Source organism: Hyaena hyaena, unplaced genomic scaffold, assembly GCF_003009895.1.
Source record: "Hyaena hyaena isolate Hyena2069 unplaced genomic scaffold, ASM300989v1 scaffold_103, whole genome shotgun sequence".
In the NCBI taxonomy this organism is placed as follows: domain Eukaryota; kingdom Metazoa; phylum Chordata; class Mammalia; order Carnivora; family Hyaenidae; genus Hyaena; species Hyaena hyaena.
The window spans coordinates 2,911,742-3,052,043 of record NW_024080735.1 but is presented as its reverse complement, the minus strand read 5'-3'; the positions used below and the strand labels follow the sequence as shown (position 1 = coordinate 3,052,043).

The following is a 140,302-nucleotide window of genomic DNA, read 5'->3' as shown; positions in this document are numbered from 1 at the left end:
CAGGTTCCAGGCTCTGAGCTGTTGGCACGGAGCCCAACATGGGGCTCGAAGCCAAGAACCGTGAGATCATGACCTGAGCTGAAGTCGGATGCTTAACCAACTGAGCCACCCAGGCACCGCTAATTTAATATTAATGAAGACTTTAATGAAAAGAAGGGAATTACTACTAAGCCCAGAAACCACATGGGAACATCATAAAGAAATGTGGACAAGACTTGGTATTTATTGAGCCTTTATTTTTATAAGTCTCTATTTTTAAGCACTTTATCCACATTACTTCACGCATCTTCCATCTTATGAAAATGGTATTGGAGGTGCCTGAGTGGCTCCGTCTGTTAAGCATTGACTCTTGATTTCACCTTATAGGTTGTGAGTTCAAGCCCTGCATCGGGCTCTGCACTGATGGGGTGGAGCCTGCTTGGGATTTTCTCTCCCTGAAAATAAATAAATATACTTTAAAAAATGGTATTATTGTTCTCATTTCTCAAGATGAGTAAACTGAGGCAGAGAAACGTTCAGTAACTTGCTCAAGGTCATGTAGAAAGGGGTAGAGCCCAGGGGCGCCTGGGTGGCTTAGTCGGTTGGGCGTCCGACTTTCGCTTGGGTCATGATCTCACGGATCGTGGGTTCGAGCCCCGCGTCGGGCTCTGTGCTGACTGCCAGCTCAGAGCCTGGAGCCTATTTCAGTCTGTGACTCCCTCTCTCTCTGACCCTTCCCTGCTCACGCTGTCTCTCTTTCTCTCTCCTAAAAATAAATAAAACATTTAAAAAAAAAAAAAGAAAGGGGTAGAGCCCAGCTTTACAACTGGAACTGTGTCCCCAGAGCCAATGCTTGAGTCCTCCGTCTAAGGTTTCCTTGGCACGAACTTAAACAGGCCAGCGGGGGCCAAGTTCATCCACAGAGTCATTCAACTCACACTAAGGAATAGACGCTGCTCCGAGCCCTGGGCATAAAGCACTGAGTCAGCAGACATGGCCCCTGACCTCATAGGGCTTATGCTCTAGACTTCAGAATCCAGAGCAGGTACAGAGCATAGAAAGCAAATTTATAAACCAATAAGAGAATTTCTGATGCTGGCACGTGCAATGAGGAAGAAATTGTAGGGCTATGCAATGAATAGAGACTGGAGGAGGAGGCCTGGCCCAGACTGGGTGGTTGGGGGGTGAGGGACCAGGGGAGGGACCCTGCCTACTGGATAAGCTTTGTGGCCTCAGGGAACAAGAGAAATCCAGAAAGACTCAGGTTCTGGGCTAGCTAGGGTGGATCGTAGTACCACTTAATAAAATGGGGAAGACCAGAGAAAGTACAGCAGGTTTAGGGGAAAAAGCTGGGGTCCGACTCCGACATGTGAAATCTGAATAGGGCCTCCAAGGGTGCCTTACCGCATCACGAGCATCACAAAGCCTTAATAGCAGATATACTGGCAAGAAAAACCCACTGGCCTTCCAGAAGATGTGCGGACAAAGGGTGGGAAAACACGATTTAGGAAAGGGAAATGCAATCAGTGAACAAACATGGGAAAATATTCGGTCTCACTAGGCGGCCAAGAAATCCAGCTGAAACATCAATGAGGTAGCATTTGAAAAATATGGGGCACCTTAACGGCTCAGCTGGTTAAGTGTCCGACCGGCTCAGGTCATGATCTCACGGTTCATGAGTTCGAGCCCCGCGTCAGGCTCTGTGCTGACAGCTCGGAGCCTGGAGCCTGCTTTGGACTCTGTGTCTCCCTCTTTCTCTGCCCCTCCCCAACTCATGCTCAGTCTGTCTCTTTCTCTGTCAAAAATAAATAAACATTAAAAAAAATTTTAATACTTTTTTTTTTTTTTAAGGAGGCTTCACACCCAGCATGGAACCTAACGTGAAGCTTGAACTCAGGACCCTGAGATCAAGACCTGAGCTGAGATCAAGAGTCAGCCCCTTACTCAACTGAGCCACCCAGGTGCCCACCCACAAAAATACTTTTAAGAGCACCCAGAGGGGCCAGGACGACATGAATGCTCGTCATCCATCAATAGTGACGTTATCAAGTGACACAAATATTTTGAAAAGTCATTTGACAAGAGTCTGAAAAATTCCTGTATCCTTTGACCCTGCTTTTTGCTTTGGGAATTCTATCTTTAGGAAAAGGTACTGGGCGCCCCTGCTGTCTGCCACGGGTGAAAATTCAAACCCACACACAAAGCAGCGGGCGGGAGGGAGATGGTCACGTACATCGTGTAAATCTGCTCCATCCCGGCGCTGGGCGGCCTCCACCTGTGATGGCGGGTTTACTCCGGTTGGGGGTGGGGGAAGTTCCTCCTGGCAGCAAAGTTGAACCCATGGAAGAAGAGGAGGTGGGGAGGCCATAGCCCCTCTGGGGCCCCCTGCGGGTGACGGGCCTGGTCCCCACAGCCTGGGTGCCCGCGGGGACCTCGTCTGGATGGTGCCCATCCCTCCCCGCCCCCACTCCCACTCCTCACGGGCTTTGTCTTGGGGACACTTGAAATCCCAAGTGCACTGGCTCAAGGTCATCCCCCCTTCAGGACTCAGAAGCCGTTCAGTTGTGCGGGGCTAGCACACCCTCGGCTGCCGACACGGTTACTAGGCAGTTTCCGAGGCGACCGCTAAAGCCGGCCTGGAATGCGTCCCTGTCTTTAGTTAGCTGGAAATCAGCAGTCTGGGGGTGGGGGGTAATTATGCAGGAGTCAGATGACCTCCCAATGTTTCCACTTAGCGTCCCCCCTCCCGGAGAGCCTTGCTGTGAGCACAGCCTCATGACCCCTCAGAGCAGCTCCAGCCAAGGACACTTGAAAAATGGCCCCGGCCAGTAAAACGGACCAGAGTGTGGCCAGAGAGAACCCCGGGGGGGCTCCGAGGGATGCTCCCATCGCACCACAGAAAACTGGGAATCTGGAATCATTTCATGCTCCTTCCCATGACCCCCTGGGAGGCGATCCCGCAGGAGGCGAGGACTGGCGGCTCCGTGGAGGAGTCCGGGGGGAACTGGAGTGACAGTGCACCCGAAAGGCACAGCCAGACAGAACCCCCGGTGGCCACACACCTGCGCCCTTGCCCGGGAGCACGTCTGTCTCCAAACGCCGAGGAAGTCTTGGGTCACTGTGTAAGAATCCTCCTGCCATGGATTTTGAATACTCGAACTATCGCGCTGCTCAGTCCCAACCCCCTGCTCCCACACCCAGCACGGGGCAGGCAGCGGGGACCGCTTTAATGATCCAATGGCTGCTTGACACCCCACTGCCCTCCCCCGCGGTTCTCGCTATGAGGATCTGGCTGTGATTCCAATGCAGATCCGTGGCCCTGACCTTGGGGCGAGCAGGGTCACCTGACCAGTTCGTTGACCAGCGAGCCATGGCCAGAGCTTCAGCCACACAGGGCTGATCAGATTTCCCTCTTGACCCGGGGTGGCGAGTCCAGAGGGCCAGGAAGATGGGAGCTGGTGGAGGGAAGGCTGTAGAAGGGGCCGAGTGCCTTTGCAGGAAGCACCTGGATCCCAGCCAAGGCACAGTCAGGGGCGGGAAGAAGAAATCTCCGCAGGAGCCCTCTGCAGTGACTACTGTCCTAAGTCTTCATGACGAGCTTTATCCCAAGGCTCCCAACCAGGGAGATCCCCAACTAGAGATCCTGTCCCCTAGACAGGCGCGTCGGATCCACAGCGGTGCCCAGGGCACGTGGACCGGGAGCATCCCCGGTGGGTGGCTCTGACTTATTTCCTCAGACACCAGAAGGAGGAAGCCGGTGTTTCCTGTTGTCTTGCTCTTGTTCTCTCTCAGGCACTTGAGGGCCCACCGGGCCTTCTCCAAGACCGAAAGCCCCACCACCATGCTGACCACTCGTCGTGGCCACAGCCGTGTCCCCAGGCTCCTTGTCAGTTATAAAGTACGGCTCTGGCCAGGGAGAGTCGGGGGCATCTGGTCAAGGGGACAGTATGAGGGCCGTGTGGGTTCTGGTCGCCAGGAGTGAAATGTCCTCAGTCTTGGGTTTCCTGAAAATGCATGTCTTCCAATTGCAGTAAAGTTCATCCAAGCTTCGACAAAGAACCAAGTTCAGGTTCCTTGAGCTCAACAGCAGCCCAGAAATGTGCGACGGCGGCCCTTTGATGGCTGGGGGTCTGATGCGGCGTGGCCAGCATGTTAGGACGCTGTGGACTTCTCTGGCCCATCTGGTCCTTGCGTGCAGACGCGGTCTAAATGCAGATGTGTGCAGACCAGTCGAAATTGATAACAACTCACCACCAGCTCAGAACCTCTTGTCTCTGGGCCGATAAAGACCCCACAGACTTTAGGATGAAGCATCTCGATTTAAACCCTTCTGTGCTAACTTTCACCACGGATGTCCCCCCACGTCACAGTGGATGCACCCACAGCGGCAGAACTTCACTGCATTTTCACCCAACTGAGTGGATGCGGGGGGTGGGGGGGCCGGGGGATGCAGGAGGGGATGCCTCTGAATGTCTCAGCATCCCAGGGACCGTCCGATGCGCTGTCCAGACTCTTACGTCTGCCTCAGCGAGCGCTCGGCTCAGCTCCCTCCCGAGCAACTTTGGGGGCTGATGATTCACTGCCCTCCCGCCTCTCCGGGGCCCCTTGCAGCGGGGCGTCCAGGGGTCACTGCTGTCCCCTGTCCAGTGTCCTCTGGATGTGGAAAATAAACTGTTTTCTGATGACAGATGGTTCTGGGGTGGAAAATAAAAGCAAGAAAAGAATAATGGCACTAGTTATCCTTACTTTTTTTTTTCCCCTTGGGGGACATGTCGTACATAAACCAGAAGGAAGCAAGATTTTGCCATAAATATATCTTCCCAAAATACTCCCACAGTGGCTCTGTTGAGTGGTCAAGGCCTGATCTGGCTGGACTAGTATATACACAGTCAAGGATGAGAAAGAGGGCCCTGAGCTGGGAGGCCCCCACAGTCTCCTTGCCGGCTCTCTGTCTCCTTGCCGGGATTTATAGGAGGACGTGTGCCCACGGCTGTGTCCCCGGTGCCTAAAACCGTGCCTGTATTTGAACGGATTGACCGTAACGTGGCTCAGGAACTGGTAATAAGCACGATACTGACTTCTACGTTCTTTAGTGTTTTTGAAGGACTCTCCCATCGAAACTGCATCCAGCCGTGGAGACACTGGGGTGCCCACTGCCCCGGCCAGCCGTGTCTGTTGCCATGGATGCCGCCCCCCACCGCCCTCCAGGACCCGTCCAGTCCCCAGCTTAGGGCCGCGTAGTTTGCAGGGCCTGCTGCAAAGTGAACATATGAGGTCTCTTGTTCAACGTGTATCAGGAATTTCAAGGCAGCGACAGCAGAGCATGAACCAGGCGCAGGCCCAGGTCACCCCCAGGTCCTGCCCTGCGGCTCTGCCACCGCGAACGCCTTCATTCCTCCCGTGCTCCTCAGTCTCTCTGCTGCTCTCCTCTCGCTTCGCTCTGCTTCCTGCCCAGCTTCAGAGCTGTCTCGCGACAGCCTTGTCTGCATCCCTGCCCTTCCCCCCGGGGGCTCTGGGCCCATGCTCTGTGCGCAGCCCCCACTAGGCTCCTAGCGCCAGGGATGGGGAGGCTGCTCCGGGAGTCAGACCCAGTTCTCTGTCCGCTCCCGCTTGGATATAGGTCACTCCTGACTCAGCAGTCAGATTTCAGAGACACGTCTCTGGGGAGTAGTGGGGTAGCACCTGCTGGGCCAGGTGGACCTCATGACTGTCCAGAGCCAGGTACTGGGTGCTGGGTGCTGGATGCTGGGTTCTGGGTACTGGGTGCTGAATACTAGGTGCTGGGTTCAGGGTGCTAGGTGCTGGGTACTGGGTGCTGGGTGCTGGGCACTGGGTACTGGGTGCTGGGTGCTGAATACTGGGTGCTGGGTTCAGGGTGCTGGGCACTGATGTGTGCCTTCCCTCCTTCCAATACGTGATCGCCAGGACCTTCTGATTTTTAAAAGGAACCAGTAATCCAGTTTTTAATATAAAATTTCTTATTTGAAAGCACTGCATGGGCTGCCCCTTCCACAAACCCTGGTTGACAACGCCGCCCCGGGCTGCTTTGTGACCCGCTGCGTGTCACCTTACCTCCTTGGAACCACCAATAGGGGATGAGATTGCACAAAGTCTGAGGCCCCTTCTATGTCAGGATCCTGCATCTCTACCCCGGCTGAAGACAGGCCTGGGGTGAGTCACGTCCCAGGCTCGGGAGTGGGGCGCAGGCCCAGGCTGGGAGGCTCTGGGATGGGGGCCATTTTGGAGAAAGAGCCAGGACGGGAGAGGTGGCCTGGGGCAATTTCGTGGGGCCTAGCCGCTTGCAGGACAAACTGGCCTGCAGGCCATAAGACCCAGCTTTATTTATCTGTGAAGGGACAGCAGCGGCTGCCACCGGGCCATGCCTTCCTTCTCCGCTAACACATATTAATTGGTAGCTTTGCTGTTATTCTGGGTAAAATATTCAAAGTCTAATGTCCTGGGTGAGATAACCAGGTGGACTTTTTGAGTTGCTGGTCCTGGTGGGTGTTCCTAGAGGGGCAGCTCTGTCCCCCCACTCCCAGTCCCTAGAACCACTGTCCAGGATCTGTCAGTCTTGCACGCCGGGCGGGAATCTGCAATGGTGCCTGGAATCTGGCGCAGGAAGAAAGGTGTAGGCGAGGCCCTGCCTGTGGGCGTGGCCCGGCCTGTGGGCGTGGTCCGACCTGTGGGCGTGGCCCGGTCTGCCGGGGGAGTCCGGCCTGTGGGCGTGGCCCAGACTACCCCGGAGGCCAGCGTGATCTGCGGCTGATTTGCGCGCAGGATGCTCACAGTCCCACTGGCTCACCTCACCAGGTGCCACCTTCTGCACCTCTCTCTTCCTGAGCTTCCACTTGGCCCCGCCCCCCCCAACTGGGCTCACTTGCTCTGCCCCCTGGGATCAGTGCCATCCCGGAAGTGGGGGGTGATGGGGCCAGTACCTGCACGGACCCCGGCAAACAGCCCCACAGGCAGGCGGCTGCAGTCCTATCCTCCACTGCGCGTGGCTTTCACTACTTTGGGTTTACCTCCCAGGTTGCCACTAAGTCTACCTTTTTTTTTTTTTTTTTTTTTTTAGAGAAAAAGAGAGAGTGAGGTGGGGAGGGGCAGAAGGAGAGGGAGAGGGATGATGAGAGTGGAGCCTGACCCTGGGACCTGATGGAACCACCCTAGGGCCCTGTGGGTGAGACAGAGGCGCCCTGTGACCACGACGCAGATGGGGACCACGGACAGCAGTTAGTCTCGAGAATCAGCTCCCTTAAGGACAATGCTTTAGGATTCCTTCACTTTTTTCAACGTCACCCCAAACGAACAGAGATCTTTTACAAAGGTTTTAATCGCTCTCCTGTCTTGTTAGAAGGCTGCATCGGAATTAACTTCACCTACTTTTCACGACTCAGTTATCGCTTTAGCACTGGCCATGGAAAGCCATCCACAATTGCCCAGTGGGTCCCAATCTGTTGTGTGTTTTGAAGTCTGGCATCTGCTTTTCTTACCTCTTCTCTGATAATAAAGAAAATGTAGCAACATGGGTAGAATAAAAACTCTTCCTTCCCAAGTTTTAGCCTGAAGTGTGTGCCGAACCAGATCATGAAGTCTGGCAGAACTGTTTGTAAAGTAGGTGTCATTAGGACTTGAGTGAGAATCGAAGGGGCTCTGCCGTGAGAGAAATCCAGGGAACTGACAGTAGAAATCGTGTGGCATTTAAGCTGCCCGTAAGTCCTTTTCTGGCTTGTGCAATCATTCTGCCATTATCTTTTGAGCACCTACTGATCGCCAGCCCTCTTCACCCCACCGCGGCTGCAGGTGAGAACAGGAGAGCCCGTCCCAGCCCGCCCACCCCCAGTTTGCTTACTAGCTGTGACTGTGATCTGAAAGGTGACATTGTTTAGCAGCTAAGTTCCAGGTGGACAAAATGTGGCTGTGCACCTCTGTACGTGGGTCAGAGCCACGCGTTGAGTTCACAGCTATGTTAGGACACACGAACTGCTCAGACCCCTGGGCTCCCAAATACCTCTGAATCCACCCCAAGTTCCTCCTGCCTCAGGTGTCAACGACGCCATGGAGAGCGGAGGCACTCAGACGTTTGCGGAAAATAGAACCCAGACTTTAAATGCCACCTGTGGCCAAGTACTGGGCAGGTAATTATGAGACAAGATTCAGAAAGAAATTTTCATATTTCCCAGAGTGTTCTCTCCCCCTCCTTCCCTTCCTTTTAGCCGTTAAACAAAATTTACTGAGCACTTACTATAGGCCAGGCCCTTGTCTAAGCATTATGGAAATGAAGTTAAAGAAGACTCACCTCCTATCTTGGAGGACCTGATTGTGCAATGATAAGTGACTTGAGTATTGTAACTTGGAACGATGAATACTGGGATGGGGATACAGGGACAGCTGGGGACACAGGGGACATGGATGAAATCCAGAACGGCAAGAACTGGGGGAGGAAACAGAGCATCAAGGAAGATTTCCTGGAGGACTTCCTGGAGGAGGCGGCAGTGGAACTCAATTTCGAAAGGTGAGTGAAAAATGGGTCTGCCTCTCACCTTGGACATCTAAACACTGAAATGGGACCCTTAGGTCAGAGGTCCTACCCAAGAAAGATGGGAAGAATAGAGCCTGCTATAGACACGGAGGGTAGAAAGGGTCACAAGACCTTTTAACGATCCCCAGTGTTCATCTCCGTCCTCACTGGGTACTGCTGAGGCCTATTTTAAGGTCATTCTGAGCCAGGTCATTTCCAGGACTGCTAGCCTTTGAGAGGGGCTTTGCCAGAGGACACTGGGTTTATCCATTTATGACCTCGATGCTCCTACAAGTGGGTGTGGCCTGGTAGGTAATCAGGTGGCACTCTTTGTGCACTGAACACAAATTGTACACTCACTGTGCGCCGGGGCCTCCCCAAGGCAGTGGGATCCATGTATGAACAAAGTTTCAGCCCTGAGAAGCTGATAACTTAGCCCCCCAACATACTTTTGCTCACTGGAGCCCATTTAGGATTCCTTTAAAAAAAAAAAAAAAAAACCAAAGGCTATTAGACGAACTTTTTCCTTCTTGTGCAAAGATTTCTTCTCGAGAACTGCCGTAAAGCGTTTCTGCTCACTTGCTCAAGGACCCGGCGTCTTCGTGAACTGTTTTCTTCCTGTGTTGCTTTTGTGAAGAAAAATGAGAGGTGCGCCCCTTTCCTTTCTCCTAATGACACAGCAGAGAATATTTTCACCCTGACACCTTACCCCCCCGCCAACCCCCCCCCCCCCCCCCCCCTCCCCCCCCCTCTTCCCAAACCAATTAGGCATTCTTCCACTTTCCCTGGCCCAAGGCGCGCCGGGTGAGCCGGGCCGTGATACCGGGTCGTGCCTGGGACTCCCCTCTGTCCCGCTCGCTGTCACATTGCTTCAGCAGTCATGCCTGGGTGCCGTGGGGCCCAATCAAGCAGATCCNTTTCTTCCTGTGTTGCTTTTGTGAAGAAAAATGAGAGGTGCGCCCCTTTCCTTTCTCCTAATGACACAGCAGAGAATATTTTCACCCTGACACCTTCCCCCCCCCCCCCCCCCCCCCCCCCCCGCTTCCTCTCCCCACCTCTTCCCAAACCAATTTGGCATTCTTCCACTTTCCACCTTCAGGATCAAAGGGGGTCTGTGTGATGTGCAAACCGGGTCGTGCCTGGGACTCCCCTCTGTCCCGCTCGCTGTCACATTGCTTCAGCAGTCATGCCTGGGTGCCGTGGGGCCCAATCAAGCAGATCCGACTTTGAACCTGGCCTCCTGTACCTACGACTCACCCTGACCCTGTTTGCTCCTCTGTACCATTGAGCTGAACCACCAAGCCTGTGTTGACTCTTTTAGGGTTGGAAGAGACAGTGGCCCATGTTGTCAGGCATGGGATGGGGGCTGCTGTGAAAATCTCCTAGACAGAAAGGGACACAGGGAATCAGTCCGGCCTCAAGACGATCGGCTGCCAATGCAATCGTTTATCAACCTGCACGGTCCTGGTATCCCTGGCCCACGGCTGTCCCTTCTTCCCACCTCGTCTGCCCTCCCTGGGGAGGCCAAGGTCAGGGTCTATCCGGACGACTTTATGCCATGCGTTCTGCGGAATTCAGGGCTGCCCTAATTTCTTTTCAAATATTCTCAGCAGACGTCTTCCTCAAAACGGCCAAGAAATCTGACGTGTCAGCATCTGTCCAGTGGCGGACGCTGCCTCACATGCTGGGTTGGGCACAGTGCCCCCCCCCCCAGTCCGTATTTCATTTCTGAAGTACAGTCGGTAACGCTGTGACGTCTCCAGGGCCCACACGGCCCGCGTCGCCGTGACACACCGCTCTGCTCAGGGCCGTGGGGGCCTGGGCTGCCCTTTCCCGACCACCTGCCCCGTACACAGCCGCCCACAGGCCGTTTTCTGTGTACGGTTTGGATCGATTTCCATACTAATCCTGCAAGGTAGGCTCTCACTTCAACTATTCCAGATTGCGAGGGGTAGAGGTGAATGCTGTTTGCCCCTGGCTGGGGGGCCAGAGGTAAAGAAACCCAGGGTCTGCGGTGTTGGACGTCGGGGCCTCGAGGGGAATCGGGGTGTTGTTCAGGGTCACACGGTGGCGGGGGTGCACGTGCTCGGTACCCCTCCCTCCTGGGTGACTCTGCTGTGCCTGCAGCTGTATCTCTTGCCTCTTCCGGCCCCAGACCCTGCACACACCTCTCCCCACCTCCCTGCTACCCTGCAGGTGCCTCACTGCCAAGTCCAGCTGTGGAGGCCCCTCCCACGGATCTTGGGTGCAGCGGCCTCGGCCCTTCTGTGGGGCTGACTGTCCACTTGCACAGACAAGGCGCCCAGACCCAGTCAATGGGGGGTGGGGGGGGAGGGTCACACGCAGACCTGGGCAACCCGAGCCCAGGAAGGGCCAGGGGCTGCCGGAGCCGGTGAAAGGTCCTGGGCGGCTGCTACTCAGCACCGTAACCTGGTCAGCTCATTCAGAGATGAGACAAGGGCGCCCTGCGAAGAGCCAGTAACAGTGCAGGCAGCTCCAGTGTCCCCAAACCTTTCGCACCTCTTCTTCCTGCTTCCGTTCGCCCACGCACACTCGGAAGGAAAGGGGCTTCTCCTGACTTCTGCCGGCTCTCAGCTCCCATCGGACGACCTGAGTGCACCCCTCGAAAGGCCCATCCACCCCAAAACCGCCCCCCCAACTCTGCTTCCCAGCAGTTGGCCAAGACCCGAAGATCCTCCTGCCAGAGTCCCTAAGGAATTGGATGGGGAGAGTCCTGCTGTCCCCAGGAGTCCCCAGGAAACCTGCCATTAGCACGGTGGCCAGATGACCCTTGGGACAGTGTGACCTAAGGCCAGGCCGCGGACACCGTGGTGGAGCTAAGGGAATGGGGGGTAGGCAGGCACGGTGGCCCCGGGAGGCTCCAGGGCACACAGGGCAATGAGGGACAGACGCGCAAGCTGCCGCTTTAACCTTCCACCTTGAGCCCCCCGATCTGCACTGACCAGGTTTTGAGCCCCAGACTGCAACCTGGGGGTCAAGTAGGTCATATCTAAGCAGTAAGACTAACGATTCAAAATCAGGGCTGCCCTGGAAAATCCACTACCTCTTGTGGTGTTCAGGTTGGGGGTGTGCGGTTGGGTCAAACTTCATTTGCGAGCTTCAGTTAACCACAGGTGGCTGGGGCCCAGGAAGGAGGTGGCTCTTGCAAAAAAAATAAAAAGGGCCGCCCTGTGAGAGGCACTATCCTCAGAGCAGCGGGCCCCAACTGCTTCTCGGTTCCTGCGACGAGGTGAGTGAGCTCTGAGCTCGTGAAGATCAAGGAAGGAAGGTCCCGCCAGGCGCCTCAAGGGCCCCCTCTGTTCTTCCCATTTTGCAGATGAGAAAATGGAGGACTTTGGAGAGCAAGGACGCTTTCCAAGATCACAGAGTGAATCAGGGGGCTAGACACGGTTAGCCCACGCGTCCCTGTCACTGGAGACTCAATTGGTCAATCCTATCGAGCCCCAACAAGGTGTTGTACCCTGTGCCCAGCACTGAGCGGGCTCCGTGGCAGTTAACAATCGAAAAGCTTAAAACTCTTGCTCAAGAGACATGTGGTCTAGGGGCGCCTGGGAGGCTCAGTCTGTTGAGGGTCCGACTTCACCTCAAGTCATGATCTCGCAGTGTGTGAGTTCGAGCCCCACTTCCGGCTCACTACTGTCAGACCGTCAGTGCACAGCCCGCTTCGGATCCTCTGTCCCCCTCTCTGTGCCCCTCCCCTGCTTGCGCTCTCCCTAAAATAAATATTAGGGGAAAAAAAAGAGGTATGTAGTCTACCTGTGGAGATAACACAGGAAAGCAGAGGGGGGACTGAAGCGTCACCTGAGCTCTGCTCTGCAAGCCATGTGCCCTGGGAGGGGTCAGAAGAGCCACCTCTTAAAGCTGGTGTCGTGTGAGCGACATGTGGGTTAGTGGAGAGACCCTGGGAGGTGAGCATCCCCAGGACCAGGCAAGCTAGACAGAGTAACGTTGAGACAGCCAGCAATAGGGACAGCACTGTTGGGGAACCCTTGGGTACTGAATGCAGGCTGTGGGGGGCGGGGCAGTGGGAGGTGCTCAGGCCGCGGAGGCGGGGCAGTGGGTGGTGCTCAGGCCGCGGAGGCGGGGCAGTGGGTGGTGCTCAGGCCGCGGAGGCGGGGCAGTGGGAGGTGCTCAGGCCGTGGAGGCGGGGCAGTGGGTGGTGCTCAGGCCGCGGGGGCGGGGCAGTGGGTGGTGCTCAGGCCGCGGGGGCGGGGCAGTGGGAGGTGCTCCAGCAGAGCCTGGTCAGGGAGGGACTGGGAAGAGGGGCTGTCAGCACCCACAGACCTCCCAGGAGCAGTCTGGGAAGGAGTTAGCTGACAACGAGGTTCCCTCACCCCACCCCGGCTGTCATGCACCTGGCAGGGCCACTTGCAGACTCATCCCTGTGCAGGCGTTTGATGAAGGTCTGCAGACCCCCAGCCTGGCCCCAACCCCGCGGAGGGGCAAGAGCGTGTCTACCTCTGCCTTGGAGGCCTCCCCACAAATGATCGCTGAATGAGTGAGTGAGTGAATGAACAACTCATTGACGAGTGGATGGCCAGTGGCCACACTGGGCACTTTGATAAAGGGATTTTCTGTTTGCTTCCTGTTTTCCAATCCCCTCTCTCTTGGTGGGCAAAATGATACACTTTTCTCCTCTGATTCCAAAGGTCGATGTTCCTCTAGCATCTTTTTTCCTTTTTCCTTCCTTCCTTCCTTCCTTCCTTCCTTCCTTTCTTTCTTTCTTTCTTTCTTTCTTTCTTTCTTTCTTTCTTTCTTTCTTTCTTTCTCCTTCCTTCCTTCCTTCCTTCCTTCCTTCCTTCCTTCCTTCCTCTCTCTCTTTCTCTCTTTCTTTCTTTTTCAGTTTCTGACCATGGAAACAAATAGTCATTACAGGAATTTAAATGATTATTATCATTATTGTTAGAGAAAGAGAGAAAGCAGGGGAGGGGCAGAAGGAGAAAGAGAATCCCAAGCAGGCTACCTGCTGTCAGTAAAGAACCCAACATGGGCTTGGTCCCATGACCCTTGGGTCATGACCTGAGCTGAAGTCAACTGACTTAACTGACTGAGCCACCAAGATGCCCCCACAGGAGTTTTAAAAAGTAGGAAAAGAGGGAGCCCCTGGGGGACTCAGTTAGTTAAGTGTCTGACTTCAGCTCAGGCCATGATCTCACTATTCGTGAGTTTGAGCCCCGCTTCGGGCTCCGTGCTGACAGCTCAGAGCCTGGAGCCTGCTTCGGATTCTGTGTCTCCCTCTCTGCCCCTGCCCTGTTCACACTCTTCCTCTCTCTCAAAAATAAAAATAAACACACACACACACACACACACACACACACACACACGAAAGTAGGAAAAGAAACCTAAAGAAGCTGGAAAAAAGATCACTCACAACCTCATTGTGAAAAGGGTTCAACACAGCTCGTTGGCACATTTTCTTCAGGGCTCTGGTGTCTCCTGGAGCAGAAGGAGATTTCAAGAGGCTCATTCTCAGGCCTGTGTCCTGCTCTCTGACTTACAGGCTTGGGGCACCTGGATGGCTCAGTCGGACCCACTGAGGACCCACTCCCCCATCCTTGTCCTTCCCACTTGTCCCAGGGCTTTCCGAGGCCTTCCAGAACTCTGGGAGCGCTTTTCATTTTGCTCAAGAGGGGGCATGATGGCACCTCTTTGGGCTTGAGCTTGTCACCTGCAGCCTGGTGGCCAAAAGGTCCCAGTCGGCCAGGGTACAGGGCTCTGGGGCTCTGTTTGTTTCTTGCCCTGTTATCCTTTCCCAGCTTGGTCGAGGCCCTTCCTGGACCAGGCCTTGATACTTCCAAACCGCTGAATCAGCCACCGGCATGTCACGAAAGTGAGACAGATTTCTTCAAAACCATTTGCATGAAGTTTCTATAATTTCTGGGTCCTCGGATGCTGCTGGGTCCTTCTGAACTCCCCTGGGAACAGCTCTGGAGCTCCGGAAGCTATAAAAGATGCGAAGGCAGGAATGGAAAGGGGTTTCATCCGTGGGCCCAACATACACAACCCGACTTCTTTTTTTTTCTTTAATGTTTTTATTTATTTTTGAGAGAGTGCAAGGAGTGGAGGGGCAGAGAAAGGAAGACAGAGAATCTGAAGGGGGCTCTGTGCTGACACCAGGGAGCCCAACGCGGGGCTCGAACTCATGAACCGTGAGATCATGACCCGAACCAAAGTCGGATGCTCAACCGACTGAGCCACGCAGGAGCCCCATGACTTGACTTCTATGTAGGATTTTTAGGCCACGTTCAAGCTCCGAGGGGAAGCAATGTGGTTGATTAGTTCTGCCTGCCCTGAGAGTGAGATTCAGGGTCTAGTGGTAGATGCTAACGTGACTGATATTAGTGGAATTCCCATGAGGGAGAAATGAACACAGGCTGGAAGGTCCTGAAGGAAGCTGGACAAAGGCTGAGCGGGGAGGGGAGCAGAGCAGGCTCCAGACCACGGAAAGAATCTGTGGAAGGCACCACCATGGCCCATCTCAGGGTAATATGAAGAAAGCAGTGTCACCACAGTACTTATAAAACTTCAGAGCAGGCGTAGCCAGGATTTATTGGGTCCGTTCAATCGCATCTAGATCAGAGTAAAAATATATTTAAAAACTGGGGAAATGTTGAAATACACAGAGATGGGGAGAAAAACCCAAATAATGAAATACGAGTGGGGGAGGAACAGAGAGAGAGAGGGAGACAGAGAATCCCAAGCTGACTCCAGGCTCCGAGCTGTCAGCACAGAGCCCGATGCAGGGCTCAAACTCACGGACCACGAGATCATGACCTGAGCTGAAAGCAGGAGTTAGGCGCTTACCCAACTGAGCCACCCAGGCGCCCCAGCCTCTTTTTATTTTTAAAGACAGAAAATATTACACGTGAAACTTCAGTCCCTCAAACTATTGCCCCTTCCAATCCCTCAGGAGCAACAATCACCGATATCGGAAATGTGAAAAACAGTTCTGGACCATTTTAAGTATTTTTACGCACCAACCTACACACAGACATTTCTCGACTCCTTTTAATGCCTTTGGTCCCGAGAACTAATAGCAATTCTCTTCTATCAGCTCATATCCTGGCCCGCCTCCCCTGGCCAGGCTCTTCCCCTGAGCCATTTTGTCTGGAGCCCTTCAGGGCTTTCCTGGTCTCCCATCGGCCCTCTGACCCCCTCCTCCACCCAGCACACTGCCTCTCTCTTTCAGAACATACCCCATGCTGGTCTTTCTTTCCTTTCTCCAAACCCACCCCACGTGATTTCCGCCTCATTTTGAACCCCCTAACGCTTATCTGTAAAACCTGGCCCATGTGACTCCCCTTCTGGGGGGATGAGCGTTCCCACATGGCAGGTGCTGACTAAGAAGAAGAGCCAGACCTTCTCTGTGTGTCCGTCACACTCTACGGCACAGAACGAGGCTCAGCCTCGGGCCTCGGAGATTGCTGATGGAGAGAACTAAGCCATTCCGTAGGGTTTTCTGTACCGGGTGTCAAGGCACTGTTGTAGAAGACGTTCTCGACTTGGGGTCTACAGACCACAGAGAGTTTGTCCCTGGGACCGTATTTCGATAACTGGAAAAATTTGTAATCTTTTTTTTTTTTTTTAAATGTTTTATTTATTTCTAGGAGAGAGAGAGACAGCGTGAGCAGGGGAGGGTCAGAGAGAGAGGGAGTCACAGACTGAAACAGGCTCCAGGCTCTGAGCTGGCAGTCAGCACAGAGCCCGACGCGGGGCTCGAACCCACGAACCGCGAGATCATGACCTAAGCGAAAGTCGAACGCTTAACCGACTAAGCCACCCAGGCGCCCCTAAAAATTTGTAATCTTACACATTTTAATTTATTCATTTAAAAACATTATTCTGGGGGTGCCTGGGGGCTCAGTTAGTTAAGAGTCCAACTTCAGCTCAAGTCATGATCTCAAGGTTCACAAGTTCGGGCTCTACGTCAGGCTCTGTGCTGACAGCTCAGAGCTTGGAGCTGTTTCGGATTCTGCATCTTCCTCTCTCTCTGCCCCTCCCCTGCTCATGCTCTGTCTCTCTCTCTCTCAAAAATAAATAAACATTAAAAAATATTTTAATTAAAAAAAAAGAAAAAAGAAATGGTGTTTGCCAAGAGCCCTCAAAAAGAAGGAATCTATCTTTCTTTCTCTTTCCTTCTTTCTGATTCCGGGATTGCAGACACGATGGCTGGAGCTCTGGCGGCCATGTTGGGCCTTTGGAATGGAAGCCACAAATGGCTTTACTCCAAGATGGAAGGCCTGGCCCCCTAACAGCGTGGAGGGCTGTGCCAGCCCCACACCGACTACCTCCAGACTTTGCAACCTGAGAAGAAAGTAAACGTCTCTGGTTTACCGTAGCTGCTGTTCCTCTGAGCTCCTGGAACTCGCCGCCAGGCCTCAACCAAGTTCACGAAGCAAGGCTTTCTGGTGATATGTTGAGAATGGTGTTGTTTACCTGAAGAGTTTTCAGAAATCACTCTCGGTCTAGAGGGCAGAATCATTTCAGACCTAGGCAATGACTCTTTCAGCACCTAATCTTACCTCAGGTATTTAACCAAAAAGGGACTGGTGGAAACATGCTTTATTCAGAGTTTCCATGTTTGACGCAGCTAATGAAATTGATAACCTTTGAAACTAATTTTGCAGACTTCTTTGTCTCCCTCAAAGAGTGTTTAAGGGAACCTGGCTTTGCACCCGCCGACTCTGGATTTGTGCGAGTGAGGCTGGCATCTTCAGAATTTTTAAAACCAAGGAGTCAAGACTCTTCCATCGTATTCTTGGTGGAGTCAGAATATATGCACAATATCATAAACCACAATAACACCTTTTTTTAGGGTGCTGGGGTGACTGAAAGGTATAGAATAGCAGAGCTGGTCCTCAGGAAAGGTGATGATGTTGTGGGGCAAGCGACAGGAAAAGGTACGCAGCGTAGGACCCGGTGCCACAAGAACAGTGGTGCTATCAGCAAGTGATAAGGGGACTCAGAAGAGGGAGCTATGACAGTCCTCAGAAGAAGGGCACAATTATGACAAAAGAGAAAAAAGGGAATATCAAAGACCAGAGAAATGCAGGAAATGGGTAGACTAGTTGGCTGCAACAAAGTCTAGCGCCAGCACCTTGTCCTGCAGGGAAAATCCATCTACTTCCCACAGAGCTGTGTCTCCATATAGCTTTGTGAAGCCCTCTAACATCACAGGAGGGTGCCTGTGGCCAGGAGCTCTCTCAGGGAAGGGACATCCTGGGACATCCTCATTTGTATAAGCACCACGCCGACACGGGCTTCTAAAGTTCTCATGAGTGAATATACCTCAGGGTATTCATTCAACTGCAGGGTATGTACATCTTTTCTGTAAAATATTTAAATGTTTATTTATTTGGGGGAGGAGGGGCAGAGAGAGAGACACACAGAATCCGAAGCAAGATCCAGGCTCTGAGCTGTCAGCACAGAGCCTGATGCTGGGCTCAAGCTCTCAAGTCCTGAGTTCATGATCTGAGCGGAAGTCAGACGTTCAACTGACTGAGCCCCCCAGGCTCCCCTACATCTTTCAATGGATCATCCCCACCTATGATGTTTAAATGTTTCTTTTAAAATCACATAAACAATTATGTTTATTGAAGGTTTATTTTAAAATACCTAGGTAGGGGTGCCTGGGTGGCTCAGTTAAGCATCCAACTCTTGACTTTGGCTCAGGTCATGATCCCAAGGATGTAAGATCGAGCTCTGCGTTGGGCTCTGCCCTGAGCATGGAGCCTACTTGAGATTCTCTCTCTCCCCCTTTGCCCCGCCCTGTCTCACAGTCTCTCTCAAAAAATAAAAATACATACATAAATACATAAAATAAAATATCTAGGTAAACATTAAAAAAAGGAAATTCCCATTCCTTACCCACCCCCCATCCAAAGATAAGACATAACCACCGGGAACGTTTCAGTATATATTCTCACACGGTCGCACACAGGCTTCGCTTTCTTGATCTGGCCCAGAAAGTGGGGTTTAATTTCTCTGGAACTGCTGTCCCCATATTTGTAGGATGTAAGGAATAAATATAAATTTCAGAATGTCCGGCTGAAGCTGCTCTGAGCATAGACCTGGAAGCTGAGTGGGAAGCCAGTTGGTGAAGTGAGCCAGACCCCGGTGCAGGCTTTGGTTGCTCAGAGAACAGTGCCCACAAGGTTATTTAGTGGGTTCCTGGTGCCTGAAGGGCTCTGAGTGCAGAGAATGGACAATACTTCCTCAGAGAGCTTAAAAACGAACTCATTCCAGGTGCCTGGGTGGCTCAGTCCATTAAGCATAAGACTTCAGCTCAGGTCATGGTCTCATGGCTCCTGAGTTCAAGCCCCGCGTCAGTCTCTGTGCTGACAGCTCAGAGCCTGGAGCCTGTTTCAGATTCTGTGCCTCCCTCTCTCTGAACCTCCCCACTCTCAAAAATAAATAACCATTAAAAAAAATAACTCATCCCAAGGCTCACAGGCAGGCACTACTGAAGTTTCGTCGTCAAACATTACCAATTCATTAGCTCTCTCTCTCTTTTTTTTTAATATTTTTATTTCTAGGAGAGAGAGAGAGAGAGAGAGAGAGATACAGCGTGAGCAGGGGAGGGTCAGAGAGAGAAGGAGACACAGACTCTGAAATAGGCTCCAGGCTCTGAGCTGGCAGTCAGCACAGAGCCCGACGCGGGGCTCGAACCCACGAACCGCGAGATCATGACCTAAGTGAAAGTTGAAAGTCGGTCGCTTAACCGACTAAGCCACCCAGGTGCCCCTCATTAGCTCTCTTGATTAAAAAAATTGTTAAGGTGAAATGCACACAACATAAAATTAGCCATTTTAAGGTGACCGAGTCAGTGGCGTTTGGTACACTGACAATGCTGTGCAACCACCACCTGTCTCCCCTTCCAGAATATTCCCATCACGCCAAGGTGAAACTCCAAACCCATTAAGCAGTTTTCCCTGTTTCCCCTCCCCCCACACCTCCCCCTGGCAAACACCAAGCTGTTACGCGTGTATGGACTTATCTCTTCTGAATATTTTATGTAAATGGAATCAAACAATACGTGGCCTTTCGTGTTTGGCTTCTTTCACTTGCCGTAATGATTTCGAGGTTCACCCACACGGTTGTGTGTGTTAGTACCTCCGTCGTATGGCTGAAAAATATTCCATCCTGCGTTCATAACACAGTTTGTTTACCCATTCATCTGTTGATCGACCTTTGGGTCAACCCTTTGCTTTTAGCAAGGTCCTTATATTAAAATTTTTTTTTAATGTTTATTTATTTTTGAGAGAGAGAGTGCAAGTGGGAAAGGGGCAGAGAGAGAGGGAGACACAGCATCTGAAGCAGGCTCCAGGCTCTGAGCTGTCAGAGTCCGACGCAGGGCTCGAACTCATGAACTGCAAGATCATGACCTGAGCCGAAGTCGGATGCTTAATGGACTGAGCCACCCAGGCGCCCCTAGCAAGGTTCCTACGAAAGGGAATATTTGAGGATCGGGAAATGTACAGGCAGGGTCTCATAGATAGGGACTGAGGTTCATTTGGGGTCCCCACGTCAGCCCACATCACCCTCAGTTGGAGAGTGCACTCAGCCCCCCGCCCCCCAGGACCATACAGGCAGGATTTGGAAAAACTCATAATTACACTCCACCTTTTCTCATCCACTTTACAGCAACTACATAAGACAATGAGGACAGAAAATCTTCTCCCCATTTTACAGTTGAGTAACCTGGAGGCCAGGGACGAAAAGTCAGGTGGCCTGGCTGGGAAGCCTTAAGAGTCAGGGCGCGATCCAGACCTTCTGCTCAAATCTAGCCCCACCTCCTTTAAACACTTTCCATGGACAACAGCCACTGGGAAGGGCGGCAAAGGAGAGGAGGGAGATCTGTGTGTCAGGAATAAATCTGGGGACGGATAAATGAAAGTGAACAATGGCAAGTCTGTAAGAGCTGGAATGAGACGGGTGCCCAAGGATGGGCAACATTTTTCTTGACCCAAGCACGCCACCCTCGCTCTCCATGCACTGCCCACACTGCAAAGCATCTGACCGGAATCCACATTTCATCTCCGCGGGCCCCCTTCTTGAAGACCCGAGCGGGTTTCTGGGACATGGTGGGTGTAGGGAGGGCGGAGGATGTTGGGAACAGCGGGCGGGTGGCACACTGCCCGTCACCCAACGGTGCTTAGGCAATGTTTGTGGAATGAATGAATGAGTCGAACACGGTGCAGACACTTCGAATCCTTCGCGACCTTCCCTGCCAAGCTGCTCATTCTTTTTGTGGTGAAAATCTCTACTGAACAGTGACTGTCCACGGCTCCCCTGCCCCGCCTGCACCCTCCTCTAGGAGAGGAAGGCGAGCATGGTCTCTTCTGCACAGTGGCGGGGTGGTGGCCAGACCACTATAGCAAAGAGACCCCATGATGTCAGTGGCTTGGGAACACGGGTGTTTAAATCCTCCCGCGGCGCCTCCAAGGCTCAGTCAGTTGAGCAATGGACTTCAGCTCAGGTCATGATCTCGCTGCGCATGAGTTTGAGCCCCGCGTCGGGCTCTGTGCTGACAGCTCAGAGTCTGGAGCTGCTTTGGATTCTGTGTCTCCCCCTCTCTCTGCCCCTGCCCTGTTCACGCTCTGTGTCTTTCTCTCTCTCTCAAAAGTAAATAAAAACATTTAAAAAATTAAAACAAAGCAACGTTTCTGACAATACAGGGATTTATATAACCTTCTGACTTGACTTCAGGGCAGATACCAGTGCCCCACCCCCCACTCACACACACGCGCGCACGTGCACACACACACACACACACACACACACACACACACGCATGCACCTCCCAGCTCACTCCTGGCGGCGAGGAGGGGGAGGCTGACCCAGCCCGGCTCTCGAGCTGCTGGAGGGCTTGGAAGCGAGCCCTGACCACACAGGGCAAGCCGGCCCGAGAAGATCTGGGTTCACCAAACGGCCACCGTGGCTGCCACAGCGCCTGCAGCGAACCGAACCTCTGCCCTCAGGTCTCTGAGCCTCCCCACGATAAGAGCTCTGTCCTAGGTGCTTATAACAACACCAGGAAGCCTTTCGGGAGGGGAAAAGGGGCAAGTGAGGAATGGAGCCCAGGGCCTACCGTCTTCATAACGTGGAGGCCGTTGGGACTCCCCACCACCCCGGCCTCCCTGCCTCCGCCGCCGGCAGTGACCGCTGGGGCTCCCGCGGCCTGCGCGCTGGCCCTGACAGCAGGGCCCCTCCAGACCTCGGGCGCCCAGCAAGGGTCAGATTTCTCCACTTCATTCTCCAGAAATTCAGCTGCCCAGACAGTGGACGTTTTGATTCCGTCTCTGCGGCTCCCTGTTCACCTTGGCCCTTGGGGGGTGAGGGCGCTGAGTGCGGCCTCAGCAGGTGTCACAGCGCAGGAGACACGTTCACAGGAGCTGAAGGCCAAAAACACCAGGGCTGGGGGTGTGGGGGGAGGTGGGGAGAGGGGATGAGAAGTCCGAGGCTGACACACTGCAGAGCAGAGAAACACCGTTGGCTCTTTTCCGGCCCCGGGAATAAAAGCTCCCGCAAGCTCTTCCCTATTATGGACATGTGGCTTGGAGGACAAGCCACAGAGGTGGGCAGCAGGCTCTCCCCGCCTTTTCCCTTGGGAGTCACACGGGCTCCGGCGGGGGCAGAGGAACCCTCCCTCCCCAGGATTGCACTTTGTTTAAATTCCCAACACCTTGTGGGGTTTATTGCCCTTCTTAGGGCGCGCCCCTTATTTGGTCTTTGGAAAAGGCTACTTCTCGGCTGAGTCACAGCCCTCCTGTGGCGCTGGGACCTGGAAAAGAGAAGGCAGAGGCATGCATCCCGGGCCTTTTATACAGTCTTAGGAAGCGCCCGGTTGTCGGCACGAACAGTTGGCTACTTCTTGGGTGAGAAGGGAACTTTGCAGGCTCGGACGTCAGCCCGTTAGATGCTGCTAGCGGAGGGCGAGGTAAATCAGTCACAGGTCAGGTTCCGTCCCGCACGCTCGGGGATCTAAAGTAGCTCGCCGTGAGGGTGCCCGCTTTTCCAGGAGCTGATGAACACCCCCCTGTCTTACCGAGACCGATGTATAGACCAGAGTGCCCTGCTGTTGATTCAGAGTGAGAAATGCAGTCACTGATGAGCCGCTGCCCTGCCCGCAAGAAGAAGGTCAGGTTGAGGATTGGAGCCTAGAGTAAGCCATGCCTGAAGCTTACTTCCTCCAGACAGATGGTTTTCGATCTGGGGGGTAGCCAGGTCGGTACTGCTCCTTGGGGCGTTTTGGAAATGTAGGAGGTTCTTTTGGTTGTCACAGTGATTGGGGACGGTGTGTGTTCCCGGCATTTAGTTTGTAGGCGCTGGGAATGATAGATGGTCTGTAACATGCAGACCACTCTACATGCAAGACTTATGTATGTCTTCTTCGGGGTTGCTGAAAATCCTGTCGTTTTCGTTTGGAAGGCCTCCAAAGTAGAGCTCGACATATAGGCGTATGTGTGGCTTATTTAAGAGGTGATTTTAGGAAGCAGAGAGAATTTGATGGTAAATGTTATATGTCAACTGATTGGGCCATAGAGGGACCAGATATTTGGCTAAACATTGTTGTAGGTGTGTCTGTGAGGGTGCTTCTGGATGAGACTGACGTTCGACTCGGTTGACCACGTAAAGCAGACTGCTCTCCCCAGTGTGGGTGGGCCTCATCTAATCAGTTGAAGGCCTACATAGATTAGAAGGCTGAGTTGGTTGTGTCCAACTGTCTCTGTCTTTGAGCTGGAACATCGGTCTTCTGCTGCCTTTGGACTTGGATTCTAACGGAAACATACACCATAGGCTCTCCTGGCTTTCAGGCCTTCGGATTTGGATGGAATGACACCGCCCGCAGAGCCTCTGTCATCACGTGAAGCAATTCCTTACAATAAATAAGGCATCTGTGTGTGTGTGTGTGTGTGTGTGTATGCATATATGGGTATATAAAGATGTATATATTTATAAAGTTATTCCCCACTTTCTGCTTTGCCTTCTAAAAATATTTATGTGTTGTTGAGAGACAGAGCACAAGCAGGGGAGGGGCAGAGAGTGAGGGAGACACAGAATCCCAAGCAGGCTCCAGGCTTCGAGCTGTCAGCACAGAGCCTGACGCGGGGCTCGAACTCACGAGCCGTGAGATTATGCCCTGAGTCGGAATCAAGAGTCCTACGCTTAAACAACTGAGCCACCCAGGTGCCCCTAAATACAAGCTTCTTGCGAACAGAAGCTGTGAGCTGCCTGTCCCTTGGTCGGAGTAAGATCACGGTAAATCTTTGATATAACCAGGCCCAAAAAGGCCCAGAACCAAGGCTTGCCTTCCGAGTCTCTCTTTCCTGCGCTTCCAGACTTACCAATTTGCTTCTGACTGGAGATTTTTTATTTAGATGTGCTCACAGAGTCTGTCACTTCGCAGGAAAGCTGGACTGGCTTGGGATCGCTTGTGACAGAGAGTCGGGGCAGGACCCCTAAGTCACAGGGTCAGTCGGAGACGAGGGGCCAGCAGCAGCTGGCGCAATGGTGGGCTGCTGGTGGCCTGGAGGGCGTGGGCATCGGGGTCCGTGGGCAACAGTCACGGGGCACCTTGATGATGGCTGCAGTGGCCAAAACAGCCGGCCCCTGGGTGGGGGAGTGGGCATCCCTGGCTGGGCCGAGCCTGGTTTCCCAGCCCCCCATTGATTACCTGAGGGCCCACCTCCCCTTCCGCAAATCCCCACCCCAGTCCATCTCAGATTCTCGCCTACCCGCGCCCAGCTCCCTTCTTCCCTGTTTTTCCCGCCAAACCTCAAGCTCCCCTTCCCTCCCCTGCGTGGGATCCACCTGGCTCTCTGGTCCCCGCCCAGCACACATCCGGTCTCGGCTCCCCTCCCCCCTCCCGCCTGACTCCCTATCTCTGGGGCCAGGAGCGGCCAGCTGCCCCCACCGGGTGTGAGTAGACCTGGGCATCCCCCACGGAGTCCCCTGCGTGGGATGTGAGCGAGGCTGGTCCCAAACCTGGAGAAGCTATCGGATCAAGACCCATGTCCGTTTGTCCGTCTGCTCAGATGTTTAGTCTTTGCTGTGCGGCAGCCCGTGTACTGAGCCCTTAGTCTCTTAGTTTAGAAGGAGCTGGACAGCCCTGGATGTCCCAGAGCTCAGGTCGTGGGAAGGGTTGGCCTCTCCCTGCTCTGCCCAGGCCTCCCTGTGTCCTACAGAAGATACATCCATGTTTAGTGACCCCTCTCTCTGTGACCCTGGGAAGGCCCCACCTCTGGTGAAATCCTTGTGACAGAGGAAGACAGAGAGAACAGTGAAACCCTCTGCCCAGGGGCCGCGGGGTGTGTGCTGACACCTACCAGCCCGTGCTCCGCGCGGCCCCCATCAACATGTGACAAGAGAAGGTGTCTCTTACTGTCACAGAGAGTGAGCGTCCCCACGCTGTAAATGCGGAATGGAGGCACGGAGGGACTTCCCGGAGGTCACGCAGCTGGTGACCAGCAGCCTTGGATGCTAAGCCCCGAAAGACGGAAATAAGCAAACAGGCCGATGAAGGAAGAGCAAGAAAATGAGACAGAGCGTCAGAGTTAGCCTCGCGGGAGAAAGTTGGATTTCCTGACAATCCTGATCTAGACTCTGGGGCAAAGTGTTAAGTGCAAGGGACCATGAATCAAGCAAGGCACGTTTTCTTTAAAAGAAAGAAACACGGAGCTCCTGGGTGGCTCAGTCGGTGAGGCGTCCGGCTTCGGCTCAGGTCACAATCTCGTGGTTGGTGAGTTCGAGCCCTGAGTCTGGCTCTGTGCTGACAGCATGGAGCCTGACTAGGATTCTCTCTCCCTCCCTTCCTCTCTGCCCCTCCCCTACTTGTGCTGCCTCTCTCTCAAAATAAATAACGAAACTTTAAAATAAATAAAATATATCGGCTGAGTGACGAAGAGACCTATCTGCTGTCCCTTCTCCAAAACCATAAGCAAACTTCCTGTTACCAAAAGGGGGTTGCGCCGACGATGTAACACAAACAGGCTATTCTGGAAAAATTCCAGCTCTTGCTGGAGCCTCAGAGCCAGGGGTGTGGGCTGTGGTAAAAGAGGGTCAATGAAATCCTTGAGTCAAAGTAACCTCTGGAAGACCCACGCCAATACGGGGTCTGGTCTGACCGCTTCCTTGGGCAGCCTCGAGGATCGTCCCAGACGGCATCTGGCTCCGTCCCTTGAACGCGTGTGGGCACACAAAGTGTGATGAATCACATGACTCACGGAAGGTTTTGTCACTGGGCTCCAGGGCTCAGGGATGCCACTGCGGGGTCTCTGACCCCAAACATCGTTCTGGTGACCAACAAGGGTCAGGCCCCAGGAAAGGGCCTCTCGGCTCCCCTTGCCCCGTGTTTTCAAAACACAACGTGACTGCATGTGAAGCCACTGCTCTGTGGGTTGGGTCGCTGCCACGTCGGGGACGCATGCTGTTTTCAGAGCACGGCCCACCTGAACAGTGGAAGAGCATATGTACCAGGCCACCATGTTCTCGGGCTAAGCCCCCTTCTCAGCGTGGGCGTGAGGGGCTCATGAACCACAAGGACCGTCCATAGATGCGCCGGCGGCCACCTTCTCGTTCCCCCGTGGGGTCCCATTCCTGGTTCTGGACACCCTCGGAGAGGGGGACAGACCGCAGTTACGCAAGCCCGCCGTGGAATATTCTGTGCTCTTAACGCTTACGTGTGTATACACAGCCCGTCTCATTATCTGCAGTGATGGAGGCCTGGAAAATCACCACAAACATTGGGTGTGTGAACACGGAACCACTGATATGCCTGGAGATATGGGTCACATTACTTCGTGCCTCTGGTGACAGTAGTTTTGTCATAACCTTGTTCTATGGGTGCTTCTGTTTAAAGATGGCGCCTGGGTAGTTTAGTTGGTTAAGCGTTAGGATTCTCTCTCTGTCTCTCTCAAAAATAAATAAACAGGGGTGCCTGGGTGGCTCTGTCGGTTGAGTGTCTAACTTCGGCTCAGGTCACGTTCACGCTGTTGTGGGTTCGAGCCCCGTGTGGGGCTCTGTGCTGACAGCTCAGAGCCTAGAGCCTGCTTCAGATTCTGTGTGTCCCTCTTTCTCTGGATTCTGGAATGCAGGACAGCAGCACAGTTCTGGGCTTGGAGGCCATTTACAACAGCAAAGCCACCCCCAAAAGCACAGAAATTTGAGAGATGTGGTACTAAATGGACAGCAGAAAAGACGCTTGTTTTCACGGTCAATAGGCGAGCGCAGGAGGCAGAACCTTACCCTGTTCAGCCTTGGCTTGGAACGTGTGTGTCAGGCAACTCGAAATTTTCCACACTCTGGGTATGTGTGCAAACAGCCCAGTAAGTGCCGCAAGCACTTGTGACTTGGGTCACTAAAAATGTTAGCAAGGAGGTAAATGTGTAAACACAGAATTGTGAATAAGGAGAATCAAATGCATGCGATCCCCATGTAACTGGTATGGAATCAGACACTGACTTTGAAAAGAAATTTTTTTAAATGTTTATTCATTTTTGAGAGGCAGAGAGACACAGAGCATAAGTGGAGGTGGGGCAGAGAGAGAGGGAGACACAGAATCTGAAGCAGACTCCAGACTCGGAGCTGTCAGCACAGAGCCCTATTCAGGGCTTGAACTCATGAACCGTGAGATCATGACCTGAGCCAAAGTCAGACACTTAACCGGCTGAGCCACCCAAGCAGGCTCCACGCTGTCAGCACAGAGCCTGATGACAGGCTCGAACTCCTGAGCTGAAATCCAGAGTCAGACGCTTAATGAACTGAGCCACCCAGGTGCCCAGCTATTTACTTTGTAGATCGTTCCTGTTTGGAAAAAAAATTACGTGAACATCTAATTACAATAATAATGAATAAGATTGCCAAAATGAAGACAGATGAAGACAACCTATATGGAATAAATACCACAATTATATGCGAATTACGTGTGTCTTTGTTTTGTTACTCACCTATGGAAACGGCCAGGCCACTGGCCAAACACCAGACATGTCCAACAATAATACCATTTAGATGTCTTTGAGATTTCACCGACTTGTAGTCACATGAAAATCATAGCTTTACACATATGTTAAACTTTTGCTGCTATAAAAATGAATTTATCAGGAGTGGGGGGTGGGGCATGTCTTATTTGGGAGTTTACGAGTGTGATTATCACATCTCACTATTTAGATGAGCCGTGTGTGGAGCTCTATCTGCCCTGGGATCCACATGTATTGGGTGAGGGGCTGGTACTGGGGAGACTGAGGGTTTCAGGGTGTTCCGGACTCTGCATCCAAGAAGAGCAGTAGTCAGGCCAGTAGACATCTTGATAACAGCATCGAGTCAAGCCAGAAACCCTAGGAATCGTGCCAAATGTCGTCCCAGGGCTAGAAAAAGCTACCTTGAGTGGTTTAGGAAATGCTGGGCACCATGAGGCGATGGCCGTGGCAGGGAGGGGACTGCGGGAGGCTGGCGGAATCACAGGGCCGTTTGCTCGGCTGATCGGAACATTGAAAGAACAATCTCCTCCGTCCCACTCCGGAGGAAACGCGACGGGCCTCTCCAGCATCCTGGCATCCAGGTCCTGGCAGCACTGCTTTACCACTCTGAGCACAGAAAGTTCTAGGCAACAGAGTTGCGTCCTGGGGCTCCCACACCTGACTTCCCCAAACCAAGGCTGCCTACAAGAAACTAAGGACAGCATGTGGAGGCCACCTGCCTGATGATGACAGCTTGAACCAGGGGCCAGGACACCTCTGGGTATATGTTTAGGGGGCGTGACACCTTGAGGGGACACAGAAAGTGACATGGGCTCCAATTCCAGGTCCTCGTTTCTTTTTTTTTTTTTTTAATGTTTTTTTTTATTTATTTCTAGGAGAGAAGAGACAGCGTGAGCAGGGGAGGGTCAGAGAGAGAGAGGGAGTCACAGACTGAAACAGGCTCCAGGCTCTGAGCTGGCAGTCAGCACAGAGCCCGACGTGGGGCTCGAACCCACGAACCGCGAGATCATGACCTAAGCGAAAGTCGGACGCTTAACCGACTAAGCCACCCAGGCGCCCCTCCAGGTCCTCGTTTCTGTACTCACTCGCTGTGTGACCTTGGGTGATTTCTTTAACCTCTACAGGCCCCTGTTTCCTCATCTTGAAAACAAAAGCGTAGTCTTGGATGATTTGTGAGCTCCCTCCTGCTTTGTCGGTCCACGGCTGATCCGCCACGGGATTCCTTTGTGTGTCTTGGCCCATGTCCAGTATCAGGATTACTTACTCCAAAAGGCAGTTGTTCTTTTGTTTGTTGGCCTCGGGGGGAGGCCCAGATATTTTATGATGTTATGGGGAGAAGAGATGGCCAGGGAGTGACTGGCAGCCAGTGCCCTCTGCCTCTGGGCCCACGTCATTGGCACTGACGCCTTGTTCTGTGGTCAGACCAGCTACCTTCAGGGAAGTGCCCACCAGACAATAGCTCCCTTTGACGGCATCAAGCGCTTGCTGGACTGAGACAGACAGCCCTTGGGTTCTATGATGGGGGTTCTGTTTATAACTTTTTAAAACCATGACTTATCTTTATTCACTTATGAAATATCAAAATGGGGGGTAATCTTACCCACCTCATAGTATGGCTGTGAAAACAGTTTCCTATAGAACTTTGGACAGTGTCTAACACATAAAAAAATGCCAATACACTTTAGCTATTGAGTACCTACTATGTGCCAGGCACGTGCTGGTTACTAGAATGCCAAAAGGAGGAAGGACAGCCTCTTGGGAAGTAGGGGGAAGATGTGGGAGGTAATGTAATACAGGAAGAAATAGCAGTTATGGGGGTGTAGACGGAGAGGTACTGATCCCTTCTGGGGCAGGAGAGCAGAATGGAAGGTCTGGTGGACATCTGTGGCTCCTTCCATGTAGTCAGGTAGGGCTGACCCCAGATGAGGGCAGGTGACCCGAGTCTGGTCAATCAGAATACCCATATCCCAGATGCCAGTCGCTGGTGCAGGGATGAGCATGTGATACTCTCGGGGACAATCAGAACGCTGCTGAGGACTTTGGTCAAACCTACTAGGAAAGCATTCATTCTCTCTTCGGCTAAGGTCATGAATTTTTAAGGAACATGTCTGTCTGGAGCTCCGGGTGACTATCTTTCACTGTAAATAGGAGAAACTAACCCTACAAGAGAGGAAATGCTGGGAGGGAGGGGGAGAGACAGGAAGCGAGAGGCAAAGAGAATAACCCCGGAGTTCTAAACATGCCCAGCTGCACCAATCAGCAAAGGATTCCTTTCCCTAGACTAGATTATATTGGATTTCAGGCATTTGCAATAATCAGCCTTGGCTAATAGAGAACGTTTTGGGCTTATTTTAAATACAGAACATTTAACATCAATCCTTGGGGTTCAGGCACAAATCTTAATTCCCAGGAATTCTTGGGATTTCCCCAAAATCATATTCCCTATTTTTACAACACTTGTTCTTATTTTTTAATGTTTATTTATTTATTTTTGAGAGGGAAACTGACGGGGGGGGGAGGTACATGTGAACACAGGGTAGGGGAAGAGAGAGAATCCCAAACAGGGTCCGCGGTGTTGGTGCAGAGCCCAATATGGGCCTCGAACTCATGAACCGTGAGATGATGACCTGAACCGAAATCAAGATTGGACACTTAACTGACTGAGCCACCCAGGCGCCCCTTACCATACTCGTTCTTAAATGGTAATGACATAATGAGTTGTGTTTCTGTAGGGGGGTTATAATAGATGCTTCAGAGGGCTTCCTGATTTTAAAACAAGATATAGTAACAAATGTACAGTATGTTGTTGCTGTGAGGAAATATATAGTGCTTGTAGATGATATATTTCAATGATGAAACACAGCTGTTCCTGATGTAGACGTTTGATAACAGAACACATTAAAAGGACGGAAGATTAATACAAAATAAATACCAAATACAAGCCACTCAAGCAGAGAAAGCCTTAACTGCCCTAAAGAATAGACTCCGCCTCTGTTTCACGATACACATTCCAGAGGAGGAGAAAGACACGGCTTTGGCTGCCGAGAGTGTCCAGAGCCACCCTCAAGCCTTAGGAGATGCGCGTGCGATGCTTGGAAATGTAAGCACATTTCCTCTCTAATGATGAAAGCGTTTTGTCTCCTTGCCCTGATTTACGGTTCTCCTCTGGCATCAATACTGTAGGACCTCAGTCCTGTGCTGCTGGGGGGGGAGGGTGTCCAATTTCTGGAAATAGTTGTCTCCTCGGCCCACTTCTGTGGTTATTTCATGGGAAACTCATTCCAGCGCCTGTCACTCCAACATGACCAGATGTGAGAGCCCCTGAGGAAAACTGCTGTTATTGTTACTACGCACTGTCCAGGTTTATACCGCGTGTGTTCTCTCTGGTGGCCGTAATTCCATCTCTCTCTCTCTCTCTTTTTTTTTTTTTAGCAACAATTCTATATTTAAATTCCCCTTCAGGTTTGATTGGTTGGATAGATGGATAAATGGATGGGTGGATGGATGGATGGATGGATGGATGGATGGGGAAGCAAGGAAATCAATTAGGAGGCTGTCACCATAGCTTCACATGAGGATGATGTGAGCCTCAACGATGGCTGCAGAAATGGGGAGGAAGAGGTGAATTTGAGAGGCACCGAAGCTGTAGTAGATAGGGGTGGATGAGGGGCAGTGAATCAGAGCCCAGTCCACTGCTCAAGGAAAACTGCAGACCCTAAGCTTTGTAGCTTAGATAAATTCATAGTGTCATTAGGCTCTTAATGGAAAGAAGGAACACAAATGTAGCAGAAAATGCTGGGTCGTTCACCTTGAACTTGCTGGGTCTGACATCACTGGACTGCCTTGGCCATGGGGTTGATGTTCAGGAAAGAGTGGGGCTGGACAGAATCTGGGGTGTCACCAGCCGGGGTGAAGGCAGAGGCTCTGGGGTTAGATAAGACAGTGGAAACAAGAATGAACCACTTGCCTGCATTTAAAGTGAGGGAGGAATCAGAGGCAAAGAAATCGGATTCCATCAAGCTCCAGGTCCCAGAAAATGTTTCCAGAAATAGAAAAAGGGCCATGCAGACGTACGTCACGTTAGTGTCCGGCTTGACTTCCTCCGGGTCCACCTTCTTCCTGATTCTGCTACCAGCCCCTGCCCCCGCAAGGGTTACCAAAGCACAAGAATCAAATGCAGATTTATACAATGTCAAAAATGTGAAACCACTTTTAACAAAAGGGATGGTTCGATTCTTTTTGCATACTCTCAAGTGCACAGAATGAGTCATCCGAGGTTCTGAAAATTCAGCAGGAACTAGGCATTTCAATACCCTACTTGGTGAAGGGAAGGGAGGTGGGGGCAGATGGGCACCGTGCAGGAAATGCTGAGTGTCAGACGGGGAAGATCCCAGGAAGGCTCACAATTCAGGCTCTGGAAACAGTGACGTCAGCACAATTTGTGACTCTGAGACAGAGCCAGCTCTCTTCTTGCTGAGGACCAAGACCAAGGGTGCGGACGCTTCCCAGGGATCTCCTGGCTCCCCACCCCCACCCCACCTCACCCCCTGGGTCCTGCAGCCTGGGACTTATTTCAGGGCCTGGTTGACGATTTCATCCTGAATCTGAATCCAATCTCTGCAAGCTGCCCCCTCTGCGGGGGGCTTGTGACCTTTGCATCCTGGGTGTCATCACAGGAAGGGGACACTGAGGATTTAGGTCCAAGTGGAGTTGGTTGGATCTGAGCTGTCAGCACAGAGCCCGACGTGGGGCTCAAACCCACGAACCGTGAGCCGAAGTCGGAGGCTTAAACGACTGAGCCCCCAGGAGCCCCGAAAATCCTTTATTATAAACTGATCTGCTTAGAGAAGCAAAGCTCAGTTTCTACTGCTTGCCCTGAAGACCCCCCACCACCACCACCACCAGTACAGGGCTCTGCTGTGCAGTACTCACAGCTGGGCGCCCTGGCACCCACAGCACGTGGGGGTGTGTGCAGGGACAGCTGGGCAGGGACCCACCGGAGAAGGGGTGGCCTCATGAAAACCTTAGCCTCGCACCATCTACCTTGATGGGAGCGGGTCGGCACTCCCCCAAACCCACGGCACGAATCACGTCATCTCTGGGTTTTTCATAGCGACCCTGCTCCTTGGAGAAGGCATTTCTTTCTGAGGTGACTATGCATCTGGACATTTGGGAGTCTCCTTTGGTGTATGAGACTGTCAGACACAGAGAGCCAGAGTGGTCCTGTGATGATCTCCACCTCTAAGTCCATTGGGTGGGACTTGAGATGTCAACCACGTGGAACAAGGCTTCCGGTCCCCCTCCCCCTGGTGCCGAGCACAGTGCCTGGTAATACTGAACTGTCACAGGAATACTGGAGCCAGAGGGGACCAGCCTGCTTTAGGGTCCCGGCGGACCTTCTGGAGGAGACTATGGCCCCAGAGCCCGGTCCTAGAGGGCGGTCAGCATGTGGACCAGATGAATGGAGATGCAGGGGTGTCCTGCTTTCACCACCGAGGCAGCCTCGACGTGGGGTGTGTCTGAGAGTCGTGGTCACAGCCTGCTGCAGAGAAGCCTGAGTCACAGCCAGGACTTGCTTGGTGTGTGACCCCAAACAGGGGCCTTGAAGCCCACGCTGGCCTGCATTATTTGCCTTACTCTGCAGGTCAGGGCGCTGGTGCTCAGATAACGAGCTTCCGAATCCACATGGCTGTAGATGTCAGAGCTGGGGCCACGCCTGTGTCTATCACTGACTCTTTAAAAAAAGTTTATTTATTTATTTATTTATTTATAGAGTATGTGTGAGTAGAGAAGGGGCAAAGAGAGAGGGAGGAAGTGAATCCCAAGCAGGTTCCACGCTGTCAGCCAGAACTGGGCTCAGGGCTTGATCTCATGTGAGATCAAGTGTGAGATCGTGACCTGAGCTAAAATCAAGAGTCAGATGTTTAACCAACTGAGCCACCCAAGTGCCCTGGCTCCCTAGAATTAAAAAAATTTTTTTTTAATGTTTGTTTTTGAGAGACAGAGAGAGACAGAGTGTAAGCAGGGAAGGGGCGGAGAGAGAGACAGAGTCCGAAGCAGGCTCCAGGCTCTGAGCTGTCAGCACAGAGCCCGACATAGGGCTCGAACCCACAAACCGTGAGATCATGACCTGAGCCAAAGTTGGACGCTTCACCGACTGAGCCCTCCAGGCGCCCCTCAGCTCCTTGGCATTTTAAATAAAAATCCAAACTCTTTAGCCTAGAAGTCGAGGAACTTCACTGCTTACTTCACCCCCAACTGCCCTTCCAGGCTCTTCTCTGCACGGCTGCTGACCCCTCCCACCCTGTGCTCCGGCCACTCTCACAGGCCACCCTCCCCACTGCTCCTCTGCAGGTCAGAGCCCTTGCACTTGCTGAGCCCCTGCCCAGAAGACTTCTTCCTTCTCTGCCCGGTGAGTCCCTACTTACCTTGACGGCCTTTCCTGAAGCCCACCCCCTCCCGCCTCCCCCCAGCCTGAGGTCAGCCCGCCCCGGGCTCTCCTGCTGTCTGGACGCTATCATACCACATGTCACACTGAACTGGAATCATTCCAAAGCCGGGCTCCCTTCCGCATCTCGGTTCTCTCCGCTGAACTCGATGTACCTCTTCATGGCCTCGCTTCCCCCATCCTCCTCCCTGGAAAATGCGCGAAGGGCTGGCTGAGTATCTGAATGGCATTCCTGACAACAGCCAAGGCTAAAACGAGGCAGGCGCGGGTCAGGTGCCGGGTCAGTGGGCTGCGGCGGTGGCCGTCCAGGACTAGCTCAGGAGACATGTGGAGCATTGATGGAGGGCCGTCCGCAAGCCCTGGAGATAGAATCTCGTGTGGCTGGTGCTGTCCCTTCACTGCGGGGGACAAGCGGGGCGCCAGGACTTCCTCTTTCTGCTGGAGATGGCCACCGATTGTATGTCAGAGCATTACAGGGCGACCTCTCCCAAAACTTTGCTCTTAAAGCCCCAGTGTGTAAACTATGTTTCCTTCCTGTTCCGAAAGTATTAAATGGTGGGACAGGCTTGACTCGAAGACGCTCCCTGTCTCTCCCGGGCTCGCTGAGTGTGGCCCCTGGTATCCAAACTGCAAAGAAAAAAGAAAACGTCTTATAAATTCCGTGGCAGGGGGACGCCCAGCCGGCGTAGTCGGGGGAGTGTGTGACTCTTGATCTCAGGGTCGTGAGTTAGAGCCCCACTTTGAGTGTAGAGATTACTTAAAACTAAAATAATTTTTAAAAATTGTTTAAATGTTTATTTATTTTTGAAAGAGAGAGACAGACACAGAGGTGAGTGCAGGAGGGGCAGAGAGGGAGACACAGAATCGGAAGCAGGCTCCAGGCTCTGAGCTGTCAGCACAGAGCCGGAGGCAGGGCTCGAACTCACGAACTGCGAGACCATGACCTGACCTGAAGTCAGCTGCTTAACCGACTGAGCCACCCAGGTGCCCCAAAGCTAAATCTTAAATCAATAATGCACATAACGTTCCTGACCCCTCCCCTGGTTCAGCTTTAAAAAGAGCCACCTTTCCAGCACAGACATGCCCTGCGTGAGTGCGTGAGGGAGGGGATCCCCGGAGAAGGGGCGCATGGACTGCGAGACCCTAGAGCCAAGATCTGAAACCAGCGGCAAACGGCTCAGCTCGCTCGGTTTAAATGTAAATGACGTGTTGACACCGCATTTCAATAGGAGGGTTTGTGTCAGCCAAGTTCACGGGCAGACATGAGGGTCAGGAGTACATCCGTTCAATCTTTCTCTTATCACTGCATGGCTGGTTCCAGACAGCAAAAGCCGTATATACACGTATAAAAACCACTGGCTCAGATAATGGCTGATCACGGCTTTTGGGTCTCTGCACTTGGGTCAAAGCCAGCCCAAGTGCGCGGAAATCTGTTCTTCGAGTGGTTGAAGAGTCCGTTTGAAAACAGATAATTGTGTCCATGTGTGGGTATACACCTGGATGTATTTCATGCTCTGCTATTTCCAATCGGCATGGCCTCCCCTTTCCAGGATCGGGTGTTATAATCCTTCCCATTTTCCAGAGCTCAAAACTGAGGCTCAGAGAGTTCTGGTTACTTGCCTCAGGACGCTCACCTGCGGTGTGTGTGGGAGCCCGTAAGAACCTGGCTAGGCTGCCTTCCCCTCCCCCTCCTGGGGAGCAACCCCAATGAGGGCACACGCGGTTCCTGATGGGGGGCATTGGTCTCCCCATTGCCTAGGCTCCTACCCTGGGAGCCCTCAGGGCCTGAGGCAGTTCACACCCAATAGCCCAGGACCTGAAGAAACGGATGAATAGGGTGTTGCATTATCCAGATCAAGGAGAGGGGGAGGGAAAAGGGAAGAAGTTTCCAGAAGGCCAGGGCAGAGGTGAAAGGCTCTATGAAGACCCTTCCTTGTTTGTGGCCTTGGCCGGAGCTGGACGGGAGAAGGTGCGGTAACTTCCCTTTCTCAAGCAGGATCTGCACTGTCAGTGCAGAGCTGGATGTGGGGCTTGAATCCAGGAACTGAGAGACCTTGACCTGAGCCGAAATCAAGAGTCGGACACTTAACTGACAGGCGCCCCAAGGCATCTGTGTTTTTTAATAAACATATTTATGGAGTTATAACCCATATGCAATAAGGTGCACATATTTAACGCTTTATAATTTGATGGGTTTTCACTTGTGAAGTCTTCCCCAAATCAAGACGGTGCACGTATCCATCACCTCCCAAAGTATTTCCCAAAGTTTCCTTGCTCCCTTTTGCCCTCCCTGTCTCCTGCCCCTCCCTCCAGCCCGCCATATTCAGGCAGCCAACAATCAGCTTTCTGTTACAGATTTGCCAGTGTTCTAGAATTTTCTACAAAGGGAATTATACAGAGGGTACTGTGCTCTGTCTGGCTTCTTTCACTCAGTGTAATCCTGTTGAGATTCATCTGTGCTGCATGTTTATCACTAGTTTATTTCTTTTTGTTGACGGGCAATACTCCACTGCATAGATAGACTGCGCTCTGTTTATCTGTTCACGTGCAAGAGCACGTGGGCCGTTTCTCATTTTTGTGGCCAATTCAGCTAAAGCTGCCATGATTATTTGTACGGACATAGGCTTTTGTTTCTCTTGGGCAAATACCTATGAGTGGAATGGTGTGTGTTTAGCTTTTTAAGAGACTGTCAAACTGTTTTCCCAAAGTGGTTAGGTCACCGATATTCCCACCAGCGATGCATGAGAACGGACTTCCTCCTCGTCCTCAGCAAGTATGCTTTTAAAATTGTGTTTAATTGTGGTTTAACTCACGTTTCCCTACGGACTGCTGATGCGAAGTATCTTTTCAGGGTGTATTCACCACTTCCATAACTCCTTGGATGAAGTCTCAGCCCAAATTCTTGTGGGTTTTTATGTTCTCTGATTATCGAGTTGTGAGGGTTCTTTATATATTCTAGATGCAAGTCTTTAATCAAATGTACACCTGGGTGGCTCAGTCAGTTAAGCATCTGTGACTCTTGATTTCGGCTCAGGTCATGATCTCATGGTTCATGAGCTCAAGCCCTACATGGGACTCCAAACTGCCAGTGTGGAGCTTGCTTGGGATTCTCTCTCCCTCTCTCTTTGCCCCACCCCTGCTCATACATGCTCACTTTCTCTCTCTCTCAAAATAAATAAATAAGCATTTAAAAATGTATATACACTTATCCTATATTTTCTCTCAGTCTGGACCTTGTCTTTTCATTTTTTTATGAGAGCATTTAATTTTAATGTAGTCCAATTTGTCAATTTTTAAAATTATGATTATTTTTGCGGATCATGCTTTTGGTGTCTTATCTAAGAAATATTTGCTTCCCTGAAGGTCCAAAAGATTTTGTCTTATGTTTCCTTATAAAAGTTTTGTGGTTTTCAGTTTTACACTGAGATTTATGAGTCTTTTTTTTTTTAGGAGAGAGAAAGAGAGGGAGAGAGAGAGAATCTTAAGCAGGCTCCATGCTCAGCACAGAGCCAACACAGGACTTGATCCATGACCCTGGGGTAATGACCTGAAATGAAATCATGAGTCAGACACTTAACCAACTGAGCCACATAGGCGCTCTGATTTGTGAGTCATTTTGAGTTAATTTTTGTATATGATACAAGATATGGATTGAAGTACTTTTTTTTGTCAAAAGATTCCTTTCTCCACTTTTCTGTCCCTGTGTCAAAAATCAATTGTCTCCATACACACTGGTCATTTCTAGACTCTATTCTATCACATTCATCTATTTGTCTAACTTTATGCCAATATCATGCTACCTTGGTAATTACAGCTTTAAAATAAGTCCTGGGGTGCCTGGGGGGCTCAGTCGGTGAAGCTTCAGGCTTCGGCTCAGGTCATGATCTCAAAGTTCTTGAGTTCGAGCCCCACGTCCGGCTCTATGCTGACAGCTCAGAGCCTGGAGCCTGCTTCGGATTCTGTGTCTCCCTCTCTCTCTGCCCTCTTCCCTGCTCACGCTATGTCTCTCTCAAAAATAAAATAAAAAACTTAAAAAAAGTATAATGAGTCTTGAAATCAGGGAGTGGTGGTCTTTTGGCTTTGTTCGTTTTCTAATTTTTTTAAATGTTTTATTTTTTTAATTTTTAAAAATGTTTTATTTATTTCTGAGAGAGAAAGACAGTGTGAGCAGGGGGAGAGGGTCAGAGAGAGAGGGAGACACAGAATCTGAAGCAGGCTCCAGGCTCTGAGCTGTCAGCACAGAGCCTGATGTGAGGCCCAAAACCACGAACCATGAGATCATAACCTGAGCCGAAGTCGGATGCTTAACGGACTGAGCCCCCCAGATGCCCCTGACTTTGTTTTCAAAGCTCTTCCTGCAATTCCGGATCCTTTGTATTTCCCTGTGAAGCTTATAATCAGCTTGTCAGTTTCTACAAAAGTAAAAACTTTCTGGGACATTGATGGGGATTGCGGTGAATCTGTAGATTCCTGTGGGGAGACAGGACGTCTGAACAACACTGAGTCTTCCCATTTGTGGCTGTGGAATATCTGTTCTATTGTCTTGGCCTTCACATTCCATCAGTAATGCTATTTCCACTGTACTGTCTTACACAGTTTCTGTCCCGTTCATTCCTCTGTAGTTCATAGTTTGTGATGCTAATATAAATATTCTTCTTTTATTTTTAAGTTTATTATTACTTTCTAATCTTTTTTTTTTTTTTTGAGAGAGAGAGAGAGAGAGCATGAGCAGGGGAGGGGCAGAGATACAGGGAGACACAGAATCCGAAGCAGGCTCCAAGGCTCCGAGGTGTCAGCACAGAGCCTGACATTGGGCTCGAACCTACAAGTGGTGAGATCATGACCTGAGCCCAAGCCAGTTGCTCAACCGACTGAGCCACCCAGGAGCCCTTACATAGACAATCTTATTGACTGTAAATATAGTTTTACTTCTTTCTTTCCAATCTGGACGCCTTTTATTTCTGTTCCTCATCTAACGCCTCTGCTCAGGACTCCCAGTGCCGTATTGAATGGGAGTGGTGAGAGGCGTCCTTACCTACTCCTGATCTAGGGGGGCGGTGCTCATCGTTTCTCCAGTAAGTGGGATGTGAGCTGAAGGTCTTTGATAGATGCTCTTTGTCAAGTTGAGGAAACTCCCTTTCTGTTCTTAGTTTCATAGCTATGGTTTAAAAAAATTTTTTTAATGTTTATTTAATTTTGAAAGAGACAGAGCAGGAGTGGGGGAGGGGCAGAGAGAGGGAGACATGGAATCGGAAACAAGCTCCAGGCTCTGAGCTGTCAGCACAGGGTCGGACACGGGGCTCGAACCCACAGACCACGACATCATGACCTGAGCCGAAGTCGGCCACTTAACAGACTGAGCCCCCCAGGCGCCCCACTTTCATAGCTATGATTTTTTAAATTCCATTTCAAAGTGGGAAAACGGAAACCCTGAAAAGGTAGGCAAACTTTCCTGCTGTTTCCTAGGGTTGCAGGTATCGAATATAGAGTATGGAGAAATAGTGGCTAGTGTGGATTCTGGACTCAGGCTGTGCAGGTTCAAATCCGAGCCTTGCGACTCCCCAGCTATGGGATTTGGGGGTACATTACTGTGTTTCAATTTCCTCCTCTGTGGAAGGGGGTAATAATAGTATCTATCTCATTGGGTTGCTATGAAGATTAAAATGTATAAATATTTATAATGTACTCAGAACAGTGCCTGGCTAATAATAAGTGCTGTATAATTTTTATCCCCCATGTTCATTTAGAATCATAGAAGACAACTGGATTCTGCTTCAGGAGGAAAGCCAACTATGCTGAGTTCCACATACAGGTTTTCTTCCATCTTTTCCCCAATCCTTGATGCCCTTGGTAGCATCAGTCAGAGTTTTAGGCTGGTGGAATTATCATCCAGCTCTACCTCCAACCCAAGGCAGGAATTCCCTCTTCATGCCCACCCCGGACCAGCGGCTGGCTGTCTTCTGAGCAAAAATTCTTCAGGTGAATTGTACATTCCGGAAGCCTGACTTTGTTAGTTCTGGGAAAGGCTGATGAGGTCTATGCATGAGGTGACAGTGACGTTCCCTGTTCGCTGCAAGCGTTGTGAGGTCTTCCGCTGCTGTTGCCCTGACACCTGACATGGGCCTTCGTATCTTCTAGAATAGTCAGAAATAAAGTCCGCAGAATGGGTCACCTGGGAACTGGTGACCTCTCTTTCTTGCCACCAGGGAACCCAATTAGGGTCAAGGATAAGCCTGGCTTCTCTGCCTTAGCAACTGCCCGGATCCTGAATAACATCTGGGCCCTTTTTATTTAGCCCCATGGTGGGTGTGAGGCTAACTAGGCTCAATTATTTCACGACATATTTGAAAAAAAAAAATTAGGAAGGACCCAAAGCATCTGATTCCCAGAAATTCTGAGCTGAAAGATCTCTTGGTTTCAGATCTAGCGTGAGTGTCTTCGAGCCAAGCAGCAGCCGGCTCTGTTCACTTGAACAGTATGGTTCCATATAAACAAGCAAGAAATGCGTTTGTGACAAATAGAGTCAAAATTTCCATCTAAATTTTAGCTAATAGGAATAGAAGGACTGATTCAGACTTTCGGGTTTTAAATCTCCTGAGCCTGGCAGCTGTGTTTTCATTCTTTCTACTAAATGCTGTTGTTTAGGATTTAGGGAATTATGGAAAAACAAAAAACAACAAACAACAAACAAAACAAAAACAAAAAAACTCAAAAAACCAAAAAACTCTTGCAGCACCAGATCTCAAATGGGGCAGGATTTGCAACCCACCAGTATTAACTGATGCATCTGCCCCCCCCCCTTTTTTTTCTGCTGATGGTGGGGGAAAAGGGCTCTTGAAAATGATCCAGCTCCAAGAGCTTGAGCAAGGGGGTCTCAGGCTTTCTTCCTTTCAGGACTATCTTTTTCTTAAAATAAATTTGAGAATGAAGTGCAAAAATATGCCCATGTCACATTTACCGCGACAGATAAGTGTGCAACGTCCAGGCATATTTATACAGCCAGCGATAGCTCTGCAAAACCATCAACCGCTCACAGCCCCACCATCTTCCAAAATACGATGCGATGCATTTAAAAAATCTGCAGCTTTGCAAGGAGGCGCCCACATAGTCCCTTCTTTGAATTTGCATATTTGTGTAGCGAACACACAACGCTGACAGAGGACCTGAGCTAGTTTTAAACGCTCAAAAAGTTCCTCCTGAGTTGCTTGGCTTAAATGCACACTCAAAACTTTATTAAAAACATTTTTTCAAAAATAAGCAAGACATCAGTAAGGCTCGGTGGAGGGGTGGAAAATGGATCGTATATCTTTAACCCGCAGAAGCTAAAAGGCTTTTTTTTTTGTTGTTAGCTAACAATGGAAACTTTTTTTTTAAGTGTTTCCCTCCCTAGGTCTTGCCAAGCAATAGAAAAAAAAAAAAAAAAGAAGAAAAGAAAAACTTGTTCCGCTGAGTTCAACCCCAGACGGGCTCACAACTTCCTTCCTGCTTTCCTCCCACAAGCCCCCGCCTTTCTCCCTCCTCCCCCTCCCCCCCCCCCCCTCCCCCCCCCAACTTTTTTTTTTTTTTTTTTAATCGCACATTGAACAAACACTGAAGTAGCCTAGCAAACACTGACAGGGGTAGTGTCTGCACGGCCGAGAAGGGCGTGCGGGGCCGGCCCGCGGAGCCTCCGCGCCATCGCCGGCCCTTGCTCGGAGCTCTCCCTCCGCTGGATCGCGCTCCCCTTTTTCGTCTTCCGTAGCTAGTAGCCGAGGAGGTCGATCGCCAGCTTTTTCACTTTTCAAGCCATCTTGTTCCTCCGAGGTCTGCGCCCCTGGGCCATACAGTCTGCACGGGCCGGGCGGCTGAGGAATTGCAGGTAAGTTTGGCGGCTTTTTCCGGGCTCTCGCCTCCGAGCCCTCTCTCCCCCCTTCCCTGCCCCGGAGCGAGCCCGGGCGTTCCGGGTTCTGGAAGAGCGCAGAGGTGGGCTGCGGGGCAGCGGACGGGGTGCGGGCGGGAGGGCGGCGGGAGCCGGGGCGCGGGCAGGGGAGGGACGGGGTCGGGCCGCGTCTCCCGCTCGCCTTCCGGGCCGCTGGTCCCCGCTGCCCTCCCCGGGCGCTCGAAGCGTCCCCGGCCCCGGGGCGGCCGGGCCGCTGGGCCGGCGCCGGGCGCGGCTGCCCAGGATGCGGATGAGCCCGGCCCTCGGCCGCGCCGCCCGGCGTGGGGAGCGGAGCCGGGTCTCCCTCCCCAGCTGCGGGCGCGCGGGCCCCGGGGTTCCTCCGAGTGGGCGCAGAGGCAGCCGCGTCCTCCGGTACAGGGCGTGCGGAGGGCTGCACACACACACACACACACACACACACACACACGCACACACACACACCCCTCCGCAGGGGGCAACGAGTAGTGGTTCCGGTACAGGGGACCGGCAGCGCCTCGGCCCGGGCGCGCGCAGGCGCGCCCACACTCACAAAACACTTGTTTGGGGGGCAGGCGACAAGGCCAGTGCAGAAAAATGCCTCGGCGGCGGCCCCGCCACGCTCCCGGGCCTTCGTAGGCCGAGGGAGCCGGCCCTGAGCGCGGGGTCGGGGAGGCAAACCTCCGGCGCGCAGGCGTCCTCCCCCAAGCCCCCGAGCCCCGCGCAGGTAGCGGCTGGGGGACGCAGGTTCCCTCCCGAGCGGGTCCCCGAGGCCGGAGAGGGTGGAGCGGCAGATGCTGCAGCCCAGGGGCGGGCTTCCCTTCTACCCGACCAGAGCAGCGTTTGCTCAGGCCGAGGAGACCCGCGGACCGGGTGTCCGCACCCTCGGGGAGATCCTAGCCAGCCGCGCCCCGCGCGCAGCTCACTTGGGGACCGAGTGGCCGTCCGTCCGCGTGGCTCCGGGGAGGGATCTTAGAAGGTGGAATTTGTAGGGACCTCCGAGCGCATCACAGCCTGGGTGGGAGCGCACTCGGGAGACCCCCCGCCCCCCCTGCGGCCGGGCTCGCGTCTGCACTCCCGGGAGGTGACACGTCCGGGGGCACCCCATCCCTGACAGACTGGGCTTCCGCGGTGGCGATCGCGGCTCCCTGCCCCCCCTTCCTCCACGTCCCGTCCCCGCCCTCCGGGGTCCTGACTCTCTCCTCCTTGTGTCTCCACAGCGGCGCGGTCGTTTATGGAGCTCTGGGCGGGGGCCGAGCCCTCGGACTTGCCCCCCGCCCGAGGCCCGGGCCATGCCCCCGCCTGCGCGCGCGGAGCCGCGGCCGCCGGGCCTGAGGGGCTGAGCCGGGAGGCGCGCGAGGAGGAGGCGCCGGCGGCCGAGCCCGGCCCGGAGCGGCGGCGGCGGGCAGCGCGGCGGACCCAGTACTATGGCTGTGTACTGCTACGCGCTCAACAGCCTGGTGATCATGAATAGCGCCGACCAGGCGAAGAGCGGCGGCCCCCGGCCCGGCGGCAGCGAGACGTCCCCGCCGCCGGACAGGGCGGCGCTGAGCCCCGGCAGCGTCTTCAGCCCCGGGAGAGGCGCCTCCTTCCTCTTCCCGCCCGCCGAGCCCTTGTCGCCCGAGGAGCCCGGGAGCCCGGGGGGCTGGCGGAGCGGCCCGCGCAGGCTGAGCGGCGGCGGCGGCGTGGGCAGCCCGAGTTGGGCGGGTCGCCCGAGAGGGGACGGACAGCAGGTGTCGAGCGCCGGCTCCCTCTCCCCTCCGCGGCCCGAGGAGGCCAAGAGGAAGCCGCGAATCCTGCAACGCGAGTTGCAGAACGTGCAGGTGAACCAGAAAGTGGGCCTGTTCGAGGCGCACATCCAGGCGCAGAGCTCCGCCGGCCAGGCGCCCCGCAGCCCGCGTCTGGACAGGGCTCGCTCGCCCTCCCCGTGCCCCTTCCGCAGCAGCAGCCAGCCCCCCGGAAGGGTCCTGGCTCAGAGCGAGGAACGGAGGACAAAGTCGTTGGGGGAGCAATGTCCAGAGACTGCGGAGGCCGGCTCTGGCAGGAGAGGAAGGGCGCCAGGCCAGTGCCTCTCCGAGGGCGAGGAGGGGGTGGCGCCCTTCCCGGGCCCGGCCGCCCCACAACGATCAGGGGCTCAGGGCCCAGCGGCTTCTGCAACGGAGAAGGGGATCCCTGCCAGACCCCACTGTGGCTCCCCCAGACCTGTGGAAACTGACAAGAGGGTCTCTCCGCTTTGGGGAACGCGCAGCTGCCCAGCTCCCCCGACGGGGCTGCTCCGCGTGAACTTAGTGACGTCCACGGAGGTGGCAGCGAGAGCCGCAGCCAGTGGGCCACACCAGCCACGCGACCCTGGCATCCTGGAGCCTGCTGAGAGGGCCCGCGAGCGTGGGGGCGTGCGCTCCGGGGAGTCCCTGGCTCATTGTGTAGGGCAGCCTCTGAGCGGAGAGAAGAGCCCAGCCCCAGAGAGGGGGACGCCCTGCAGCGGAGAGCCCCCTGGGAAGGTGAGGGAAAAAGACCCGGCCTGTGGGGTGCCGGGCTCCAGGGCGCCTGAAGCCAGAAGGCCGGAGGACAGGACTGTGAATGCGCAAAGCTCGGAGCATTCTGAGCCACGGAGCCGGGTCAGGCCATCTCCAGAACTGGGCTCAGTAGGCCCGGACGCGCCCCAGTGTGGGGCCTCCGTGGCAGAGGAGCCTCTTAGGCGCTCCGGCGGCGTGGATGAAGGATCTTCGAAGCTGGGCCTGCTTGGGGCCAGCCTTTCGGCCCAGACAGCTCTGCTGGAGGTGGAGGCAGGAATTCCCTCTGGCTCAGTGCTGGAGCCTTTCCCCTGCTGGGCAGCCGCAAAAGCTCTAAGGGAACCCCAGTGTCTTCCTGGAGACAGGGCCGGGGTGCAGCCCGGGAACTCCAGGGCTTGGCAGGGCCCCACGGAGGAAGCCCGTCTGGCCTGGACGTGTGGCACAGGTGTACAGCCAGAGGGGACTTGGGGAAGCCACCAGCCCGCCGGAGACGCCCCCTCCAGCCCAGAGCTGCTCTCCCCCGATCAGAAGGACAAGCCTCCCCTGAGAGAGGCCTGCAGCCCCAGCAATATTCCTGCAGTCATCATTACAGACATGGGTGCCCAGGAGGACCAGACCTCGGAGGAGGCTCAGGGAAGTCCCCGGGGCAGCTTGCCCCTGAGGAAACTGTCCTCTTCATCTGCCTCCTCCACTGGCTTCTCCTCTTCCTATGAAGACTCGGAGGAGGACATCTCCAGTGACCCTGAGCGCTGCCTGGACCCCAACTCCGCCTTCCTGCACACGCTGGACCAGCAGAAACCCAGAGTGGTGAGTCTTGTTCTGAGATTTTCCTGGAACTGGTTTTCACGCCCCTGTTTTTCTTCCTTTCTACTGAGTCTCGGAGACTCTGATCAGGGCCCCAGGGCAGTCACAACTTACAGTTCTCTGCAGGTGTGTTTGCTTGGGGGTGGGGGGGAGCGCCTAGGCACTGACTGTGCACTTTGTAGCTTGGACAGTGAATCAAGTCACTTCGATTGCTATTTCCGCATACATCTTAACAAACAGTTTTTTTAAAGGTACCTCTCTGGTGGGTCACGACTCACTTCTCGGGGAGATAATATTCATGGGTATTACCCAAAACTTCCTGATTAATCCCCAAAGATCCTAAACAGAGCTGCTGACTAGCTTTTGTCTGATCGGGAGAAACACTTCATTCTTCCATCCATTTAGGCGGAGGGGAAACTGACCCGGGCATGGAATTAACCCAGCTTCTAGGGACAGGCCAAGGAAAACGAGTTGATGTGATTCTCTGAGGGGGCCCCGAGAGCTGTGGGTGTGCTCGGGGACTGGTCTGTTGGGGCCAGAGCCGCCTCACCTCAGGTAGTAGAGTCAGGACATTGCGATATTTGTGGGACCGGTGTCACTAAGGTATGGTTTTGGTGTACGAATTAAGATAGAAACCATGCTTTGAGCCAAGCAGACAGTTTTTTGCATAACAGAATGTTATATTCGGTTGAACTGCCCAAGATGGGCACTGGGTGTAACCCCTAGGGTATGTAACTCCTAATAGATGTCCTGGTTGGCTGGTATAGGCGCATTTCAGATACGTTTTCAAGTATGTTTGTCTTGATTCATCTACTGACCTCATGTGCTAGCTGCGGTGGTTGATAGGAGTTTGATTTCTAGTACATAGTGAATCTCAGGCCCAGGCTGTTTTCCCTCTTAGGAGGATCAGAGCATCTCGCGGAAGACGTTAAGAGTCGACGCTAGCACTTCTGAAAAGGTCTGGACTTTCTCTCAGCTTCTCCAGAGTGTGGGGAATTTCCTAGGTCTTGCACTACCCCTGGGGTGGGGAAGTCTGTGTTTTGTTGTAACAGGTAGCCTTCCGATTTCATCTTGAATAGCACACACTGTTTGTGGAACCGCACTTGACTTCAGCCGCAGCCCCTGAGAACTGTGGACGTCCACTCTGCATCCTTCCTAAGGCAGGGTGGACCTCCGCGCGCTTGCCTCTGTGACTCCCCCTTGAGAAATCACAGTCTGAAATGCCCGAAACCGGGCGTTTCTTTTGTTGAAGCTCTGCTTTTCTGCTGATGAGGTGGGGCCAAATGTCTCTGCAGTGTCTGGCCCCCATCAGCCGGGCGCTTTGTGGCGGGATGGGGCTGCCGGCACGGGGCACACGCATACCGTCTGGGAGGAGACGGACAGGCGGGTGAAGGGACTGCTTCTCTGCAGGCGCGGCTCATGTTCCTCTGCCTTCCTGCCCGCAGTCGCAGGCCTGCGGAGGAGGTGACCCTCAGCTTCCCGTCTTAGCATTTGCTTTTTAAACCCACCCCCGTCACGGCCAAAGTCCCTTTAACGTCTCCTGCAGCCTTGCACTTGGCCTTTCTCGTGATGGATTAGCAGCTCCTCTTGGCTGTTTTTCAAATCAGCCTCTGCATCCCAGTGTCTGCAGAGGGCTCTGGTCTGGAGGCAAGTTCAAGGGGAGATGGGTAACGCCAGGTGCTGAGTCTTTCTCTCCGTTTGCCGGCGGAGGGAGCGGTCGGTGGAGGGGCGTTCTGTGAGCTCACAGGTCTGGAGGTGGAAGTGAGGCCTGCGGGGTGGCCAGCCTGCCTGCCACCTCTGCAAGGCTTTCAGACACCCACAGAGGAGAGCCAGGGAAAAGTCCCCTGCCGGCTTCACGCTGAGTCACGTGAGGCCGACGTGGAGGGCGAGCGTGGGGGAGGGGTGGGTAACCAACTGGAAATTATGGGATCCTAGGGACTTTTCAGCTTCTGGTTGAGTGCTTGCGCCGTGAGCTAATTTTTCTTTTTCTTGTACAGTTTGTTACCACTGAGCCTGTCCTGGGACCTCAAAACATCTGCTCCTGGGGTCAAATATCGCTTGATTCCCTGAGGTGGATGTTTTGTCTGCAGGAGGCCAGACATCTTGGTCCACTGGGCCTCTGGCTGGGCCCTCAGGGCTTTGCAGATAAACCTGGGCCTCCATCCTCTGCAGCGCTGAGAACCGGCCCCTTCTCCTCTCCCTGCTCTGCTGCTCCATCTGTAGGGCAGCCCTGCATGGCCGGTGCGCACACCCTCACATGCGGACACTCACACCTGCGCACATTCACCTGTGTGTGCGCACACACGCACACCTGCTCACACTCACACATGATCACCCTTGCCTTCACGTGTTCATGCTCACACTTACACGCTGACACTCATGTGCTCACGATCACACATGCCCACACTCACATACCCCACACACCTTCACACACATGTTCACCCTTGGCCTCACATGTTCATGCTCACATTTACACACATGCAAACTCACATGCTCACACCCACACGTGCTTACATTCATACCCGTGCGTCTCACATTTGCACCCACATGCATTCACCCTCACAGTGCTCACCGATACCCTCACACACACACACCCTCACACACACACATACACACTGGTTTGAAATGGCTAATGAGCCTGGCCCTCAGACCCACGCTGAGGATATTTTATGCTGCTCTGCGTTTCCACCGAGTTAAGCCTTTTATGCCTTGGTTTATGCCTCGTGCAGTGGGTTCCTTACTTGTGCGGAAGGGTGGCTGTGTGACACTGTGTGGCCGGGAGCCACGGCCCAGGCGAGCCTGAAGCTGGTGGCTTTGTTAGCTCTTGCTGGGTCCCCCCCCAACCCCCTGGGCCAGTGCACCGAAATCCACGAGCCCTCCCTGTGGTTCAGAACAAATTGAAGAGCAGGTTGTTTGGGAACGCGCTAGAAAGCTGCTTGGCCATTCGGGTTACGCACACCGGCAGTGCGTGCAGACATCTTCGGAAACGTGCAAAGCGCCTCAGGCCTTCGCTGCAACTTGGGCTTTGCTTCTGAGGAGCCTGACGGCTGCCTGCCCCTTCCCTAGTAGGTTCTAAGGGTTTGTTTGCATCTGCCTGTCTGTTCATGAAAGATCAGAGGCTGGAAATTTGCTCAGAAGGAATTGTATCGCGCGCCTTGGGTTCCCAGTGTTTCCATCCAGGCACGTTCACACTTCCTGTTCCCTGCGGTCTGAAGGAAAGCGAATTCTAGGGAAGCGAATTGGACCATTGAGGATGGTGTCCTTGTATTTTGTGCTGTGAGAGGACTTCACAGCTCCTTGCTTTCCTGTCATTCCATTAAGAGCATCTGGGCCATTGAAACGCCAGGCTTAAAGGATATGTTAAAATATGCATGCGTCTGACTTTTAACAGTGGATTTTATTGATTTATTCCAAAATTGTATCATCAATTACATGTGCAGAAGACACAACAAAGCACTAGCCGGCTCACTGACCCAGGGGCACATTAAGTGCCTTACGAAATCCTTACCCTCCTGTCCTTACTGGTTTTTAAGGGCCAATGGAATTTCTTTCTCTTTTTCCTTTTTTTTTTTTTTTTTTTGTTTAATATTGAGTAGTTATTTTTGTTGTGTTTTTTGTTTTTTTTTAGTGAAAAATTAACTCAGACATGCGGTAAAAATTCAAACAGTTTAAAATGGTTTTATGTGGTTTTGAAAAGTGTAAAACCTTTATTTTCGGCAAACCAAATTAAAATTCAAAAGCGTTTTGAGGGTTACTGAGAAAACAGTCCATGCAATGGCAAGTACTTTTAAATAGAAAATTCTTTTCTGGATGAGACTACTGAAGACTCCGATCTGTGGGGTTCTGGGTCTAGGCTGCACATGCCGTTTCCTTGAGGTGGGGCACCCTTTTTTCCTCTCGGGGCTGTGGGGAGGATCTTTGTGACACAGCCTCAGCACCTTTCCGACCCTGGAGGACCCCGAGTCATTTATATAAGGCTCCAGGTAGTGCTCTGATCTGCTGAGGGATGAGGAAACAGACTCAGAGAGAGAGAGAGGGGTCCAAGGTCGACCTCCCTGGAGATGATCTCCGTCTAGATCTGCCTCTGTGACTCTATGATTCTAGGCTTTTGAATTCAAACCTGGCGTGCGTCAAGAATGCATCAGCGTGTCTGAAAGTGTGGCCCTCAACTGCTGGGTCCAAAACCGGGCACGTTGAACTTTGTGCTTTTATTAAAGACCCATCAATTGATCTGCCTCTCTCCCTCTCTTTACCGGAAGACTGGTTCTTTGTAATGTCGCAGTGAAATAGCATCATGTGTCATCCGTATCATACCCAAGACTCTCCTTAATAATTAGACTGGTATTGGAGGCGCTTCCCATAGGAGGCCAGAATGTGAACCTGAAAAGTAAAAGACACATTCTGTTATCTGAGGGCTTGGACTCCCTCGGAGATTGAAGTTTGGAGACTGACTGCACAGAGCCAGAACATGACTTCTGACGATTATTTTATTGAAGGTGAGGTATGGAGAAAGAGAGGGACTGATGGCTAGGCATGGCAGAAACACAGCTCAAGATTTACCTGGCCTTCGGGTTTCGCAAGAAAACTGTATTAAACCAGTCGGTTGCTGCTTTGAGAGGAAGGCATTCCAGGTGTCCCACAAATCATTTCCAGAACTATTGTGTACTTCCTGAAGTCACTTTTCTGATTTTGTGGGCACCTACCTGCCAAATGAGTTCCGTGTAGCTTATGTATACCGCTAGGGGTGCTGATGACATTGTCAAGGCTTATTTTATTTTGTCACATTTCGACTCACTTAGCTGAAGGTGGAATGTGAAAGTATTTCATGGGAAGAATTTTATATCTTGGTAGAAAAAACTTCGGGTCATCGGCAGGTGATTCTGGATTAACTCTGTACGTCCTAGTTCGTGTTGTGCTCACACTGCTGGGGCGGGGGGGGGTGGTGCGGAGTGGATGGTTTTGATAGGCAATAAGGTTCTGCACACCGGGCCCTCAAATCCATGAGAAGTGTGGCTTGCAGTGATTTTCCTGCTGACTGGGTAGAATGAACACTGGAAAAGACGGATTTTTCACGAACCCGGGAGCACAACCAAATGCAAATGTGAGCTCTTTCATAATACGAAAAGCCATTTAGAGTGCCAGCTGCCATTTTTTAAGTGTATTTATTTTGAGAGCAAGCGAGCGAGAGAGAGATTGCATGCGATCCAGGAAGTGGCATACAGAGAGGGAGAGAGAATCCCAAGCAGGATCTGCAGTCAGCGCAGAGCCTGAAGTGGGGCTCGAACTCACGAGCCGTGAGATGGCGACCTGAGCCGAAACCAAAAGTTGGATGCTCCACTGATCGAGCCCCCCGGGCACCCCAACTGCCATTTTAGCAGCTGGATGTTTGGGATTTTGTTTGCCGTTCTCCCGAGGCCGCGTGCCCTTCCTGTGGCGGCCTAGGTGCTATGAACTTCGTGAATTGAGGTCATTGGCACTGTAGTCTCTGTCAGCACATGGAGCAGGTGCACTGAGCTTTGCGATGCTCCCGCTGGCCGGCGGGTCCAGCACACCTGGCCGGGGAGGCTGAGGGACCCTCCGTCCTGGCCATGACCCTGCAGTCACACTTGCCTTGCTCTGGTCCTGCCACCAGCCTTGAATCTCACTTTGGTCCTCCCAGACACCTGGTCGTTCATTTTTCCAGGAGGGAGCGATTATTTTACAGACTGTTCAGGTGTCCGTGGCTGAAAAGCCCCGTAAATGTGTTTGATCTCATGAGGATGTTGGGCCTCTGTTCTCGATATTAAAAAAAATGGCAAGAACATTGGGGCACCTGAGGGGGCTCAGTCGGTTCAGCGTCTGACTTCAGCTCAGGTCATGATCTCCTGGTTCGTGGGATCAAGCCCCGCGTCAGGCTCTGCGCCAACAGCATGGATCCTGCCTGGTAGTCTCTCTCCCTCTCTTTCTGCCCCTCCCCCCCAAATAAATAATGAACGTTTAAAAAAATTTTTAAATAGCAAGAACATTGGGGTGCCTGGGGTCTCAGCTGGTTACGCGTCCGACTATTGATTTCAGCTCAGGTCATGATATTAGGGTTCGTAAATCGAGCCCTGTGTCACGCTCTGCGCCGACAGCTTGGATCCTGTTTGGGATTCTCTCTCTCCCTCTCTCTCTCCCTCTCCCCCACTTGCACTGTCTCCTCTCAAAAATAGATAAACGTTAAAAAAAATTTTCTAAATACAGTGCTTTCAAAACCTTTGTGAAAGGGACGGGAGAATGAATGAATGAGCGAGAGACGATATCTCTGCTGCATTATCTGCGCATGAAGGAAACGCAGAACCATCTAGAAGATGGAGAACAATGAAAGAGGAAAAAGAACAAGGAAGACCAGCTCGCTGCTGCTTCCTGTGACCTAACAGCCACACTGACTGGGGTGTAGGCGACTCGGTGAGATCCCAGTCTGCCCCCGGCCCGCGGGCCCTGCAGAAGATGGAGAGAGCGCAGGGGTGACCCCCCGGGGCCGCTGCGAGTGAAGCGTGTTTGTAAGCACGCCTAGCACCTCGCCTGGCCCGCAGGAGAAGTCGAGGTGGGGTAGGGAGGCATTCTGAGTCCTGTGAGGGCCGTGTTTGGAAAATTTGTTGTGCCCCTTGCAAGAAAAGAAATTCCCTGTGGCAATCCTGTAGCCACTCGTGGGGTGGTGTTTATGTTCCTCTCCTCCCAGTACAGTCCTGGTGGGGAGCCCACCTCCGCCCAAAGGGCTGGGATGAGATGAACTTCTCAGAGACCCAGATTCACGGGCCATCCTGGAAACACAGGCGTTTCCTGCCGCAGGCGTCGTGGGACGTCAGGAGCAGAGGGCCAGCTGTCCCCTCCGTCCCTGGTTCCTAGAGTGGCTTCCTTTTGTTTCGTCTTGGGGGTGGCATTCTGGGAGGGTCGAGGAACCAGGCGACAGTCGGGCGGCGTGTTCCCAGAAGACCACTCTGGCGCCTCCTACGTGCAGGTGGCCGCCTCGCAGGATTTCTCCGGTGAGGAGGGACTTGGACTAAGTCAACACACACGCAGGCTTTTGACTAACTGGTCCGGCGTGTTTCTCAACAATTGTGTTAAGAAGTCACTGTTAGAAATCAGATCTTTCCCCTCCGTTGAGCTTCACTTGGGCATTTTATTGACTTGTTATCACTTAATGGAAATCCATTCAATAGAAGGTAACTGTGCAGGTCACTGCAGTCAAGACTCCCTTCTCTTTATTTCCCTGAAATTTTTACTTCTCTCTTGCGCCAAACTGGCTCAGTTTTACCAGTAACCAAAAAGTGGGAGCTCCGTATGGCCAGGAAGCAGGCAGAGTGAGAATCCGTCATTCACATTCACATATAAGTTAATTGGGGGAGGGGCGGATGTGTTTTTACTCCCTGCCTGGGAATAAGCAGGAAAAATCCTCACTCAGCCTCTGGCGGTGGAGGGAGGTGGTGGTGAATTTTCAGTTAAAGAGGATCCTCCCTCGTGAAGTTCACAGTTCATGGCTATCTTGTTAATTTTACTTTTGTGGTAATGATCCGGGTGGAAAGGGAAAATGAAATGATAACAGCATCTCAAATGGAGGCCGGGAGATTCCGTTGACCTGGTGACTAAGGTCAGGGTCTGCCTAACTCAAGAGGTGGTAATGTTGGGGAGGCTCTGGGGGCCCCAGTTGGTTAAGCGTCCGACTTCGGCTCAGGTCAGAATCTCACAGTTTGTGAGCTCGAACCCCCGTGTGGGGCTCTGTGCTGACAGCTCAGAGCCTGGACCCTGTTTCGGGTTCTGTGTCTCCCTCTCTCTGCCCCTCCCCCACCCACTCTCTGTCTCTCAAAAAATGAATAAACATTAAAAAAAAAAATGAAAGAGGTGATCACGCGTGCTGTTGATGCAGGGTGAGGCCCCTCCTCGGTGGGCTCTCCTGAAAGGAACTCTCTCTCGGCCCATGTTCACAAAGTGACCCTTCGTGCATCCTATGGCAGGAAAGAGGGACGTTTGTCTTGGGCTTTTGGGGCCCTGAGAGCAGAGACCCTTCTCAAGGGTCCTCTGTATCCTGCCCCTCCCCCACCCGGGTCATCAGAACGAATAAACCGTACTGTTTTGTGAGACGAAGCTGCAATAGGTTTTATCTTACCAGCGCTTAACGTCTTCCTACCCGGCAGGCGGGGGGGTGGCGGTGGGGATCTGGGGACGGCCGTCCACCCAGCTCAATCTGCAGTGTCTCTTGGTATGCAGCAAGCTGGCTGGCCGGGGAGCGATGGGGAGGTCAGGGCACCCCCAGGCAGTTTCCAGCAAGTGTTTTTCCAATTTCCCTGACATTCTTTCCAGGCTCAGCTCAATTTGTTTTCCTCTTCTCTATGGCAATTGATGACTGGGTCGTAACGTGTGGGATTCTGCGTGATCTCCTGCAGAGCTCTATAGGAGCCGGCGTCTAATCCCCTGCCGTGCATGGGTGTGTACTGGGTTTTATATACTTCTTTTTTCAAGTGAGCGAGCTGAAGAGTAGATGTAATACACAGTGCGGTGCACCTCTCCACTTGGGGGAGGCGGTGCTGGCTGGGGTGTGGAGGGGAACCTGGGAGCGGATCACCTCTGTTGATCTTATCTAACCTGAATCTGCCAGCAGGAAACCGAAGAGGCCTGGGTATGACCATGACATAAACAGTTGAATCTCTTGACAATGTCAAGTGGAGAATCCGACCAAGGCCAGTAGCTTGAGAAACGGCCGGGATGTTTTGTAGGGAAGGCAGATCCCGCGGCGCTGGGCCACGGGAGGAGATTTGCCTTCTCCGTATTCACGCTGGGAGGTTGGGAGACGCTGTCTGGGTCTGAGAAAGGGCTGAAAAGTCCTTACGGATGCAGAACCGGCTAATGGCGGGGGTGGGGTGGGGGGGGTGAGGGGGCATTTCAAATGCCTTGTGGATATCCGAGTCTAAATGAGGCCTTGGAACCCTCTTCACCCTGCCCTGTCCCTGGCCACTATCACTGCGGCTCCGGCATTAAGGACTGTAATGACAGCTCATTTAGGAGTCCTCTGGGGCCTCTGCTGGGCGGACTCACGGAGTGCAGTGTGCTGGAAAGGCCAGTGCCTCTTGGATCTGCAACTGGTCTCTTTGGGCTGTGGATCCTCATCTGTGAAATGGGTACATTGATAAAGCCTTCCTACTTGTGGTCTTTGCGAGTGGAGTGAGATCGGGTCTGTAGAGGCCATTTGCGAGAGTGTGAGTCTTTCCTACCTACACTAGTTTTTTTTTTTTTTTTAATGTTTATTTTTGAGAGAGAGAGAGAGAGCACCAGCACACAAGCAGGGGAGGGGCAGACAGAGAGGAAGACAGTCCCAAGCAGGCTCTGCACTGCCAGCAGAGAGGGAGACAGAGAATCCCGAGGTCTGCTGACCGCAGAGAGTTCGACGCGGGGCACGAACACACCACCCGCGAGACGATAACCAGAGCTGAAGTCGGACGCTTCACCGACGGAGCCACCCAGGCACTTGCCTAAACTCGTTGTGATGATGAGCACCGCGACGCCGCTTTGAAAGCCTTCCCAGGAGGGGACGGATGAAGGCGGGCGCAGTGCTCGGGCTGGGCGGCCCCATGCCTGCGTCGCCGGAGGAGAATGCCGTGTAGACGGTGTCCCAGGCAGCCGCCGCGGGCGCAGCAGAGCAGGTCCCGATGCTGACGTTGTGGCGCCCGCGGGGAGCACGGTGAGTGGGCCGTTCTGGGGTCCGCACCCCGCGGTCAGCATGGCCGCCCCCTACCTGAGCCACCCCTTCGGCCTGCGTGGACCACGGACGAAGCTTCCTGCCCTGTGCTTTGCTGCCTCCGCGCACAGGTCGGGGAGCAGATGTGACGGACGTTCCGGAAGCTCCGGCGGTGCGGAGGCGGCCCGGGCAGGGGTCGGGCGATCCTGGAGCAGGGCTGTGGGCTCCTGAATAATTGAGGAGGAGCCCGTGCTCCATCCAGGGTTTGAAGATACTTAATGGCAGCCTTGATTTTTCTAATACCATGTAGTGAGTTTCTCTCCCGGGTCCTGCAGAGTGAAAGAGGGCGGCCCGGCTAAGCTGTGCCCGTTTACAGCAGACGGTACGTTCGGCAGCTATAAACTGAGCCCTTCCTCAGCGTGGCCTGGCCCCGGCCTGGATCCGGAACCGCCGGCACCGAGCCGGACCTCCCGTCTGGGCGCCGCCCACCGTGCGGGGCGGGCTTTGCGCCCCCCAGTGGCTGCCCGGACAGCGGGCGTGGACCTGCGTGTCTGCCTGCAGATACCTGTGCGGAAGAGAACGCCTTCACTGATGTCCATCCTTTGGGACCTGCCCCCTGAAGACAAAGCCGATGCCCGCAGACGCACTTGAGATTTGGCAAACTAAGAACAGGCTGTGTGGCCGTGAGCACAAGCGCGCTCCTTAGACCGGAGCTCATAAGTAACGAGTGGGCACTGGCGTATGAACCGCAGGCAGCCCCGGTGCGCGTTGTGAAGCAGGGCAGCGCGAACTGAACTGGGCCCCCGGAGAGGGAGCCTGGTTGAGGCCTGGAGGTTGCTACCTCTGTTAGAGGTGGCCAAGCCAGAGGGACTTTTCTGTATCCAAAGGCTCTAGGAGGTTGGAAAGAAAGAGGGCAGCTCACCCCCCCTGCATCCCCTCTTCACGCCTTAATGCCTCGCTCTGAACTGTATGCAGATTGATGGTCAGCTGATAAAAGTTGCAGTGAGGGGTGCCTGGGGGGCTCAGTCGGTTGAGCGTCGGACTTCAGCTTGGTCAGGATCTCGTGGTTCAGGCCCCACGTCGGGCTGTGTGCTGACAGCTCAGAGCCTGGAGCCTGCTTGGGATTCTGTGTCTCCCTCTTTCTCTCTGCCTGTACCCCGTTCATTCTCTCTCTCTCTTCTCTCTCTCTGTCAATAATAAATAAATGTTAAAAAAAGAAGAAGAATAAGAAAATGTTGTAGTGAGTGGGTGGTGTGTGTAAATGTGCTTTTAGGAGATCCTTCCGCCCCCACCCCAGTTGACCAGAGGAACAGGATCAGGAAAGCTAGGGTTGATCTTCCGTTCAGTAAGTGTTTACTGAGCCTGAGCAAGAATCCTGGGACAGGGCGGGGCATGGAGAGCTCTGCTCTTGAGACTGGATGGTCCCGGGTTTGAGTCTCAGCTGTGTGACTCCCGAGAAGTGCCTTTTCCTTTCTTTCTTTCTTCTTTTTTTAAAATGTTTATTTACTTATTTATTATTTTTTTCAAGTGTTTTTTTATTTATTTGTGTGTGAGAGAGAGAGACAGCGTGAGCAGCGGAGAGTCAGAGAGAGAGGGAGATAAGGAATCTGAAGCAGACTCCAAGCTCTGAGCTGGCTATCAGCACAGAGCCCAACGTGGGGCTCGAACCCACGTACTGTGAGATCATGACCTGAGTCGAAGTCGGCGCTTAACCGACTGAGCCACCCAGGCGCCCCAATGTTTATTTATTTTTAAAAGAGGGAGAGAACCAGACAGATAGAGCACAAGCAGGGGAACGGCAGAGAAAGAGATGGAGACACAGAATCCAAAGCAGGCTCCAGGCTCCGAGCTGTTGGCAGAGCCCGACGCGGGGCTCAAACCCCAAAACTGAGATCATGACCTGAGCCGAAGTCAGATGCTCAACTGACTGAGCCTCCGTATCCTTGTCTCTCCCTCCGGGGCTGTTGGGAAGACGGAGTGGGCCGTGCAGCCCAGGACGGGCGTGGGGAGAGGGCCCCTTTGCGCAGCGCTGAGCTGGTCCCCATCCCCGGTACAACTTGTGGCCCAGGATGATGAAACAGGGGAGGATTGACTTTCTCGAAGAGGTTTCTTGGGTGCAAGAGAGGCCTCACTCAGGTACCAGGGCTCAGCCCCCAATGGACCATACAATGCGCAGCATTCAGCTGCCGGCCAGCGGGTGTCCGGTTACTCACTGGGACCCGTCCCTTCTCATTGTGTTTTGGGAGGTGGAAACTGGCCCGGGGTCATTGAGGCAGAGGGGGCCTTTGAGAGTCTGGAAGGCTCCATCCCTCCTGGCCTCTCCCCTCATGGCCCTGCCCACTCGGCACAGCTCACGAGAGCGAGAAGGGTATACAAATGTATATATGAGAAACACCCCCAGTTTGTCTGGATCTTCTGGGACTGGGGAGGTCCCTGCAGTGTGACCTAATTGGCCTTCCCTGGGGCCTAGCTGCTGGCGGGCTGGGTGCATGCTTACTAAAGCAGGCTCTTTCTCAGGTTAAAGAGATGCTTGTTTCACGGCAGGCCCAGCAGAGGCCGTGGGAGAGGCTGGCGGATCTCCGCAGGCCGCCCGCACACGCCCCCAACGCCGCCTCCGCCTCCGACGGGAGCAGAGGGGAGCTGTCCCAGCACCTGCCGGTGACACGGTGGCTCGTTGCCATTGTCCAGACCCAGCCTGCTGGGCTGTTCTCAGGGCCGGGTGGTGGCTGGGGGTGTCGAGGGGAGACCCAGTCAGGTGCACCGAGTGGTGGAGCCCCAGCAAGGCCCTTGGGCTGGGGAGCGGGAGCTGCGTGGTGACCAGCTCCCACCAGCACTGATGTCCTCGTAGCCTCGGGCCCCCACCTGCTGAATCCTGGCTTCTGCCTCACTACACGTTCAGTATGGGTGAGGAATCCCTCCTTTTCTCCCTGGCTGTGAAGCGGGGCGGGCGGCCTGCTGCCTTAACCCTCGGGGTCGCTGTCTTTCCTGCCTGCGGCGGGGCCATATGAGCCTACATGTATCCCAAGATGGGGTGAGGCCCCTGGGCAGAGGCTCCAGGCACTGAACGTCCCTTCGTGTGACGTTTGGGGCCCTCCTCCCTCCCGGAGAGATGTGTCCCCGGCCTGGCCTGTGCTTACATCTTTCCCCCAAGCAGGGGTCGAGAGGCTGGGGTCCGGGAGGAACGAAACCACTCAAAGAGCTCGTTAGGACGTGGCTGCCTTGGGCGCCTGGGTGGCTCGGTTGGTTGGGTGGCCAACTTCAGCTCAGGTCATGATCTCATGGTTCATGGGTTCGGTCCCCGCATCGGGCTCTGTGCCGGCAGCTCAGAGCCTGGAGCCTGCTTCAGATTCTGTGTCTCCCTCTCTCTCTGACCCTCCCCTGCTCACGCCGTCTTTCTCTCTCTCTCAGAAATAAATAAAACATTAAAAAGAAAAAAAAAAAAGGATGTGGCAGCCTTGACCTCAGAGGCAGTGTGAGAGGCCGCGCGCCGGACAGTAGTCCCCTTATTGCCCCAGCCTGGAAATACACACGGCGCTGTGGTTGATTTCGAGCCCAGGCTGAGCCATGTGGAAGAGCGTCTGGGATGCCTTTGACCTTGAGGTATCAAACTGTGCATCCCAAATCCCCTGCTCCCTGGGGAGAGCCCCCTCCCACCTCCCACAGAGATGCCGAAATCCATCCTGCAGGCCCCGAGGCCCTTGATGGTGTCCCTTCCAGCCTGGCCCAGGTTTCACATCTGCAGCCACTGGCCTCAGACACCACATCCCCAGGAGAGCCTCGGGGTGGATGGGACGTGCCCTGAAGCGTGTCTCTGGGGACCCTCAGCCTGGCCCACCCTCACTGTAGTTGGGGACACATAACACCGACTTTGGAAAGATTTCAAGAACTTCAGAAAATAGTCCACGGTTGGTTGAGCATCTGAGTCTCACTTTCAGCTCAGGTCATTATCTCACCGTTAGTGAGTTCGAGCCCTGAGTCAGGTTCTGCGCTGATGGCGCAGAGCCTACTCTCTCCCTCCTTCCCTTGCTCTCTCTCTGCCCCTCCCCTGATAACGTGCATGCCTTCTCTCTCAAAATAATAAACTTAAAAAAAAAAAAGAAAGAAAACAATTCACGGTGACCCCACGACCCGGTACCCTAGAGGAGAATGTGTGTTCGGAGCAGAGGTTTCAAAACCTCAATGGCATGAAGGACAAGACAGAGGGCCGTGGCCCATAGACGCTGCTTCTGACGTTCCCTGGGAGTGACATTACTAAAAATCCTGTATAAATTAACAGTACGGTGCAGCTGGTAAACGTGCTGAGCCGTCTCGGGCCGTCTCAGGGTGCACAGTAATAATAAAATACAAGCACCTACGGTTTCTGACGTGTCTGACTTCGTTTCACTTTTACAAGGTCTATATTTTCCTTCTTTGCCAGCACATGGACTGGGGATCTGACGGACGAGGTGGCTGTCCTGGCTGCACACCAGTAAATGGCAGGGCTTCCCCCGCCGCCCATGGCGTGTCACCTAGTGGACAGAGGAAGGAGGTCCTCTGTGCGCTGACAGCGCTCCATTCTGTTCTGGGCCCTGGGCGTCGGGGGCTGGGGTCTGAGCAGAAGCCTTGGGGAGATAGATGGTCAAGGGCCTCCGGGTCACCATGCCTTGGACCTACCCCATCTGGGGGGCAGCAAGAGAGCCGTCTTCACATACTTGCCCTGGGGTCACGCTCCAGTCTGGTTCCAGATCAATTTTCTACTCTCAGAGGTGAAACTGAGAGAGGATTCTTTTCCTTGGAAATGAATGGGCCTTTGTACGAACACACAGACTCTGTCGGTGCAGCCGCAGCAGAAAGGGAGCTTCTAGAAGGGCCTCGAAGCTCTCAGGCCTGGTGTGGAGGGAAGCAGAGAAGTTAGAGCCCCTCACTGCCGCCCTTGGGGGACTGTGGAGACAGGAAGGGCATCCTAGATGGTCCCCAGGGACCCAGCCCGCCTCCCCCTGCAGGGAGACTCGGTGCACACAGAACTCACATCCATGCGTGTCCTGGGCTTGCTGGTTATTGAGCACGGCGCCCAGGCAGTCCAGGCCCTTGACAGTGACACAGGTGAAAGCCTGTCTCCTGTTTGTGTTTTCAGATGTAGCCGGGGGGACCTGAACTGGAATCTAGCGCGTCACATCGCACTGGCTCCTGCAGACTTCGGTCAAGTCAGAAGCCCGCGCACAGTCGGGGGGGTGGGGGGGCGCGGTTGATCCCCCCAGGGCTTTGCCTCACCTTCATCTGAGCCTCTTGCTTCACTGTCCCCTGAGGAAGGGACCTCCGTGCTGTCGGAAGCTGCCGTGAACACTCGAGCACAGGTTTCTGTGTGACCGTGAGCTTCCACGCGGGTGTAATAAACGCCCGGCGTGCCCGAGCCAGGTCTGAGGCGAGTCCCACACTCATTTCGTCTGTTAAGACACTGCCACGCTGCTTTCCAGAGTGACCGCACCAGCGGTGTGTGAGCGAGCCAGTTTCTCCGCGTCCTTGCCCGCCTGAGGTGTGGACACTGTTTCTTATTTTAGCCACTCCCTCGCTGTGGGGGGCTGGCTCTTCGGGGTTGGAATTTCTTTTTCTTTTCTTTCTCTTTTTGTGGCATTGAATGTCTTTTCACGTGCTTAGGGGCCATTGGGACGTCCTTTGGGTGAAATGATCTGGCTTTAAAATTTTTAACGTTTATTCATTTTTGAGAGAGACGGCGTGAGCAGGGGAGGGGCAGAGAGAGATGGAGACACAGAATCCGAAGCAGTTCTGGGCTCTGAGCTGTCAGCACAGTGACTGACAAGGGGCTCGAACTCATGAATAGGGAGATCATGACTGGAGCCAAAGTCTCAACCGACTGAGCACCCCAGACGTCCCTGATTGGGCGTTAAAGAAACATTCCCCAGGGGTGCGGGAGGACACAGGCAGGGTGTCAAATGCCTTGTGCATCCGTCCCCGGACCCACATGTGTCCCATCGTGGGGCTGTGCCTCCGCGTCCCAGGGAGGGGGCTTGGTCATCCCTGAGGTCCCGTCCTGCCCCTACCTTCTCTGACTGTTGAATAGTGTGGTGACCGTGACCCAGAGCAGCCCCCACCCACCTGTGGCCACGGGATCCCACGGAGGCCGACTCACAGAGGCTGTAGTTAAGGCAAGTTGTCTGTTGATCGTTGGGCCTGGAAATAAGGAGAAAAACAAACCCACGAGGCAGGAGTGTTTCACTGGCACCTCGCAGGGCCTCCCCGCCCGCCTCCCTGAGGACCCGGCTCAGGAACCCACCCCCCCCCCCCCGCCTGCCTCCCCACGTGCCTCTCCAGCCTGGCCTGAGCTTTGGGGTTCAGTTTTGCAACGGGGTCATGCTGAAGGTCCCAGAAACGCTTCCCTTTGTGTGTTGATCGCACACACAAGAAAACGCGTGTGTGGAATCTGAAACTGCTCAGAGCAGTGGTGGCCAGAGTAATTTCTATCCCGAAAACCAGCCCCGAGTCCTACCTCGCATTGCAAGCCGTGGGCAGTGCTGTCGCTGTCTTTCCTTTGGCCTCCTGTCCCCGGAGGGGCAGCAAGAAGTGGCCTTGGCGTCAGTGGGGTGGGGACCTGCTGATGGGTGCCCTCTGCCCTGGGAAGGAGGGTCGATGTCATCCACTTATAACGTATTTACCTTTGTTTTTCCGCCTCGTGATGTACCTGGGACTTCACAGGGTGTGAAACACGCATCCTCCTCCGTTTCAATGAGTCATAAGAAGTGAAAAGGCGTGGCTGTGTCTTCCTCGGTGTAATGAAGTCTAATATTTGCAAAACCTCCTTTGGCGAATTTGTACAAACAGCCTCCCACAAAGAAGGGATTGTTTTCTGTGTGGGCTCAGGGGGTTTTTGGAGAACGAGTGGAGCATTTTGACAGAAGTCCCCTGAGCCTGGGTCGTGGAGATGGTCTCATGTTAGATAGGTGATCACAGGCTTTCCACACAGTTCCTGCGGCCCTACTGGAATATTCCAGCACATCTCAGCAGTCATTTGATGGGGCCCAAGATCAAAGAGGTAGCTGAATCACATGATGGTTTGGTTCAGAATATTTTTCTGGTGTGGTACTTTTTCAAAGGCTTGGTTTGAGGGGCGCCTGAGCGGCTCAGTCGGTTGAGCGTCCGTCCGACTCTTGATTTTGGCTCAGGTCATGATCTCAAGATTCGTGAGTTCGAGGCCCGCATAGGGCTCTGCACTGACGGTGTACAGCCTGCTTGGGATTCTCTCTCTCTCCCTCTCTCTCTGTCCCTCCCCGCCTGTCTCTGTTCCAAAAATAAATAAATAGACTTACAACAGAAACACAAAGCCTAGGTTTGATTCTGTTTTGAACTTGTCCAATAGAGGTCAGGAAAGAAGGGAGGGGGAACCCTCTTGTTACATTCCTGGTTCAAATTAAAACTTGATATCTGTGCTTGGTTTGGGGTTGAATAAATAAAATGTGTTGTGGCTATTGGTGGCCGGTTCATTTGGCTCCAAGTCACTTCTCCAGATAGCATCGCAGTCATAAAATTTATTTCCCGTGAACCTGCATTCTTCCGGGACGGTGCGTCTTGGTCTCGTTTCTTAAATGTTCTGGCTTAAGAATTGAGAGTTAACTGTGACGGCGATCGTGCTTTGCGGTGAACTAGAAGTAATCAAACACCTGACGCTAAAAGCAGCAGAGGTTTTGCTAAGTGCACAGACTTTGCCTTTGGGGGAGCAGGCTGAGGGCTTTGTCTAGTACTTACAAATGGGTAGCTCTCAGGAAAGGGTCCACTCTTCCCTGACACAGCCTGCAGACATTTACTGGGTGCTGACTGTGTCAAATTACGCTGGAGGGTAAGGATCTGTGTGTAAGTAAAGCGTCGTTCTACCTTCCAGGAACCTTAGTTGAGCTGAGGGGGCAGATGGCAGCAGCCCAGGTCTGTATTTATTACAGGTAGGCACTGAATGAGGGGTTAAGCACCATGCCCTAAATCACAGTAATGGAAGCGTCAGGACTCGAACCCAGGCCTTCTGGCTGTAGAAGAGGGTGTCTCAGATTTGGCACTACTGCTGTTTGGGGCCAGATTAGTGTTTGTTTGAGGGGAGCTGCTCTGCACGGTGTCTCCCTGGCCAGGAGCACCGCCCTCTTGGTTGTGGCAACCAAAAATGTCTTCACGCATTGGCAGCCGTGCCCTGTGGCAGGAAGCCGGTGCTCAGGAGATGGTCCTCTGCACCCCCTTCCGGGCACGATGTGCTGCAGTACCGTGTCCGTGTGCGTGGAGGGTGAGTCCATCCACAGTCCCGTTGGACGCAGAGGTGGTTGGAAAGAGAAATCCCAGAAAACTGGGATTGGTGGCGATTTGGTGGAGTTCACCAGGCAGAGGAAGGGGACGATCTCCCCAGTGGAAGGCTGTACGCCTATAAGCAGGAGAGAGTGAGAAGACAACGCAGATCTAAGGGATGACAAATAGCTTGCTGTGGACCTTCCACTTTCCTCCCTCTTGCTGTTTTCTTGTTCCCTCCTTTCAAGCAGCAAGCAGGTTCACAGAAGCTATAGAATTTTTTCAGTCACCAGTTTGTATCGGTCAGGATGGGTAAGGCTCTGCTGTGTAACAAACAGCCCCATAAGCAGCAGCTTGAAACAACAAAGGTTTCTTTCTTGTGTCTGGGCCAGCCATGGGCTCTGCTGCAGGGTGCCCTCACTCTGCACCCCAAGCTGATGGTGCAGCCACTCTCTGAAGTGTTGCTGGTCACCACGACAGAGAGAATGAGAACGTGGCGAGTCACATACTGGCTCAGAGAAGTAACACATTTCACTTCTGCTCATACTTTGGTGGCCAAGCACGTGTGGTGTCCTCCCCTATGTGAAGGGGGCAGGGGCATAGAGTCCTGCCATGTGTCCGGGACAAGAACTGGAAAGATCTGGGGGACGGCGCTGATGCCCAGGGCCAGCACGTGAGCGAGCAGTGCGAGCCGTGTGTTTGAAGGCCTCCTGACTTGGCTTCAGAGAATTGCCTGTTGCCAAGCTCAGGAGAAACTGTTGAGCGAGAAGAGAATCAGACCATTGTGATTCCAAACTATTTTAATTCTCTTGAAAAAGTCAAAAGAGGTCCTTGTTGGGTTAGGATCAGGTCACAGGCCCTCATTTTTAGAGTTACAATGTTGGGTGTGGGAGAAAGGGTTCAAGTAGACACAGCCTGGATTTAGTGGATCGTGTCCATGAGGTGGGAGTGGTTAGTCAGGATACAGGTGTTTATCTGGACCCCGGGAGGCTTTCTCCCGCCATTCCTGGAGGAAACAACAGCTTTCAAGCCCAAGTCAAGTGGGAGCCTTTGCGAACCATAGATTTTTGAGATAGAAGAACGCACTGGGCGTGAGCAGTCCTGACCGAGGGCATTCTGGTGCTTTCCGAAAGCCCGAACAAATTCCTTATAAAACCAGGAGTGTTTTCCTTGTTAGGAACTCATGCAGACCGCGACTCCATCCCAGGCCCTGGAGCAGGGAGATAGAGACAGAGCCTGGCTGCGGTGGCTCTAAAATGGGATAAAACCGGAAACCTGTGGGGAGGATTCAGCCCTTGTCACCCCTCGACAGGGGGCACAGAGTCTTGGAAAAATAGAAATAAAAATAGCAGCTGTTGGCCATGTCCCTCCGCAGTGCCGTGCTCTCTCCAGACCTGGTTTCCACTCTATTTCTGAATTGTTTTTCACCCTGATGTGTGTAGGGAGCTGGGGCAAGTGAGGTGGACAGAAGTGGGTGGGGGGTTGGGGTGGGGGAGCGGAGAGGACACAGCCATTGACTCAAAGGGAGACAAGATTAGTAAATGTCTGGGAACTGGGAGGCAGGGGCATTCCAGAGACAGGCAGAGCCCAGAGCAGCCAGCGAGGTCGAGTCTCCTCACCCCGGGGTCTTGCTGGAGTGCACATGTGTGCATGTGCGTGTGGTGTGTGCGCGTGTGGCCACATGTATGTGGGTGTTAGTGTGCACACACGTGTGTGTGGTTGTGTGTATTGGTGTGTGTGCACATCTGTGTACGGGTGTGGATGTAGGTGCACACGTGTGTGGGTGTGTATATGTGCGTGTATGTGTGCATGGACGTGTGTGAATGTATGCACGTGGGTGGGCAGGTATATATGTATCCACATGTGTATGGGTGTGTATACACATGCGTATGAATGGGTGTGGGTGTTGGTGTGAGCGTGCATGGGTGTGGTCGTGTGAGTGAATGGGTGTACACAGGTGGGTGTCGGTGTGTGGGTGTGCGTTCATGTGTGAGTGCATGCACATGTGTATGAGCGTGTGTGTGGGTGTAGGTGTGTGCATGTGCATGGTGTGGGTGTGTGAGTGCATACATGTGTGTACGAGTGCGCATGTGTGCGAGTGTACATGCATGCATATATGAGTGCGTGCATGTGTGTAGGTGTGTGCACGCAGTGTGTGTGGGTGTGCACAAGTGTATGAGTGTGCACGTGTGAGTGTGCACAGGTGTTGTCGGTGTGGGTGTGCACTCATGTGCCCCCGGGGGAGGGTTACCACGGAAGGGTGTGCAGACAGGGGAGTGTCACCCACAGCCCGCAGTTTGCTGCCCGTGCCTCAGCCTGCCCCCCTCCTCCATCAGGTTCCCCAGGGCACCGCGATGCACGGTGGCTCTCTGACACTTTTCACACCCCTAGCCTGTACCGTCCTCTTCTCACTCTGAGGGCAGCAGAGCAACGTGGTCCTTCTAGAAGCTTCGGCAGGCTGTGCAGGACCAGCTCACGGAAGACTGGAAGGAGCCTGGGCCTGGAGGTCAGGACGCAGGGCCGGGGCGGGGCCCGCCGCCTGCCTCCCAGCCCCGCGCTCCCTCGACCGTGACCCCTAACCCCAGGCCTGCAGCACCTTTGCCTTCTCAGCTGCAGAGCGGCGTGCGGAGCAGGAAGCCCTTGCAGATGTGCCGCCCTGGGAATTCGTTTCGGTAAAGGAGGCCCCGGCGGTGGCGTTGCGGCTGGGCCGTCACCTCTGCCTTTCCCCGGTGCACACGGAGCGGCGGGCTGCCCCGAACACCTGCTTCCCGCGCGTCGCCCCAGCGTCGGGCGGTGCCCACGGCGGCCGGGAGCGCGGGACCCCGGACTGCCGCGTGGACCTCCCCGGGGCCTGCCAGTTCCCAGCAGGAGGCCGCGGCCCCGAGGAGGGGTGCCTGCCCCTCGGGGCTGCAGGAAGGGCCCTGCGCTTGCCCCAGCGCTCGGAGGTCCCCGGAAGACACAGGTGCTATATATACAGCCAAGGCTAAACCCTCACCCTTGCGGAGTTTCCACCCTGGCGCTTCACCGCGTGCCACCGCGACATTTCCTGAAGCCCCCCTTCCAGACCCCTGGGGCCAGGCCGGGGCCCGGGCGCTTTCTGCGGGAGACTGAACATCCCCCCCACCCCCTCAGGAAGGCCTGTTGTGGGCTTGCTTGGGAAGGGGGGGGCGTGAGGGTGTCTCGACAGCCACCCTCCCACAAGTGAGCGCCCACTAACTGATTGGGGAGACGGCGGTCCGGGGCTGTGCGGTCCGGGGCTGTGTGAAAACCCCGCCGTCCCTGGGGGGAAATGGTGGTGGGACAGACACCCTGGTGGGTTTGGCTCAGACCACGAAGGGACCCTGGACCCTAGTCCTGAGGGCTTTCCGTTGTTCACCACGTGGCGGAGGAGAGTGGGCCCAGATGGTAGGTTTCCATTTAATCTCCAGTTCCTGGTAACTTCACTGGACAGTTTTTTGCAAGTGGGGCGTGATTAGCATTTGGGGCAGGGGCGCTCTCCTATCTGGGGCTGCCCGGAACCTTCGGGTCACTCAGCGTTTCTGGCCCTGGGGTGCCCTTTGCTAGTAGGACCCCCCTCAGCCACTGTGCGCCCCTCCCCCGCATCCAGACACCCTCCCCAGTCCGCCGGTTACTTTCTGGTTAGGGATCCACTGCCAGAAATGTTTTACTTGGGCAGAATCTCGAGAGGATATCGAGCCAAGTTTTGGGGGGGTGGTTGGGAGGGATCTGGTGGATGTCCAACTGAGAATTGTCTTGTCAGCTCAGGCAGAGTGCGGGCCCAATTTTTTTTAAGCAATAAAAGTTAAATATTTCATCCTATTATGAGCCCTGGGCACCCTCACTTAACTGGAGGAACTTTTGTGCTTGTTTTATTTCTTTTCATTCCTTCTCTCTTAATGAGAGCTCTTACCTCAGGACTGCGTCATGGGTGTGTGACCAGCACAGCCCGGGGCCCCTCGCTCCCACGGCCGCACCCTTGGGGTTTAATGCACAGTCTTGAAATTCTTTTTTGTGTGTTTATTTTTGAGAGAGAGAATGAGCAGAGGAGGGGCAGAGAGAGAGGGAGACACAGAATCTGAAGCAGGCTCCAGGCTCTGAGCTGTCAGCACAGAGCCCAACGCGGGGCTTGAACCCACGATCATGACCTGAGCTGAAGTCAGATGCTTAACTGACTGAGCCACCCAGGCTTCCCCCGCATCTTGAAATTCTTAATAATTCCATCTTTGAGTGTGTGTTTTGTAAATGAAGCCCAGTGTCACAATGGAGCAGGAGATCCCCGGGGTTAAGACCACCCCCCCAGCCTCCCTCTCCCCGCCCCCCAGCAGCTGCTCACATGGGCCCAACATCCCTGCTGTTGGTGTCCCCGGCTGGGGTATGACGTCCATCCCCACCCTCTCTGCCACTCGATGAGCCGGGTTCCAGGCGGGAAAGGGGAGATGGCCCGCCCCCAGCCAGAGTCACGGGGGAGGCCCCTGGGTCCCCAGAGGGCCTGATTCACCCAGAGACACCAGATGACAAAGAAGCGAGTAGCGCCGGTTGGGAGAGCGACTGCGGAAGGGAGACTGATGCTTCACTACCTTTCGTGGCCCTCCCTCCTTCCTGGGGTGCTGCGCTGTGGCTTTGCACACCGCCTTCGGGTAGCGGGCACTGCTCGCTTTCTTTCCTGCTGCTCTGGTTAATTGTCTCGGCGGCGTCTCTGGAAAGAACAAAGGCATCGGACCAAAAGGGATCGCAGCCATTCCCGCCCGCATTCCCTCCCTTTGGTTCTCCCAGGGGTCAAGGTCAGCAGCCACCCCACCCCGGCCTGCTTTTATAGCAACACGTGTTGGACAGCACATTTGACGGGAGGCAGCAGACAGGGGCGAGAGGGGGCCAGGGAACGGAAACCTGTCTGTCTTTCTCTGGGACCTGGCTGAATGTTGTGACTGGCGCCGGTCGTGAATCTTACTCAGTCACTGAGCTGTTTCTTCTTGGGGACCAGTTCTGGGCAGGACACTGGACAGAGAGCAGATGGGATGTTTCCAGGAAATGAGGCCCGCATGGTGGGCCAGCCTCGCTCAGGGACTGAGCAGGTGGATAGTGTCACACCGAGCAAATTAAACAGACCTTGGCCTTGGCCTGGGGGGACCATGACCTGCTGGAGAAAGACAGCCCAGGGCGACCTCAGATAAGGTGGCTGTAGACAGTGGACAGATGGGGGCTAGGGCCCCTCACCCACTGCTGTTTTCTGTGGCTTTTGGACAGTCCTGGGGTTTCACCCGGAGGCAGGATAGGGTCGGGGAAACACCACACTTTTCTGCTTCATCTGAGACACTCCTTGGAGGACACTGGATGTCTGGCCACTGTGCGTGGTTCCCAAGCCCCCCAGGGCCCCAGGGATGCCCACGCCCCCTTTGCATGTCCAGTGTCAGCCACGTCTTGTCTGTGGCTGTGAAACGCATACGAGACCCTTCCAGAATCACTGGAGAGCTCGTGGGGCCGGATGCACCCAGGGCAGCCCGATGCCAAGGGGGCAGGGAGGCCCTCGTCCCTGACTCACTAAGGTCTGAGAGGACAGACAGCTGGACCAGAGGTACAGAAAGCCTCCTACACAGTGACTTGTTGCTTATCTGCCATTCAGACAGAGCCTGGTGTGCTGTAGCCCTTCTGGAAGCCTGATCCAGGGGCCAGGTCTGTCACAGCCTTTGTGAGATGTGGCACTCCGCAAGTGGGAGTGCTGGTGGCCAGCAGGTCCCCTATGAAGGGGCCAGACGTCTGGCAGCCTGCTGTCCAGTGCTGTCACCTGTTCACGGTGTCATCTGCAGCGGTGGTGGGGACTGTGGCACCGCCCCTGGGCTCTCTCCACGGCTGGGACACGGTGACACGTCCTGTGTCATGAGGCTCGGAGACCCGAGGGGCCTGCCTGGACCCTTGCCTTAGTTAAGGAAGCCTGAGCCACACAAAGTCCTGGCAGGGGCCGCTCCCGGGCTGCTGTGTGCCCGCAGTCGCTCAGGGGCTGGGGTCCTTTGCGTCCGCTGCCCTGTGCCCACAGCGTGTTGACTCGCCTCCTCTCGGGGCCGCAGGATGGGCGCCACAGGGCCCAGCGTCCTGTGTGGCCTCGAAAATGTCCCGTGGAGGGAGCAGAGGGGACGGCTCTTCCCTGTGTCTGATGCATCTTTCCCTGCAGACACCCCTGCATCTCATTGACTTGATCGTGTCACATGCTTGCACCCAAGTCAGCCCCTGGCATGAGAGGGACGTAAAACAATTAGTATTGGGGCTTCCGGGCGGCTCCGTTGGTCGAGCATCTGGACTCTTGATTTCGGCCCTGGTCAGGATCTCAGTTTGTGAGTTTGAGCCCTGCGTCGGGCTCTGCGCTGACAGCTCGGAGCCTGCTTGGGATTCTCTCTCTCTCTCTCTCTCTCTCTCTTCCTCTCCCCTACTCATTTACACACCTCGGCTCTCTCTCGATCTCTCGATCTCTAGCTGTCTCGCTCTCTCAAAATAAATAAGTAAACTTGATATTGGAATAGCCCCATGGAGCACACGTTTGGCTGAGCTCCCTTGGGAGAGATAGAGGCACCCGAGCAAAGTCGGATCCCTCACTCTCTTCCCCTCCTCACCCTAGAAAGGGTCTGAGGCAGTGCTGATTTTTCCCGTTTGTTCTTTTTGATTTTTATGTATTTTGATTTTTATGTATTTATTATTTTTTTAACGTTTATTTATATTTGAGAGAGAGAGACACCGAGCACAAACAGGGGAGGGGCAGAGAGAAAGAGGGAGACAGAATCCGAAGCAGGCTCCAGGCTCTAAGCTGTCAGCCCACAACGCCACACGGGGCTCAAACTCACGAACCGCGAGATCATGACCTGAGCCAAAGTCTGACAACCAACTGAGCCTCCCAGGCACCTCCATTCTTTCTGATTTTTTAATGTAAACTTAAATATCACTGAGAAAGAATCTAACACCAACCACGAGCAAGCAGACCGTGTAACTCATTCCACGTGTACCCGAGTCTTTTGTAAGTTGCGTCATTTTGTTTTGCATTAACTGCAATCTGTACTCATTTTATCATTTGATTTTATCATCTTCTGTATGGTGCATTGACCCTCGGTATCCCACTTGTGATTTTCAGCAACTACAATATTACGTAATAGTAATAGCTCACTTTACTGGGCACAGCTGAGTGTTTTATATGGATTATTTCACTTCAGTCTCAGAGCAGCCACGTTTCAGATGAGGCAGAAAGGCATCCAGGAATGTGTGCAGAACCAGTGACAAAGCCACCCCCAAAGCCTGAGTGCTGTGGTTTCTCCGCCACCATTGGGTTTGCCTTCTATTTGGTACTGATCGTGCCTTCAAGTTTGAATTTGTGATTCTTTAGCTTTCAAGTGGGGCTCTCTGTGTTTCCTTGTGATGATGGCCTTTAATGACTCCTTTGTAAACTCCTGCTTTATTCCCACTAAGCAAGTGTGTAAATGCACTGTGGTAGTGATGGCCCGTGTTGATAGCAGTTTTATATGGTGAGCTCTCAGCTGCTATTTACAAATATTTTTCTGTTCTGTGGTTTCGCTCTTCAAATCCGACCTTATTTGCAGCCATGCTTCTATTCTGACTTATCCTAATAGAGTTCTTTTCCCCCCTTGATGAAGTTGGTCTTAATTACCCTGGCCTGAACACAAGGACCAGCTGGTTCTTGTGGGAGGTGGGATTTTTTTTTTTTTTTTTACTAGTTTTTCTTATGCGACCGGCCCTTGTGATGGGTTCTTAGAGGCCTGACCTATGCCTCTCGCCCTAAGAAGGGGTTTTTTGAAACCCCCTTGTTGAATTCCCAGGAAGCATGCCACTGGGAACATGGGCCTGGGTGTTAGCTAGCTGGCCCCTGGCCAGACCCTGCCACCCCCAGGCTCCAGGCCATCTGCACACCTTGGCAACAGAGTGGAGACTGACACACCCAGGCCCGGAAAGCCAGAGTGGCGGCTGGAAACTTCATGGAATCCTTGTAATTAGTAAGGGAAAAAGCCTGTTAGCTCATGTGGTGTTTTCCTCCTCCCACGAACCCCAACCAGCTTCAGAAGGTGACATATAATTTGCTCTGTCACCTGGAGCCCTCGGTTGAGTTTTCCGGGGCTCCTCTGTGAGCTAGGCCATATCGGTGGTGCTTAACCCCTTTGGGGTCTCCTGTCACTTTGGAAAGCGGTCGAAAGTGGCCTGCTCTCCCGTCTGGGAAATGCCTACTTCCCAAACCACTGTGCATGCCCTCTGTGGCTGGAAGCCAGGCTCCCCTCCAGTCTGGAGGTTTAGAACCCAAAGACTTGTTGATCTCTGAGATCCCTTTCAAAAAGTTCTAGAAAGTTTCCCGCCAAGGAACCAGGGAATGGAAGTGGGTGAAAGGGAGTTGCTTGTAGTTACTTGGAGGGGTTCCTGTTTGTTATTTTGCGGGGTTGAGTTCAGCTTCCCAATACCCTGTTCTTTCCGTTCGCCTCACTCTAGAAATTTTATACTGCCCTGGGACACCTGGGTGGCTCAGTTGGTTGGCCATCCAGCTTTGGAGCTCAGGTCATGATCTCCCGGTTCATGAGTTCGAGCTCCACATAAGGTTCTGGGCTGATGGTGCAGAGCCTGCTTGCGATTCTGTCTCTCTCTCTCTCTCTGAAAATAAACAAACTTAAAAAAAATTGTACTCCATCTGCCTGAAACTCTTGAAATCTTTCAGGTTTGGGGGGTGGGGGTGGGGGTGTCTTCTAAATACATTTGACCTTCACAGCCCAGGAAGGGCAAGGGGGACATCTGCCAAGATGTTTGGGGCAGTTCCCCGTGGCTGGCACCCTTAGCCCTCAGCAGCTTGGAAGGAGAGAGAGTGGGCTGGTGGGGTGATGTTTGCGGGTCAGCGGGCTCTTGCACGTTGGGAGACAGGAAGAAAATCTCTCCTGCGCGATCACAGTGCTTTCCTAGAGCCTCTGCGCTTGCTTAAGATGCGTTGTTTCAATTCCAGGGACTTTTACAAATTCCTCAAAGGACCCGTTTTTTGTTTTTTGTTTTTAATGTTTATTTATTTTGAGACAGAGAGAGCATGCAAGCACAAGCTGGGGAGGGGCAGAGAGGGACGAGAGTGTGAATCCCAAGCGGGCTTCATGCTGTCCGTGCAGAGCCCGACTTGGGGCTCGATCCCATGAACTGTGAGATCATGTCCTGAGCCGAGATCAAGAGTCAGATCGAGCCGAGATCAAGAGTCAGATCGTCTACAGACTGAGCCCCCCAGGCATGCCTCCAAGCCTCAATGACCTGTTTGAGAGGGAGCTGCTTAAAGATCTGTTCTCAGGGGCAGGAGAAAACTCCTGGCGTAGTTTCAGTTTCGTGGTAGCTGCAGGGGCGATGCCCACAGCCTCCGGCGTCGAGGCCACCCCAGCCCCTTGGAACGGGGTGGAGGCAGTCACATATACACATCTTTCTGGTCGGAGGCTGAAGGGATGGGTGCACATGCGCGCACAGGTGCTTTGAATATTGATGTGATCCAGGAAGGTGACAGGAGGTAGGAGGCAGGAGGGACAGAACCAGAGTCGTGCACCCCAGTTTTACGTTTCTCAGATCTCTTCCCTCCCTCTCGCCGCCAGTGTTTCTATAAAATGTGAGACAAGTGATAAATGACTTAGCTCCTAAATCTACAAAATTCCGGGATGATTCTGCTGTGGGGGGTGACTGGGGTGCAGGGAGCCTCTGGTCTGATTTTACTGGAGTCACTGGTGCTGTTCTATTTCTTAGAACATTATACACTTTTTAAAATGTTTATTGTGAGCGGCGCCTGGGTAGCTCAGTCAGTTTAGCGTCCGACTTCGGCTCAGGTCATGATCTCATGGTTCGTGGGTTCGAGCCCCGCTTCGGGCTCTGTGCTGACAGCTGGCTCAGAGCCTGGAGCCTGCTTCAGATTCTGTGTTTCCCTCTCTTTCTGACCCTCCCCTACTCACGCCATGTGTCACTCTCTCTCTCAGAAATAATAAAACATTTTAAAAAATGTTTGAGACCGAGAGAGCATGCACGTGCACACGCACGTGAGCGGGGTGAGGGACACTGAGAGTGAGGAAGAGAGAATCCCAAGCAGGCTCCACCCACCCTGTCAGCCCAGGGCCCCACTCAGGGCTTGATCCCAAAAACTGAGATCATGACCTGAGCTGAAATCAAGAGTCAGACACTCAACCAACTTAGCCACCCAGGCGCCCCTGTTCATGTTTATTTTCCTCATTCATTAAGCACCTCCTTTTTATTACACTGCAGGCAATACTGAATTATCAGACATTCCCGTTCCCAGGGATCTGGACAGACAGCATATGGCCTAGCCCTTCCTCGGTCTCCAGCCTGGGGTCTAGACAGTCTGCCGCACCAGGTCTGGACAGACAGCATTGGGACCCGGCCCTCCCGTGGTCGGCAGCCTGCCCAGCCCTGGGTGGAGAACCTCTGCAGGGCAGTGCGCTCCGAAGAGACCAAGGATTGGGGTTCGCGCGCGCATCAGGCCTTACTCGAGGGCGCAGGGCCCGCAGCCGAGAGGCCCCGGGGAAGACCTGGGGCTGACGGTTCGAGAAGTCGGCCTTGGGCCACAGTCAGCCCACGTGGCGGGGCGCAACACGGGGCTGCTGAGCTGGGGCGAGGAGGGAACGCGAGCTGCGATCCGGCCGGCGCCCTGCTGTCCGCCGCCAACCACAGACGGTCGCGCGCCCCCGGTGAGCGGCCCGCGGGCCTGGACTGCCCCCCGCGGAGCCTGGCTCAAAAGCGCGCCGGCGGGGCTGAGATGCCGGGTAACCCCCAGGCGGGCGGCGGCGGCCCCGTCACGTGACCGCCCGCCACCGCCCGTCACGTGACCGCGCGGCGCGCGCCCTGCCCCCGTCGCCGAGCATGCCGGGAGGCGGCGCCCCGCGGGCGGGTCTTCGGCGCGTGGGCGGCGGCGGGAGAAGAAGCCCTTCCGGGCGCTGGCAGCCTCGGACCCCGGACCCCGGCTCTCGGCCACCCGGAGGGCTGAGGGCCGCCGCTGCGGGGCTGGGGGACCCGGCGCACAGCTCAGGCCGGGCGGCGTGTCCTCGCTCAGTGCGTGCACCTGCCGACCTTCCCCCTCCCCCTCCAGCCCCGCGCCGGACTCCGTGTTGACATTGTAGTCACACGGGGCGTGTTTGGCTGCGGTATTTTACTGTTGTGAAAATAAGCCACCTCCTGCAGGGTCACCGGCTCAGGTGTCTCCCTCGATGGGGTCCGTGTAGATTGTTGCACCTGAGGGGAAGGCGTGAGATGCGGAAGGAGGAAAAGCGTTTCCTGAGGCTGGGGTCGGGGACAGTCTCCCAAAAGGGCCGCAGCAGCCAGCCCTCTAGTGCATCCCCGTCTGCTGTTGTGACCGACCGCTCTCGTCCAGGCTCGGAGGACAGGGCCGGCTCGGGGTCTCAGCAACCGCCTGCTGGGTGCACGCGTGGGTTCGTGGGTTTCTGTGTTCTGGGTGCGAGTGTAGCCAGCGCCGCTGGGCTCTAGGACCCAGACAGACCCGGTGAGTCCCCGAGAAGCTTACAGGCAGCCAGCAGAAGGTGGTCCTTGGAGACGGGGTCCCACCACGGTGAAATAGGGGGAGCCATGGCGGGGCTCTTTCTGTGGGACCAGCATACCCGATGCAGCGTTCTTGTCTGTTCGTGTCCTCTGGGCTTAGGGAAGCATTTCCTGCCTTTTTGGACTCTCCCTGTGTGTGCAAGGAGTGTTAGAGGAAGAGGATTTCTGATAAAGGAGCAGTTGGTGAGCGGAAATGGCTCATAGGTACCGACTGTTCTGCAGAATTGGGGAGTGTTTCGTGCTGATGCTGCTCAGTCGGTGGTGGTGACGTTGAGCCCTGTCATCCCAACCAGGTGGGTTAGCAGGGCCCCTGAGCTGTGCTCATTCCCGTCCCAATCAGCAGCGGGTTTGGGGAAGGCTCCCCATCCCTCCTATTTAAAATATTTTTATGCTTATTTATTTTGGAGAAGGAAACAGTGTGAGCAGGGGAGTGGCAGAGAGAGAGGGAGACACAGAATGGGAAGCAGGTCCCGGGCTCTGAGCTGTCAGCACAAAGTCTGATGCGGGGCTTGAACTCACAGACCTAGAGATCAGGACCTGAGCCAAATCCATGATTAAGTCATGGACGCTTAACCGACTGAGCCACCCACGCGCTCCTTTTTATTCCCTGCCTGGCGGACAGTATGGTGAGCGGGTCTCCAGGCATCTGCGGAGCTAAGTAAGAGATGCGGTCCTTGGAGAAAACGGGGAAAACCAACTTTCTGAAGTAGAGCCGTGGTCAGTAGGACGCCTGCAGAAGTCCTGTGGGAATCCTGCCATTGGGTTCATCCATTCTGTTCTGGGGAAACGGCACTTTCTCCAAAAGCAGGCATTCGTGCTTTCCGAGCAGGGCGCCTGGCCTGCAGCTCCCAGGCCTCGCGTGGCTGGCTTTGGACCAGTGTGTTATGAGTATGTGAAATTTTTGCAGCATCCGCCTTCACGTGGAGAATCCGTGTTATTGAGCAGCTGGGGCTCCTCGAGAACTCTGGTCCCCGTCTGCGTCCAACAACCCGTTTCCGACTGCCCGCTGCTGTTTCGTACCCTGCGCACTATGTGCCACCGTGCTGTGAATGCCCTGTGTACTCTAAAAATCTGGAGGCCAGGGAAAAGCTGTAGGTGACGGTCAACGCTGATCCAGAAGACAACACACAGATCTTTACAAGATAGTGAATTGCTTCTGACACCTCCAGCTTCTCCTTTTGTTACTCTGTTCCTCTTCTTGCTTGGCTTTCGTCTGGGCTCCCCGTTCTGTGCTGTGCGGAGGAGGCTGCGTTCAGCAGTCAGGTGGCCTGTGGGAAGCAGAAGCAGGCTCTGGAGTTGGAGGCCAAGTTAAAGGCCAGCCTGGCCGGTGACTGATGCCCTTTTAGGTGAGATGCTGATCTTCTGTGCAGATGCTTCTGGAGGGACGGAGCGGTCTGAGTAAAGGTCTTGGCTTACACGGTAAGTGCTACTGATGGTTTTGATTCTAAGTGACCGGGGCTGTGCAGTCGTGGGGAGCTGCAGGGAGTGGTAACCTGGCAGGGATGGTGCACAGAGAGCGGCAGTCAAGATGTTAATGTCTAACTGTTGAACGCCCATTATATACCAGGCAGGGCGCTGAAGGGCTTTAAATAGTTTGGCTTCCGTAGTCCTCACAACGGCCCCAGGAGGTAAGTGTCGTTAATGTGTCCCTTCTGCAGGTGAGGAAGCTGAGGCACAGAAAGTTTGCGTAACTTCTCAAGCGTCAGAAAAAAATTCTAGTATGTGAATGCAGGCAGCCCCGCGCCAGAGTCTGGGCCCTTACATGGGAGAGGTTGCCTCCTCAGGGGGCGCTGCCTTCCAGAACCTCCTGCAGGTGATGCCCTCCCTCTTCCCGCTCTGACCTCTGTCAGCAGTGACTTCGCTTGGGATTGGGGCCGCCCAGAGGAAGAGTCTTTCTTTTCCATTCCCCAGCTGCTGGTGAATTGGGTAATGACCTGTTCACTTGTGAGTGAACGCTGCCTGTCCCCTGGGCTTCTCGGGCTTTTCCAGGTGTGGTTGAGCTGTGCCCCTCTCTGTGTCCAGGAGAGGCAACAGGAAATGGAAAGATGCACGCTTTCCAGCCTGGTGGTCCAGGAACGCGAACCTCCTCGATGGGCATCTGAACCCTCATTGTGGAGAGGCTGGCATCGCCTGTGCCTCAGCATCAAGGCCCGCCCTGGGCACAGTGCCCTAAAGGCAGCTGCGTTCGGTCCAGAAGGGAGCGGCAGCTGCCCCTTTAGGTCCCCCGAGGAAATTTTTAGGGACATTTATTCCCCAGGCACCCACTCCATGCGAGACACTGTGCTGGGCGTTGCGGAAACAAATCTAGCCAAGCTTCTGCCCTTAAAGGAACTGTCCCATGTGGGTGAGCCCTCTGGCTCCTTGACAGCTACACCCGTGACATTTAGGGGACAGAAAACAAGATCTGAACCGGTTGGGCAGACACACAAACCCAAAGCCGCCTTTCAGCCCACATGCTGGCCTGCCCCGGGGTGGCGTCATGCTCCCAATGTCTGGAGAGCGTCACGCACGAGACCCTGCCCCGGGTCTGGTGGCTGTGACCAGGGCTGCCCCAGCAGGGTGTCGGCTCATCTCCGAGACCCCTTCCCGAGCAGAGGCGAAGGCACACCTGTTTGGCCGGCTGTTCCTGCTTGCCCTCCCCTGGAATGATCTCTGAAGAGACGCTCCTGCTTTCTTGGGTGTGGAGAAGGCCCTTTGGGGATGCTGTGTGGTAGAGGACTGGCCACATTGCCAAATTCCGCCTAACCTTTGGGACTTGGTTTTGGTGGTTACTCTCCCCCTTGAGCACTCAGGTGGGGAGGGAAGGCTCCGCAGACCTGCACTCTTCCGGGAAGCACCAGCAGCCCTCGCTGAGTGCCCTGGCACGGGACATGGCTGGTGCCCAAAGTGCCAGGCCAGAGAACCCGGCCTTCCTGGGGCAGCTCTTACTAAGAAGGGTCTGGGTTCTGTGGAGAGGACTCCCAGAGTTCTCTGCCTTTGGCAATGTCGCCTGGGCAATGGTAGTGCCTCCAGCACCTTCCTGCAGCTGCCTCCCCTCTCTGACTCCCACTGCCTCCCCTCTCTGACTGCCACTTCCATCACCTCCCCTCTCGGACTCTGTCTCTCTGAAGCGCTGATCAGTGCACTGGCCACTGGAGAAAGCCCAGCTCTCCCCCCGCCCCAAGTGTGTGTTCTCAGCATCTCCCTCAGTGCTACGGCCGTATTTTGTTGAGTGGGAGACTCAGACGCAGAGAGACCTCCTCTTCCCCCGTGTGACTTCGGACAGCAGGGGTGAGAGAAGAGGAAACAAGCCCCCCACCTCTTGCTTGTCCTCACGCTCGAGTTGCTTGTCTGAAAGGGGGAAATTCTGATTCGTGTGCTTTCCGCACTGCGTGTTGGTGATGATCTCAGACTTGCTTATTGACGCAGGAAGGGGAAAGAAACTTAACGTTTGTTGACTGTCAGCCAGACGCTGTACCGTGCCCTTGAATGCATCACGCCTTACGTCCATTTCCGTCACCTTTCAGATGAATAAACAGGTTCTAGAAGGTTAACCAAGTTATGACAGGCACATAGCCTGGATTTGTGGACTTCTTCCCGGACCTTCCGGCTTTTCGTTGATGCTTGCCTATGTTTTCTGGTTCAATGAACCATATTTTGTTACTCTCAGATAATAACACCTCCAAATATGATTGAACCAGTGTGTTCAGTGGGTGCTGGTGTCGTTTGTTCCCAGGCGTGGAAGAAACCTCAGGATATGCCTTCTTTTTAATGCGGGATAGTGTGCGTGTCCTTCCCGTGGGAAGCTGGCGTCCTGAGCGTGATCTGTGCCCGGGATGGTTTCCTGGGAGTGGGGACAGGTGGTTTCTGCCCCCCTGAACCCAGTAGGGGGCTGCAGGCAGCACTCTGGCCTCTCTGGGGAGGCCTGGACCACATCACCCCTGCAGCGTCTCAGCTCTGAGAGTCTGTGACCTTAGTAAGTGTGATGAAATACTTAGAAACTATTCAGAGCCCTCACCGGATGTTAACCTTTTGGGTTGTCGATCTTTTCGTTGCTGAGGTCAGCAGTGAATTCTCTGGAGAGCGCCCATCCTCTGAGTGGTCACTCTGTCACCAGAGGGACCCTGAGCAATGGGAGCCGTTAATGCTCCGAGGAGAAGACGGTGTTTTCAGGTAATGGGAGAGGAAGTCCAGGCCCAGGCCTGCCGTTGTCTCTTTTCTGACCTTCCCCTTGGCGGAGGTGGGGGGCTGACGTTCGGGGTAGTGGAACATGCTCACTGTTTGCCTGTGTGCCCGTCATACTAACGCTAGTCACCGGTGAGCACTTGGCTGTGTGCCGACTGGATTCTCGTTTCAGCCCATAAGCAGAACTAGGAGGCCAATAGTAATCTTCCTTGTCTAGATACGGAAATTAGGACTTCGAGACGTTCAGTAATTGGCCCCAAATCACACTAAAGAATAAGGCCATGATTTTAACCAAATGTGCTGGATCCTAAGGACTCCCAGATGGGCATGTTCCTGGGTGGGTATTGGGGTCGGCAGGTGCCCTGGGTGAGGGGCGGAAGGAGCAGAGGAAGAGCAACAGACAGATTATCTCTAAGGCCAAAATATGGACCTTTGGGCACCTTGAGTATTGATTTTGGCCTAGCACGTCCAGCAAGATTTGATTCTTGGTCTGTACGGTTCATCATCTCCGCTCTCCTTCCGCGCTCTCAGAGAGTAGGAGGGATTGAGGAGACCAGAAGTCAAGTACTGACCCAGAACCTTCTTAACTCGGGACCTTGATCAAACTCACTGAAGCCAGGAGGTTTCAACCGGGGTGATTTCAGTCCCCAGGGGACTTTTGACAAGGTCTGGAGACATTTTTCCCCTCCCAGCTCTAGGGCAAGCACTCGTGGCATTTTTTTGGGTAGAAGCCACCCTTTACAGCGCACAGAAGGGCAAGGAATTCCTCCGCCCAAAATATCAGCACGGCCGGGGTTGAGAAACCTTGATGGCCAAGCCTGAGTTTCTTTAACAGTAGAATGAGAATAACGATGCCTGGGCCCCTGCCTGGGAGGCCGGAACAAGGTAAGGTATGTGAATGTACTTGGTAAAACTGTCAAGTGCCAGGTGTGGGTACGGATCGAAAGCACACCACACTGATGGTACTGTTGCCGTCGGTTCACAAATTACAGAAACCATTGATGGGCGAGCTCAACCAGGATTAGCCTCAGGGGTCTGGGGTCTTTCTAGAAGGCTTCCTCGGGGTTCTTTGGGGTCTGGTGTCAGTAGCCTCCAGACTGTAGTTCGTACACCTTCAACATTGTCCAGCCGCTCTCCGAGGCGGGTCTGTTTCTGGTTTTCACGCAGCTCAAGGAGATCTAAACATACTCTCCGCGGCATCCTTTCGGGTTTTATAGCCCGCGCCAGAGGAAGAAATGAGGTTGGTTTGTGGACACTTTTTCTTATCGAACCTGTGTAGACGGTCAGCGGTTTCTGCTTTTTCCCTGTAAATGCTCACAAATCACTTGTTCTGTAACCCGGCTAGTCAGAAACTTCCAGAGTCCAAGGTGGCAAAGACATTAGACAAATATTTACCCGTCTTTAGTCTCCTGACCCTTCTCCCGTTCTCCGTGCTGTCTTAAAGGTGGAGTTGGGGTCTCACAGGGTTCTCCTTGAAAAGACAGTGGAAGCAAGGTGTTCCTGGGAACCCGTGGGGGCGGGACCATCCAATTATCTGAATCCCCTTCAGAGTACCAGCATGGGCATTCGCAGGGAAGTTTCCAGAAAAGGGGTGTAGAATTTCTGCCTGACTGTGACGTCACCCAGGAGGGTAGGAGGCTGGCTGCAGGAGCCACACCGGTTTTATGCCCCCCTCCAGCGGGGTCAGTACAAGATGGTCACAGCCAGCCAGTGTCCGTGAAGTAGAAAATACCTCAGAGTGGATTGCTCAGAGCACCGTGAGAGAGAGAGAGAGAGACAGAAAGAGAGAGAGAGAGAATGTACGGGGCGCGCCATTAATGGGATTGCTCATGATGGGTCACACTTGACCAGGTTGGGGCAGAGCAGGCAGTGGTCTCTGGACCCACGTAGGACGTGATTCTAGAGTCTAAAAATTAACCCTCCCACCACGGGGTCAGCCTTTGCAATCTCTGCAAGCGAAGGGCTGTCAGCCTCACCTCACAGGTGTTTAGTTTAGACCCGTGGGGGAAGGGTTACACAGGGGCCTGACCACCCCCGGAGGCTCGAGTTCTCCCCAACTATGCTCGGGGCCCCTGCCCTGCCCCCCTCCTCTCCCAGCAGCCACCTCCATCCCTGCTGCCTCGATGGGGTTCCTGGGTCCCTGGATGAGAGCAGCGCCCAAAAGGGGACCAGATGCCTGGCTCATGAGGGATTTCGGCTGAGGCTGCACCCTCAGGTCCAGGACAAGGTCATGGCCAAGGAGCCGCACGTGAAGATTTGGTTGTGTGCTGCTTGTTGGTCTCGTTAGGGAAAGAGGAAAAGGAGGAATGAATGGCCAAGTTTACGTTGGTAAAAATACTTACACAGAGCAGTGTTGTTGTGTGGGGACTGTTTGTCTCCCTCCTCCAACCCCCTCCTCCCTCCCTCCCTCCCTCGTTTCTTTCTTTCTGTCTGTCTGCTCCCTCCCTCCCTCCCTCCCCTCATGTTAAAGAAGTTGGCATCCTCCTCAGACCAGACTATTAACAATTCTACTTTGGGCACTAATAACTCTACATCCCACGGATGACTCCCTGGAGGGCATGCACCCTCCAGCGCTCTTTCCCGACAGCAGGGCCCCGTGGCGGGTTGACGAGGCTCTGCCTGATGTACCGACCGGACCCCCAGGCGCCCTGAAGAGGACTCGGGCTTCGGAGGCCAAGTTCAGCCTCCGCTGCTGCATGCAGGCTGGGGGAGGATCGCCCTGGTTTATGTTAAGGATTCCAGGGCCGCAGACCAGGAGCACTCTCTGGAGAAGCTTACCCTGGTAAAAGTGATTTCCACTTTCTTATTTATTTAAAGAGGCTTTGGGGCTTGTGTTTATCCAGCCTCTTCCCGCCATTTCACGGAAGTTGGGACGGAGCACTGGAGTGATGTTCTCTTCACCCACATGGAAGATCGAGCCGGGCCTACGGGAATGTGAACTGCAGAAGCTAGGCAGGCAGGGTTCCCCTCCCCCATCAGAAAACCTAAACAAACAAAATAGCAGAAAACACCTCACTCCAAGAGGTGCCCAGTGTCATAGAAAGAATGTAAACTTTGGGGTCAGGTGTCTCACGGTAAGATTACGGCTCTCTCCTTGCTTATGTTGCTGACTTTCTTCTTAAAAACTTGACAGGGCCACCTGGGTGGCACTCAGTTAATCGTCCAACATCGGCTCAGGTCACGATCTGGCAGTTTGTGGGTTCAAGCCCCGCGTCGGGCCCTGTGCTGACAGCTCGGAGCCTGGAGCCTGCTTCCGATTCTGTGTCTCCCTTTCTCTCTGCCTCTCTCCTGCTTATGCTCTCTCTCTGTCTCTCAAAAATAAAATAAACATTAAAATATTTTTTTAAAAAACATGATACTTACAGGATTGCGGAAGCTCAGTGAAAACTGAAGATAAAGCCCCTTGCGCATAGTAGGCCCTTCGCCCCTAGTGCATAGTAGGCCCTTGACAAATGCTCCCAGGCCTCATATCTTTGTCTTCCCAAGACTGTCGTTTCTCATTACTCCCTCTTGGTAGGTCACCCATTGGGACTTCGACAGGTACCCGGGAGCCTAGAAGAAAGAGCTCTGTGCACACCTGGTGGGCCAGGCAACACCAGCCTTCGGGATGAAGGCCCGTTAAATCTAGTGTTGTTCCCAGCACTCTCCAGTGCTTCGGTTTCGGTTTGGGGACCTTTAAAATGGAACCCATCCAGTACAATGACGTGAGGGGAGGGAAAGGGAGGCAATGGACACAGACACATGGCCTTATGCTATTACTACGTGTTGGGGAAGGCGGAAAGGAGTCAGAGAACAAAGTTTTCCTAAAGTTGCTAGTCTTCAAACTACCAGTCTCTGTTCATTTTCCTCCATTGTCATTACTGGCTCTCCTCTATATTGGGCCAAATGCACTAGCCAGAATGCTGCTTTGCAGATGGAGGCGGGGGTCCCTCCCATTCCTGCTATTGATCAGCCTCCTGAACATCCGGGGCTTTTCCTGGGGCTGGTCTTGGAATACCGTGTGTGTAGAGCCCTCCCCGGACCTGCTCAGCCCCAGCCTGGACCCCCCACTGGCGTCCAAGGCCTTCCAGCCTGACGTTGGGAAAGGACTAGAACACACCGATTTTAGAAAAGTTTCTACAGTTAGTTTGGGGGAAAGAACGTGCATCCTTACCCCTAGAGAGAATAAGCTAGTTTTTACAGATTGTGGTTAAAATACACATAATCTAAAGTTGACCATTTTAACCGTTAGAAGCCATGTTTCTGGGCACCAAGTACGTTCACATTGTTGGGTGACCCTCTGCACCATCCGGCTTGGGAACTTTTCATCTTGCCCCAACGAAGCCATGTCCCCATGAAACACCTCCCCCCCACCCTCTGCCGTCCCCCGCCCTGATAACCACCACCCTACTTCCTGTCCCTACAACCCTGACTGCTCAACGTGCCTCCTATGGGTGGAATCCTACAGTATTTGGCTCTTTACGACATCTTCTAGCACAGCCTCCTCAGGGTTCGTCCATGACGTAGCAGGTGTCTGTGTGCTGCTCCTTTTTAAGGCTGAGTAATATTCCACCGTGTGTATCTGCCATCTTTGTTCACGTGTCCATCCAGCCATGGGCACTTGGATCGTGTCCACCTTTTAGCTCTTATAAGGAGCTCATGGCTTGTTTGTTTTTTTAAGTTTATTTATTTATTTTGAGAGAGAGAGTCCTAAGCAGGCTCCTGGCGATTCGCATAGAGCCCAATGCAGGGCTCGAACTCATGAACCTTAAGACATGACCTGAGCTGAAATCAAGAGTCAGGACACTCAACCGACTGAGCATCCACTCGTTTTGACATGCTGAGAGGAAGCCCTGCTTTCCGTGCCTCCTTGTGAGGTCCGCAGGTTGGACGGCCAATCCTGCGGATGCCTAAGTGAGGTACGCACGGATGCGTTTGAGTGCCTGTCCGCCTGGCTTTGCGTACGCAGGGCAGAGCAGCCCTGTTTTCCGTCTGGATAGGCTCTCCCTGCCACCTGGCTTGTGACAGACTCTAGATGAAAGGGTAAACAGGAGGCTCTCGGAGGCCGGACTCCATGTCGCGGAGACATGTGGCGGGCTCCTGTCCCCGGTCCCATGTCCCATGACGAAGGTGGAGTTTCCGCGCCAGCCTCACCCGATGCCTTCCGCACCTGTGCTGGTCACTGCAGGGAGCTGGGCCAGCACCGGCTCTGAAATCTCCAGGGTTGGCTGACGTTGGCTAAGGCCCCAGCCTCCCTCAATCTCTGCCTGTGCATTTAAGAGGATTTCTGTGTATGCGTGTTAAAGGCAACGGAGGGCGACTCAGTCGGCTAAGCTTCCGACTTTGGCTTAGGTCATGATGTTGCGGTTCGTGAATTTGAGCCCTGCATTGGGCTCTGTGCTGACAGCTCGGAGTCTGGAGCCTGCTTCGGATTCTGTGTCTCCCTCTCTCTCTGCCCCTTCTCTGTCTGTCTCTCTCAAGAATACATGAATGTTAAAAAAATAAAGGCAACATCTCAGATGCTGTCGGCCCAGTTCCGCCTTGCGGTGCGTGTACAGAAAACCTTTTGTTTCCATTCTCCTCTCTTCTGTACCCTGAACCCCTTGCTTATCTGGAGGACCCCCCAGGACTTCGCACACAGTATGGCTTCCACTTGAGTGCTTATGAACATGGCCCTTGATGCTCTGTGTGAAACAAAGGCCGTCCCACGATGGGACTTTCCAGAAGCGTTCTGAGCAAACGCAGCACCGTGGACAGAGAGCAGGACCTTCTAAGGGGACCATTATGTACTTGGAAGGGTCGATCCTGGCTTGCTTATAAAACAAAAACCAAATACTGGTCCCATTACTTTTTTGGTCATTGCCTCCTTGGCCGCGTGTAGAGTGCTTTTAAAAAGATTATTGGTTGGGACTTAAAAATAGGCCAGTTGTCAGATATCTTGGCAGGAAAGCATATCCCGATGTCTTTAGGAATTTTCATAAAGGCGAATAGCTCTCCTCGGAGAGAGCTGTTTTGATCGAACCGCCAAACAACAGCCCAAGGAGGTCGGAGTGCAAACTCACTCGGTCACAAACTGGTGGCCTGGACTGTGATTGTCAGTGGAGTGGGGAGCACTTGTGTATGGGGGGGATCGAAGGGCTGTTCATGGGAGCAGAGAGCATTCAAACCATTCCTTCTGGACCCCATCCCCACCCAAGGGTGTGCGTCTTTGGTTTGAATCATTCCAGCCTCTGTGTGTGGTTTGTGGCTCAGGCAGAGAATACAGGGGTCGTGGGTGGGTTTCCGGGTGTCAAGTGGAAAGACACGGAAGTTCTGGCGTAAAAGTTCTGCCCTGGGCTGGACAGACTGAGCCGCAGGCTTTGGACTTGCTTCTGTGATCGAGAACCCCTTTCCTCTCTTCCCCTTGTGGCGTATGTAGCAGAATAGGGGGAGACCCTTCTCTTGGTCTCACAGCGGACCCCAAACAGCTGGGTCTCTGGGAACAGCTCTGGAAATCACTGCACCTGTCACATACAGAGGCTGCCGTAACCAAAGGGGGTGCTCGTCTTTCTGGGGACCCTTGAGGCCTGCAGGGATCCCTTTTATAGTAATGTCACCCGCCCGATGTGTCATTTTCAGAGGGACTCAAAAATCATTGCTTGACCCTGTCAGGAGGGCGAAGACGAGCAGAAGCATTGAGCCTTGGACTTGGGCCAGACTTGGTGTCGGCTTCCACTTCTGGTCTATTTATCTTAAGACTTAGAGGGTTTGGGGGCTTTGTCTTGTTTCTCATTCTCAGAGGGGGGAAAGTTGCTGCAGAAACGCGCCTGCTGGCCCCGGTGGCCTACTGGTCGGTGGGACCAGCTCTGCCCTCTCCTCAAATGCCTGGGACAGTTGGCGAGGTCCTCAATGGTGTCTTGTGACGTCGGTCTGCATTGCCCTGAGCAGACGGCCACACACAAGGGGCCCCTGAAGCTGAACTGCCACTGTGGTCCCACCGGGGCCACGTCTGCACCAGGCCGGGCCCCAGCTGAGCGGATCTGAGCTCACCCGGCGCACCAGTGCCTCCCTGCACAACGCTGGTCCCGGAATGCGACGCGGTCCGCTCCCCAGGCCGGCCCTGAGCTGGAGAACAGAAACCCGGCATCCGGGGGCACCGTGGCTGTGGCATCCGGCAGAGAAGCCCCCCGGTCCCGCTGGCCCCTCTTTTAGACCCATTTTGGACAGCCCGGTGTGGGCAGTGAGTCAGATTTTTCGTTTTCATCCAAGGATGGGAGCCAGAACCTTGGGGCTCCAAAGGTGCACTCTTCACAGGTGGCCTGTGGCTCTGAAGCTCGGGGCCTGCACATTCGGCAGCATTCTGCCCTGGTCCTGTCCTGTGGCCTTGACCGGAGCACCATTTGCTCCGCTCTGCACTTCCTTCAGCCCAAGTGCAAGTGATGCTACAGAGAGATTTCTTTTTTAGGTAATTCTTTTTCGCTCTCTGACTGCAATGCTAGGTGCCCAAGGCAGTAAACACTCCGTGCCTCACATCAGTGGGGCAGGAGCGGTCCAGGCCATTGTGGCTCCCTGCAGGCTCTGCCTCGGGCTCCCCAGGCTGGCTGCCCCAGGGGGCTGGGCTGTTGCGCACACAGCCAGGCCTCTTGGGAGTTGCCCAGCCTCACCCTACATGCCCTCCGGCACTTGGTGCTCTGCCCCAACCCCTCCGGTCACCATTCCTGACAGCCGCCCCAGGACACCATGGCAGGCACACACTTAGCACCCAGGACACCCTTTAGGAGGGCCGGACGCATACCCAGGCCCTTTTCCAACACCGTGTACACAGCTACATAGTACATTTCCAAAAGGGATCCTGGTTAGACAGGAGCTACGCGCCCTGGAGGTGCCTTCTCGGCGCTGGCTGGGCTCAGAGAGCACACCGGTGGGTTTCATGAGGTGCGTGTTGGTATTGCTCAGTGCTGGGGAGCAGGGGGAGAGGGGGGCATCGCACTGCAGGCTGAATGGGCTTCGGGCCTTTCAGGGTAAGGAGTGGCAGTGTGGGAGCTTGGGACGCTTCCTTAAATGGCCTGGTCCTTTAGAATTTGTCCCCATTTCCCCCAAAGCCCAGCGTAGATCCCCAGCTCTGGCCTAGGAGATGCTCTAGGGGACCTGAGGCCAGTCCTGGGGTCTCCGTGCACCTAAAGGGAATTTTTCCACCTCCTTTGGTGACTAACCGTGACCTCCCTTCCAGTCCATGCCAGTCACGGCTGGGCCATTGGAGACACTCTTCAGCCAGCAGGGGCCTCGCTCTTGATCCAGCAACTACCCACCCACCTCTGCGACCTCCTGTCACAGCAGACGGACCGGCCGGGAAGCCTGCTGGCTCGCTTTCCCCTGGGTCCTCCCAGGGCTTTCTGCACGTGGGCCTCCTCCGGCGTCCCGGCCGGGCGGTCGTCTCGCCCACGGCAGCTGCCTGGTTAATCTGGGCCTGGCATCTTCCTCCCTTCCCCCTGCACCCACTGCCCACGCGGTCCTCGGCTCCCTGGCAACCCAGGGAGAACTTCTCTCCCCGCCCCGTGCTCCCCGCCAACCCCCACCCCCACGCCCAGAAGTGAGCCCCTGACTTCCCCAGATCTACAGCCTCATGACCAGAAGGCGATTTTGTGTTTTTAATCTTCTGCAATGTGTTTGGACTTTTCATTGGTTCGCTTTGGGGACGCTGAACTAGGTACTTGTTACAGGCTGCACAGACCAGCTGGGCGAGCCCTGGGACCTGCCCCGGTCCCAGGGACGTGGCATCAGATGGCAGGGCCCAGGAGAGGCAGGGACAGGGCGGTGGGGCGCAGCCGGGGAGGGATGTCCCCTGCCTTGGGCGTGATGGGAGGCTCCTTAGCAGTCAGCTGGGAAGGCTTCCCAGAAGCGGGGACAGTTGGGCTAGGTTGTCTGTGCCGAGCTAGGCTCCCGTGGCTGGACGGGGAGGGAAGGGAGGTTCCAGCCCAAACCTGAGACGATGTGGCGGGACCGGGAGATGGTGAGTGGGACCCCTTGGGGAGCAGGGGTGAGGTGCTGAGGCCCGTGTCCTGAGTGTCCTGGATATGGGGCATGGCACAGGCTGGGTTTGGGGGTGCTGTGCCCTTGGGAAGCAGAAAGGGCCTGTGGGTGACCAGAGGACAGGTCAGGCTCTGAAAGTGGCATCAGCAAAGCCAGGTGGAGAAAGGTGATAATTCTGGGGACGGGGACCTGGGGATGCCTCTCTCGCTGCGTCGTGCCCGTCTGGGGACTGCTTCCCCCCTGCTGTGCGGAACGCAGCCTCCTTCGTCTCCCCCTCAGTTTTCGTGTCTGCTTAGGCTTCAGAAGGGAAACAGGAACCAGGAGTTTTTCTTGACCCCATCGTACCATCCCTGGGTAGGAGCAGGGGACTGGCCCGATTCTGAGCTCCGTCTTCTGCCAGCCTTTGTGTGTGGAGAGTTGGGGGCCCTGGCGCCTCTGGACTCTGATCCCACCCGTGTGCCCCCAGGCAGCAGGTCCTTTACACCCTCTGTGCCTGGGTCCTCTTATCCCTGGTTACTTGTGCGTGGCTGCCTGCCTTGGGGAGTCCCCGTGAAGAGCCCATGAACATCATTTTAAGAGCACGAGGCCTGACCTCCTCACATGTTCCCAGGGGCTTGCTGGCCAGCTTCCTCCCTGGTGGAAAGGACTTTCTGTCTGGGGATGTGGGTTCTTTGAGATACCGGTCCTGGGAGAGGAATGATTTCTGGTTTGTATGGACTGAATCTGGGTGCCCCACTAAGGAAAAAAACAAAAAACAAAAAACCCAAAAGCAACGACAACAACAAAAAAAAACAAAAAACCAAACCAAAACAAAACAAAAACACCCCAAACCTGCTCTCTCTTGTTCTCCCCTCCCCTGCGCGTGGACAGAAAGACTGCTTTGTGAGTAATGTAGGCAGAGTCCATGCAGACTTTGGAGAGAGGACAGTGGGGTCCCCAGGCTGGCCAGGGCACGTCTCCTCCTGGGAGCCTTGTGCCAGGGAGGCCTGGAGACAGAGAGTAGGTTTCTCTGGCCACAAGTGCTTTGGGGGGGGGGGGGAATTCTCTTCCTCCTCCACGTTCCTTTACTGTAACACTGAGGCTACTTCCACTCCGTTCTCCTCACTTTCATTCCGAGAGCCCGTGTGCTCCGGGGGAGATGGAATTCTCCCCTGCCGAAGGAGCTCCTTTCTGCTGTTCAGTTATTCTCTGTATGAGAAATCTCCCTGAGTCCCAGAAAGCCAGATGGCTTGTCGGTCCGGGGCTGTGCCCCAGGGCATTAGCAGGAGAGGAGAGCCTTCTTTGGCTGGAAGTGAACATTTTCCACTTTGGACCAGCAACTTAGAAATGCTTCGGCATGAACGTTCGTAAGATGAGAGCTGTCCCCTGGGACAGATACTTTGCAGGGTGTGTGGTTGGATTTTTTTATCCTGGTTCTCTGGGCAGGTGGCTTTGCCATTTCTCAGATGAGGATACGAGAGGCAGAGAAAAGAGGGGATGACGGGTGGCCCAGACGCACGGTTTTAGGACTGAGAAACCAGCCACACGCCCCCATTTCCCATTTGGGCACCACCCAGCGAGCAAGGGGTTCTGGGCACCAGACATGGATTCAAGTCGTGGGTTTGCTTCTGAGGAATTCTGTGAGTCTGAGCAAGACCTGGGATCTGGTGAGCCTCTGTTTTCTTGCGGGTGAGTCAGGGCCATCTCCGCCCTTGCCATCACCTGCCCCACCGGGCTGTTTTGAGCATCATGAGAATACCGCGTGTGAAAGAAGAAAGGAGAGGAAGGAAAAGAAGAAATCGTCACTCTGGGCTCCTGCATCCTCTGTGCCTGGGGACACCTGTCACATGATTCCCAAGGTGTAGCTCTCCCACCAGGCCTGTCCATGTTTGTACAGAACAGGCAACAGGCTGCAGTGCGGTGGCCCTGCTGCCCATAGGGCGTCGCAGCCTGCAGAGGAAGGCGGGAGCGTGGGCGTGGGTCCTCGAGCCGACCGACCTGTCTCGGGCAGAGCTGCTTGGGGTGACACAATCCCAGGTGACGCAATCCCGTCTCACTGCCACCCACTGTGGGAGGTGGAGCTGCGGCTGGACGCACTGAGGCTCTCCCTCTAAATAGACCTGTTCCCCCCCCACCCCGCCCCGAGGCTGAACTTGGATGTGGAGAAAGGGCCAGAGGTGGGGCACGACCGCTGGAGTGTGGTTAGGCTGTCTCCCACACCACGTCCGGTGTCTTGCTGGTGCCGAGCCTCCCCGAAGAAGCGTGAATGTCCCTCTGGCCGCGGGTCCCCTCCAAAGGGTGCTATCAGCCACGGCATCTCTTTTCTTCATACCAAACAGGCGAAGCGCTGGTGCAGTTTGGTTATTCAGTCATTGACACCGTCCACTGAGGACCTGCTATGGGCCAGGCGCTGTCCTCGTACGGGCTAGTTCTTAAGACAGTCCCGTGAGGGAAGTGTGATTACCCCCATTTTGCAGATGAGCAAACTAAGTCCTAGAACTTCTAACCGCTGCTTATTTGGTTCAAAACCTTTGCTCTACCTTGTCACCTCGCCTTTGCCGCCAGTAAAGAGAAGTCCCTTTGCGCTTTCTCTGCTCTCAAGAGCCCCATGTGGCTTGCTGCATATTACTCATATTTTTCTCGCCCTCTCGGGCCTCTGTGACCAAACACCAGCCCGGTGGTTCTCGCCTAGGAAATGTGTGGGGACTTTGGAAGGTTGGAAATGTGGGGGCCTTAGCCAGTCCTGCACCAGAGGGCAGTCCAAGCCAGTGCAGCCAGAATCTCTGAGAGGGAGAGCCAGGTACGGCTTGCAGGTGAGGCGGATGTGCGCTGAGGTTACGGACCGCTCCATGCACCTGCCGGGGTTCCTTCGGGAGGCCAAGAGATTCTTCAGCCAGACTTTCGGGTGGCACACCTGTACGGTGACATTTATGTGATGGTGTCATTCTTCCTATAATTCTTCTAAACTTCCAGGCGGCCCCTGAGCTGCCAGCCCGGGCCTCTCGAGCTAGAATATGGATGCTTGTTTCGAAGGGGGAGGCGAGGTATCAGCAGGAGAGTCGTCTGCGGGGGCACCAGGAGGACGGTCGGCCGACACACCAGCTCTCCCTCCCGTTTGCAGGGCAGCGTGGAGGCATCTCAGAGGTGCTGCAGGTGGGGAGGGAGAAAGCACAGATCCACACCTGCGCGATGCAAAACTATGCAAACCGGCCTTTAAGATAAAAGACTGATTTTTTTTTTTNCTGTTAAAATAGTGTCCTCTGTTTAACTTCACCTCAACCCAAACGCATCCTCCAACATTCTGTTAGAGTGATCTTTCTAAAATACTTAGACTTTGGTTTTCTCAAGCTTTATGATTTCGTTTTTTTTCTTTTTTTCTTTTTTTTTATTTCTAGGAGAGAGAGAGAGAGAGAGAGAGAGTGAGCAGGGGAGGGTCAGAGAGAGAGGGAGTCACAGACTGAAACAGGCTCCAGGCTCTGAGCTGGCAGTCAGCACAGAGCCTGACGTGGGGCTCGAACCCACGAACCGCGAGATCATGACCCAAGCGAAAGTCGGACGCTTAACCGACTAAGCCACCCAGGCGCCCCAAAAGACTGATTTTTTAAATCCAACTTTTACCTCGATGTAGGCGTGCCTCTTTGCGCCCACAGTTGGCGGGTCGGGGGAAGGTGGCCTGATGTCTCTGGCAGGCCTGGCTGGGATCTGGGCTCCAGCTCGATCCATTTCGATGCTTCAGCTCCACGTTCTTGCCAGTGTGGCTGTAGGATACGGGCTCTGGCAATGTGCCGGGCACACAGCGTGCACCTGGCACACATGGATTCTTTCTCCTCCCTTCTCTGCCCCATTTCACAGACGGGATGTCTGCTCTGTGGCGGTAACCCTGCCGGCCAGCCCGGTGGGGAATGAGGACCAGAAGGACTGGCCTGGGCCAGAGTCCGGTCGTCGGGCTGGGAAGAAGGCCAGCTGGCCCATCGGCCCACGGGGCCAAGGAGTGCCCGGGATCAGACCATCTCGCTAGACCACTGGGTGTGACGCGGTGACAGCAGGCCCACGGTCCATTTTCTGACCATGGTGCTCAGCTGAAAGGCCGTGGGGGAGGGGGGGGCATGAATCATTCTGCCACCCTGGGTGAATTTCGGTTTCGGAGGGCAGTGCCTCGCAGGTGCAATGACTTCAATCACAGGCAGACACTTTCTATTCGAGGACTTTTTCTTAGCAATACGAAGGAGCACACACATTTAGCTGACTCACGAGGGGTGTCTGTCTCTGTTTGCGGGGGGTGGGGGGGTAAGGTGAGAGCTTGCATTCACCCAGCGTTGTTTGTCCCAGGGCCAGGCTGGCTCGCGCGCCCAGGGGTTTCAAGGTGAGAGGGCAGCATGAATCCTCCGGTGAGAGAAGGCATTAAAGATGCCTCTCGGACAGTACTCCCTTCCATCTTTCCTTTCTTGGGCTTGAGTTCCACCTCAACAAAGCTGAGCCTGTCCAGCCACCTGGGCAGCTCAGGCAGTTAAGTGTCTGACTTCAGCTCAGGTCACAATCTCACACTTCGTGGGTTCGAGCCCTGTGTCAGGCTCTGTGCCCTGCTTCAGATTCTCTCCCACCCTCTCTGCCCCTCCCCCACTCGTGCTCTCTCGTGTACTCTCTCTCTCAGAAATAAATAAGTAATTGAAAAAAAAATCTGAGCCTCTTGCCTGAGAGGTTCTACCACAAAGGCCTGGGTGCCCTTTTTCCTCCCCCCCCAAAGCATGAGAATGTGCTTCCTTTCTAATACCAAAGAATTATGGGTGACTTAGTACAGTGAGTCACAGTAACGTCAGGTCGCCAGTGACTCTTTGACCCGTTGCGCCTGGACAAGGACCCTAAAACAGTCAGCATCTGCCCCTTGGGGGGAGAGTTTCTGTTCCTATTGCCCGGACTCAGCTGCGCTCAGGCCTCCTACCTTCCCCCTCTGCCAGAAGGGATTTACAGTGTCCACACTGCCTTTCCAATCTCAAGAAATACCAATTAGGGGCGCCTTAGGGGGCTCAGTCGGTTAAGCATCCAACTTCGGCTCAGCGTTGGACTTCGGCCCAGGTCATGATCTCCCGCTTCGTGGGTTCGAGCCCCGTATCTGGCTCTGTGCTGACAGCTCAGAGCCTGGAGCCTGTTTTGAATTCTGTGTCTCCCTCTCTGCTCCTCTCCTGCTTACACGATCTGTCTTTAAAATAATTTCTTTAATTAAAAAAATGCCAATTAGATTTCAAGAACAGGAGTGCTCTGGGGTGGGGGGCGTCTCGCTGATCTGAGCCCAAAGGGGAGCGAGGGTGCGGGGTCCCCACCCCGCCTTAGTCCTGTCTTCCGCCCCGCCCCTTGCGTGAGGAGCCGCCCTCCTGCTCTTTGCCCCGCCCCGCCCCCTGGCGTTCCGCCCCGCCCTCCTGCCCTGGGCTCAGACCCGCATCTGGGAAACGGTAGCGCCATGGGGCTGGGGCCTTGTGCCCCCAGCCACCTGTGTGAGGCCCGGAGGTGGTTGGTTCCCACCAGTACGTCCCAGGCACAGATGCGGGCCCAGGTGTCAGTCTGAGTGGTCAGCATCGAGGGCGGGGGTCGGGTGGGTGGGGGGGGTGCTTCCCGCATCCCCGCTTCTTCCCTCCGGCGTCGCTTCCCCCTGGTAAAGACCCCGACTTCAGAAGTCAGATTCTTCAGCGTCTCCCCCGCGGAACAGAATTCCAGACAGTAACCCTTGATCATTTAACACGCGTGGTGCGTCTGGTGTAGACCGCTGGATACACCGAGGAAGCTGTAAAGGCACGAAAACCACCTGTACTCACCCTCATCCTGCCGGGCTTTTTTCTAAGCATCGACAGAAACTGTTTTCGTGTTGTCAAAATGCAATTTTAAGAGTGCTCTTTTGTGTTGTTCTGATGAGGAAGAAAACTTCTGCCCTCTTACCTGCTTTCTCCCTTAAAAACCGCTTCAAAAAGGAAGCAGAATGGTAAGCAGGTCAGTCCCCACAATTCGGCCTTTTCTGAGACTATCCCAAACCACGGATATCAGGGCCAACCATTATTTCTGAGCTTATGTGGTTAATCCTTCCGTTTTGTGGACTGAGACTCAGAAGTGGCCTGACCCGTAGGGGTTGTGGAATTAGCTGCGGACCCGGGACCCAGCAGAGCCCGGGCGATTTACCTCCAGAGTTCCGGCTCCTCCTCAAACTCCCAGAGCGCTGAATGGCCAGCCCTTTCTGGGTGCGGGTTTATGATAAGAAGCAGCAGAGAAGGGGCGGGGGGGATACAGGCAGTTACATTAGAAAGGGACCATTTCCTTTGGAATCTTGGCGAGGCCTAATTTCTTTTTACAGATGGAAACAAAGCATCATCTTGTAAAATTCTCAGTAGACGCTACTCCCATTGGGAGAAACCACCAGCAAGGAGAGGCAGGGAGAGGCAGAGGGCTCTGTCTTGGAGCGGCACCCACCTCTTTGGGACCCATGGAGCCCAGAGGTTGGCCCAGCCAGTCTGCCAGCCCCGGGTCCTGACAGCTGGGTACCCCTGTCCCCCTGGACAGCCACCTTTCCCTTTCAGTCTGTCAGTAGCACCTGCCTGGGACCTGCCCCCTGGGATGCCCCTCCTTCAGGAACCCACTCTGAACCCACCCTCTCTCTCTTGCCGGGAGTGTGGACCCTTTGTTGTCACTTCCTGGAAGGCCTCCCAGGTCACACAGGAAACCTCCATCCAGAGGGCCGCCTGGAATGAGCATGGTGTGTAGAAAGCGGACCGGATCCTCAGCCCAGCCTGGCTTCTTGGGGACCAGGTAACTCCTCCTTTTCCTCCCTGCCTGGGACAGATCGCTGATTTTTAAAAAGGAAAACCTAGAGAGCGCGCGTCCCCAGCTCATTTTACAGGCAGGGAAACACACGGGACACAGAGCGGTTCGCCCGAAGTCGCTGCGCCTCTAACCAGGAGACGAGGCCAGCTGGTCACCCACGGGGACCCGGCCCTTCCCCTGTGGCAGTGCGCTGTGACGTCCACAGCCACCCGCAGCGGGCTTGTCCTTTCTTCCCGTTTGGGGGAAAGTCTGAGGTCTTGCAACACCAGGCTGGTTTCTGTGTGCAGCCCTGAGCCTGTAGGGCCGCAGGTTTTCAGTTTGTGCCGTTTCGTTCTGGTTTCGTTCTGATTTCCGTAGGCCACGTTTTTGTCATTGTTAATAACGGGCATTTCGCGGCAGGTGCTTTTGCGAGATTTTTCGTCTGGATACTGTTAGGAAAGGAATCTTCCTTCAGCTTCCGTGGCCCACTTTGGGTTTGGACCCACGGAGGGGTGTGGCCAGAGAGCCTCTTCTAAAATGGGAGCACTGTCTTCAGACACATACACTACCGGGAACTGGCAACGCGTCTGAGGATTATTTTTTGATGGGCTTCAAACGAGCAATGCCTGCACATGCTCAGCCGAGCAAGTCAAGTAAGCCCCTGCACGCGTGGAATGAGGCGTTCGTAGATGCATGAAGGTGGCGCTGACCGTCCCCTCCTCCACCCTGTGCCTCCCGCGCTCTGTTCGCTCCATTCTTCTGGGCAGCTGAGCCTCCCCAAGGCTGTTGTCTCGAGTCTAAGGCAAGGATGACGCCCCGTGGTAAAGGACTGAGGGCTGCATCCACACAGGCTCCTTAGATGGCAGCAGTTTTGTGGACACGACGCTGTGTATTGGGGCTGCGGGAAGTTGGGTTTTGCTGTGGACGGAGGGGTACTCGAACTTTCCGGCTCCGTCTCTCTGGGCTTCTCCATCCTGCAGACTTGGGGAACAGCCTAGAGCCCAGCAGGGTGAGCTGGCCCTGCTGCTGCGTGAAGGGCCAGGCCCTGAAGGCACAGGGGCGGGGGGGGGGGGGGGGGGGCAGGACACGCCTAGTCACCTGGAGCCTGAGTTCCAGGGCTCTGATCCTGGGGCCGGGCTTCTGTGAGGTTCAAGTGAGGTTACAGAAGGAAGGAGGAAGGAGAGGCTGTTTGAAGCCCCACCTCTCCCCTCCTCCTCCCTCCCTCCCTCCCCCTCTCCCTCCTCCTCTCCCTCCTCCTCTCCCTCCTCCCCTCCCCTCCTCCTCTCCTTCCCCCTCCCCTTCGCTCCCTCCTCCCCTCCCCCCTCTCCCTCCTCCCCGGGGCTCCTCCCTCTCTGGAGGAAACCTCAAACAGCTCCTCCTGCTTCTCTCCTGCACACACACCTCTTCCTGCCTCCTCTACCTTGACACAAAGGTCTCCCCAGCCCGGTGGCATCTTGCCTGGGGTGCTAATAATAGACCAGGGTAGATGTGCCAGGCAGTGAATCAGAAGGCCGACCCAGTTCTGCTCTCTCGCAGGGATCCTGGCAAACCCCAGTGGGGCTGCCTTGGTAAATATCCTTTGTGATCAGAATCAGCCTTTGTGTGTCCTGGAAGCGCCCGCTGTCCCTCCCCGAGGGGTGACACCCTCCTGGAAGGCTGATGGGGAAGCCTTTGGCCTGGAGACCTTAGGAAAACTTAGCTCTGGGCTCCCAACCCAGCCTGGGGGGGGGATGGGGGGGGCTGGAGGAAGGGAGGGTTTGCAGGTTTGGCCCAGGAGCCGCCAAGGTGCTCCGGGCAAAGAAGTTGGAACTCAGAGAGCAGAGGGTGGAGTTCTAGGAGACCTGTTCTAGCTCTAGAGGCAACACGGTGCACTCAGATCGACCTCTTTGCGGCTCTCCAGCAGAAAGTAGAGCAAGAGAAGAAAGGTGGGAGAACGGTAGTTTTCCTATGTGCAGAAAAAGACAACAACAACAACACAAAAAAACCTAAAGCCTGCTTACCACTTCAACGAGTTGTTTTTGTGACTCGCTTGGGTACACTTAGAAATTGCTTACGAATGCTTCTGAGCGGCTAGCTGAAATTCTTTTTAAATCTAGGGAGGACCTACATCTCTTAATGGATTAAAGTAAAACACTTCCAGGTTCAAGGGTTAGTATTCTCCAGGCACTTCTGCAGGGACCCTGCTCTCACACCACGTTGGCGGGTTGACGAAGCACTTTCTCTGCTGTTTTCCACACGTGCTTGTCACAGTAGCCTAGGGAGCTGGGCAGGGTGCGCTCTGCTCTTATCCCCGGTTGACAGGTGACGATGTACGTGGTCCTACAGGCCGTGGCTTCTCCTTGTCAGAATTTACCTGTGGGGTTGAAACCCAGGTGGCTGCCAGGAGGTCCCCGGCACGGGGGTGGCCCGGGGGTGGCCGTGAGGAGTCTGTCCGCCTTGCCTTTAGGCATCAGATGCCTTTGCAGGTGAGCGTGAGGTAAGACCGCGCACGGGAGGCACCAGGCGGAAGCCAGATGTTCATTTTAATACATGGAAAATGTGACTCAGAACTGGAGTCAGCCTGACCCTTGAGGCAGGCAAATTAGTCACGGAGGGTGAAGGCTGGGGCTCGGGACGGCAGATGCTGGGGGAGCGGGGCGCCCGTGGTGTCGGGTCTTGCCCACTTCTAGCTGCTCTGGCCACACCCCATGGGATGTGTGATGGACAGTCTGCAGAACTGGGGGCAGAATTCTAACTGAGGCTCAGAAGGGTGACGCGGGGACCGACGCAGGTACTTAGGCAGAGAGCCCAGGGGTCAGCGCTCCAGAAAGTGCCGCAGACCTCAGTGTTTGAGAGTCACAGCCGGCGTTTGCACACGCGTCAGGGTGTCCAGAGAGCCTGCCTCCGGCTTGATGCAGGAGTCTCACGGCAACTGAGGATGTGAGCAGAGCAGTTAATAATATCGCCGCTGCACAGAGAGGAAGTAGAAACCGAGAAGCAGGAAGGTTGAGTAATTTGCCCAAATTTCCACAGCTAGTAAATGGCTGGGCCGGGACCCCAGCCTAGGTCTCCTGACCCTTCCTTCCCCCTCCCCTGAGTTCCCAGGGGCTCTCAGCCTCTCCAGTTGCTTAGGGGAAGGGAAGCGAGCAGGATTTTTCCAGTGCTGAGATGCCCCTGGGAGACAGTGGACCTGTATCTGGTCCCAATCTGAGCCTTACAGGGCTCGGGGCAGCCGCACCAGGTCTTAGCCACTCAGCCCCGGAGAGTGCTTGTGCAAGCGTTTCCAAGCGTGGCGGCTTGGTGCACGCCGCTAGTGGAAAATTGTAAGAGTTCCATTTTCCTGTTTCGAGCGAGCATTTCCCCCCTGGGGTTATAATAACCACTTCCTCCTCAGCACCCAGTGGAACGTGGTAAACACCAGTTACAGCAGAGCATTCCCTTCTGAGAGCCGCGCTGGGTTCCTTTTTCTTTTTTTTTCTCTTGTCTTGCGCGCGCAGAAGCGCGCGCGCGCGCGCACACACACACACACACACACACACCTGGTCCGCAAGATCCCGTCTCCTTTCCCTCCGGGTCACAGTTCTCCCCTGGAAACAGAACACCCACTCCTAGGTCGGGTGCACTTTATACAGAGATGCTGTCTCCTCCTGCTTCATTTTGGGGAGAGCTGGATTGGAGTCAACGTAGTAGGAGTATCGAGTCGTTAAACGTGGGGGGACCGGAGGCGTGTGGGGGAACAGCAGAGTCACGGACTCCGTGGGTCACCAGGAGACACTGCAGGAGTTTTTCTGGAAGCAGGGGGCGGGGAGCAGAGCAGGACTTGTGGTCAGGAAATGAGGAAGAGGGGGCAAATAGGGACTCTAAAGAAATTGAAAGGGTGTGGGGGACATAAAGGGGGGAGTAAAATGTTAAAAAGGGAGGCTGTTAATTTTTGATACTTTTTCTTTTTAAACAATTTTTAAGTTTATTTTCTTCTTTTGAGAGAGAGAGCAAGCCAGGGAGGGGCAGAGAGAGGGAGGGAGAGAATCCCAAGCAGGCTCCACACCGTCAGCACAAAGCCCGACACGGGACTCGAACCCACGAACCGCGAGATCATGCCCTGAGCCCAAATCAAGAGTCAGGTGCTTAACCGACTGAGTCCCCGATTTTAGATACTTTTTAAAAAATCGCTTAATGCTTCAAAAAATTCTGTTTGTAAATGCTGGCTTGGGTCACGAGAGCAGCTGAATCCGCTCCTCTGTTTGTGTGAGAGCCTTTGAAATCACGGAGTCACATCACGAGGCAATTGTTGTGATGGAGAACTCCTGGCCCCCGACTTTGGGGGGTAGGTGAGCCGGAGTCTGCACGCAGGGACACAGCCTGCGACTCTTTCCTCCAGCCGCGCTGTGACCGAGCCAGAAGGGGGGAGGGAAATAAAGCCCCTCTTTGCATCTGTGCTTAACCTTCATGCATTATTAAATAGAACGGTTCAAGAGCAGGTGTCTGAGCCTCCCTGGCCGAGATCTCTCAGCGGACAAAACCGGGGCCTCCCTGAAACCCTGGCGCATTTGTCTGGTCCAGAGATGGAAGCTAAACTTGGCAGACAGGCCCGTCACGGCTCCTGCGTTGTGCAGAGAGAGCGAGAACGCAACCACAAGAACAGGAAACAGAAGCATATAGCGTGCCTAATGTACGTGATGTGTGTTAGGTGTCCCCTGTGTCTCCGTGTTGAGCTTCCAGAAGGCCCTGTGAGAGATACCCACACACACAGAGAATTCAGGAAGGTTCCTCGCTAGGCAGGCGCGGAGGCCCTTCAAAGCACTTGCTGCCTCCAGATGGACCGTATGTTTGTCGTCTGCGGCTCTCCGCACGGTTCTGTCCTCTGCGCCAGGACAGTGCCACGCGGTGGGTGCTTGGTCCAGCAGGGAAGGGATACGGGAATCCATGAGCACAGGCGTTTAGAGACCTTGTGTTTGGCCTTCACGTTTGCCGCAGGGGTACGAGGAGGAACCCCACTGCCCCTGTCCCGCAGGAGCGCAGCCCTGTCTTCTTGGCAGAGGGGTTCTGCCGTCCTGTTCTGGCAAGTGCTTCCCAAGTAGCAGGAGGCCCGGACGATTCCCGCCGACTCTTGCCACCCGGCCCTCCACCAGTGTTCCCGGGCTCCCATTCAGGGACCAGTGTCCAGTCCTGACCCCGCAAAACCCACGTAAAGGGGACGAAAGCCCTGTTTCTCCTTCAGATGAAGCGACATCTGGGTGGGGGGGTGGGGGAGGGATGGTTGCTGTGGTCTCAGATCAAAACCCGGGAGAAGGTTCCGGGTGAAAGACGGCCGCCATGGATTGATGCTGCCTGGCATTCCATGATGAGTACAGTTTTTACACTGTAACAACAAACTAACTGTAGTGTAGACATTCTGAGAATAAACGATGAGGAGGTACATCATCATAACCCTATCATCATAACTCAACATAATGATTCTGTTGGTTATTAATTAATTGGCTAACATATATTCCACTTTAATTCAAAAAAGACTTAGAACTTACATGAATACGGTTTCAGATTCTGTATCTCCCTCTCTCTCTGACCCTCCCCTGCTCACGCTGTCCCTCTCTCTCTCTCTCTCTCAGAAATAAATAAAACATTTAAAAATTTTTTTAAAAAGGGGGAGGTCACCTGGGTGGCTCAGTCGGTTAAACATCTGACTTCGGCTTAGGTCATAATCTCACGGTTTGTGGGTTTGAGCCCCGTGTCGGGCTCTGTGCTGACAGCCAGCTCAGAGCCTGGAGCCTATTTCAGATTCTGTATCTCCCTCTCTCTATCTGACCCTCCCCTGCTCATGCTGTCTCTCTCTCTCTCAGTAATAAAATATTTAAAAAAAAAAAAAACAACTTAACACGAATAGCTAAGGAATCAGAGCCAAGGGCCGAATCATTTTATCAAAATCAGTAAAGACATACTCTGCAGAAATGAATACCAACGGTTATTCTTATAAATGGGCATATTTCCTCCCAGCTTTTTATTTTTTATTTATTTAAAAAAAATTTTTTTTTATTTATTTTTGAGAGAGAGAGAGAGACAGCGTGAGCAGGGGAGGGTCAGAGAGAGAGGGAGATACAGAATCTGAAACAGGCTCCAGGCTCTGAGCTGGCTGTCAGCACAGAGCCCGATGCGGGGCTCGAACGCACAAACCGTGAGATCATGACCTGAGCCGAAGTAGGACACTTAACCGACTGAGCCACCCAGGCGTCCCTCCTCCCAGCTTTTTAAAGTGTGTACATGTTGGGGCGCCTAGCTGTCTCAGTGGAGTGTGTGACTCTCGGGCTCCATGGGCCGGTTCGAGTACCACCTTGAATGTGGAGAGTATTTTTTAAAAAAGGGGTGGGGGCGCCTGGGTGGCTCAGTCTGTTAAGCAACTGGCTTCAGCTCAGGCCACGATCTCAGCTTTGTGAGTTTGAACCCCGCTGACAGCCCAGAGCCCACTTCGGATCTGTCCTCCTCTCTCTCTCAAAAAATCTGTCCTCCGCCCCCTCCAAAAATCAACATTAAAAAAAATAAAGTCTGTACGTGTTTGATAGCCTCTCCCGCTTCCTCCCCGCCCCTGACCCCCACTTCATACCCTCCAGAATGTTCCCTGAGTCTTTCTAACTGCTGAGGACTTAATGATCAGTCCTAAGGATGTGCCTCTGATTTACTTGTTCATTCCTCTATTGTTGGATGTTGGGCTATTTTCAACGCTATTGTTAAGTAAACAATGGCGTTGTTAACATCTTTGTGCTGGTAACTTTTTCCATATTTCCTTAAGTAGATTTCCAGAAGTAAAATAACTGATGAAAGGTTCAGACATTTTTGTGGCCTTTGACACACATCCCTGGGCTGCTTCCCCCAAGGGCTGGGTGCTTTGTGGGCACCGCCAGCCCCCGCTGCTGGGCGTTCTTCTGGGTTTTCCTCCCTATGAGCCCTTGGGTTCATATTTTTCTGGTTTTCTGGTTCTTTTGCTAATTTCATAGGGGAAATAGCACATTGTTGTTTTCACTATGTGTACGTTGAATTATACGTCCGGTGCCAAGTTTATGTCTTGCCATCTGAGAGGTTTTTTTTTTTTTTTTTATGTTTGTGTATTTAGAGAGAGAGAGAGAGGAATGGAGAGAAAGTGGTTGTGTGTGAGCAGGGGAGAGTCAGAGAGCGAGAATCCCAAGCAGAGCCCCGTGCAGGTTTAGATCTCATGAGATCATGACCTGAGCTGAAATGAAGAGTCAGATACTTAACCTACTGAGCCACCCAGGCGCCCCTGAGAGTTTTTCTCTTTTCTTTTCTTTTCTTTTCTTTTCTTTTCTTTTCTTTTCTTTTCTTTTCTTTTCTTTTCTTTTCTTTTTTCTTTTCTTTTCTTTTCATTCCTATCTATTTGGGTTCTTTATGGACAAAATGCATTCACCCTTCTACAATAATGTATTTTGTAAATATTCTTCAGTTTATTTGACTTTGCCTTTGGTTTGGGGATTTCTTTGCCTTTGATCTTTATAAGTGTTGCATTTTAGGCGGTCCAGGAAAGCTGTGGCTCTGGCCTCCCTCCTGTCTGCCCACTCACCTGGAGATCTGGCCCCAGGTTATTAGCCCTGCAGTCAGCCTGAGACATTGCCTGGCTCTCCTTTCCAGAAACCTCACCTCTGCTGCCTGCCTGAACCATCTTCAAACCATCTTCGGGAAGCTGAACTAGGCCCTGGGCTTGGATGATGTTTTTAACACTCCTCTTTCCTGTATGAAAAAACATTATTTTTAGTAATGATCAAGAAATAAAGCCAATAATGAAAATGGCTAGGAAATCATCGCAGACAGTGAAACTGAGTTTCTCCTGTGGAATTTCATATGTATGATGATGTCAATAAAAAAACTGTGCATGGCAGGGGCGGTGGGGGGGGGGGTAGTAAGGGATTTAATACTTTTTAAAGTTAATTTTAATTCCAGTATACTTAGCATACAGTGTTACATTATTTTCTGGCATGAAATATAATGATTTAACACTTCATACATCACCCAGTGTTATACTTGCAGATGCATTAATGCATGTTTGGGAAAAGGGGAAAATTACACTTCTGTGTCAGCCCGTGGTGGTAATGATTTATAACATCATAGTTTCTATTTTGGATTTTGTATGAATTTCTCAGACTTCACAAGCACTGGTCTCTGCCTGTTCACGTTCGGCTAAGCCAGGTTTGTCTGCCTGTCTTCTTTATAGTTGGACCTTTATAAGCAGAGCACTTATTAATTTTTATTTTGAAAAGTCTCTTTCGGGGCGCCTGGGTGGCTCAGTCGGTTAAGCATCCGATTTCGGCTCAGGTCATGATCTCATGGTTTGTGGGTTCGAGCCCCATGTCGGGCTCTGTGCTGACAGCTCAGAGCCTGGAGCCTGCTTCAGATTCTGTGTCTCCCTCTCTCTCTGCTCCTCCCCTGTTTACGCTGTCTCTCTGTCTCTCTCTCAAAAATTAACATTTAAAAAAATTGAAAGTCTCTTTCAACTGAAGCAACAGAAATACAAGCAGAAAAAAAAATCTTTAAGAAATCTGGCAGAAATTCGCAGATCTCCCTTTTCACAGGCAATCCAAAACTTGTAATGCTGTCCTTTCCTGTGTTTCTTCGGGATTGATTACACATAAATAGAACCGCAAGGGGTCCCCCAGATGGATGGAAATCCGTTGCCCCGGCCTTGCGTCTGTCTTTTTTTCTGTGTTCCCGCCGTTTATTTCTGGCCCTCTCTTGAAGTTCAGGACTTGGGGACACAGGCCTCTTCGGATCTGAATCCTGGAGGACTGACTTTATACCCGAGAGTTCTCTGAAGTACCTTTTGTGGGCTGCACAACGTATCAGGGATAGCCAACACCCCCAGGAATTTGAAGCCTGCAGATGTTGGTAAAATGAAGCCGTAGGGCCGCAGGTGTATACAGTACGGCAGGACTGGATGGGAGCTGGTGGGCGTGTGTTCTGTCAGGACGGCCGGCTCGCGGCGGCGACAGAAAGCTGACCCCTTGGACTACTGTGTTGCATTCCCTGCAGTTTGTCCCTTAACCGCTTGCTTCCTTTTTAACATTTATTTATTACTGAGAAACAGAGAGAGACAGAGCATGAGTGGGGGAGGGACAGAGAGAGGGAGACGCGGAATCTGAAACAGGCTCCGAGCTGTCAGCACAGAGCCCGACGCGGGGCTCGAACTCAGGAGCGGCGAGATCATGACCTGAGCCGAAGTCGGACGTTCAACCAACGGAGTCCCCCAGGCGCCCCACTAACCACTTGCTTCTGACACACTGGCCTGTGCTTGGTGCTGATCTGAGCTCTGCGTACCTTTTTTTGTTCTCTGCTTTTGCCCCTGCTTTTTCCCCAGGCCCAAAATCCTATCCATTTCTCTCTCTCTCTCTCTCTCTCTCCCAAAATCCTATCCACTTCTCTCTCTCTCTCTCTCTCTCTCTCTCTCTCACACACACACACACACACACACGGCTCAAATGTAGCTTATATGTGCCTTTTCCAGGAAGCTCCCTTAATTTATTCCCCGCCTCCCAGAGGAATGAACTGCCCGTGGCCCGCTATCCGTGCCTCCATAAGGCGGCTGAGGTTTGCGGCCACGTTTCCTAGTTCTGGAGCCCCGTGCTCGCCCCGCTTAACGGACCGTGGGCTCCCCGGGGTGCACACTGAGCCCCGTACGTGTTGTTGGATTTGAATGGGCACAGACTGTCCCAGCCAGCAAAGGACAAGTGGACGGGGAAATAGCACGGCCGCCGGATTTCGGGTTTCGTAGACGGGAGGGGGCGGCCTGGGCACAGCACTGCTCGCTAAGTCTGACCCTTCTGGAAGGGGAGGGCTCAGGAAAGGAGGTGGGCTGTTTGTGGACCAGTGCAGGGCCGGGTGTGGGGAGGCCGGGTCTTCCTGCTGAGTGTGGAGCCTGCTTGGGGTTCTCTCTCCCCACCCCCCACTCACACTCTCTCTGAAATCAAAAACAAACAAACAAAGGCTTTCAGGAAGTCAGCGGAGGTTTAAAGCAGGGAGGGGCCTGGAATTGGCGCGCTGAGATTTACATTCTAGAAAGTTCTTTGGCTGAGTTGTAGAGGGGCTACCGAGGATGCGCCTGGAGGCCGGCAAGGTTCTCATCATCCAGGAGAGGGAAGAGCAAGGGCTGATGGGTAGGGAGCTGCTGAAGGTTCTGGAAACACTGTACTGTGGGGTCCTGAGCCCACCCTCCAGGGGAGATAGCTCTGCAGGGTGTCACATCACAGGTGTGGGTGCCCGCAGGCCATTGGGAGGCCGCAGCTGGCGGTCTCCACGGCAGGCGCCCCCCGGTTCTAAATTCACTGATGAGCCGGGTCTGCTCGGCCACGACCCAGCCTTGTCCTGCGTCCTGAGGGCACAGACAATGGAGTGCCAGCTGTGGCCACACGCCTGGGTGGTCCAGAAGCCCCGGGTTCTGCTTCGGCTCCCTTAGGTGACCAAACCAGACCGAGGCTCTCTGTCGTCTTTCTCCCTGAGTCCAGGGGTGGAGTTCACATGCTGTCAGCGGCCGGGCAGGTGACAGTGTAAGAACAGGGCCTGGTGACCAGCTCAAGGTGTCTTGCTCAGCTCTAGCCTGTGGATGGATGCCACGCAGGAGTGGGAGCTGGCTTATTTCAAATACCCCCGGAGATCTGGATTTTGGTGTGAAATGGCCTGATGTGTAAACGTGGGCCACTAGTTCAGAAAAAACAAAACAAAACAGAAATTGTAGCCAAAGAAGATAAAGGCGGCCAGGCGCCAGCTGGGATGTGTGTGCATTGCATGATCTGCTCACTTGTCACCAAGTGGCCCTACTCTGGGCCCGATTTAGGGTTGAGGGAGCCCTTCACCAGACTTTGCTGGGAAGGGGAAGGGGAGAGCCTGCTTTGGGGAAGAGGAAACAGCTTGAGAAGCTCCTGGTCCGTTCGCGTCCTGCTGGCCGAGCGCTGTGAGTAGCTTAGCCGCCTGCGTCCCCGGGACACAGATGTCCCATGTCCTTCTGTCACCCTGAAATCTGGGGTTCCTGGGTGGTTTATTGCCTGGCTTCCTTTTCCAGAAATGGAGATGACGGGCGGCCTGAAAATATTTTCTTCGGTTGGGTTTTTCCTCGGTGACTTCACCCGGAGGCAGATGTGCTCTCTATAAGCAGTGAAAGTTAAGGGGAGTAAATCAGCCAGTGATCCTGTTTCCTCGAAGTGATGTCAGAAAGTTCCTAAATGCGGGCCGTCTCCAGAGGCCTCGGAGGGGCCGAGCCTGTGAGGGGGCTGCGGCCGCTGTGAGATCCCGGAGTCCCTCTCTGTGGGGCTGCGTCCTCGGGACTCTGGTGACCGCCCCCGCCCTGGGACACGAACACTGCCCAGCTCGAGGCAGGTGGAGGTCGTGAACAAGGCTCCCGCCTCCATCCTGTGCCCCGCCGGCCTGGAGCGGCCCCGACCTCCGAGTATCTCTCTGGTCCCTTCTGTCCAGGGTCAAAGTCCCCAGCGGGGAGGACCTCCCAAGGCCACTAAGCCCGGTCCTCAGCCTCTGCCGTTCCAGAATACGAGTTTCAGATAACCCGCTCACGTCTCCCAATGGCGTTTTATGTTGCTTAACTCAGCGGGAAGGAGGCGAACTGAGTCGGAGAGAACCAGAAGCTTCCTGTCGGCCTGTGCGGCTGATAGGGGACTTTTGTGGGGGCCGGGCTTCGGGGCAGAGGGCGGGGTGCCTCAGGTAGAAAGAAAGCCTGGCTGCCGCCCACAGATATGGGGTCTGTTGGCCCTGGCTTCTCGGTGATTCTGAGGGAGCAGACGGGAGGGGCTGGGTGGAGCCCCTCTGCGCCCCGTCGCTAACCAAGGACAACCAGTGCAGCTTTGTGAAAACGCTCGTGCCCGTGACCATCCCAACAGCTGCTGGAAGAGGCCACCATGTGAGCGGGATGTGAACTCCCTGTAGCCTAAAGAAAGAGAGGCAAGCATTTCAGGTGTCTCTGCTTCCCGTGGGCGGGGACCCCTCCCCCCCCGCTGATGCCAGGGGTTAGTGGAGGCGCGACCCCCAGGCCTCCCCTCTGATCGGGAGCCCCTCCGCCCGTTCCCTTGGGAGGCGAGTCACACCTGCCTCTTGCCCCAGAGGCCCGTGCCCTGTGGGAAAGTGCTAAGTAAGCACTCAGGGCCCAGTTGACAGCAACGCACGGGGAAGGCCGATGAGTCAATCTGTTTATGAAAATCACACGTCCTGGGGAGGCAGACGTCAGGATGACCCAGGGGACAGCCGTGTGCAGAGAGCTGACGAGTCTGGCTCATGCTCGGGGGTTCACTGGTGTGTGTTTTTGGCAGCCCGTTTCCTGCGCCTCCAGCGGTCTACATGTGAGCAGATGCATGACTGGTTACCAGCGACGGCTCTGTCCTGAGCAGCTCCGGGCGGGACTGGGAGGCCGGGTGACTCACGGTGAAATCCAGAGCCGCGCATCAGCCCCTTGTGGGCAGGGCCGCGACGCTTCTTTGGAAACGAACCCGGGGTTTCTGACCGTCTCTGCCTCCGGCTAGGTGCCAGCTAGCCATGGGCAAACCGCCGGGATCCACCAGAAGTCTGAATTCCACCACCGTATCTTGCTGGGAAATAATTTTCTGAAAAAAAGCTCAGTAGCTGATGCTGCTTGTAAGTTCTTGTGTGGGCATTCAAGGCTCTTCCTGAAAAGTTTCCTTGTTGGAAATTCCTGACGTGGGAGTTCCCAAAAATCTGGCTTTGGAGTTCTCCCAGAGCAACCCCCCTTGGCCAGTCTCTAAAGAGCAGTTTCTGGGTTCTCAGAAGCTGCTGAGCAGGCGGGACTGTGTGCGTGAACGTTCTTGGCCTGGAGGAGGAAACTTGCAGCAAGCGAGAGGCTGAGGAAGCCTTGGCCGTGTCCAGTCGTGATTTATAGCCCTGGGATTCTCAGTCTCAGGGTGTCGCGGGAGAAGGGCAAGGCAGCGTGAAAACTCAACACAGAAGTGTGTTTGGGAGCAGGGCCGGGCTCTGCCTGACGTGTTAGATCCTGCAACGTTTTGCAGAAAACCGCCTTTCCTTTTCCTGATGGTTCATATGCCACGTTCCTGCGTGGGACAGAGATGCGCGGCCCGGGCCCCGTCGCCTGGTCGAGCCTCCGGGAAAGCCTTCTTTCAGACCGTGGGTCCCTGGGAGAGGACGGGGTGGCTGGGGACACAGGCCGGAAGGTCACGGGCTGGGCTGCCTCCCGTCTGCTGTCTCTCGAGCTTAAACGCAGCTCCTAGGCCTTCTGGATTTCCAGAAAGATGAGCCCAAGCTCCAGCAGGGTACACTTCATGGCAAGGAATGGGACCCCTGTGGGGTCACGCTTCCTGCCCACAGGGGTCTTCCCCCTCTGCACTTTGCTTCAGCGGCAGGAGGGATCCTGAGGCCAGCACCCTGGGGATAGAGGAGGGGGCCCCCGGACCCCGTGGCTCACATCTGTGGAGCGCGCGCGCGCGCACACACACACACACACACACACACACACCCTCTGCTGCCATTTCATCTCCCAAAGAGGCACCCCCTTGGGGGCTGAAGCCAGACAGGACCCCTAGGAGGTGGGAAGTATTCACCTTCCCGGGTGCTCTGTCTGCCAGCAGGGGCTGCTGGAATAGGATTCGATCCCTGCGGGACAGGCGGTGGGGGGTGGGACTCACGTGCCTCGACTCTCCCGCCAGCCAGGAGTACCAGGGTCGAACGCCGCGTTTGTCTGGCTGTAAGGTTCCTTGCCACAGTGATAACAGGGCAGACTAGCCGAGAAGCACCTGTGCCCAGGAGCCGAAGTGCCTGGGTTCCAGTCCTGCCTTCTCCGCATGCCCGCCACGGAGCGCTGGGCCAGTGCTCCAGCCTTCCGTGCCTCTGCGTCCCCATCTGCACCCCGCGGTAGTGAGAGCCCCCATGGGGTAGGTTGAGACCCTTGTGTGGTACATACTCAATACTTAGCCAAGTGCCGTGTCTGGCGCTAGTAGTCACTGCGGATTAGGTGCGGCCCACGTGGCTTTACCACACTGCCTGCCTGGCCTTAACCTTAAGGAGCTGGGAAGGAGAGGCGGAGCGCCTCCAGCCGAGTAAGCTAGGGAAGCGGGGAGCAGGAGGGGGGTCGGGCTGGGGCAGGGGTGGCCTCCTGAGGCATTGGCCAGGGCTGGAGGGGGCTCTGGGGGTACCGGGTGACCACAGCCCTTTGGTACCAGTGTCTGCTGACCAGTGAGCACCTCCGGTAAATTTCCACCCTCTGCAACTGGGCTTTGTTGTTTTGCATCTTCCTGAAGTGAAAATGAAATCTCTGGGGTGGGGCGGGAAGGGACCTGCTCTGTGTTGCAGGGGCAGCCCCCCCCTCCTCCCACAGCTGGGCAGAGCCCCGGGTGCCCTTTCCCAGAGGAAGAGCCGAGCCCTTTTGTCCCATGAGCTTTGTCCACTGGGAGGTCAGCTGCTGGAGCCGGTCCCCCCCCCACCTCCGGGCTCTTCCCGGCCGGGCCTCTCCCGGTTTCCTCCGATTCTTGAGCCCGGGGCCCCCTGGCTCCTGGCAGGAGAGCTACACTGGGCCTCTGAGTCTGTGAAGCTTTTCCCTCCCTCCCTCCTTCCCTCTCTGGGTCTCTCCTTCTGGCTTGCCTCCCCCTCCCCCTTCCCCACCCCCATTTCCTCTAGCCCTCCAGTATTTTTAGTTCTTAAGAGGATGGAACCAAGGAGGGAGGACGAAGGAGGGGCCAAGTTAGTGACCTTCCAGACCAGAGATGGAGCCTTGGTGGGCCCCGCCTGGCAGGGAGCGTTAGGACCATTTCCATCTTGAGTGAAGGCTGCCTCCATTCCTGGGTGGCCAAACAAAGGCTGATTTGGCAAGAGTGTAGGCCTGGGGATACCAGTTCCTATAAAGCTAGGAATTGGGGGGGGGGATCTGGAATATGCACCTTCTTTGCTGGGTTGGCCAATCTGAGTGGGGGAGGGGGGTCCTCCAAACCCTCGGGCATGTGTGTCAGAGACCCCCCCCCCCACCGGGGCAGCCAGGGGGCCACACCACAGCGCCGGGACAAATGCCGGGTCCTCCGGGAGCTCCCCCACTGCGGGCAGACCCCACACGGCACACACAGGAAGCACCGCACCCTCTCCTGCTGCGGGAGGGTCCCAGCCCTGGGCGCAGGGGCAGGTAGGATGCGGATCAGCCGGAGGCAGAGGCGGGAGGAGGGAGGGTGGGCAGGCAGCACCTGCACCTGCGTGAGCAGACACCTGGGTGTGGGACAGGGAGGCGGCCAGCTGCCGGAGGGCAGGGGCCAGGACCGAGGGAGTGTGGTGGGGGGGCGGAAAGGCATCTGGGCCTGGCTTGTCTCCCGTGGGGCCAGCTCCCTCCTGTGGGCGGCAGGAAGCACTTACCAGCTGGGCCAGGACCCTCCCTCCCTCCCCATCCCCCCCAGGGGTCTGGATGAGGGTGGAGGGCGAGAAGCCCCGACGGAGGACCCCCGTGTGCCAGTCCGGGTCTACAAAGTGGGCCCCTCGTTGCAACAGGAAGACGGCAGCTAGTGAGGAGAGCCCGGCCGTCTGGCCAGAAGGCGCTAGGTGCTCCTGGGAGTTGATGGGCCAGGGTGGCCTCCCCGCCACGGGGTGAGCCAGGCTGGGCTTGCATCAGGAGTTGTCACCGTAGAGCACGAGCTGTAGGTCCTGGCCAGGAGGACAGAGCACCGGCCCCAGGCGCCGGCTCTTGCACCTGCAGTGGCCAGGAGGCTGGCGCGGAGAGCCCATCCTTGGCGGCCTGCCCAGCGGGGCTCCTTCTGTCCGTGCAGGGCACCCGTGCCAGGCTCTGACCTCCACGGGAACTGTTCTGATCCCCACCCCCCCACCCTCGGCTTCCGGACCATCACGCGAGGAGGTGGGAATGAAAGAAAACATTCCTCCGGTCTCTTTCAAAAAGTGTTTTCGCGTTTGGTTTTCAGGGGAATTTTCTTGTTTTGTTAAAAGGGTGGGAAGACGGTGAGTCTTAAAGGCCAGGCTCTTATTTTTAGCTGGAGCTACCTGCCCTGCCAAGTCCTTGGGCTTAATTTTTCCGATCCTCGGGGTTCTGGTTTTGAAAGGCCTTCCCTCACCTCCCCACCCCTCCACCCACCCTCCACCTCCAAGCTCACAGCTCACTGTTAGCAGGGGCAGGTTTCTGACCGGGGCTGCAGGAGGGAGCCCTGAGCGGGGGGGGGGGGGGGGGGGGGGGGGGGGGGGGGGGGGGGGGGGGGGGGGGGGGGGGGGGGGGGGGGGGGGGGGAGAGACTAGTTATCCTGTTTGCTGAAATCAAAGAAAATCCTCCGAATGAAATGGTGCAAACCAGGAAGCTGCGTGACCTTGGGCAAGTGGCTTAACCTCTCTGAACCCGTGTCATCATTTGCAGAAGGGAGACAGCTAGATCAGTGTTGGGCATGAGGATTACAGGTGTTAGTAACGTGACTGGCAATACCTCAGACGTGTAACGTGCGACATCTTTGCCCATTTCCCCCACTTGCCAACACACACATGCACGTGCGTACGCACACACAGGTGCAGCAAAGCCCAGTCTCCCGGCAGGAATATTTTATTTATTTATTTATTTATTTATTTTTATTTTAATTATTTTTATTTATTTCTAGGAGAGAGAGACAGCGTGAGCAGGGGAGGGTCAGAGAGAGAGGGAGACACAGACTCTGAAATAGGCTCCAGGCTCTGAGCTGGCAGTCAGCACAGAGCCCGACGCGGGGCTCGAACCCATGAACTGCGAGATCATGACCTAAGCGAAAGTCGGACGCTTAACCGACTAAGCCACCCAGGCGCCCCCCGGCAGGAATATTTTAGAGAGTCACAGGGTCCAGAGAAAATTCCCCTTTTCTGACGTCTTAGAGATTTCCCCTCCTCTCTTTCAGTCTTAAAATTAAAAATGGAAAGGGTGCCTGGGTGGCTCGGTGGGTCAAGCATCCGACTCTTGGTCTCAGCTCAGGTCATGATCTCAGGGTTCATGAGTTTGAGCCCTGCATCGGGCTCTGTGCTGACAGTGTGGGGCCTGCTTGGAATTCTCTCTCTCCCTCTCTCTCTCTGCCCCTCCCTTGCTCGTGCTGTCTTTCTGTCTCAAAATAAATAAATTCAAAATATATAAATAAACTAGAAAAAAGAAGAAATGAAGACTCTATGATTTTCTGAAAAGAACAGTCAGTCAAGTGGTACGACTGTTTCAATAAAAAGGAAAGTGCTAGAGGAAAAATAGGAAATCGGCGGGGGGGAGGGAGGGAAGTTAGATAGGAAAAAGTGAAGAAAAGGATGTAAGATCCCCTTGATAAAATGAAACTTTTGCTCCGTAATCTCTTTACCCCCAAAATAGCATTGTTTGGTGGTGCCTGGCAGATGGGATTGTTTGGGAAATTCTTCTATTCTGGGGCAGCTTCAGAGTCATTGAACCAAAAACTGGTACCAGCGCTGGGCTGCCTGGCTTAGACCCTCTCCGCGTTGGGTGGGGGGGTGCAATTCAGGGGGTGCCATGCGGGTTCCCACTGCGTGAGCACCACAGGGAGACTTCACAAGCAGCCGATCACACAGTCAGCTCATTTTCTTGCCACCTAACGACGACTTCACCCCCTGGACGTGTCCAGACGGCTCCTTGTCAGGCCGCCGTGCATTGCAGGTGAAAACTGTTACAGCTAAGAAAAAAAGACACGTAAAAGCAAACTGAACACTTAAGCTTCACCTGCCCCGTGACCGTGTACGGAGCACGTGTGTATACGTATTCTTCCCTCTTCAGTACCCTCCTCCACCCCCGACGGGCTGGGCCTGGTGTGAGAGATGTTCTCGAGCCCAGTTTACAGATGAGAACGTCCACGGGCCAGATCACGCTCTGCCTTCCCGAAGCGAAATGCGGCACGAAGGGTGGCCCTTCCAGCGCGGGCCTGGCGACTCGAGGGAGGGGAGGCTGGAGGACAGGACTGGGCACGCCAGGGTAAACTGGGGTCGCGAGTAGTGGTCCAGGCAGTGTGGCGGCTGATGGCACAGGGGGGTGCAGGGCCCTGATGAGCCCGCAGCTTCCCGGAAACCTCTGCTCGGGCCCAGAGGCTCCAAGCGGGTTCCGATGGGCAGATGCGCCTTCCTCGCGTGCCTGTTTGGTGTCCCTCCTCCTGACCCGCGTGGGGCCTGGCAGACTGTGGGGCCTCCTGGGGGCCCCCTGCAAGGGAAGGCTGGGCACTTGGCTCAGACAGTCCCCCCCCCAGGGTCCAGTGTCCTTTCTGTGTGCAGGAAAGAGGCCACTGGGTAGGACAGAGCAAGTCCAGACCCAGGGAATGGGCAGAAGGTGAATGAGGTGAACGTCCTCCCCGTCGAGCCAGGCCTTTCCGGGGGCCGCTGTGAGTCCCCCGAAGAGGGTCTCGGGCACGTGCGGTCCAGCCCTCCCCTCCCCCGGCACTGGTCATCGGCAGAGGGCCAGCAGGTGGGGACCCAGCAGGCCCCGGCTCACCTGCCCCCATGACCGCCAGGGGCAGGGCCAGCTTCCTGGGCTCAAGAGCTGCAGTCACAGGCGCCCGCAAAGGGGCCCCACGCTTGATTCAGGCGATGCTGTCTCCGTGTCGACAGTCTTACTAAGTTTTGGACGAGGGACCCATATGTCACGTTGCTGGTCCTGTGTCGGGGGGGGCCCTCTCCCTCCTCTCCCCCTTCCTCCAGCGACCTGAAAGCCATCACCCCACGCACCGCAGCACTCAGCAGATGCGGGAGGAATGGCCCCGCTTGTGCATTAGACGGGCCAGGCCCCAAGCTTGTGCGTGAGGACGCGGGCCGCCGGGGTAGAGCCCGCTGACGTCAGCCAGCCGACCCCTCATTCGGTGTTGCAGACCCGCCACCCAGAGAGCCCAGCGGGGACCCGTCAGGGGGTATGGAGCTCTGGGGACGGTCCAGGAAGCGTCCGCCCAGGCGATCCCGGGAAGTGAGGGAGGAACGCGCCTCCAGGAGCTGCCGGCACCCCGAGCGGGTCTGCCCCAGCCCCGGGCTCCGTGGTCTCTGTTCCTTAGTAAGCACGGCGACGCCTGTGCTTGGGTCCAGACAGGCTGCTTCCGAGGTGACTTCCTGGAACGCAGAGCTGAGACCCTCCCTCACGTTCCCCGTAATCGCTGAATGGCTTTAACCTCCTGCGATCGGGGGGCCCGCGTGTGCCTCCGTCCTACAGGGAAGTTGAGAGGGCCACCAGGAGGCTCAGGAGCCTGCCCAAGGTCAGCAGGTGAGGAGGGGGCGGAGCCAGGTCTCCGGCCCAGGACACCTGCCTCTTCCCCACCGCGGACGCTGCCCTGCTCCAGGCCTCCTGGCCCCGCCTGCTCACCCTCATCCCCCACTGCCTCCAGCTGCCCTTCCCAGCAGGTCTGGACCCAGCTGGGGCTCCGTTCCACAGGCCCCTGCCGGTGACAGTCCCCGCTATCACCCCAAGTCTGTCCCCACCCTCCCCTGCCAGGCTCCACCAACACAAAGGCCTGCCTTCCCCACGCTCCCCGTCTTTGCACACCCCTCCCTGGCTGAGGGACCGCCACGTCTGCCGTGCGGCGTGAGGTGACACGCCACAGCCAGGTGACAGTGGCTCTCTGGCCTTCCACCGGCGCTTTGCTGTGGGGTGCAGAGGTTGCGTCCCGAGTTCCCCGAGGGTCCGGCAGTCCAAGGAGCCTGGTGAGCTAGCTGCCCCTCTCTCACGAGGCAGAGGAGGAAACTGAGGCCCGAGAGGGGCATGAAGGGCAGCGTGGGCCTATTGTTCCCTGACAGACGGGGCCGTGGCACGGGACGGGTCGGTCTGGACTGCGAGCATGTGCCCTCCCTGCTCCACGTGCACCTGTCAGACCCTTGCCCCCTCCCTTGCTGCCCGGGCGTGGCTGGCAAGTGGTGGCAGGCTGCGTACTTTTCCTCTGGACCCACCTTCACGTCTTAACCCCCCTTCATCTCGTGCAGTGAGGTTTTTCCGTTGTGCCCCCCCCGAATTGTTTGTTCGGCCTTCTGGGGGCTTAGATAAGAAACTCCTTGGCCTTCCTTCACCTTCTTTGGTGATCTCCATCGGAAGGATCTAGAAAAACAACCTTGCCCATAGAGGCCCAGCCCTCCTGTCATGTGGCCTGGCGAGCTCGGCCCTCGTGCAAGAATAGACTAGGTCCCTGTGGCAGGGTGAGGGGTGTGGCATGGGGGGGGGGTGCCAGGGTCAGTAGCTGGCGTCCTCCTCCTTGCACAGATTCTCACGTGTGAGCCTGATGACAGATGCGGCTGGTGTGACCTTGATGTCACCTTGGGCCCCGGCAGCCTCCATAGCGACAGGCCCGGGCAGGGAGCGAGCTCCTGGGTCTGCGTCCTGGTCGAGGCAGGGCCCCTCCTCACGCCGTGCCCCCCCCCCCCCACTGTTTCTAGCCTGTTCTCCCAGTGCGGAGCCTCGTGGGTTCGCTCTGGTTCTGCCAGCCCGGGACCCGCTTTCCCAGGAACAGTGGGGGTTCTCCGTCTCTGACCAGCTGTTTGCGTTAACTTGGGGGTGTGTGTTTCTGCAGAAGCGTTGAGTGCGGCGGGGGGGCGGGGGTGGGTTGTAAAGCAGTCGTGTGGGTGAAGGTTCTCGAGCCTATTCCATCACTTGCTTCCCCGGGGCTCCAGCTCTCCCTGCAACGGGATGGTGACTACCCTGCACACCTGTTGCGGCGATGAAGTCATGCCCGTCTCGGCCCCGGCGTCCCTCCTGCGCACGCGCATGCACGCGTGCACACACACACTCTTCTTACTTGACAAACACCCTCAGAAGGAGAAGTACCTTGAAGAGGAGGGAACTGTCACCCCTGTGTGCACCCGAGCCGCAGGGCAGAGGGTGCTGTCCCTGGGGAACTCCCTGCAAGGTCTCTCTTCAAACTGCTTGCAGGCGAGAAGGGCCTCTGTGCAGCCGCGTCTGCAGCGCAGCGTGAGGTGACACGCAGCAGCCGGTGACGGTGGCCCTCTGGTTTTCCGCCGGTGCTTTGCTGTTGGGGTGCTGAGGTCACGTCCCGGGGCCCCCGAGGGTCCGGCAGTCCAAAGAGCCTGGTGGGCCAGCTGCCCCTCTCTCACGAGGCAGAGGAGGAAACTGAGGCCTGAGAGGGACATGAAGGGTGGCGAGCCTGACAGATGGGGCTGTGGCAGTGCACCTGTCAGACCCCCACCGCCCGACGCTCTGAGCATCTGGGCACTTTGCCCAACTCCCGCTGGAGGTCCGCCATGTAGGTAACGGAGGTGATGTCCTTGGAGCCACCAAGGGCACCTGCCTGGCCTTTGTCATCTAGGGGCCACAGGTAGCAAGTCCCCTTGCTTTCCGTTTGTCCTAACCAGAAAGCAGCAGTTCCCTTTTTTTTTTTTCTAATGTGTATTTATTTGAGACAGGGGAGGGGGGAGTAAATGGGCCTGTGAGTGGGGGGAGGAGCAGAGAGAGAAGAGAGAGAACCCCAAGCAGGCTCCTCACAGTCAGCGCGGAGCCCGATGCGGGGCTCGATCCCACGAACCTCGAGATTGTGACCTGGGCCGAAACCGAGAGTCAGACGCTCAACCGACAGAGCCCACTGTAGTTTCCTTTCTAACGGAGGGTTTTTCATTCGCTTGTTTCCAGAGCAAGTCATGGCGGAAAATCAAAAACATGGTGCACTGGTCCCCCTTCGTCATGTCCTTCAAGAAGAAATACCCCTGGATCCAGCTGGCGGGACACGCAGGTCACCGCCGGCCCTCGGGCGTTCCCGTTGGACCCTCGGCTCTCCGGGGAGGCGCCCAGCGCCGTGGGTGGGGAGGGCTGGCCCCGGGTGCTCCCGGGATCTCTGGGAGTCCCAGCCGGAGTCTCCAGATGTGGCCTGAGCACTGGCCTGAGAACCCGGGAGGACAGACGCCCCCTCCAGAGCCCGGCCCGGCCCCAGACACACACGCGGCCCCCCCTTCCTCGTCTCTGTCTCTTCAGTCCCTCTCTCTCTCCCCTTTCTGTCTCTCTCCTGCATCACCCTTCCTAAATAAATACGTCCCTGACAGTGTGGCTGAGAAGGGGCACTTCCCGGGTGGGCTGTGCTGGGACCCCCACTTCTCAGCCAATCTCCCCTTCCTGAGACCGAGCCCGTCCAATCCGGACTCTGTCCTGAGACCCGAGGCACTGTCCTTGCCTGAGAACTGGACTGATGAGGGGCGGGGGTGGTGACAGCAACCCAAGAAGGGGAGCGACTAGGTCTCGTTGGTGCGAACCCCGCAGTGAGCCCTGGTGTCCCCCTGTCTGCAGAAGAAGAGCCTGGGGTCAGGGAAGCTAGGGACCCAGCCCGGATTTGCAGCCAGGACTTGTCTGCACTCCCCTTACGGTGCTTGGTCCACGGGCGGGGACCTGGGGGCATCTTTAGCTTTATTTAGCAAGCACCCCTGGGGGGCTGGGAGGCAGGTGGGTGTGAGAGCAGGGAGGGTCTCACATTCGGACCGAGGGCCTCCCTCACCTCACTCTGCAGGGAGTTTTAAGGCGGCCGCCAACGGCAGGATCCTGAAGAAGCACTGTGAGTCGGAGCAGCGCTGCCTGGACCGGCTGATGGCAGACGTGCTGAGGCCCTTTGTCCCCGCCTACCACGGGGACGTGGTGAAAGACGGCGAGCGCTACAACCAGATGGACGACCTGTTAGCCGCCTTTGACTCGCCCTGCGTGATGGACTGCAAGATGGGCGTCAGGTGAGCTGCGCCCCAGCCCGGCCCGCGGAGGGGCCCGCATGTGCCGGGGCCACCCTGAAGCCCGGTGTGTGGCAGGGCAGGCTTGGGGTGTGGGGGGACTACCGGGACCCCACCCCCACCCCGGTCTGATACTTTCCGCGCAGAGGGGACAGGCCCCTGGCTTCGCCCCTCACGGCCTCCTCCCTTTTCCGGAGCCAGTCGCAGTGTGGCTGGACCTTTCCGGGTGGGTGGGATTGCTCTGGCAGCAAGGTGGTGGGCGCACAGGGAGATGAGCCTAAGCTTGGAGGGGACTCGGAAGGGAAGGAGACCGGAAGCGCGGTCAGGAGGGGACAGGATGATGTGCAGAGCCGAGGGGACCCTGCTCTGGCTGCGTGACTTTCTTTCCTCAAACTTGAACTTGGACCATTCCATCTGGAGGAATCACCAGGGTCCCTCTCTCCTGCGGCGAGGGCTAGTGAAGGCCTTCTCCTCCGGGGAGGCCGTCCAGACTGCACAGCCTGATACCCGGCTTGTCTATCTGCCTGGGGCTCACCAGGGAGGCTGGGCTCCAGGGAGCCGCTCAGGGCTGGGGCCTGGGTTTGCTTTGGATGGTTTTTATTTCTTACAAGAGGAGAATGAGAAAGAAGTGTGTGTGTGTGCTCGCATGCACATGTGTGCAAGACAGGCAGGGGCCAGGAGAGAAGAGGGCCTGACAGCCACCTTCCCTTCCCTCCTCACTCCTGGGACTGTGTCCTCAAGTTGACCCTGCAGGCAGTGTTCCCCGGTGGGCGGCCAGGGATGCGGAAGTACAGGTCCCGCTATTTGCTCTTGAGCTGTCCTTGACCTCCCTGGCTTCCACCCTGCCTCCCTCTGCCTCCCTCCGTCCCTCCCTCCCTGCCTCCCTCTGTCCAGGGCCCTCACCCCTCCAGCCCACAGGGAGGAAACAGAATGTCCTTCTGGCCACCACTTGGCTTCCCCAGAGTCTTATTTCTGTCCCCGGAAGCCCCCCCGGCGCACCAGGATGGGCCCTCTCAAGGGAAGACACAGAAATATTCCGATTAGCGTTCACTCAGACAGTGGCCTAAAAAAGTACGCCCTGCGGGAAGGATGAGTGGAAAGTCTGTCCCCAGAGGCTGCCCCGTGTAGCTCTCTGTTCCCTGGGAGGCTTCTGGGGACAGGCTGCCTCCCTGCTTCTGTCCCACTACACCCCAGAGTGGCGGGCGAGGCGGGGACAGTGCCTCAAGAGGAGATGTCGCCCTCCTCTAGGGGGGCCAAGGGGCCGGCTGGGGAGGTCACACCCCACTGTGGGGCTGGGGACAATTCCCCGTGCAGGGCAAGCGACCCCTCCCCTCCAGACTGACTGCGGGGCCCCTTTGGAGAAAGCCCCAGGCCCCCTTCCTGTTTAAGGAGCTACTAAAAGCTCTTTGCAGAAGTGCGGCCGCCCCCCCACCCCCACAGGTGCCCTCCATGTGCTCTGAGCATTTGGGCCAGCATGACACGACCACGCAAAAGCCTCCTGCCCCTCGGCCTCTGCCTCGAAGCTCCTGCTATCCCAGACCTGGCTCTGCAGGCCCAGCCGTGTGCGTGCACGTGTGCGTGGGTGTGTGCGCGTGTGTACATGAGAGTTGTACATGGGGTTTTGTGTGGGAGTGTGTATGTGTGAATGGGTTGTGCGTGTGGCTGTGCACTGTGTGCGACGGTGTGCATGGGTGCGTGGGGGTGTGCATGGGTGTATGTACGTGAGGGTGTGCGTGCACGTGGGGGCGTGCAAGGGGTGAGGGTGTGCGTGCATGGGTGTGTGGGCGTGCATGAGGGTGTGCACCCACGTGTGCATGAGGGGTGTATTCAGGTATTTGCTCGTGTGTGTGCGTACGTGGGTGGGTGGGTGGGTGTGCTTGGGAGTGTGCACAGGGAGGTGCACTGTGCGTGGGGGGTGTGCACATGTGTGGGTGGGTGTGCATGGGTGTGGGGGTGTGTGCACGCGTGCATGGAGTGTGTGTACACGTGTGTGGGGGGGTGCATACCTGTGGCAGGCATACATGGGTACAGCCAAGGGCCAACAGCGGGCTCTAAATGACCAGGCCCACATTCACGCCCCAGGATTTGATGTTTTCTTACATTTGACACGGTGATTTCTGAAAACAGCCTCTGAAGGCGGCGTGAACTGACGTGCAATCTGTTCTGGGTCCCAGGCAGCAGGTGTGAGGGGAGGGGGGTCCGGGCCGCCATCACAGCCCCCACCCTGTGGGCAGCTTCTGCCCACGATGGGCCAGCACAGAAATCTTCCATCTGCTATAGTTTGGTCCTGTGACTTCTGTCTCCGGAAGGTTCTGGGGCAGCAGAGGAGCCCAGCGGCAGGGGGGTCTGACTAGGGAACAGGGGTGCGTCTGTGGTGTGCAGGATGCCCACGTGTGCAGCAGGGGTGACTCCCCACCTCAGTTTGGCGATGGGGATGAGGGAGGCATCGGGGGGCTGGGGCCCCAGGGTGCCAAGGTCCTGCCCTGCCCCTGCTCCGGGTTCTGGGGGACCCCACGGGTTAGTTCAGCCAGCAGCCGGTGTGTGCGGTCAGGGGGCCGTGAGCACTTGCCACTGGCTCTGCTTTCTTGGGCCTTCGGGTAGGGGCTTGGGTGTGAGGAGGCTTGAGCTGGGCCATCCGACAGCGGCCATGGGGCCCCCAGGCTGCTGCCTCCGCCGGAGTGGCCCCTTCCGAGGCCGCCTTCCGGCTTGGCCTCGGCACTTAGTGCTGCCGTGAGGTGGCCGCATCCGCAGGCCGCCCCGCTGTCCCGGTCAGGAGCCAGCCCGGCCCGAGCAGAGTGTGCCCACGCGCCCCTGGTGAGCGGACCGCGGCCCTTAGGTGAGGCCGGGGCTGAGGGTGGTCAGCGGCCCTCGTCACCGCACCCCCTCCCCCGCAGGACCTACCTGGAGGAGGAGCTCATCAAGGCACGCAAAAAGCCCAGCCTCCGGAAGGACATGTACCAGAAGATGATCGAGGTGGACCCCGACGCCCCGACGGAGGAGGAGAAGGCCCAGCGGGCCGTGACCAAGCCTCGGTACATGCAGTGGAGAGAGACCATCAGCTCCACTGCCACGCTGGGCTTCAGGATCGAAGGCATCAAGGTGAGGCCTGCCAGGTGCCTGGGGAAGGAAGCGACGGAGCCCCCATTCCCCCCCGCCCTGCCGAGGGGTGGTGGTGCCTTGCAGGGCCTTCCGAGGCCGCGAGCCTCCTTCCGAGGCTGAGAGCCTCCTTCCTCACCGGCCCAGGGTGTCTGTGGAAATCGGCCCGCGCCTCAGGCAGGGCCGGGGCTCTGGAGCGGGGTGGCTTCTGGGTCCGCCCTCTGCCAAGGACTCCCCACCTAGCCCCGACCGTCCGGCACTGACTGCGAGCCCACGTGGGAGCCAGCACGTCTCGTGCCAGTGCAGAGACCCGCTCTCTCTGCCTGAGAACTGGGGACGGGCAGTGAGAGGCAGGGGGCAGGGGGCAGGGGCGTACTGGCCACGGGCACTTCCCAGCCGTGACCCTCCATCTGCCCAGGCAGCTGGACCATCCCTCCTCCGTGTGCCGAGTGTCCCTGGTCAGGCAGCATGGAGGCCACCCTGGCCCCCAGGCCACCCCCACCGCCCGCCCTGGATCTGACGAGCAGGTGCAGGCTCTCCCTTCACCCGGGCGAGCGGGCCCTGCCTCCTTCTCGGGGTTCCGTCTCTGCTCACTCCAGGCCCTCCTGCCGGGCCCTAGTGTCCGGCAGTCCCCCCCCCCCCCACCCTGCCCCTGCTTTGCAAGCTCTGGGCTGAGGAGCCACGTGCCCCTCCCCTGTCTTCTGATACCAGTTTTTCTTCCTTTTTTGCATCCAGCCCTTCTACTGGTCGCAACTGTATGCTGCTTTTCCCCATAATGGCCATTTTCCTTTATGTTTCTGGAACGGTCCACTTTTCCCTTACGCCTCCCTCTCCAGCTGGGGTCCTGGCCTCTGTTCGTCGTCTGGCTGCCCGTCTCCCCCCCGCACCCCCCCCGCTCCAGGGAACGCCCCACGAAGGGAGCCCCCCTCCGCCCTCTCAGAGGCGGCCACGTTGCCTTACCTCGTCTCCAGCCTGCTGGTGCACAGACCCAAGTTTGGGGGCTCCTGACGGACCCCTGCTTTCTCGCCCTTTGTCCTGAATTAACAACAGATCTCCTCATGGGGGAGCTGAGTTCCTCGTGCTTCCCGGGAACAGCCTGGAACAGACCCGGCGCCAGGCTGAGACGATGCGTCGTCTCTCGCATCAGGCGGGCCAGGGGGCAGAGGCCGGCGGGCTGCTTCACACCTCGGCCTCCAGACCCTGCGATAACAGACCTTAAATTACAAAGGGAGCCTCGTGGGACGTGGGGTGGGGAGCACCTCTCTCCTGTCTGGCGAGGGAGGGCGCCCCCGGACGGCAGGGACCGGTGGGCGCTCGGGTTCCCAGGGCCCGCCTGACGAAGCGGAGCCACGCCCGTCTCCTCAGCCCCCGCCCCCCGCAGCCCCTGCTCCGGTCCCGGCCTCCCCTCCCCTCCCCTCCCTGACGGTCCTCCGCTGCCTGGGATGCTGATGCCACCCTCCCTGTTGTCGGTCAGGGCCGAGGACAGGCTGCCCTCTGTGGTGCCGCCCGGCTAACCGCCCTCAGCTGCTGGCTGCCTTGCAGGGCCGGGCGGGCGTGGGGCGCCGTCGAGCCTGACCCCTCCGGGGCGCTTGTCGTTCTCAGAAAGAAGACGGCTCCGTGAACCGAGACTTCAAGAAGACCAAAACGAAGGAGCAGGTCACTGAGGCCTTCAGAGAATTCACTAAAGGAAACCGCAACATCTTGGTGAGTGAGGGGCGGGCCGCGCGGGGACCCCTGTGCTCTCCAGACACCCTGGTCCAGCCCCAGGCCGCGCCGCCCGCACGGGAAACACCGGCCCCCGGCTTCGGCCCGGGTGAAGAGGGAGGTGACTTGGCTGCCGGCCTCTTTGGAGGATAGATGGGGACCCTTGGTGGGGTGGCCTGTCCCTCGCCGCCCGCCTCCCAGCCCCGAGGACGGGTCCCTCTCACAAGAGGGACGGTGGGTGGGTTCCTGTGGCCTCGCTGCCCATGGAGACTGGTGTGCTAGTCAGTCCGCGGGCAGCCGCTTGTCCCCGCTCTCCAGGTGAGGAGCTGAGAGGTCAAGGACACAGGAAGGGACAGAGCCGGCCTCCCACGCGGATTCCCGCCCCCGGCGCCTCCCGCCCGCGAAGGAGTGTGGGTGCGCAAGGCCGTGTCTGGGGCCTCTGCTCCGTCAGCTCCAGATGAGGAGGTTGGGCTAAGCGACCAGGACTTGCGCCCCCTTGGCCCTGATACTGGAGACGCCAGCGGGCCGCACGGGGCCTGAAGGCCGCCTCCTCCCCAGGCGCTTCATGCTCTGCTCGTGTTCTGTTCCCAGATCGCCTACCGGGACCGGCTGAAGGACATCCGGGCCACCCTGGGAGTTTCTCCCTTCTTCAAATGCCACGAGGTACATACTGGGCGTCTGCCCTCTTGGGCAGAGCCGCGCTCTGTGCGGTCAGCCGGGACCCTCGGGCCTGCCCGCCCCCCACGCCGGTAGACCCGCCTGTTCTGGAAGCCGGAGGGGCAGTTTTGAGGACGATGCAGCCAGAGGCAGCCTCCCCCCATCGGGTCTCGCTTCCCGCAGGGGGCGCCTCGTAATGCACCTGCACCGGGCTGCCTGGCCCCCTGACCACGAGGGACTGTCCTGCCTGAGGGCTGTGGCCCTCAGCCTAGGACCTCAGGGACTTCAGAGCTCAGCCTGAAGGGGGGAGGGAAGACACCCCCCCTCCCCGCAGGCCTGAAGCTCTTTCCAGAAAGCAGCGCCTCTCGGGTCTTATATGGAAAGAGCCTCGGCCTGAGCCCTGACCGCAGAGAGGACCGGGGGTCCAGCAGGGGGTGCGGTGGGAGGAACAGACAGGTGGTCCGGGACTCTGGGCAGAGGAGCTTCCCCGAGGGAGGGGTCCTGGCCCTGCGAAGCCTTGCAGCATCTTTGTGCAGGCGACATGACTGGCCCTTCCTCCAGGCAGCCTGCCCAGCTTGCTCTCAGATTGTATCCCCGACTTGCCGCTTGGCCAGGGTGCACCTGTCCCACCATATGTGGCGGCTTGGACCCCAGGACTGCCCATGAGGAGGGCCTGCAGTGCCCAGAGGGCAGACCGGGTGGTCTCCCCCCTGAACAGCTGTGCCCAAGCCTCTCAGGCGGTCCCTTCCTCCCCCTCCCTCCCAGGTCGCAGGGCCTCTGTATTCTCAGCTTGATAAAAGGGCTTTGTGCAGCCTCCTCCCTTCCCCCCTGCCTCCCTGCTCCAGAGGATGGGGGTGTGGGCCCGACCTCACAGGCCAAGCCTGGAAGGGCTGGGGGCCTCGAGCCCCAGGACCTGCCACGCGGGGCCGAGGGACCCCTTCACCCCTCTCAGCCCCCTGACCTCGTCTCACACGTTTGTCCTCTCTTCGCCTGCACCCTTGCTGCTGTTTCTGAAAAATTGTGTTCACGCTCCTCTCTCCAGAGTCTCATTCGGAAGCTTCAGGTCTAGAAAGAGGCCAGATTAGCTGGGGCTTCTGGTATTTTCCGTCTGAGAAGAGGGAGCCCCTGTGGGGGGCTCCGCATTTCCAAGGAGTAATTTCCAGGGACTTCCCTGTCCTGCCCAGGGCCCTGGGAGCTTAGAAAGACCCCACACCCTCTCTCCGTACCCCCTTTCTCCTCTGGCCCCACATGGTGCTCTGGGGGAGGGTTCAGGGGATATATTCACGTCTGGGAAAGCGCCTCACCCCCACGCAGTCGCGCTGACCTGGCCCGGAGCGGGGAGGGCTCCCTGGGGGCGAGTGGGACAGGGACCGAGCCGGCGGCCCCTCAGGGTCTGGGGGAATGAGGCCGGTCTGGACCTCCCCGCCCCCCCCCGGGGTGCCGTGTGCCCATTTGGGCAGGTCCTTTTCTCTGCCCCACGGGTGCAGTGCGGTGCCCTGGACAGGAGAAGTCGGGGCGTGTAGGGGGGAGTCGGGGAGGGCCGGGCCGGGAGATTTAGCCGTGGACTGAAATAGAGGGGAGGGTGCTGCCGGAGCTGGGGGCCAGGGGTGTGCCTTCGCAGCCCCCCTCCTCAGCCGCCCGCTCCCCTCCAGGTCATTGGCAGCTCGCTCCTCTTCATCCACGACCAGAAGGAGCAGGCCAAGGTGTGGATGATCGACTTCGGGAAAACCACGCCGCTGCCCGAGGGCCAGACGCTGCGGCACGACGTGCCCTGGCAGGAGGGCAACCGAGAGGACGGCTACCTCTCGGGCCTGAACAACCTCATCGACATCCTGACGGAGATGTGCCAGGGCGCCCCGCTCGCCTGAGGGCCCCGCCCGCCTCGCTGCCCCTCCCTCCTCTCCCCGCCCCCCCGCCCCCTCCGCCCCTGCTTCCTTTCTCCTCCTGTGTGTGGGTGCGAGCCCCAGAACTGACCCTCCCGAACTGCACTACGAGACACTTTGTAAGACATGGGGTGGAGACCTGCGACAGGAGAGGGGGGTCTCTGGCTCTTTTCCTCGTGACGGGATTGGAGCTGGGGTTTCCGCTTCTCTTTATAAACGGGATCTGCAAGCAGAAGGGGGATGCCGGGGAGGAGGGGGGCAGCTGGGCCGCCTGGAGGGGAGGGGGCCAGGCTCAGGTGGCAGGGAGGTCCCTAACCCAGGAGCCGGCCCCAGCCTTCCGGCGGGTGCTTACTGCCCCCTGGTGGCCGCTGCAATTAGGGCGGCCACGGGGCTCAGCCCATTTCAGCTCCACGCCCCCAGCCTGGGGGCTCCCTTTCAGCAGGTGCTTCTCCTAGTTGGGGCACAATACCACTGGCAAGTGCATGTGGGCCATGAGCAAAGCACCCGCCGCCTAGCAGCCCAGGGCCTCCCGTGGGCGCGTGCTGAGCAGGGACCCCACCCTCTGGTATCCAGACCCGCCAGGGGGTCCGGCCCGGGAGCCCGCGGAGTCTGCTGGCTGTGCGCTCAGCCCTGGACCTTCCCCGGAGGGGGCGGGCAGGAGCCCTTGTCCTTGATTATCACCTAGGAACTCAGAGGGGTGCTCTGCAAACCTGACCTTCCGGGGAGGTCGCCCAACCCTCAGAACCGGCTGTGCCTCCAGCTCCCCGCCTGGCTGCGACCAGGGGCACAGCCGGCCCGCAGAGAGACACAAGGAATCTGAGCGCACACCCCCCCTCGGTCGCTTCACCCCACCCCGCATCTTGGTGCACCCCCGGGCCTCTTTCACGAGGTCATGTCCACAGCAGGCTTGGGGCAGCGCTGGGCAGGGAAGAGGCAGATTTTAAAGGCCTCACTTTGCCCCCCTGAAGTAACTTCTTACAGCCGCAGGGGCTTAGACCCATATACCCTGGATGTGTGTGCGGCTCCCAGAATAGGTGGTGGGTGCCGGCCGTGGAGACGGGGTGCTCCGGGCAGCCCTTCCCAGGGTCTCCGAGTTGCTTGAAGATGACTGGGAAACAAATTAAGCCGTATCCTAATTTTAAAGCCAGTTAAGTATGTGTTGTGGAGAAGAATGTGAAATCGGCCTAACTTTTTAAGAACAAACCTCTCGGCCCTGTGGCCCTTTGCAGCTGTTAGAGGTGCAGGGGTGCCCAGGGCTGAGCTGTGACCGGGCGCAGGGCACCGGGGCCAGTCCCTCGCAGACCGCTGATTCCGGGACGTGGTGGGGTCCGGGTACACAAGCCCAGGAGCACAAGCCCAGAGGGGCCGATCCAAGAGACAGGGCCCTCTGGGGATCCCCCCCATCACCCTAGGGACTCGGGGGACCTTTGACCTCATCAAGTGACACCAGCGTTTCCCCTTTTGTGCTGGGTGAGTGACAGTTGGTGGGGGCGGAGGGTAGGACCCACGAGGATGTCTAAGTACAGATTTTAGGAAAGGAAATCACTTTGAAACTTCCTGGCTCATGTTCCAAAACAGAGGGAGCTTGTGTGTGGGGCTCACTAAGGGTCACCCCTCCTCCCGGCCTAGCGTGAGAGCTCGTGACAGCACATGACCCTGTAAAGGCGGGAGCACCAAGGCCAGCTCTGGGTGGCCCTAGATGGAGTCACTTGTGGCCCAGAAGGGACCCGGCGGGCTGTGCATCGCAGTCCGCGGGGAGGGGACAGGGACGCCGCTAAATCGGACGTCCGGGTCCCAGCACTGGGGACTGACCACAGGTCGCCCTCGCTTATCCATGAGGACAGTCTGCTGAAGGAACGCTCTGAACAAAAAAGTGCAGGGGACCAGCTTGACCTACTAAGAGAACAAATTTTCCAAGCACTTTAAATAGGCACCAGATGTTTGCAAACAAGTGTGCTAAACGGCAAAACGATGTGTTTATTAGCGGAGGTCCATGGCGCCTCTTACTGGCTGCACGTTGGGTTACATTCTGTCCGTGAAAGTGGTATAAAGGGGCATTTTTTTTTTTTTACGGTTATTCTCTTCCTTAGGGGTTGGGGGGGTGGGTTGTATTTACTCTCTGGCTCTCCTCTCCACACCTAAACTGTCAGCCTTTCCCCCCTTCTCTGCCTCCCCCCGTCCTGGAGGGGTAGATGGATCCCGGATGGAATTTCCCAGAAGCCTTGCGAGGGACTCCTCAGGTCCTGGCGGTGCAGGTGGGACAAGCCATGCGCACCTGTGCGCAGGTGAGCAGGCCACCTTCCCGCCCGGTCCTGGCCGCACCCCCGGGGCTCCTCGGTGTTCCGTGTGCTTAGCATTCAAGGAGAAGTTTCTCGACTGCTTGCCCACTGACTTGCCTTTCACGTCCTGTAAGACGTTTTTAAGTTATATTTATTTTTTCGGGTTTTTTTAATCGCACAAAACACTAAGAATGGGAGGCTGGATTGTGTTCGCCCTTCAAAGTTGTGCCTTCTTCCTGGATTCCCTTTCCCGCTTGGCGGAAAGAGTCTGGACACGGCACTGCCCCAGCCCGCAGACTCTTTCCTCTGGGAGCTGTATCTAGCTTTTGAGTTTCTCCTGCACCCAGTCCACGCCGCCGTGTGTACATAACCCAGCCCAGGGCTTGGGGAGGGGCGGGGTGTCAGCCCTCCACCAGTGCCTTTCTTCCCCAGAGGGCTCCCCTTCTCTCTGCACCCCTTTCGCCGCCACACCTTGGAGGAAACTGAACTGTTACAGACACCCCCCCTCTCCCCCCACACAGTGCCTGTCGAACAGACCGCAATGCCTGTACCTTCCTGAATAAAGGCCCTGGAGACCACGGTGCCGTCTGCCGTGTGGTCCTTCCGCCTTGGAGTGGACGGTGCTGGTGCTCTTCGGAGATTGGGGGGCGGGTAATACTGGGGCCTGAGGGTCCCCGGGAGTGGGGGTCAGATCGGATTCTGTTTCAATCTGCAAAGGATTTAAGCCACCTTTCAAAATGAGGCCTTTGAGGGGCGCCTGGGGGGCTCCGTCAGTGAAGCATCTGACTTCGGCAGCTCAGGTCACAATCTCTCAGTTCGTGAGTTCAAGCCCCACGTCGGGTTCTGTGCTTACAGCTCAGAGCCTGGAGCCTGCTTCCGATTCTCTGTGTCCCTCTCTTTCTGCCTCTCTCTCTCTAAAAAATAAATAAACATTGAAAAAATAAAAACGGCTAAGCCTTTCAACCTTCTTCACTAAATGTTTACATAGCAGCTCAGGGTGTAGAACGGCCTCCAAGTGCTTGTCCCACCCCCCGCGACTGGGGTAGCACTGTGAAGTCATCACCTACGGAGCCCAGCTCTGTGCAAGGCCAGGTGCTGGCCGCCCGTGTCCGTGCGCCACCCCCCCCATTTACCCCAGACACCTCCGCAAATAGGGCTCTGCGGTGTCCGTTTTACAGATGGGCAAGTTGAGGCTTGGATCAAACAACGCAACCTGGGAAATAAATGGGGAGCAGAGACCCAGAACCAGGCTTTGACCCCGGTTTCAGACCCAATGCTGTCTTCCTCCTCCCAGCCGAGCGTCTGTGGCGGAGAACCTCGTCCTGCCTGTGCCCTGGGTTCCTGGCTGGGAGCACGGGGCCTGTGCTCCCTGGCCTCGCCCCCACTTCCCCTGCTTCTGGCCAGGGCTGCACCACCTCACAGAACAGTAGGAAATCAGCGTCCCTTCAGGCCGCTTCCTGGAGAATCTGCGCACAAGAGCCGGCAGCTAAGTGTGGGCCCCAGCGTCACCGCCTCGGAAAGGTGTGTGGACCCTGGGTGAGCGAGTCTCCCGCGACCCTGTTCGCAGCCACCTGTGGGGTTTAGGGTTAGGATTTCGGCCCTGTCTCCTCCGCCGGGGGAGGTCACCTCAAAGACGGGGGCTGGACTCTGTCAATTGCGGTTTCTTCCCACCCCCGCCCCCAGCGGCGCCAGGCATGGGACCTGTGCTTAGCGGACGTTAGCTGGTGGGTCCCCGAGCGCCCTTGGGGACCGCAGCCATTGGGTGCATGGTTGGACGTTCCTCCTTAGTCGAGAGAGTGACTCACGGGTGGCGTGGGCTCCCTGGCCCCTGGGTCCTATGCTGCCTGAGGCCGTCCCTCCTGCAATCACAAGCTTTTCCTCTGTGCTGCAGTGGCTGCAAAGCCTGTTTACTATCTGTCCCTTTACAGAAAAGTCCTCCAGTCCCTTCCTCGGAGGAACAGGGGCCACTGAGGACATGTGACTACCTGCCAGGCGCCATGCAAGGTGGTTTAGGACTAACTGGAACAATCCTTATAAAAACTCTGTGGGATTAGCTCTGTTCATCCCATTTTGCAGTGAGAACACAGAGGCACAGAGAGGTTGAGTGGCTGATTTAAGATCACACAGCTGGTGAGCGACTCAGACCCAGGCTCTGAAACCCAGTGCCAGCTCTTTCCATGACGCAGCACAAGTGAGTCTGCCTTCTAGGCGGCGGGATTCACGGGGCGTGTGGCTCCATCACAGAATTTAGGGGACAGACTGGGGCCAAGCCGTGAGTCCAGGCTTCAGGGCCTCTAAAGCTGACCAGGTGCTGGAGACGTTGATCCCAAGCACGGCCCTCGGGGTGGGGGGGGGGGGGAGCCTGAAAACTCCCGCCAGCCCGGGGGGGGGCGGGGAGCTGGGCNAGAAGAAAGGCCGTCACGACACCGTGGCCCACTGTGCGCCAGCCTAGGGGCAGGGAGTGTGGTTAGGAGCAGAGCTAGAAGCTCAACACGGGGGCAGCGTGTGACGTGTAGGCTCGGGGGTCCCGTGGGCCTGGGCCTCCGGGGAGTGCACAGCCGGGACGGCCCTGAGGAGTCTGCAGGCATTGACTCAGCAGGCCAGAGGGAAGGGTACGTAGGCAGAGAGAACAGCACGTACAAAGGCTCAGAGGCTAGGAAAACCCTGATGTGCTTTGCGGAACAGATGAATAGGGTTGGGGGGGGGGGCGCGTCTCCAAGGACAGGAGTGGGCAGGTGAGGACAGGGCTGGGGACCCAGGAAAGGACTGTCCTTACGGCCACTCGGAGCTCATCCTGGAGGAGCAGAGCTGTTGGTGCAAACTGGAGCCTCCCTCCCGTGGCGCTTCGGGCTCAGGAACGAGGCCGTGGAGACCAGAGCTCAGGTCTGGGGGTGGGGGTGGGGGCGGCGGCTCAGCGGCACACCGCCCGCTGTGAGGCCCATGGTGGTGGGTGGGTGGGCCCGTGCTCAGGCGGCCCATGCCCCTCAGCGGCCCCTCCGTGCCCCGGGGGACCCTAGGCGGGCCCCTGGGTCTGAGCTCCCACAGCCAGAGCCAAGCCGCACTGGGAAAGAAAAGGGGGTGAGAGATTCGAAGGCCCAGGCATCAGAATGCCCTGACCCTGCGCTCCCCGCCGCTCGTGGGAAGCCGGGAGCCACCACGGTGAGGGCAGGCAGGGCGGGGGGGCCCAGCGGCCTGCCTTCCTCGGGGGGCAGCCTCCACGTCCATCCAGGCTCCGCCAAACGCACACCAGTGCCGAGCCCGTTGCGCCCTCCCCACAGCCTCCCGCGGCTACAAGCCGGAAACGCCTGGGTCTCTGTAAAGGCGTACTGGCGCGGCTGTGGCTCCCCGGGAAGCCTGGGAAGGGCCCCCATGAGGCCGTTGCTCTGGAGTCCTGGGAGGAGGGGAGGCCAGGAGTTCGCGCCTGCCCTGGAAGGTGGCCCAGGAGCAGACCCGGAAGCTCCAAGGGGACAGCGGCGCCCACTGATGGAGGGAAGCCAGCTGCCTCCTGAGATGGGTCCCCGGGTCCAGCCCTCACTCTTCCCGCCAACCCGGATGACCTCGGGGGGTGGGGGGAAGACCCAGGAGCCAGGAAGGGCAGAGGTGTGGCTGGATGGCCCCTGGGCTTCCCTCCTCCCTCCCGGGAGTCAGTGGCAGGGGGAGGGCCGTCCCTCCTGGGAGGTGGTCCCTTCCCTGCTGCAGGAGCCAGAGACCCGCACCCCTTTCGGGACAGCCCCCCCTCCGATGGCCTCGTAGCTCGCCGGGCACCTTAGCTGGACTGCACATGCGTATGACGGGGTCGGGCCCAACGGCTTGTTCTCAGGGCCACACTGAGGCCTCCTGGGGGAGAGCCTGGAGGCAGGGGAGGGGACCCAGCGGTCCCTGGGGCATGTCCATTGGTCTCTGCCAGCGAAGCCTCCCGGAGCCCCCAGCTTCTCCCCCAAGAGGGTTCCCGCCAAGGCGCGAAAGCCAGAGTGATTTCAGGGAGACCTTGACGCAGAGCCCCAACTGCCTGCAGGCTCCACCCCGATGGCCAGGCAGCAAAGCCACACAAACCTGCGTGAGAACGTAATTTCCACGGCCCCCGCCCCTGCTGCGGGTCAATTTGGGAAAGCCAAAATACAGAATTTAAAGAAGAGCCCAGAAGGCGCTTCTGACAACCGCAGTGATGCGTAAACAAGAGCGAACAGTCCGGCTCCCAGACCCCGGGAGGGAAGCTGCCTAATCACAGAGCGCCTTGTGGCCAAGTCAGACCAGAGCGCGTGGCGTTTGCACACGCTACGCGTTTTCCCCTGAAAAGTAGCAGGAGCCGCCTGGTTGCTGGGGCCCCCGGGGTGAGGGGGGGCGGTGGTGAGGGGGGCCTCCTGGCTGCCACAGCCCTTGGGCACAGGCTTGTTCTCTTCCGGCTGGAAGCCGTCGAGGTGCTGGGACCCGAGGCCTGCAGCCATGCGCGGGGGTCCAGGGAGAAATCTATTGTGCTGGGCGCGCACAGACCACCACTCCGCCCCGGGCGAACTGGTGTGGAAAATGAAGGGGTGTAGTGGGTGGTGGTGGCTGCGCCCCCATCTCCACTGGGGAGTTTTGGGGTCACCACTTCCAGGGTGGGACTTCCAGCCTGGACGGGGCCGCCTCTCCTTCCGTCTCCCTGGCTACCGGTTGGTTCACAGACGCGGCGCGGCCGGAGGGAGGCCCGGCCTCTGGGAACGTCGCGCAGAGACGGTGCTGCTGGCATAGGGCTGGCGGCTGGGTCTGGAGGGGACGGGGGTGGGGGTGGCACAGGGCAGCCAGATCCCCGGTGACATCGCTAAGTACACAGGATCGAGCCTTGCCGGCGGTTGCGCTCCGGTTGTGGATGGATTTGTTACATGAGCCAATAAATCCCCTTCTTGTTTACGTCGGGCTGAGTTGGGCTTTTGTTACTGGCGGGCGGCGCTGGGTGTCAGGGTCTCTGCCTCTGCTGGTGACGCGGGTAAAGACCAGCCTCAGACCCACACAAGCCGGGGGCGGGGAAAGCTGCTGCTTCCGAGGGGGCGGTGTGAACCGCTCCAGAGGACCAGCTTTGGGGGGTGTTGACCGCCGGCTGCCCCTGGTGGGAGGGGGGGGTGAGGTCGCCATAAGTCCCCTCCTGACTCTGCCCTTCGCTGGCTAACGGGGGCCCTGAGGGCATTTTGTGCCGCCCCGTCCTCAAGCCACAGGGCCCCCGGGTGCATGTGCGCCCAGGAAGCCAGGGAATCACCAGTCTTTGCCCCCCCAGTGCTCCCCTTTGGGGCCGAGAGCAGATCTGGGCCGCGCTGGGAGCTCCTGGGCAAACCCATCGCAGAAATCGGGGTCCCTGCGCGGAAGTGTGAGCGGACCCCCGAGGCTGCAGACACAAAACACGAAACCTGGACGCCAGGGATAGAAACGATCCCGGCTGGCGCTGCAAACGCTCTGTGAGCTGGGGTGCTCCCTCCCGGGGAGTCCTCGGGCAGGGGAGGACCGGTGGTGACGGCGTCCCACGCGTGCCAGGCCTGGTGGGCGGGTGCACGTGTTCCTTTCCACTTGGGAGGAGGAGAAATTTAGCTGCTGGCTTGAGCCGCCCCCAGCGGAAACCCTCCATCTCAGGCAGAAACAGGACTCGGGGCGATCGGGTCGCCTACAAGGTCACTGGGGGAGTGCGGGCTCGTTCCCGGAAACCTCTTCACGCCCCCCTCCCCCGCACGGCATCCCCATGACCCGGACACTGTTGGAGACGTAGGTGTGCACCTGCCCCCAGGCACCTGGGAGCGACCGCGAGTCCCAGTGCTAGTTCGCCGCCGAAATGCACTAGGGCGGCCGTCTGGGTTCGGCGCGGAGGGCCGGGCAATCAAAGCACGGCTGGCACTCGACCCGCCCAGGCGGGGCAGGGGCCGTGAGGCGCCCGGGGCCTTCACCCTCAGCCCCGGGCGCCCCGGGCAGCAGAACGGTCCTGCTCGCACAGGGCACCGCGGACAAGCCTCGGGCGCACTCTCAGACGCGCCAGCCCTTCTGACCCCAGGACCGGCACCCGCTCACCTGGGCTCTGGCATCACGTCACCGCACCTGCCCCCTCCCCCGCCAGAGCCCCCGGCCCAGCTACGGCCCTCGGGGTGGGGGGGGGGGAGCCTGAAAACTCCCGCCAGCCCGGGGGGGGGCGGGGAGCTGGGCTGGGTGGGCAGCCGGGGTAGCCAGTGGGGGCTCACCGTGTTCTAGATCGATGTGACCCTGCAGGTTAGCGCAGCCCACGCACCTGCCTTCCCCCAGAGACCCAGGCACACAGACACTCAGAGTCACTGTCGCTCCCCATAGACTGTGCGAAGCCCGATGTACCTGCCAGGGTCCGGGCTGGCTCACTCTCCCTTCCAGAGAGAGATGGAAGACGCATCTTCGTTCTCACGAACACCTTCCTCTTTATGGTGACAGCTGTGGCCGCTTGTGCCCGGAGCACAGACACGCTGAGCAGTGCGGTGGCAGGGCGGTGAGGACGTGAGCGCTGGCCGCGTTTGGGGGCTTTTTTTCTTTTTAAACAAGAAAAGAACTCGTCCGCTCTAATACAACAGAATAAAAGAACGGGAAGCGCTTCGCCGGCAGAAATTTATTTTCTCATGGTTCTGGGGGCTGGACGTCCAAGATCAAGGTCCAGCAGGGTGGTTTCTGGGGAGACCTCGCTGCCCTCAGTGGTGCTCACGCAGGACCTGCGCCCGCCCAAGTGGAGTCGCCGCTGGGCCCCCCCTTAGCCTTTGTCGCGTCCTTGCCCGCTCTGCTCCGCGGACAGCCACGAGGAGGGTTGGGGCCCCAAGTGAGTTTGAGGGACCCCAGCCCTGCTGCTAACTCGCATCACGGGCTGTTTTCCGCTCCACCCTTCACCCCGAACCTTCCAAACCTGTGAGTGCGTTAGAGCGGTTTGGGGGTGCGGCGGGGCTAGGGGGTGCGGAGAGCCACGCGAAGTCCCGTGGGTTTCGATGTGGCGAAGCGTATTGGGTTCTTTTAAAAACAGTTCCTGCAAATCATGGGCACACGGCGTCTCACTGGGACAATCTGCTGGCGACACGCAGCCCTGCTTTACTTGCATCGAAAAGAAGCGTCCAGGTTTAGTCATGCTATCGGAGCACACGTGCCAGGAGTGACTCAGGACCCTGCCCACGGCGCCCGCGGGGGAGGCTGCCCCCTTCTGGCCGGTCCTGGGCAGGACAGATGCCCCGGAAGTGCCTTGGGGCAAAGATCCCTTCTCCTGGCTTCTCCCAGCCTAGCTGCATCATTTATTTTAAGTTTACTTTCTTACTTACTTACTTACTTACTTACTTACTTACCTACTTACTTACTTACTTACTTATTTAGAGAGCATGGTGGGGGGTGGGGGGCAGAGAGGGGGAGAGGGAGAATCCCAAGCAGGCTCCTCGATGTCTGTGCAGAGCCGGCTGCCGGGCTCGATCTTACAAACTGTGAGATCCTGACCTCAACCTAAATCAAGTCAGATCCTGGGGCGCCTGGGTGGTTCAGTCGGTGAAGAGTCCAACCTCAGCTCAGCTCATGATCTCACCGCTCATGGGTTCGAGCCTCGCGACCGGCTCTGTGCTGACAGCTCAGAGCCTGGAACCTGCTTCGGATTCTGTGTCTCCCTCTCTCTCTGTCCCTCCCCTGCTCACACTCTGTCTCTTTTTGTCTCTCAAAAAATGAATAAATGTTAAAAAGAAAAAAATTGTTTAAAGAGTCGGATGCTCAGAGCCACCCAGACGCCCCGTGAGCCACCCAGGTGCCCCCAGCTCGCTGCATCTCTGTCCTGACGGGCTGCAGGGGCCGTGACCACGGTCCATTCAGGCCTGCGCCCAGCACCACCCAATCCTTGCAACGACCAGCGGGGCAGGCATGGCGGCGTGGCCCCTCGTGCTGTGTAGCTGAGGAAACGTGAGGGCAGCTGGCTCGGCGGGCGGGGCTGGAACCCAGGGGCAGGCGGGTGTGGGGGGCCGGCAGGGAAGCGGGCAAGTGCGGTGCCCCACGAGGGTGTCCTGTTGGGGTCCGTGGGGACGCAGAGCAGGCACCTGACCCGGGGAGCGACAAGGCCGCTGGAGGGGGGCTGTGCAGAGAAGGTGCCACCCGAGGTCAGCTCATCCAGAATGTTCCAGAGGGTCTGTTCGGGGCGGAAAGCAGTGCAAAGACACTGAGGTTCGGGGTCAGGCTGGGGCTGCCGTGGTTCCAGGTGGCCTGGGGGCTCCGTGTGGGGAGCAGGCAGGGGTGAGACAGGAGAGCTGGGCACGCCGTGGCTGGGGCTGTACGGGGGTGGGGGACGCCTGGGATCACCCGCTGAGCAGCTGTGGGCTGGTGGGGGGGCGCAGGGGTGCAGGGGGCGCTCCGCTCCCACCCGCCCGAGTTAGAGGTGCAGGGGTGGGGGGTGCCCCACTGAGAAGCGGCCTGGAGTCCCCAGCGCATCCCCTGCGAGTCCCCCCGAGCCCCGAGTGGGGCGCCGCTCACGCGATCCCACTGGCTGACAAGAGCCAAGGTCAGAATCGTGCGGGCGGTTCCGTTTTTCCTCCCGACAGTTTCCTGTTCATTCAGCACGTTCTGCACAAGCTCGGCTTCGGGTCCGGATCCGTCCTCGTGTGAGGAAGGAACAGCGCCCCGCCGCTCTGGAGTCCCCTCCTGTCCCCGCCAAAGTCCCGTTCGGGGCGCTCTCTCCTGCCCCTCCTCATCCTCAGCGTCTTCTTGCTTCCAGAACCTTCCTGCTGAAACAGCGCTCCCCCCCACCCCCACCCCCCGCAAGCCTGAGTCCCCTTCCTGCTCCTTCTGGTGCGTCCCCACGGTGCCTCCAGTCTGGTGGCCGAGAGGGGCCGCAGGGAGGGCCCGCTGCCAGCCCTCCCCCTGCCGCACTGGTGCAGGCTGGGGGGGGGGCGGGGGGGGCAGTGCCAAAGTGGGCGGCCAGCGCCACGAACTCTGTCTCCGTGTCCGGATCCCAGCAGGGCCACCGGAGACCATCCAGGGACACAGCCGTGGTGACCTGGCTCTACCTAATCCCACTGCTCGGGCTGAGGCGCTGGCCCTCCACGCCGCACCCCTCCACACGTGCCTCTACACACACCCCTCCACACTGCACCCCCCTACACGTCTCTCCACACATAGGCCTCCTTGCAGCACCCCTCCACATCCCACCCCTCCACACACCCCACAATACACACCTTTCCACGCCGCACCCCTCCACACACATCCCTCCACACACATCCCTCCATGCTGCACCCATACCCCTCCACACACGCCCCTCCACACCACACCCCTCCATGCTGCACCCCTCTATACCCCATTCCTCCACATCCCACTCCTCCACACACACCCCTCCATGCACCCCTCCACATCACCCCCTCCACACACGCTCACAGGCACGCTGACCATTTATCGTGTGCACAAGGACGTCAGAACAGGGTATGTCTGGAATCCAGGTCACACAAGTGATGTTCAAAAGGGCCAGAGGGGGGCGCCTGGGAAGCAAAGTCGGTCGATGTCCGACTTCAGCCCAGGTCATGATCTTACAGTTTGTGAGTTCCAGCCCCGAGTCCCGCTCTGTGCTGACAGCTGGGAGCCTGGAGCCTGCTTCAGATTCTGTGTCTCCCCCTCTCTCTGCCCCTCCCCTGCTCACACTTGCGCGCGCTCTCTCTAAAATAAATAAAACTTTAAAAAAAAAATAAATTAAATAAAATAAATAAAACTTTTTAAAAAATTAAAAACAAAAACAAAAGGGCAAGAGGTGTTTACTGTGCAGAAGACAAGGGAGGTGCAGACGAGGCGGGCTGGTTGTCTCCCGGAGGACGGAGAGCGCCAGCCCCGCTCCCATCTCCTCAGTCTTTGGTTCTAGAGAGATCCGCAGGGACTGACGGGTGGACGTTACTGGAAAGCAGGGGTGGCTCGGCCAACAGGTCTCTAGCAGGTCCTTGTGTCCCGCAGAGGAACGAGGTGGGGAGTCCCAGTCATTGGGGGACCACATGGGAGCCTCCTGACCCCCCACCTGGGACACGGGGAGGGAGTCACAGAGAAGATGGAAGGGGGGGGAGACTTGCCCTGAGGTTTCGTGGTTCCTCACGACAGCCACTCGCCTTTAGGAAGTCATTTTCACTCAAACACGTTTTTCAGAAATTTAAAACGATTTTTATTTATTTTTGAGAGTGAGAGACAGAGCGTGAGCGGGGGAGGGGCAGAGAGAGGGAGACACAGAATCCGGAGCAGCTCCAGGCTCCGAGCCGTCAGCACAGAGCCCGACGAGAGATTAAGACCTGAGCCGAGGTCAAGAGCGGGTCCTGGCACACACAGCTCTCCCCACCTCTGCCAGGTGCGGCTGGAGCACAGCCCTGCCCCGGATTGACCCGGCGCCCCAGGACCCGCCGCTGCCGCGTCAAGGTGACCCCTACGTGGAAAGCCTTCACTGAGACGCCTCAAGCCCCCCCCCCCCCCAGCACCACCCCTCCCGAGGCATCGCTCCAAGCGCTGGCTCTCTTTCTGCCTGGCTGGCTCCTCTCCGATCGGAACCCCCTCCGCGCCGTCGGCCTGCTGGCTCGTGCCTACTTGCATGGCTAAGCGACCGACACTCCAGACGCGCCGGCCGCCAACGGAAACAAACCCTGTTCTCGTGCCGGGTACGGAGAACTCTGCAGAGAACATGTCGCGTTGTAGGTGGCAGGTGGCGGGTGCGCTGCGTTAGCAACTTAGCACGTCCAACCCCAGCTTTTCTGCGCGACGAAGTTCGCTTAGAACAGAGCCCGGGGGTGGGGCACCTGGGTGGCTCCGTCTGTCGGCTAAACGGCCGACTCTGGCTCAGGTCATGATCTCGCCGCTCGTGGGTTCGAGGCCCGCGTCGGGCTCTGTGCTGACAGCTCAGAGCCTGCAGCCTGCTTCGGATTCTGTGTTTCCCTCTCTCTCTGCCCCTCCCTTGCTCACACTGTCTCTCTCTTTCAAAAATAAATAAACATTAAAAAAAAAAAAAAAAAAGAAAGAACAGGGCCTGGGGGCTCGACGGAAAGAAAAGCCTTATAGGACCGGGCGCAACTTGGGGGGAGGGTTTTGCGTCTGAGAAACCCGGTTCCCTCCGTCAAGAGGCTTGGACCGTCGGTCCTGCTTTGCCGTCTGTCCGGCTGGCGCCGACGGGGATGAAAGCCTGTTAGACATAAGCGCCAAATGCTTCCCGGAGCACCTGTGGTGCGCATGCGCGGGAGGTGCGTGCGCTGTCCGTGAAGGCCAAGGTTCTGCCCGCAAACCTTCCGCTAGGACTTTCTGTTCTTGTTAGTGGGAGAAGCTCAACTGGAGCCGGTTTACGGACAGGAAGGATGGAGCACGGAGGGAAGGAGGCGGGAAGGGACAGGAGCATCGTGGCTCATGGTGGGAGGGGCACGGCTAACGCTGGCCTTGGGGAGGCAGGGGCGGGACCCACTCCTCGGGCTCTCTGTGAGCCGGGTCCTGTCCAGCCTCGTCTCCATGAGGCAGAAACCTGGGCCAGAGTCGCTTACAAACTACAGCCTCAGGGGCACCTGAGGGGCTCAGTCCTCTGGGCATCTGACTTCAGCTCAGGTCATGATCTCACGGTTTGTGAGTTTGAGTCCCGCATCGGGGTCTGTGCGGACAGCTCAGAGCCTGGAGCTGCTTCGGATTCCGTGTCTCCCTCTCTCTCTGCCCCTCCCCTGCTTGCACTCTGTCTCTGTCTCTCAAAAATAAATATTAAAAAACAAAAACAAAAAAACTACAGCCTCAGGACCAAGGAGGAAAGATTGCAAGCTTCTCTGGGGGGACCCTGGATCACTGCAGGTCAGCCAGATGAGCGGCTGGGATGGGGTGAGGGAATGACTGGCAGCCTCCTGCTGCGTCAGGTGGGTGCTGTGGGGGGAACAGAGGGGTGGGGGGCGGGGCAAGCAGGGCCAGTCTTCTCTAGAAATCCTGGAGCCTGGGAAGCCAGGGACGATTTGAGTGGGGGGTAGGGAGGAGGGTGCATTACTCTCAGGGAGAAAGTGCAGGTGCAGATGGGGGAGGGGCCGGTACTGGGGGGGGGCAGGATGCTCAAAGCACCTGAATCCTTGTGATGAACTCCATCTATCCCACCTCCTCGGCGCCTTCAAAGGACTCTGGCTGTATTTCAAGTCTCCTGGAAGCCAGCGACAGAGGGGAGTCCTCCAGCCCCTGCCTTCCGAGCTCCCCTCCCGGCCTGGGACCTCCGGACGTGCGGACTCCAGACTCCATCTGAGTGTTTGCAAAGTCCTCACTTCCTCCACCAACGACACTCCCAGTTTTAAAAGTTTCTTTGCTTTCTAGGGTCGTGTGTGCGCGTGCGTCTGTTTTGAACGTGGCTATGTTTGGTGAAAAGAAAAACACGCACAGCTCCCGTGGGAAAAGCAACCGCAGGCCCCTCCTCGTCTGATAACTCATCTCAGGGCCCGATCCTTTCTGGGGGCCCCAACCCAGTCGATGGGAAGAGGAGGCCCCCACCCAGGGGCTGTTCAGGCCACCCCATCTCTCATGAGGACATGGGCCCCGGGAGCAGCCATGACTCAAAGAGATCGGAGTGTCCAAGCCTCCCGGGCCCAGGAGAGCCCGCGGGCCCTGAGCCGTGGAGGTGGACCCCATTCCCCCGAGCAGCCATTGCCTGTCCCCTCTTCTCCTCGGTAACTCCCGGTTCATGTCACTGTGTGAGAAGGTCTCAGCCACCCAGCTGCCCACACCCGGTCCCCAAACCCAACCTCGGCCCTTCCCGAGCCCCGGCCCTGTATGTCCCTTCCTGTGACGGGCCTCTCCCAGAGCCCAGGGGTGTGTGGGGTTCTGGGGAACAGGGCCTGGGGTGCGTTGGAAGACACGCCTGATCCAGAAAGGCCCCCGGGGGCGTGTCTCGGGTCATCGTCAGCCTGATCCGAGCCAACCCGAGACACGTTTCTGGGGCCCTGGGGGGGTCACCCCGCTTGAGGCCGGGGTCTGGCGGACTGGCTGGACTTTGAAATGGATTCAGTCTTGGCCATAAACATTCAAGGGCACTGCGGCCAATAGACAGGCCCTTGAACCCCCAGCACGTGGACTAGCAGGGCGGTCCTGAGGGCCCCGGGCAACCTTGAGGCAACAATAAGAGGTGCGCCCGTCAGTTGGGGCGGGCGACATGCCCTCCACGGCCCAGGCACTGCCTGCGACTAGGAGACAAGGCATTCTAGAACCCGCCTCCTGCTCTTTGTGCCCCTGACTCACGGTGTGAGGGGCAGCGAGGGCGCTTACTTCCCAGCGCGGCTCTGTCGCTGGGCCGTTGAGTTGGCTCAAAGATCTCATCGTTAGCCTGGGTCTGCCCCTCAGGGGCTTTCTGACTCCTGATTTGTTCACCTACTTGCTCCTCTTCGTCTCCAAATTCAATAAGCTGTCCCGGCCTTGACCCCAGCGGTAAAGAAAACACCAGCTGGGCCGTGGACTCCCTCCCTCCCAGGTAAGGTCGGTTCAGCCAGTCTCTCATGACGGTGGAACAGCTCATCAGAAGGGCCTCTAGCCACTTCCGGAC

The 140,302-nt window shown here is 56.1% G+C and overlaps 1 protein-coding gene across 1 annotated transcript; it reads left to right on the top strand.

Moving 5' to 3' along the window:
* Positions 1 to 41,524: 41,524 nt before the first annotated feature.
* ITPKB (inositol-trisphosphate 3-kinase B) lies at positions 41,525 to 127,388 on the top strand. Its single transcript, XM_039235826.1, has 8 exons — positions 41,525 to 41,804; positions 43,061 to 45,160; positions 116,116 to 116,215; positions 116,981 to 117,194; positions 120,086 to 120,290; positions 121,890 to 121,991; positions 122,583 to 122,654; positions 124,301 to 127,388. Exons 2-8 carry the CDS (start codon positions 43,268 to 43,270, stop codon positions 124,514 to 124,516), a joined length of 2,802 nt encoding a protein of 933 aa, XP_039091757.1. The 5' UTR covers positions 41,525 to 41,804; positions 43,061 to 43,267; the 3' UTR covers positions 124,517 to 127,388.
* Positions 127,389 to 140,302: the final 12,914 nt, after the last annotated feature.

Excerpts from the sequence above, each read along its gene's own strand:
- ITPKB (XM_039235826.1), top strand. The coding sequence starts at position 43,268 with ATGGCTGTGTACTGCTACGCGCTCAACAGCCTGGTGATCATGAATAGC. Across the intron at positions 120,291-121,889 it reads TCAGGATCGAAGGCATCAAG|AAAGAAGACGGCTCCGTGAA; the intron begins GTGAGGCCTGCC and ends TGTCGTTCTCAG. Across the intron at positions 121,992-122,582 it reads AAGGAAACCGCAACATCTTG|ATCGCCTACCGGGACCGGCT; the intron begins GTGAGTGAGGGG and ends TTCTGTTCCCAG.